Source organism: Hippoglossus hippoglossus, chromosome 20 (assembly GCF_009819705.1).
Source record: "Hippoglossus hippoglossus isolate fHipHip1 chromosome 20, fHipHip1.pri, whole genome shotgun sequence".
Taxonomy (NCBI): domain Eukaryota; kingdom Metazoa; phylum Chordata; class Actinopteri; order Pleuronectiformes; family Pleuronectidae; genus Hippoglossus; species Hippoglossus hippoglossus.
The window spans coordinates 10,030,966-10,154,988 of NC_047170.1; the positions used below are offsets into that span (position 1 = coordinate 10,030,966).

Below are 124,023 nucleotides of genomic sequence, written 5' to 3' on the forward strand. Positions count from 1 at the left end.
CGCCGTGCCATGGCATCGCCTTTTCCGCAGCCGCCGTGCCAATCTGTCCTCTTGTCATGGCCGCCGTGTCATGACTTTTTTCTTCTCGGCCGCTGTGCCGATCTATCATCTATCATGGCTGCCGTGCAACAAAGCCATCTGTCCGTTAAAAAGGCGTATGTCCGTTAGTCTATCAACTAAGTCATAACTTCTAAAACGAATCAATTTTATGGTGTAAGAAATAAATCTCTTGCAATGGAAACGGAGCATTTAGCTTGTTTTTTTTGGCCTCTGCTTGTTGGCCATACAGCTGCAGGAACGGGTGGAAGCTTTCAGAGAAATTCGACCTTATTTAGGGTTTAAATGAGCATTGAGGAGGAAATTGACTTGATTCTAGTGCATTGGTTGGTTTGGAACTGCTGAGGTAGTGATCTAGAAGAATCAGACCATTGGTCTGGACTGCTGTTGGTTCGTCTGAGAACAGAGCACTGATTCTGTAATCTGGTTAGTTTTTGGAATGTAAATCAGTTTGTGCTCTGTCTAAGTCGTGGTGCCACATGGACTAAGCTTCTCTTTCCACTATTACCGCCGTGTTTGCCTCTCAACAATTAAGACCAGCATGGTAGGACATTTCTCTTTCCGTCCATCCGTCGTCAACATATTCAGGACTTCATTTCCGATTTCATCATCCTACACATACAATTTATTATCTGCATTTCCATTTTCGTCGAATTTTATTTCCTGGCGGATTAGCATTTCAATTTGACGAATTTTATTTGCTGGTGGATCTGCATTTCAATTTTTGACGAATTTTATTTCCTTGCGGATCTGCATTTCCATTTTCGTCAAATTTTGATCCATCCTCCTTAATGACAATGGTGGGGGCCAAGATGGACCCAGCCCTCCTTGACGACAACGATGGCAGCCAAGATGGCCCCTGCCCTCGATGACTGCGGCGGCCAGGATGAACCCAGACCTCCTTGACGACAACGGTGGCAGCCAAGATGGACCCAGCCCTCGATGATGGCGGCGGCAAAGATGGACCCAGACCTCCTTGATGACGGTGGTGGCAGCAGAGACAGTATGGAGCCAGCCCTCCTTGACGGCGGCAGCAGACAGGATGGAGCCAGCCCTCCTTGATGACGATGGCGACCAAGATGGACCCGACCCATCTTCAGGTAGGTCCTTAAAGATTGATTATCCACTTCTATTTAAACCCTCCTTGTTGTGTACTTATGCTAATTTTGTTTTTTCGTGTCACATGTTAAACCTTGAAGCTGGAATGCTGTGGCCAGACAATGACTGTGTGCCCCTGGATGAAGACGATCAACCAAACTCTCAATGAAGAAGATGGCAAAGATGGACCCAACCCTCCTTGATGATACCTCTTTGCCCCAGGATGTCTTCAGGTATGTCCTGTTAAAATGGATTATCCACTTTCATTTGAAACTTGCTTGTTGCATACTTATGCTAATTGTTTTTCTGTGTCACATGTTAAACCTTGAAGCTGGAATGCTGTGTCTTGATGCGTCTGTACCACAGGATGAAGAAGATGGACAAAATCCTCCTCGATGATACCTCTTTGTCCCAGGATGTCTTCATATGTCCTTTCAGATAGATTATCCACTTCTATTTAAACCTTGCATGTAGTATACTTATGCTAATTGTTTTTCTGTGTCACATGTTAAACCTGAAGGCTGGAGTGTCCCTGGATGAAGATGGACTCAGCCCTCCTCGATGATGATGCCTCTTTGCTCCAGCGTCTTCAGGTATGTCCTTTTCAGATGGATTATCCACTTCCATTTAAACCCTGCTTGTTTTATAACTTTTTTTTTTTTTTTTTGTGTTTCACATGTTCAAACTCAAAGCTGGAATGCAGTGGCTTGACCTGAGCGTTACAAGCCTTGTGTACTGCCTACACCTCCAGATCTCACCTCCGAATGGAACATGTCACCCAAAGGATATGTTCGACCACCAATTTTAACAAAGGCTGTACCACCACCAGTGTCTGTATGTGGTGGGGAGGGGGTTTTGAGTCAGGGTCAGACTTTCAGCTTAAATGAGAATTCAATTTGAAGAGTCGGGTGTTTTAATCTTTGGGGTTTTTATGATGATCACTGGAGAAAATCTGTTAATACGAGATGTAAGAATTTATTGGTTCTTTGAAAGTTGCTGTTGAACATAGTTATTTTGATCATGTGTTGGGTCGATTATAATGTGCTGAGATGGAACATCCTGTGAGATTGAATCCAAATTACTGTAAAGAGCATGTAGTGACATTCAGAATATTTCGTTAAGTTTTACAGTATTTTCTTTCCTTGATATTCCTCAATGGTGAACTGACAAAATGTAGCTGTTGGCCAATTTTATTGATTAGTTTGAGTAGTTTCAATTAAAATGAGAACATTGTTAGACTTGAATTTGAGACTGGTTAATTGATTTTTTTTTTCCCAAGTAGTTATTCAGCATATAGATGATGTCTTATGAAAAGCATTCATAGTCTCTATTGGCATCTGACTGTTCTGCTATCAAATTGCGACCACATGAAATTATTTCTTATCTAGTTTTGCCTGCTTCCATTGTATCAAAGATGGAGGTACATGGGTTGGTTTTTCACCAACCCAAATTTGAATCCTATGCTGCCTTGTCTCATCTGCCAAGTTTAATTCCTACTGGAGACTCGAGTTGAACCTTTCTGTGTTCAATAAAGTTTCGTTGTTGCGCATCATATTGGGAGGCCTCCCAGCAGGGGAATTTATCCCACCCCTGCAAAGCGTTATGACACTAGCCTACGTCTGGCTCAGTCGCTCGTTTTTGCTGCGTAATCAGTGATGCAGGGACATTATTGGACAGTTTCATACATATATGGAATTGTCTTCACTCAGTATGTAGGGGACAGAATAGAAGCGCGTTTGGGTTCTTTGGGAGGAAGTAAGCCTGGCAGAGAGACAACTCATAACTTTGATAATAATGACTTATCTCAAGTGAACCAGGTTGACTCCAAATTCTAAAATGTTCTCCGGAGTTACACATTATTTAAACTAAGGCATCATACTGTAGGCTGAATTCTAGCAGTCTTGTTAAAAGGCATTGTCCTATAGGGATTGGATTTGGGCTTTGATGGGAAGGCTGTAGACTGTTGTTAAAGTGATTTCTTGTGACAGAAGTGAGAAGGGGAAGTATTAAGTACATTGCTTTCCATTTTGGTAGCATGACTCACTTCTTATTTTTACCTTTTGTAGGGTTGACAAACCTTCACTAAAGTGTTTAATCTGCTCTTTTTGTTTTGTCTTTAGTTGCATTTCAACACTAGTGCGTCCCTGTGCCCAAAACAAGGAGCCACCAGCGGAGATGATTTTACTGGATTTTCTGTCTGAACTTAATTTTGGATGATGGGGCCCCATCGGAACCTGCTACACACGCATCTTTTCAACTTCAGCTCACTGGTGTCTTTGCTCTCCAGTAATTGCACCTTTACTAAATTCAGTTTGACATTGATGCCCACTTTATGCAACGGTTGACCAGCGAGTCATTTGGAAAAATGTTTAATCCAACATCCCAGTTTGTTGCATCAGAAATGGCTACAACCTGATTGTCTTGGCAGAGTTCTTCCTTTGCTCATGATTCTGTAGCCTCCTCCTGAAGTTTCTCTCTGCTTCAATCCTCATTTGACTTTGCATGGAAACAATCTCACTTCTTTGCCCCCACATCTCACTATTTCTTCGTGTGGCTTTTCAACATTCACTGTTGCATCACACCTGCAGAAGGAAGTGGTTTTCTTAATTCAGCGTGACTGTTTTTACATGATGGGTTAGATGTGTCTGTAGACCACTGACGAAGCAGATAACTTGAAATGCTTGTTCCTAATTTACCCAAAGGCTACAACAGACTAATCTCTTTACAAGTCAGTCTAATAATTAAAATTCTGACATGGTTACTTGTGTTCACTACAGTAAGGATTTAATGAGTTGGATTTCCTTAACTACAGAGAACAAGGTATATTGAGTCGACACGTATAAGAAGGTAAGGATTTCATCCTTCCCCTTTTTCTCTGTGTGTGAGGAAGTCTGATCATGAACCCTTGCAGAGTTTTGCCAGTTTCCAAAACCAGACAAGGATCCATCTGGTTTTGGCAGATTTGGCATCAAAATAAAAGAAAATTGGGACCATGGTAGAGAATTGCAATATACACCAATGATAACTTGTAGAGGGTGAGTCTAAAGCATTTGGATGAATCAGGTGAAGCACTTCTAGCTGTCTGCTTAGTCAATGATCTTTTGTCACATCTTACCCAACACATGAAAACAGTAATGCTGAACTGGGAAACCGCTCCCTTTGCAGATGTGACAACATCAGTGAATGTTGGAAGGCTGCATGAAAGAGATGCTAAGACATGGGGACAGAGAAGTGGGATTGTTTCTATGCAAAGTCAAATAAGGGTTGAAGCAGAGAGAAACTTCAGGGGGAAGCTACAGAATCAGGAGCAGAGAAAGGAACTCTACCAAGACAACTTGGAGTCGCTGTTTCTTATGCCATCAGCCCAAGAAATTGGGTTAAACATTGTTCCAGATGACTCGCCAAGCCGGCCAATTGAGGTGTGAAGTGAGTGTTAGATGTTAGTTGATTTTGGAAAGTTGCAGATAATGGGTGGCACAGAGACCTGTTTGCCAGTGTTGGAGAGGTGTGGGGTGGGAGGGGTCTGATGCAATCCCAGAATTTGATGGATGCAGTCCGTCAGGTAAAACTGTTTTAGTTAAGAAAAAGTGGGCCGGTAGGAGTAGATGGAAGAAGCAACTGGTGCTGTCAAAGTGAGAACAATGCATTAATTTCAAGACTTTCTGATTGCCTTTTGTCTTTCCGGTCTTTGCATTGTTTGTGGACAGACAAGGTTTCATGTATATGAGGGCGTATTTCTCTCCAGTATTGTCATGGAAACCCCCACACTAAATTCCCTGATAAACCAAAAAGGTTAGCTGTTGAACCGCCACCCTTCAGTTCTGACAGTTCAGTCCTGTCTCAAAGGGGTGAAATAGCATCAGACACCAAGTGAAACCAATCTTTGACTTTCCATTTCTCAACAATTGCCACATAGCATTGTTAATTGGTTACATTCTGGGCCATTCAGCCTTTATTCAAAGGACAGTGTAGAAATGGGAAAGGTAGGGAGAGAAAGAAGATGACTTACAGCGAAGGGCTGTTTTTAAACTCCAGGCAACTGTGACATGGACGTGGCCTTCAATGCTCAAACGGGTGAGCTACTGGTGCACCCCCAAACATTTGATAAATAAGACAAATGCAAAGCATATATCTATTCGTAATTTTGGTTAAACACTTGCAGAATGCACATGCCACATGGTGATTGAAGCCCGCAGCCCTCAAGAGAAGCCAACAAAGTTGTCCATGACAACTGAAGAAAATGGCTACGGACTACCAACCCTACTTGATGTCAATGCCTTGTTGCCCTGGGATGAAGACAGCCAAGATGGACCCAGCCCTCCTTGTTGATGATGCCTCTTTGCCCCAGGATTTCTTCAGGTATGTCCTTTCAGATGGATTATGCACTTATGTTTTGACCTTGCTTGTTTTATACTTATGCTAATGAATTTTCTTTGTCACATGTTAAACCTGAAGGCTGTAGGACTACTGGGCCCTGACCTCACCTCCAAATGGAACAAGTCGGCTACCAAGTTTAACATGGACTTTGCCACCTTAAGCCAAAGACTTGATCCATCAGACTCTGAAAAACTATCACCACCAGAGACTGAAGCATACATGCACACAACAGGACACACACCTCACCACAAGACACTATTGGACATAACGCATTCCAACACGATGCAATGAAGAGACTGATTTTGGATGTATTGTTACAGTTGCCATGTCATATTTGTTGTATTGAAAACCTGTATATTCATCACTTTTTTGGTCAAGTAAAATTGTTGCTTTTTCTCAACTTGGTGGTTCTTTACATTTTTTCCATCTTCAAAGTAGAATCAAGCGTTTAAGACATGGTCAGACATTTTCCTTATTTAAATTTTTTTCAAGAACTCATTCCTTATGTGACAATATGTTAAATCTATGGCTGCTGCTGGAACTAGAATTATTTTTGACAATTTTGATCGCAAATTACAAAAACACTTAAGTTCTTAAAGTTTTGATTTGCTTCAGTTCATTGCTGGGAGAGACTGGGTGATGGTGTCTTTCTCCTTTACCCCCCTCCTGAATCTGGAGTGAACAAGATCTGACCTGGACTTAAAAAAAAGAAAAAATGGTCTATAACCAGAATCATTACTGAAAGAACTGAAATGTCGATGAGGAAAAATACAGATGCTTAATTCTGCTCTGCTCCTGTCTAGGAGTAGGAGCATAACATAAATGTAAACTACACCCTGCAGTTTGTTAAATTGTGCACTTCAATGTATTCATACGTATCCTTGTTTATAATGCATATTTACTTTTTACTAATGTTTCTATTTTCAATATCCCCTTTTTAAATGGGACTAATAATGGATTCTTATTTGACCTGAATGTTTTACCCACATTCCACTACAGAGTATCTAACAACCTCTGGTAAAAGTGGCCTTGAGCCATTTCTGGAGACGAATCAAGTGGACTACAGGAAATTAAATATCCCTTTAAAACATTCCCTCTGAACTGCCCCTGTGTTTTTGTTGACATATATATTTTATGGGCTTAAGATTTAAACCTAATCTCTTCATGAAGCAGGGTGAATGAATGTCCTTAGGGCCCTTGTATGGTTTTCTCTTGTGGTTTGAAACTGGAGATCAAATTATCACCTTCACCTCATTGTACGTGAACTCTGTGCTGTGCAGACAGGTGTGAAAATATTCAATTCAATCTAAAATGTAACATGATGATGAGAAGGTAAATAAACATAACATTTTGGATCATCCTTTGGTTTTTAACATTGTCACATGCTCTGGATCAACTGAACTGAAGTTAATACTGACATTTCTAAATTTAACGTAAAGCTTTTACATGTATGTGTACTTGTACATTGTATCTGCTTGTTTTGGTTGTATATAACTGTATGTATTTGTGTCTGGCGCTTGGGGAGGAGAAGGCACAGGATGTAGCCTGTCGTCAGGACGCTGGCGCTGCTCCTCAACAGCATCTGAAACGAGGAGAACCTCTAAAGTGCTGGACGGAGAAGACAGGGATTGGTTACCATGGCAGCATGTCCTCCCCCCTCGGAGTGTCTTTAAAAAATATCTTGATTAATATTACTCTGTATTTCTCTCTGGTGTCTGTTCTGAGACATTGGTTGACGTTAAATCCTGCTTCAAATCTATTTGTACATAAATGTATTCTTAATAAAAAAGGGATGTTATTGTGTTATCGTCCTGTATTGCAGTGCACAAAGAACACTTTCAAAAGATGCTTTAAGTTTTCAAATTTTATTCATTTCATATACATATTTTCTCAGAGTACTGTGGCACATAGAGAATCTGTATTTTTTGCACATTAAGTTTCCCCGACATGTCATATGGATTGCACGTAAAAGTGGAGCTGTGCACAGTGAACCTCTTCATAGTCTTTCAAACCGGATTAAACAGGAACAAAAGTATATATCTTTCTGTGTGAATCCAGTCATGACATGTATACGCAGCAGTCCCTTGCACAGAACACCAGAAAGATTGGTCAACTATGATTGATCAATACACACAGTCTATATCATATCCATCTTTTCACACATATACATATATTAAACTCATGAAGTACTATTCTTTTTTTTTTTTTTACATTAGAAAAATACAGGACACTGATGATTGGACCCTTTGTGGCTGTGCTTCTTATGGGGAATTTTACATCCATTTGATAAATCCAGAAACATGCTTTTCTTTATTTTACACCGACACCTCTGGAGAACAAGGTTTACAAAAGTACAGGATCAATGTGCAAAAACCAGAGATTTGAAAGAACTGGAATGAAAAGGTCAATAGACAGGGCAGAGCATTCATACAGGAGGTCATCACACCTTTTAGTTCAAGCAGCCCAGCAGGTGAACCGACCATGCGCTTGAGCTGTTTGCCAAAGTAAAAACCTTGACAACTGTGTGCATGGCTAACTGATATTCTAACTAATGGAAGTGGCGAAGGAGTAAAAGCAAAACAACCCCAGAAACGTAAGGCAGTATTCTCAAATCTAGTGTTTAAGAGGTACAAACACAGTATGAACCGTACTCGCCGCTCCTAAAATGACTATTGCTGCCGGTGTTTTTGCAGCATTTACCATCGTCATTACTGGCAGAATATCAAATGGTAAATGCAGACACACACAGAAAGCACTTTGAGTCACCACGCATGATGGGACTGACTGAGGAGGGCTCCTTTGAGGAGAGAATAAAGCCTTTAATTTGCAATAGTACTTATTTCAGCGGTATTGCATAAAAACGTTCAGTAAGTACAAAAATAAATTGTTTGTAACAAAATCATGGTTTCATGGCATTTGTCGTATAGCCCATCAGGCCTCATTATGTAAAAATCTTTACAGGATTATGCTGAATGCAACAAAAAAGTTTGGATATGACCCAGCAAAGGGAAAACATGATGTTCAAACAAAAAGGCCACAATGTTTGAAAGTAAACGAAGATGACAAGAAAATGACTTTGGGTTGAAGAATACTGCACTGAGGAAATCAGAAATACTCCAACCTGACTGTTAGACCTGTGGAGGGTTATACTGTGTCTTACGAATATTTCTATTTTGAATTCAATGGGAGAGCACTTTCCAAAAACATTATTGCAGTTCATATTTATTCTAGGAATAATTTACGTGAGTTACATGAAAAGGACGATACCTCTCACATGTCTATATGTTAAATATGAAGCTAACACCAGAAGCTGGTTAGTTTGTAAGTATGCATCAGCCTTTTTGTTCAGTTTAAAGTGCCTCTAATTATTTATGTTACCTAATACTGTATAGCAACTTTTAGCTAATTGCTTAGCTGTCCGGCACAAAGCTGAACGACATGACTGCTAGCCAGAAGTGAAGCCAAAGCGTCTCGGTCACCACCTGGTGGCTGGCTGCAGTATAGGTCATAAACCCTGCCTCCTCCATGTAAATAGATGGACATGGACCACTTTAAAAAGTCCAAATACAGTTTGTATCATTCTGTAGTTATTACCACACTTTTTAATGTACAAGAATACCTTTTCCTTTTAGTTTGGCTATAATTAGTTGATGCGATAGAAAAACAGGGTGAAACGTCATGATTGACAGACTCACGATTAGTCGAGCATGTGTACTGGTAGAATCTCACTACTGTGGCTCCATCCTATCGCTATAGCGCAGATTCTGGCTCCAAATGTGCAAGATGGCAACGTTCATAGATATTTTGGCTTCATTTCTGGATAGTGGGAGGAAGTGACACGTCGTCCGTCTTCATATACAGTCTATGGTTCACAACTGTTAGTGCTACTCATATTGAGTTTTCAACGTGTTAGAAGGCAGTTTTTCTGTTAGAAAATGCCTTTCCCCATGTTTAAGATGCTCAAGCCAACTAACCAGCACCTGGCTCTACTGTATTTTCTTTACATTTAGCATACAAACAGAGTGGTATCAAACCTCTTATTTATCTCTCTGCAAGAAATAAGCATTTAAATTAGATGCACTATTCGAATAATTATAAACACTATTTTCTGGGAAATTCATTTATTTATAAAAAGCCAAATGTGCTACAATGATCATAATTACTGTGTGTGTGTGTGTATAAACTGACAATCATCCAAAATTTGCTCTTAAATAATACAATAAAAAAATTCCTTTCATTTGGTGAGAGAGAAGATGCAGTGTTAAACACGGCTCCGCCTCTTCTTCAGACGTTGAATCACAGAAAGTCTTTGAAAGATTTCTTCATTTCACATTAAATCACAATACTCTTGCAAACAGATAGGACATGTTTTCTTTTTTTCTTCGCCTGTACAGATATTCTTTTGGAGTTGGGTCACGAGGAGTGTTTGCAGATTTTAAGGCAGAGATACTGACTGTTGAGTCAAACCTTGCTTGACGACGCTTTACGTTGGCGGCCATGAGGAGAACATGGAAAAAGTTGAAAGAGCCAGTCGCGTCTCCTGCGAAGTGTCTCCATTGACGCGGTACAGTGGTTGGTGGGGTCCCACAGGGCAGGTGTTGGTCCCTGCTTGGCTCGGAGCTGGAGGCGGACGCTGGGTCAAGGCACTGGATGAGAATGGCCCCCGTCACTGGGGCTCTGAGTTGGCCCTGAGGGACTCGTTGTGCTGCCAACCGTCACTATGGCCGAAACACTTTCACCTGTTGCTCTGGCTCCAACTTTTCTAAAACACACAAAAAAAACAGTATGGAAAAAGGTGGTATTCAAAAGGAGACATGTCCAGAAATAAAAGACAAATTGTCAGTGACATATGTTTCAGATGAACAGTCTTCCTGGACGTAGACGTTATGATAGATTGATAAAAAAGGACACTCTAAGCTGAAATCAATGACACGACTACATGTCTTGGTCACTGGCTTTACCCCATTATACTGCGTCCTGTCTTTGCAGCCATGAAGAACTCTAAACCCCCCCCCAACCTGAATCAGATCTATTGTGTGGAATGCGGGTGAAGAAAAAAATAAGACAAAAAGAAAACGACCATTCACCGACATAAAAAAGGAAAAGATTTCTTGTTGGTTGATTAAAAGAAAAAAATCTGCCTTATCCTCCTGCACTGTGTGTTTTCCATTTTGAATGCTTAACATCTAATGGAGCTTTTCAGTTCCCTTTCCAGCAGATGTATTCACTTCTGCATCCATTCAGCCGTCGATCTCTTCTCTCAGGACAAAGCGCAAAATGTGTGACATTAACTAAAGGTGAATGAGTGTCCCTTCGTCTGTGTCCCTCTCCATGTTTCTGTCTCTCTCACTCACTCTGGTTACGAGAGTATGGATTGATGTGATAATCTGTGTCAGTCAGCACAGGTGAGCAGACTCAATTCACTTTTGCTTAACCTGATGTGTGCAGCAGGACATCACAGCAGTAGACACCTGCCGCATTTATATACATCATTAGATCAACTATAGAGTGATGAGGATATTTTCTTTCCCCATGTTAATAGATATCAATCAGTATTTGGTCGGAAACCTCTGAAACAATTTAGCAGACACCAGAAGGCATAGAAATCCAACTTGAAAAAAGAATACATAAATTTATAATTATACTATCTAATGGCCTTGATTTATTATCAATAATCTACAGTCTCTAGTCCCATCAAAATGTCCCTCATTGTTTACATTTTATTTACTTTGTCTCTGCTTAAACATGCTGTAATTTAAATCAACTTGTGTGGTACCTTTCAGAGGAGGCGCTGGAAGCTTCCGTCTTTGATGGCGTGATGTATCCAGAGTTTGAGGCTGTAACGAGAGAATCTGTATTATACACCACAAACACCCTGCTCCTGGTTTAGAGTTGCTATATGTTCTTGAAGGGCAGTGTGATACCTTCGCCTGTGGTGGCTTGTACTTGGAGAAGCGATTGCAGACGGTCACGTTCAAACCAGCTGTTTTCAGGGCTGAAATTCTGGCCTCAATGTTTGAGATCTTTAAAAAGGAGAAGAAGGCTTCACTCAACAAAAACAACCAATTGCAAAATGATTCATGCAATTATTCTTACAATCTTTATTTTAGTCTGGGGAAAATGCACAAGAGGTACTATGAAAAAAGTTTTAAATAATTATCAACTATGTCATTACTTTAACCCTCAGATGTCCACTCCCTAATTTTGTGATATAAAACCTTGGTTGAAAACACTCCTGCAGTACCTGTATTTCAGACTGCTGGACCTGAGCGGCTGCAGTGGCGACCTGGTCTTCAAGGAAAGCCAGATCTGTGTCTGTGGTATCACTGCTAATACTGCGGGCACACTGCTCTAGGTCCCCTAGCGCCCCCTCTAGGCCATACACAGCACCAGCAGCGAGGTACACCTTCATGAAGGAGAGATAACCCGGACTGTTAGTTCCCTGCGACACTTGATGGCAAAATTTAATAATTGGACTGTAGCTGTTGACTGACTTACATTTTCCTCCATCTTGGTCAGCCTCTGGTCTAGCCGCCGGGTCTCAGAGCAGTTGGAGATCGGAGAAGCACTCATGGACTCGGACGGGGTGTAGCTCTCACCTCCCGCCTCACCAATCAGCTCCTCTGTGGCATTCAAAACCTTCAGCACCTCTGTGGTGATGCTGCAGAGAGACGCCGCCGAGTACTTCTGCTTCAGAAACACATACACATACTGTCAGTATACGGTACACTCTGAAAGGCAAAAAGTTTAAAGAAGAAATAGATGAGAGAAAATGGGGAGCACATATATAAAATGAATAAAACCACAAAGGACTTATTGTAGTGTGATGATAACATGCAATCATGACTGGGACTTTATCATTAGAGTATCAGCGTCTCAACCTCATGTTCTGTGTGTGAAAGAAGATTGTGCAGTGTGAAACATACACAATACTGTTGCACCACGAAAAGAGCTGGTGAAAAATGAGGAAAAAGAGTTAACTAGTGAAAGTTTTAAGACGAGAGCAATGGGTGTTTGAGCTCAGATGGTGCAAAAAGTGACTTATGAAGATGAGGAGATGAATTAAAACTATCATCATCTGCCAAATTTTCTAACAGCAATCAATTTCAAATTAAAGCCAATATCCATGTCCATCTAAGCCCCTCACCAAAAATATGTATGTGAACGAGCCATGTCGTCCTTTGGCAGATAGATAAACATCTTTCCTTGTGTTTACTGTGTTCAGGTTACCAAGAGCAGCTTGTTTTCAAATTCTGTAACGAATCTAAATTCAGTGGGGAACATGCCTTCTTTGTAAGGAAATATGTTGTTTACTTCTGAACACAGAGGAAGCAGACGAGATGTCGTAGTAAAGAGAGACAGATGTCAAGCTTTGTCTGTGGTCTCGGAGGCATATTGATCCCTCTCAGCAACACAGACGGTCTGAGTATCACCCGGTTGATGGGAGAGGCAGGTACAGGGATGAGAGAGAGACACGAGGGGCAGAGCGTTGGTAAAGACAAGCCTCAGTACAGACAGACATGAGGCTGAGGACCAAACCTCTTAGCTTTTTTTTTTAATTAACCGTTCAGTGATGTTACAAAGACGGAGACGCAGAGATGGATGCTGGGAGATATTGACATGGGGTTGGTCGATGGAGAAATGGATCTTTGGTGAGGGTCTGACATTGTCATCCACTCTAAAGAACCAGGCCATCGCAGATACAGATCAAACACCCTGATGCCCCACTGCTCACGATGCTGAAACATTAACTCGTAGTTTTGTTCCACAGAAATATATTGTAAGAAAGGATGTCACTTTGGAATATGGAGGATATCTAAAGTTCAGTAATTAACCTAATAGTTAAGAGCAGGGGCAGGTTTAAAAACTTTTATAATGGGAAGTAGAGTATGGGGCACAGTTTTAAAGCAAGTAAGAAATGTTAAGATTTTTAAAGCCCCTATTATTGGCAATGGTAACACTTGTTATGAAAGGTATTTTAGAAAGTTCAAATAGAGAGAAGGAACTCAGATTATTATTTTTTTTTTTCATGTCGAGTTAAATCTAAATTCCAGTGTAAACCACTTTAGATCTGGATTTTTGGGGGGTTTGGCGCCAACTTGCACACACATGAAAGCTTTCTTTTAAACATATATAAGATCTATTAATGTTGAATGTTAAAAAATGAAAGAATTCTGTATCTGGGTCCACATCAACATTTAATGAGTTCAGTCTTGGGTCATGACCCAAACCTCCATAAATTTGAAGGAAATTGGTTTAGTAATTTCCACCTAGTCCTGCAAACAAGCAAAAGTAAAATTGCCATGCCAATTATTCTCCACGTAAAAGTGGAATTCTAAATGTGAAATCCTGAACAAATCTGATGTACACAAAATAATGTCTCAAAAGCCAAAAGTATGACTCTCATGTCACATTTTCTACTGTTCACATCAAAACGAGCCGCCCTGGCAGGTTCGACAAGGGAGCTGTGAAAACCAGCAGAAATAGACCTACACCTGTGTCATACACATTGGTAAGAGACAAGCATTACTCACAGGAGCTCTTATGAGTCTGGCACGTGACCAGCATCGACCAACACGCCTCAGATGTAGCACCAGTACAGGAGGTGAGCTCACAAATGAATGCGTGAACCTCTCTGTCTGACTTTGTGTGAGGTTGGACTTGCCCATTATGTCCACTATGTGAAAATATCAATACTGCAGCTCTGCTTTTAACCAAAAGATCATAGGTTTTTATTAATGGTAAGAAATAAAGTCTGCAGCTCTTTGATGATAGGTGACTTCCTGTGTAATTCATACAAAGCTGTGAAGAGACCAATAGTATTTTAGAAAAGCTTCAGCAAAATCTACTAACAGCTGAACTGAAATATAACACATGCACAAACAACCTTTGACCCAGTTAGACACACGCACACAACCAGTATGCCTGTGCGTTTCAGGGAGGGATAAATATATTAGAATGCATTAAGTGACTGTGGCTGCGTTGCCATAGTTGTTATCGAGCACGGCCTCCTGCACATATCACAGTGCGCCTTCACTGTCTCACCTATATCTCACCTGCTGCAAGAGAGAGGAGAGCTGCTGTTGCTCCGAGTCGTTCTGTCCCTCCTGACGCACACACAGACACACACCAGCGAAAAAGAAGAAGAGAAGCACACAGCAGTGATTGTTAAACAAATGGATGGGAGAGGAAGGTGGGAAGAAGAGAAATTAATCAAACTGCAGACAGACGGACGAACAGAGCAGAGCAGAGATAAAAGCTGATGATAAACAGTGGAAACAGATGCTTCTTTCTTTACTCCTCCTCACCTGGTTGTCTGACAGCGCCCCCTCCTGGGAAGAAGGTGTAACAGCAGGTGAACTTGCACTTGAACCACTCCTTCTTCCTCCTTTCTGTGCGGCCTCCTTCTCCCCATCTCTCTTATGTTGTTTCTTACTTTGTCTGTTTGCTTCTCTTTTGTCTCCTCTCGTTTGTTCCTGGTCGTCTACACTCTCCTCCACACACTCCACTCCCTTCTCCAACCTCCTCTCTCTCACCGAGGGACTCTTTATTAGTCTCTCACTCCTTTTCATCTCTTGTCCGTTCACCTGTTCCACCGTTTCACTCGCTTTCTCTCTCAATCTCTCACTCGCCCTCTGCCGTTCCCTGTCTGCGTCTTTCAGCCTCTTCTTCTCTCTTTGTTTGTCCGCCTGTCTGTCTGCGGGCCACTCCTCTCCAGCCGAGCTGTCGTCTTTGCTGTTGGCACGTTTGACCATCTGACTGAGTCGGAATCGTAGCTCCTCTTCCAGGTCTCCGGGCCCTGAGCCACTGGCCGGGTGCTGGGACCCTGGAGATAGAGAGTGGGGCTGTGGGGGGCTCAGGGCCGCTGAATTTGGGGCCACTGTGTCCAAGTCCTCGGGCTCTGGTGTCATGGCATCTAGTCTGAAGGTGTCCAGTGCAGCCGGGGCTGTAGGCATATTGTCTGGTGCTTGCTGCTCCTCACTCAGACCCCTCTTCAGCAGGGCGTTGAGCAGGAAACCACTGTTCTCCTTGAATTAAGAGAGAAACACAAGGACACAAGGCAAGAAAGGAAAATAAACATTAACCATGAAATATACACATCACAGATAGAAAAAAGTTGCCATACAAATAACTTTTATTTGCTGCCCTCAAATGGGAAAACTTACAGGATTTGAAATACCAACAATATTAAACTACATTTCATTCACCTGTACTAAGGGGTAGATGGACTGTGCGTGGCTCTGGCCTCCAGGTTTGCTCTGCTCTGTTGACGACTCCCTCTTGCTTTTCCGTCGTCGTCGTGACCTTCTGACCGGGTCGATCTGCCGCTCCTCGGCCTCGCTGCTGTCTCCCATCACCTGGGAACAGTGGTGCAAAAGTAGCTGAGCACATATGCACAATACACAGTGCTGCCCCGTATTTCCATTTGATGTTATGGTACTTTCTATTTCTACTCTGCTACAATTTAGAGGGAAAAAAGTACAATATAATAAATAGAAATCAGAACTTACAAATGTTTTTTATTCCTTCCTACCACATTAATCATTGATCTTATGGCCCAATTGAACAAAATGACTTTAATAGTGATGCATCAGTATTAATTATGGGTAAAGTTATACATAATAATATATTACTATATCACCAAGTACATACTGAGTACATTTTGGTTGCCAGCATTAGAAGCCTCCCATCTCCCTGTCTTTACGTGCTTGTTTCTGATGTACCTGGACATTATGAATTTAGATTATCGACTTCTTGAGTCCATGGGGCTAAAGAATCAGCTATAGAGGCTTAGTACTCACTATCAATAAACCTCAAAAACCTTTTGCAGTGATGCTCTGGTGAAAACTTTTGAAAATGTCTATATCAGTACTTGTAGTAAAGAGTTATTCAAACTTATAAAGTAAATCCAAATCACCTTGGGGTTAAAGTTCACATCCAGTGCCTCTGAGTGCAGAGGGTACGGCGAGACGTTCTGGTGCAGGTGTTGGTGGTACAGGGGCTGGTGATGAGGGTGCAGGTGTGTATCCGCCGGTCCTTTCTTCCTCAACAAGTTATGAGGTGGTTTACGAGAACACGCGGACAGCACAGACGAAGCCTCTGAGTCTGAGTTGAGAGTCTCTGTGTTGGTGTACTGGCCGGAGGACGGCGACGTGATGGGAATGTGCTGGGTGTACGTCCACTCCGGGTCGTGCTGCGAGTCCGTGTAGTAAGTCTCGTCGGACAGCTTGCGTCTGAACTGTCTCAACGCCGCGCCCCAGCCGCCTTCGTTGTCCTCCTCGGAGTCGGAGCCCATCTCATCGTACGCCGAGACGACGCCGGACTCCTTCTCCAACACGCTGAACACCAGGCTCTTCCTCTTGGTCAGCAGGCTGGGCCGAGACAGCTGAGAACTGTGCAGGGCGATCCAGTTACCGTCTGGGCTCTGGAGCACTGAAGATGCACCTGGATGAGCATAAACACTTTTAAAATGTGACATATTTCCACCTGTGCTTATTAAAAAGAGCTTTAGGGGATGCAATGTTTGGCATTAGAGAAACAATCTAAATGAAAATGAAAGCTACAACATCCAGTTATTGAAAAGTAGAGGTTGGATGAAATGCATGGTCAGGGGGAAACAGTAAATATGACCCACAAGGAATACGTTACTGCAACAACATCGGCAGCAGGAGAAATCAAATGTAAACTTTATTTACTGGAGTTGTCCAGGCGATCAACGCTCTTCCAGCTGGGTAGGGACGTGGCCTTGGGCTCCCGCTTCAGAGACGCGTACTCGTGCAAGTCACCACCTGCTCCGGCTCCCTCCTCCTCTGGGCCCTTCTCTGGGGAGTCGTCACTGGTGAGGGAAAACGCTGACCGCGACCTCTACAACCCCACACACAGCAACACACTGATTTAATCCAACTGTTAAAATGAATATTCTTTTTCAAAAACAGTGAAAAGGAGACGCAACATTGCCTTCTTTATAATTTTGGGCCGTGTCTCACTTAAATCCACAGGCCCCTCAGATGGATTTTCAGTCAGAAAAGCTCCACTCAGACAAATACTGCAGTGGCAGAGTATCCAGAGACAGATATAGTAGTAGATAGTAGAGCTGTGAGTTCAAACTCTCATCAGCAGATGGAGCTAGAAAACAACTCAATAAGTAGTCAGCCAGGAGAAGCTCTACAAATCTCTTCATCTCTCTTCTACAACCATAAATGTCTCTTTGACTCATCCTCCGATCAATGAGGGGATATTCTAGGTTTTGGATGAAGTTTTCTTGCCGGAGCAACTTTGTACAGTTGGTGTTTGTGTAGATACACTATTCTAAAAAAAACTGAATACCATCCTGAAACTTGGTTAAACATTGGGATGTCGATTTAGAGGCTTCTCTACTGAAAATGAAAGGGTTTGTACGGGTGGATTCAAAAGTTGCACATGTGCATAAACTCACACTTACATTTAATTTGAATTTGTGTATATGAAGGAAGCTTTGATTAGAAAAATAAAAGTGCCAATGTATGTTCAGGCATAGACTGAAGTTTCTAGTGGAGCGCAGAAGAAATGTGAATTCTTTCAGTGGGTAGGATGCGCAGCACGGATTTGAGTATTTGCATCAATGAGTCTCATTGAGTGTGTTTGCATAGAGCTGATAAACAGAGCCGGTCCCGTGGGGCAGTTGAGGAGAATCCCGACGTATTTCACAGGACTTTGATCTGCGCTGAGTGAAGCGGCGGGAAACTGAATGGCGAGGCCCGGGGAGCGCCGCTTTGATGCTTCTCTCATACGGGACGATGACAAATCTCCAACGGTCCCTGCTGACAAGTGGTGTGAACCACAGTCAGGTGTGTGTGTAAAATGCTGATGTGAGTATGCAGTCTTATGAGGCTGTGTAACATGTGTGTTGTTGCTGTTTTGTGTATAATTCCCCTTCAAACTTTAGTGAAACAATGCAAGTTAAACTGCATTCGGCTTTTCCTCTGACTCTTCAGGTATCAATCAGATCTGATAGATACTTTTTATGCTTAGATTTTTATTTGCTTAAAGGTTATATACTGTATAAAGCAATAGATTTTAAACATCAATATAGCGTATATATTGGCCTACAGTGATTTTCTGTGTAAACACTTAATGGTGTGTAGTAGAGTAATGTCATACACTCTGTGTGATCTGAGCTTCTCTTTTCTTTCTTCTGGAGGCCAGTGTGGCCTGACACCTGTGGATCTTTTGTACTGTCTCATTGTTTTTCCTCCTTATTAAGATCAATAAAAGCCGCAAACACCAAATCCAAACAAATTAATTCTCCAAAGTTGTAATTTTTATCTGTATCTGAGTCCATGACATCAAATATTCATCTAAATATTCAACTTAATCCAGGAGGTATTTACAGCTTTGCACAAGGATTAATTACAGGTGGAGGTCATGAGCACAGAGGACACCAGGCAAATAAAGAGGCCAAATCGAGACCACATTAACGCATGTGGCCGTTGGGACTGAAAAGTTCAAGTCATTTCCTGCTGAGCAAAACATTCCTGTGCTTTTAAAACCTGGAAAACACACAGAGTCATTGGCTGACAAACCACAAACTGCATCATCAAAGACCAAATCCTTCTGGTCAAACATCAGCAGTTTGCACCAACTGATGCCAGCTTTATATAGTTAGTTGCCATTTGTAGGGTTAGAGTGGATGTGCACACTGACCCAGAGAGAGTTGGAGGATTTGAGGGGGTCCTGTGGTCCTTGTGAAGAGGTGTGAGGTTGAGAAGGAGAGGGCAGGTCACTGGGCTGGATCAGAGGCTGAGGCCAGACAAAGTCATACTCTGTCTGCATCTCTGAATGCTTCCTCCTCTGGATGATCTGAGAGGAAAAGAAGAAGAAGAGGGTGAAATAAGACAAAATGAGCCGTGAGGTATGTACGGATAGACGGGCTTCGTTTGCATAAAACATTTTTATAATAAATGCAAATTAGACTAATTAAAATGTAATTCTGCAACAGCATTTTACACTTAATCATGAATAATGTTAAATCATGAAACTAAATGCATTAATCCAGTTTTCATTTCCATTTTCATGTGATGTGCACCTAAACACTTAAAGTAGAGAAAATAATACATTTTTTATCTCACTTTCAAAGACCTGATGGCCAACAAATGATAAATGAAACTGAAAAGCAATTAAATCAAACAATACACCGCTCTCCTGATCCACCAGTCAAAGTGAAGTGAGCTACATTCCAGAGTGCATTTGCATTTGAAAAACAAGGTTAACTACATTTATTCTTTCATATAAAAGGGGAAAAGTAAGTTGACATGTAAAAATAAAACTCACTCTTACTCAACCTACTTTTTGCACAATGGTTGTAGCAAGTTCCTCTATGAGCTCCTCTCTGTGGTCCCGCAGATACCGAGCCTCATTCTGCTTCTCCTACATACACACACACATAAAAATATATTCAGTTCAAAGCGAGTGATTACCAGGAAGGGGTCTGTGCCAAAACCACGACTCCATCCCACTGTGACTGACAGGAGGGTAAGAGAATGAAGAGGCAATGGCAGAGAACGGGGGGATAGAAAAGAGAGGAAGGGAAATCAGAGAGGAAGAAGAACAGAGGGATTCTCACCAAGCTGTCACCGAACTCCTCCGCCTTAGCGATGGCCTCTTCTATAGCCTCCTCAGCGACACGCAGGGCGACTGTGAGCGTCTCTGCCATACTGTGTCCTGTTATCACACACACATACAGCATCTTCAAACATCTGTGAGACGTGCACATGCACCTCTGTGACACATATGCTGACCTCTATCTATATGGTCTTTTTATCATACCATAAAATGTCAATCCTGCAAACTGTCGCAGTTTATTGGTGCTCGGAGCAAAGCTCTGTGGTAATGTCTCAACAAATACTGGATGAATTACCATGAAACCTCGTCCAGACATTCATAGTTCCCTGAGGATAATTCCAAATGACTTTACAAATCCGTCGGGATCTGGGACTTTTTGCCCTCGTGTTTTATGACGTCTCGTCTTAATCAAGGAAAAGAAGGGTTGCTTTCAAACATTTTGTTGGAACCAGAGCTGCATGACCTTGATGATGCTTTATTGTGAAAATTGTGAGCTTTCATTAAAGAATATATCCATGGCAGCATGGTGAATTGTAATTTTTATTAACTGGCGCCAACTTTGGCATTATACAAACTGCTTTAATTTGATTTGTTTTCATGCACCTGTTCAAATGTGCATTAAAGGAATGAATTCGACCCTCAAATCAAAATGGTGATTTATGTCCTTTAGCATTAAAACCATTAGCGACAGAAAAAGGTTTGTGTTGGTTTGATCCATTTCAACACAACAACGTGATGTAAACAGAGTTTGTTTGTGGGCCTCTGAAGAGCTGCCATTATCTAAATGACACATCTTGATCATTGCATGAACAACTCATAATTTCTGAAAAATAAATAAAATAAGCTTTATCATTATATAGGAGCTTTTCAACTTGAATATTTGTTTGTGTGGTTAAGAGTGTTTATGGTGTGTAGGAGGCTGTGTGTGCATTTATGTTCCTGTGATTGTGTGTGTGCAGTTTAATGTTGAGAAGAGAGCTTTCTCCTCTGCGTGTTTGCAATTAGTTTTATTGTTGTGTAACACTGATGAGATTCCCTCTCACGCTCGCGCCATTTACAGCGCGGTGTCTATTTGTTGAGGCAACTATTATCGGGCAATAAACATAAAAGCTCAACCTTTTAGCAAGATGAAAAAAAAGGGACAATTGCTGAAAAAAAAAAAATCAATATGGCAAACCCAACGCAGCTGAAATCCCCCATCACCCAGCGCTGCCTTAAAACACTGCCCGTTCACCAGCACATCTCTCACCTTCACTCTGTTTGTAGAAGGCGGAGTCACTGCCGCAGATGCTGCCATCGTTGTCGTTGCTTCCGTCGTGAACACTGCTTTCTGCGAGACAAAGACAAATGAACCCGTCAGATAACAGCCTTCAAACATCCTGCCCCTATCATACTGTGTAATAATGTAGCTACACACTCTTCTTTGCACGGTTGCCACATTAAAAGTAGGTTACAGTGCGAACAATGCCACTAAACCCCTCTTTGCGCTCCCGACTCTGTTTTGGCGTCTTGTGAATTGCAATTGTTTGGTTTCATCGACTTGGTGTCGCTCCCAATTGTGCATAAAAGGAAAACAAAAGTAAGTGACAGTTCAAGGGAAATGACAATGATAATTCCCCTCTTGCCTTTCAAAACAAATCACTCTCCGACACTTGGAACAGGAATATTCTCATCGGATGAAAGCATCACCATGTTTTCTTTGTAGCTCACTCAGGCCAAGTATCTGGTGAGTTAGCGCAATATTTGTGCAAGAATCTTTTTCAAAGAAACCCCCCAAATCTCAAGTTAGAGCAAAGGGACATGAGACTTAAAGTCAGTGGTGGGATATAACAAAGTACATTTTTTTTTTTGTATAATGTCATCACACTGACAGAATAAAACTTTCTGTAATAAAACATCTGACAGTAAAACATTTGGCAAATGTGGGCCTGTGGTCTAATTTGTGAGTTGAAGGGTACCTGATGTGCAAAAGATTGACAACCATCGCACCACATATAACTGTACTTTCTGCTCCACTGCATCTCTTTACATGTTCACATTTCTTTTTTTCCCTTTTTTTTTAAGTAATCAATTGCGAGCGGGGAATTGATCCAAGCAGGTAGGTATTATTAGACTCCGCCTCCCCCTGTAGCAGCATCACTGGTGAAAAAAACAGCTGAAATGGCTTCGGAAGAGGAAACCGCCAAGACTTAGCTATTAATTCATATTATGTATCATGTTTTCAGAAGCTGCAGCATTCTTTATTAATAGGAAAGTCTGTAGTATAAACAATACTTAATAAACAGTTACATAAGCAAGTAGGACTACCTTCTGCAAGTACTCTTACTTTAGTATCTTTAAAGCAAGTGACTTTTACTCAAGTAGAAAAGTTAATGTGGTACTATTTTGACTTACTTTTATGTAAATAGTTTGAGTTCTTCCTTCACCACTGCCCAAAATGGCAATTTTTGTGGTAATGATTCTTAGACAGGGCTTCTTGAACAGCGGGGTGGGGGAGAGAAGATGGTGAAAGGCCAAAGAAGAAGATTTAAGTTACAACACCCCCCCCTTAAAACCACATATTCCCTGTGTGGCCCATTAACTCTTGTTAGATATCTCCCCTGTGGTTCCCCCGTTTATTGTGGCCTTCTCATCAGTCCAGCTGTAAAAATGAAGAGTGGGCTCTGTCGTGATTAAGAAGACAAACTGTCAGGCAGCATGGGAGAGGGTTTTAACTGACCACTGAGGTAGAATATAATGCTGCTGTAAAAGGGAAGGGAGACCTCTGACTGACCAGGCTCCACGTACACTTCTATCCTGACAAAACACAAGAGCACCTCGTCTTTGGTTCCACCGCTCGTCATCACTTCAGCTCATTTCCATTCACTGACCAGAGTCTAAACAAAACCCAGCCCACACCTCGGCCTTGTTCCAGTGCTCTGGCTCCTGCCGCTGACACAAGCACAACCAAACAGCCGTGACTTCCATCCTTGGCTCGTCTGCTCGCCGCCGACATTAATCTGCTCTCCAGTGTCCTGCTCCTGTTGGACGGGCTGCGTGTCCCTGGCTGAATGCACAGAGCTGGTCAGAGTCTTCCCGGTGGATTGGTGCGAGTCAGGCTTCAAAGAGTCCACAGCAAACTGTAACACTGCTTGCCATTACACCCACAGACTCCCCACCAAGTGTAAATACACATATTTTGAAAATAACAGCAATGCACTTAAGTTATTTCAGAAAGTGTTCAATGAGTTCAACCAAGGCCGAGCAAACAAAATAGAAAATCAAAGAGGAATTTCTTTTATTCCCTTGACAGTCGCAGGAAGACAGCCAGCTGTCACACATGTTCTACTATTTCAGCTTTACTGTGAGATGAGCCGCTGTTTGTCAAAGCTGTGTGACGTTTTAGTGCAGAGCCCGTGAGCCAGCAATCACAAACTGTGACATCGCTTCACTTTGATGTGCAGTGACAAGCTGTAATTCAACAAGAAAAGACAATGTTTGATGTTTTTCTGCACATCTAATCACAGAAACGCTGCCTTAACAGCAGCAGCACCTCACACACGCAGCCCGAAGGTGTGTGAGGAGTTCGTCCACTTATAGTACATTGGATTTAATGTCTCCATGTCCATCCCACTTCTCCCAGTCACAGTTTACGGGATAACATGTCCCCAGACCATTACACGCTCCAGCCGTCCTTCACTCTCAGAGTTGTCTCATTCTCGACTGAGGCGGTGTTCGATGGAGCTGTACCGTTCTCGCTTGGTTAGAGCTGAATTATCGTCGATGGCAGTGTGGAAGGGGACAATAGATCGAGAAATTACCTGCAGCAGCTCAGGACAATGTCGACACAGAAGGACTGTTGTCAAAGAAAGTGAGCTGTCTCACAGACACGAGACAGACGGGTGGGCAGGTACGGTAGCACACACACGTATAAACACACACACACAGGGAAGCTGATGCACAAATATGCAGACAAAGAAACCTCTGACGACGAGGTATCAGGATAATTCTTCCCACAACAGAATGATACGTTTGCCATTTGCCGTCCCTGAATGACACGGCTGCCCGTCATTACAGATGGAAGGTGTGCGTGTGTCTCATTCTAGTACATTCATCCCTTTTTCTTTGCCATGACCATCATCTCACCTTTGGTCTACATCACGTGCCACGCAGGGAGATGGAGGAGGATATTGCTCATTATCACCATGGTAACCAACAGACATCAGTGGTGGCCATCGTCTACGAGGGCCTCTTTGGTATCTGACAGTGGCTGATGGTTAAATGAATTAACAATTTCCTAAGCCAGCACTTTATGTTGGGCGATGGGACAGTGAAATCACACACTCACTATGGTGAGCGGTAAATTGAAATCTTGGAAATCGTCTGTTTGCTTTAGTTTAGAGATGATTCCAACACTACCACTAAAGCCTACAAAATCAACAGCCTGACTGATCTCACCCTCGGCTTTGAGCTTGGCTGAGTTTAGTTAACGTCAATTCCTCCAGGTACGATTTCATGCCCCCAGTTCCTGATGGAGGGCATCCTGCTCACCTTGCAACCAGTGGATCAGGAGAACATCCTCTCTTATCCTTTCAGTTTGACACCGTTTCTGTGTCTCTGCCTCGGTGCTACAGACACTCGTCCTCTGTCTCCAGCCTGGTAGAGAACTCAGTGACCTTCTCCTCCTGACAGACAATATGTGGCTCGTCCTGTTGGAGGTGAGACCTGGGCACAGCCTTGTTTGTAATCTAACAATCCTTCAGCTGATATATATTGAATCCATAAGTTCCTCCAACATTTCCAGTGTTTCCAGTAGCCCAGTGTTTTGTCACCGTACTGCAACAAATCATGGGATAGCTTGGGCCAGGAAGGATCCACCAGTTGGGGCCTTTGTTTTTGAGGGACGAAAGGACACATTTGTCGGCCGCATTTGAAGGAGCCCCTGAAACGTGAGATTCTATTTGCGCCGCTGTGCTGCAATCATTCTTTAAATGAAGCTTTCAAAGGATGCTGCCCCCGAGTTGAGAATAATGTACTGTCCTCTCAAGGCTCTGACATCTCCCAGCACTCAAACTCCACTTACACAAAAGAAGTCGGAAAATTATCTGTTTCTTTAAAAAACTGAAAATTCTACTTTGCAAAAGGCACTTTCAATACAGGGATTAATGTTAGTGAAATAAATAGCACGTCTTAAGCCGAAGAAAAAAGTGGGTAAATAAACGAACCAGTAAAGCTTCACTTAGTACAAACATTTCTAAAGTGCCAGCAGCAGCAGGAGGAAGAGGAACAGTCCAGACGGTTTCCTTTCAATTACAGTGAAGCATCTGGCAGCACACACAGCCTCATAAACAGCGTCCTCAGAACAACGGCTGCACCGACAGGATGTCTGTTTACATCACGACAGGCTGGGAGACGGAGAAAAGTAAACAAACTTGCACCCGATTCATTGTGTCTCTTTAATTTGGGAGATAAAAGTTGCACTCGCAAAAATGTCATAGAAAATAAAATATAAGAAACAAAAGTAGGACGTTTTAAAACAAAACAGCAATCCTTTAAAATTATAAATTAAAGAATGAGATATAAACCCAGAAACATAAAAATGGCAACCCCATACAAAAATACCCAAAAAAGACTCTTAACAGGAGGTCAGGGACAGCCTCATTCTACACACACATGTCCCTGAACATGTGCACATATGTACATCAGTGTCACTATCACACAAACTGAGTCAGCCGTTTGGTCCGAGCCCTGTGGTCGCTTCGTTTGCTTCTCGACAGCAGCAGCTCCGAGCCTCTGTTTAACATCGTGCCCTCCAATCCCTCCAGACAGAGCTCTGTACTCTGAGTCAGCAAGCTCTCAGCTCCGATAAGACACACAACACTAATGATCCCGAATGTGACAATACGCCCATGACTGCCTCCACTACTGATACAGGAGGTTTATCCATCAATGTGCCCTAAAAACAAGCCGTACATTAGTACAAATCCCTTCTAAGGCCTCGGGAGGTTTTTATGTTTTCTTCTGATTTGAGGTTTTGTTGGAGAGAAACAGCGGAACTCACTGGATTAGCCACATTTAACCTTGTGCACTGCAGTTTAGTCAAAGTTACGAGATATTGGAAGAAAATGGATCACATCAGCATATGCGCACTCTGATTGACAAGTGTATGTCTCCTTACTTCCTATTCCTTTTTCAAAGTATAACCACTGCCATGAAATAATACTGGTCCTAGATTTCATGAAAACTTTTGTATTGATTTAAAATGTGCTATTGGAACTGGAGATTCAGTATCTGACCTTGGTCCACATGAAATGGTAACATTTTCAAATGCCTGTCCAAGATTTCAAAATCAGAGCCATAAAAAGGTTTGTTTATTCCATCTTTCTGATTTGCTCACATTCCAATCATCATGAGAATCCTATCAACTTATTAATAAGACAACAATGATCTGACCCCTTTTTTATATATAATATATTTTTAAACTTTTGAATACAATTTCCCGACTTTGTGAATCCAGACACAGAAACACAATCATACAAAACAAACCTGCAGAGCATTACAACTAGGGTTGCAAAATTCCGGGAATATTCAAAGTTGGAAACTTTCCATGGGAATTAACGGGAATATACGGGAATTAACGGGAATTAACGGGAATAAACTGGAAATTTTGTGGGTAATTTAAACTAACTGTATTTACCTTGTCATATACAGACATAAATATAAACATTTTGTTTTGTCATAAGCTGATTTGAGCCCCTTTGGGCACTTGACTATATGATTCTGCATCTTTGTGGCATTCTTAACATAGGTCTTTGCACAGTATTTGCAAATGTACACAGCCTTTCCTTCTACATTGGCTGGGGTGAAATGTCTCCACACATGAGATAGTGCACGTGGCATTGTTCTGTAGAATAAGATGAGAAAAAAGCTTGTAAAAAACACTAATGCAATGCCAGGGATATAAATAGTTAGCTAAACAATTGGAATCGTCTTTAAAAATATTTTACAATTGATGGAAACATGAATAGAAATAGGCTAGATGAACAGATGAACAATCCTCAATCTGCATGCTAATATATTTTCCCCAGTAATATCATCAAAACTTACCTGACTAGTCCTTGGGCTAATGCAGTAGTGTGGCCTCAATAGCCCTGCTGTAGTGTGCAGGATGCTGGGAATTATCTGTGCATGTGATGGAGAAATTCAACGTGCAGCGTGTACTGCATTCCATACATCTTTAAAATAGAGTTTTGAATGACGTTTTTATTGCTCAGTGTTTAATTTGCGGTAACATTTTTTTTTCAAAATTCCCAAGCTTAACTTCCCATGGAAAATTTCCGGAAAGTTTCCGGAAATTTACCGGAAATTTTCCGCCCCTTTGCAACCCTAATTACAACACAAGCACACATGAAGCACTTACGGTTTTAAAAAAATGCATGTGAGTGCAATGTTGTTGTTTTTTTATTGGTGGTTATAGAAATCTACAATGATTTTACATCTATCTAAGAATTCCAGAAACGTCTGTCAGTGGCTCACATATCTTGAGAACCGTCCATGAGCTTCAAGTGTTTTGTTAAGGGCCCAGGGAAACAGGGGAGCGCTGTGCTCTGCAGCAGCAGTGTCTGGGGCTCATTAATGTAAGTGATGAGTCCCAGTCCGAGACATTGTCGATCATGAAAACAGCGAGTTCATGACAGTGGCAGAGACAACCGATTCTCCCGTTCAGGGTTCTGCGTACTGACATCATTGCTTTCTGATGGTATCAGAGTTTTTGTCAAGCCGTGTTAATATCAGACAAAAAGTGCGCGCACACGCACACATACACACACACACACACACAAACTCTTCCTTTGTCATCGCACTGAAAAGGCGGCGGCCGCCACAGAAAGCTGCACATCTCTGCTGCGCTGCGTCTCCTCTCAGTTTTCTTGACAGAGAATAGAAATGTTTGAAGGTCATAATATGTCTTAACATTTTCTCAGAGTCGCCGTCATGTTACTGAAGGTAGGAAGCTTCCCACAGACATTTAGAGGGATGTGACAGCAAACACAAAGCGCAGGAAAAAAAGTGGGACAACAGTAATCCCCCGTTTCGAATGAATGTGATTAAAGTGTCAAAAAATAAAATCCATCACTCCTGCTTTTGATGCTTCATAAGAAACTCATCACATGGCATTTCATGGCAAATTTGATGATGCTATACCATAAAACCAGGAACGCGGAAAGCCGTTAGAAGAAATTACAAGCATTAGCCGCTGCCCTTATTCCCGTTTATCATGGCGTAAACACAAAGCCCCTGTGATACATTTTTAGAGGGACGCATGGTCGGAGCAAATCACAGGAATATAGTGCAAGAGATGATAAACACGGCAAATGAAGTGTGCCAGTACAATCTGTTGTTTTCCTCAAATAAACGTTGTGGCTCTTTCTGTTTTTGAATGCCTGCTCTTTAAAAGAATGATTTGACATTCTTTGGAAATACACTTATTCACTTATTTCTGTGGGTGGTATGATAAGACTGACTCTACTCCAATGTCGGTACTACATTAAATATAAAGAAAAAACAAGCTGCTGGTTAGCTACGCTTAGCAGAAAGACCAGAGACAGAAGGAAACAGGTAGCAATACTGCAGCCAGCCACCAGGTGGCGATTAAGACACTTTGGCTTCACTTTTGGGCAGCTGCAAATTCGTCCATTTTTATATACAGTCTACGGTCACTACATTTGTGCTAGACTAAGCTAAGCAAACTACTTGATGAAGCTAATATTTTAATACATGAGTGGTATAAATCTTATCATCTTACCCTCTGCAAGAACACAAGTAAATATATTTCCCCAAAACACTATTGTCTAAAGCTTATTGCCCAGGCCCAAATTAAACTGTTTAGATCTATTATATCATTTCAAATAAAGTGATCATGTCACTCCACTTGCTTTTTTTCCCTCTAACATTTTCCTTTTACGAAGACACTAAACAGTGGCTCCACTGTTTTCTGTCATATTTAATATCATACGTCTGTTGACATGTAGTGAAAACTGGTTAATGCTACAGTGTTTCAGAGAGACTCATTCATGAGTGAATTCAAACACATACTAAACACACATTTAGTGGACTCACTTCACGCTCTACTGCCGTCTGAGGCATTAATTACTAATTTAACACACATGCATCAGCCCCTGGCATCTGCAGACTCTCCTGATGTGGAGCTTATATCAGTAATTCGGATTTTAAAAAAGGGGAAGTTTATCTCATGAGGCAAAAAAAAAAAGATATAGTTGGATTTCCTTTAAGTATCCTCTGTCCTCACTGATATGCTATCAGCTTGTCTTTTACAGGACATGGTCACTGACTCTTCATCCATGTTTAATGTCGAGATTCTCCAGGGGCCACATCTATCACGCAGAGCAACACTCTCACTTTCTACTGTGCGCGTACACACACACACACACACACACACACACACACACAGAGAAGATGGTATGGTATTTGTTGTAGGTCACAGGGATGATGGACACGTACTAATCGCTTGCTCTGTCTACTCTTCCTATTGGTTTGAAGGTCACACTCTCTCTCTGGGGACACGATAGATGTAAAACGCTCACGTCTGGAGCCGTCATGTCAGCTGGCATTTCACACTCGTATGGAGTTGATTTCACAAGCGTTGTTCCCTTGGTGATATATAAAATAATTACACATCCTTTACTAGCACATGTGTAAAGTGAGCTTGTCTTTCACATTACTGGGAACCGGTTGATGAGAATGTTTTATGTTCAGGTGGCTGCTTTTCTACTGAATGAAGACGAGAGGAGAGCCATATTAAAATTCAGGGAGTTTTCCGGCGTCATAATAAAAGCCCTTTTTCTTAGAGCAAAGTAAACCAAGCGAGATGGTGCAACATCGAGCAACAACACGATCTAATTGAATTTTCTCCAATCTCATGCTGATTTACTTGCCGAAGCAAAGACTCAAATATATTATGTTGTATTGAGAGCACAGAAGGCTTGATATACAGAACATCATGGTAATCTGTTGCCGTTATACTCTGTACTTGTCAAGACACTTGACATATCCCATAATTTGCTGCAGAAGAGGGAATAAAAGGGCATTTTCTTTCCAATAAATTAAAACCTAATTATAGTAGTGACAGCTTGACTTGCTTTTGACATTTTCACAATTCATTTTGGTTTAATCTGATTTGTACAACATAACAAGGGTGGAGGAAAGATAAATATTTTCACATAAACACAAAATGGAGAAAACACAACATCTCTAAAAATGTCTTTTCCTGAACGAACCGATAATTTATCACAGCGGCTTTAACATCCAGTTGCACACAAGCAACATGCACACAAATCAGAGTATATACATAATCATACGGCATGTCAGCTCGCCAGTTAGGCAGCAGGGATGTGAGAGGAGGAACTGTTTTAATCTGCTGGGTTCATGTGAGCAGATGATGTAAGAGAAGAGGAGGGGGAGAGTAAAGGAAAGGACTATATAGTGGAGTGGAAGATGATGAGGGGGGGGGGGGGGGGGGGAGGAGAGGAAAAGAGAAAAGTGGAGGTTGAGAAGAAGAATCATTTGTCCACTCATACACCAGAAGAAGCTGCAGCCATCACAACAATCACGTTTGTCTTGGGAGAACTTTCTACCTACAAGGGAAACTTCATCACAGAAATAAAGAACATGAAGTGTGAAGCACCTGAAACGCCGGTTAATGGAAAATGCATCCATCACTCTAACTTATCCATTCAGCTTTGGCTTTCTTACACTGACGACTAAAGAGTGTAACAGTCATCACCCACTTTTAGAATGGCTCTGGTTCCGCAATTGATGTTTCAGAAAATCCTTATATAAAGAGTTTAAAGCCAGGTATGAGATGAATCGTGGCTGTAAAACCACAACATTTTGGAGCAAAAAAAACTATTGGAAGTAGTAGTAGTACTTCTCCTTGACACTGTGAATAAAACGTGTTTTATAACATTGTTTCACAGTCTCGTAGTTTGTGGGAAGGTGTCTGCCTTAGATGGTTTGAAGATGATGGCCCATTATCAAACTCTCTATTCAACTGTTGAGCTCTTTTTCTTGATTTATACAGTACACCTATAAAATCAACTAAAGCATAACAAGATTTTTGGCTTTTGTCGCACAAAGCCTTAATTGTTTGACATCCTCAGTTGATTTATCTGCTGATAAAGAGCTGATATGAACTGGCACCTTGTTATAATATTCAATCAACATATTTTTAGATTCCCATTAAGCAAAATCTAGATTTTCTTCAGCTCATCAATACAGTCACTTTGACTTTTACTTTGACTCCACATGCTGTCTAAAAAAGGAAAGTGTAATAATGTGGAAGTAACGGACAGAAATGTTTATATCATTGCAAGTTAGTCATAATGTAGCAGCATTTCTCTACTGGCATAGTAGAAAATAAATTCTTATAATTATGATGGGATTCACATTTCTCCTTATCACTCAGGCCGATCCAATCACTACATACATTACAGGCCTTCACTCAGTCCTTTATTCCCCTCATCTCGATCTCATCCAGTTCCACCTCAAGTCTGACCTGATTTATCCGCTCTGTGCTCTCGTCATCCATTTAATCCCGTGTAGGCAGCCACAGCGGCAGACTGATCATGTTGCTGCCGGGTCAAAACAATATTATCAGGAGGCAGAGGGGGGGGATCGGATGAAAGCTGAACTGCTGCTGTCCTGCACAGGAACAATTCACTAAGGACGAAAAGTGGCCTGTGCACCACTGGGATTAACTGGTCGGATGAAACCACAGGGCAACTCGCCCGAGTCTGTCGTCATCACTCACTCACACATTTGCAGGTGCAACAGCAGAAATGTTTTTGCTATAGGAGCTGCAGCGATGAAATTAAGTGGTTGTTCCACAGAACAATCACCCCCCCTTGAGATGTGTCTACAGCTGGTTTCAGACATGCACTTAAGTCCAGACATTTGCCTGAACATTTCCTAAGGGGCTGAATGCAAGAGCAAAAATCTCCAAGTCAGTAGCTCTGGATATTTTCTGGAATTGTTCCTGCCAGCTAAGCTCCCTAGTAAAATGTCCGGTGAGCCCATGTGAGAAAGGGCTGACGCAGGAGTTGAGTGAGAATCGATTGCCTCCTGCATGTTCTAACCTGTCACAACCCACCACTCATTTGAATGTTTCAGGCATTTTCCTGTTGTGAACGCGTCTGACCCCCCCCAAAAAATCTTTGTTTCCTGTGAGAAAGTAATTAATTGATTCATTCAGCAAGAGAACACAACATTTAAAACAAAGTGATCGATCATTCAACAAAGCAAAACTAATAAGCAATCGAGGGAGCTCGTCCCAGGAGGGAAACATCGGCAACCTCAAGAGAGGCCGATTTACTTCCAACTCGGAGGACGAGTAATATTAAAACAGTGAAATTGCTTTAATCACAACATGACACAACATTGCACAGAGACAGGAGGCCGCTCTGCAATCAAAGACGACGCAGAGGAGGATGATTATAAAGTACAAAATAAACAGCAAAAGAAAAGGAGCGTCTGCACGGAGGCCATGCGCGGCTGACTAATAAAGAGGATGACGTTACCTGGGAGATCAGAGAGCGCCCCTCTCTCGATAATGTGCTTTCTATACAGAGTCTTCAAAACCTTGGCGCTGCCAAACCTCTTGAACCGACTCTTCACGTTGTTGTAGTACCATTCCAGGGACTGTGTTCTCAGAACCCTGCAGACGAAACACAAAGGAGGGAGAGAACGTTAAGTCGGAGAGAACAGATGGGAAAGTAACTTTTATTTTATTTTATTATAATTACACCAGGATTTTATAACTTCAAATTCAAGCCAAGACTTCCATTAGGTTTGAGAGTCTTTTAATTATAAAAGTAGATGCCCAAACCTTCTAGACTTTTTCAGCCATTCAAGAAAGAATAAAGTCTTTCCTGCACTGTGATGGTGTTTTAAAGTATATTTCTAATATAGATGTTTGTGTTTCTTATCAGACTGCTCCGCTCTGCTCTGTGATATGAGCTTCATAAGGAGATTCAGCAGTGGCTCTTCCTCTCTGTGGAGGTCACATTAAAGATATTAGTATGTTACCAAGCAGAATCCAAGCTGTGAACAGTGGGTTTTCTAATGTGACATCACACCATTTTCCAGACTCTTCCTCACGTCTTGGTGCACGGGCCGACTGGTGCTCGAATGCCAGCCCTCAGCGCAGAACAGATGATTATATAAGCGGAAAGTCATAACGCGGAGAGGGTTATGAAAAGCCCTCAGAAACGCGCTCCCGTTTGCACCAGTGTCGTGTCAGATTGCATGAAACTCTGCCAACTTGGTGTTTAATCTGTCAGTTTGGCTTTTTCCATGCTACAGTTGTGAGCAGAAACAAACAACACACAGAGAGACAGATTTATTTCTCAAGGAAATCACTCCGACACACTGTATTTGTATGTAATGTATTATGATTATAGTGATTGAAAGATGCAATACGAATAAACTCGCCTCACATTTGAAAAATTCAAATGCGAAAATTGACATAAGTGCAGGAAATTGATCTTATTTTTCTCCAATGACAAACCTTCAGGAAAACGTTACAGGGACACACTCATATCTTAAGAACGAAGGGAACTGAGTCGCAGGCTTCTTGAGCTGTTCCTTTTATAATCAAGCCCATATTTTGCTGCCCTAAGCTCCACCGCTGAAAAGTGAGAACACAAGATTTCTGTCACTGAGAAGGACATGCAATGTAAGTAATTGGATGCTGTTATAGTCCACACACGCAAAAAGATATTGGCGAGATGTCTAAGATTGGTTCCGATACAAATCTTAACCTATCATATCATTATCCAAGTGATCAGGACTTTTGAAAAGAGAAGGAATGGAGCCATATGATCCGTCTCCCTCCAAAGAGCCGGAATTCTACATCACTAGCTATTTGCCTGACTAAGACTCTCTTTGATTTGCATAACTCATTTCTTTTGTATGTTTTTCTTATAGTCAACAAGTCCCATGAAAAGAACATAATGAAATCCTCCTACTAACAAGTATTGTAGCCAAAGCATGATACACAAACAGTGGGGGACCTGTTCCTTCACTTCAATGCACGTACATGTACATATCCTGCTGCTGTAAATACTCATTAAACTACCAAATATGTTTTAATGCACAGCTGAAAATAGTTTCCAGTAAATGTTTGCTTCTATCTGAGTTACGTTTGCTAAATGCAGCACGTCACAGCCTCCATCTCCCTGCAGAGAAAGCAGGGACAAACAGAGAGAGTGCACAGTACATGATAGAGAGTGCACATGTCGGTGCCTCTGCTCAATGAAGAGACAGGCCATTGAAAGAAGAGGGTGAAAATAACCCTGCTAATAAAAGGGATCCTAAGTGTCCCTGAGGCTGCATAGGCTGCCACATCCATCCCCCCCCTCCTTCTTATCCTCCCTCCTTCTCAGTGGATTTATTATCCTCTGCCACTATCAGCCGGGCTGCTCAATGGGCCTAACCTTCCTAATTTTATGCCACAGGTCAACCTAGTCCCTCTAATGGCAGTTGCCCAGCTCCAGTGAAGAGGCCTGGCCCATTTATTTCCCACTGGGCCCATGCAGGGAAGAGGAAGGCACAGACATGAATCTGGAAAAGCAATGCAGCCTAGAGGAGGCAATAATACAAGGCAGGAATTCACAAACAGGTCCCACCTGTGCTCTGAAATGAGCTTGAACCAGATATAGCAACCTTTGACATATTGAAGAAAAGGTGGGTGCACGGTGGAGATATTGTTATCTGCATGGAATCTTAATTCATTTTCAACTTGCACTCTTTGCTGGAGCCTGGTCCCACCTTTGAATAACTCTTTACCGCAAAATGGGGAAAAACTACACAGTGGATGTGCTTTATTAGAACGGAATGACTATAACATACAGTAAGTAGTACCCCCACAAAACTTACTTGGGATGGTGGAGGGGGTTTACACTTGAAATGTGGATATGCAAACAACTTAAACACACTCATATACTGTATATCAACCCCTAAACATGACTGATTTCTTTCATTAAGATCCATGAATTATTATATAAGAAAACAACAATCAAAAGTTTTGTAGTAATCCGTCCAGTAGTTTTTGCGCAATCCTACTTAAATCCTACTATCCAACAATTAAACAGAAAAGCAAACACAGACGAAAACATAACCTCCTTGGTGGAGTTAATTAGAACAGATAAACAATTCAATGCACTCATTAAACCTTTAAAATGACGAGTGTCTCTACAGCTCCACACCATCTCAACGTCTTGAGAAATCCACAGCTTTGCAGCCATGCTGCGCCTAGTTACGGTTGCTAAGCTATGATTGGAGAATTACTGTCAGGGAGTCATGCTTAATTGACGTGTATCTGCATGTACATAACACATGTATATGCTTTTTGTGCATTTTTAACGAGCTTAGCTTCACAGCGGTGCGATGCTCTCATTTCAATTTCCCTGTCAATCCAACTGACACAGAGACTTATAAGTAAATATAAACTTCAGCGCAACGCATCTGCTTCGCCCTGTGCCGACCACACAAATGTGCTGAAGCCAAACTGAGAGAGAGAGAGATTTAGAACAGTGGGGCATCTCGATGAATGAAGCATGACATTGCTTCCCCAGAGTGATCTGATCTAAAACGAGAAGAAGAAGGGAGGAGAGTGGAGTGGATAAGCAGAGGCTTTCAAGCAAGAGCTGCACTGCTGCGTAAACTTGCGCGAGTACGCATTTCATAATGAGGTTGGGAGACTCCCTGATGCTCGGCTGCTGCATGAATAAGGAAGAGGGATTCCTGGGGATGGTCTCCAGACAGTGGATCTACCCCGTCCTCCTTCATCCCTTCGCTTGCCTTAGCTCAGCTCTGCATCATGGCTGTGGGACCAACGCCTCCCTAATTATTATCCTCTCCTCTTCTCTCCAGTCCTTTTGCCCTCTGTACTTCATAAGACCAATTTGCACATCTAAATGAGGTCTAAATAAAATATGTAGAAGAATATGTCGAAAGACTGCACACAAAAAAAATGTATGTGGCTTTGCTGAGTTTCCACCTCCCTCGGCAAAGGGAGCCATTACCATGAATGACTTTCTGAGCCTTCTAATGAATTGGTTCAGCTTGTGTTGACGCTGCTGTAGAGACGGGACAGAGGAGCAGAGGGAGAAGAAAGAGCGGTGGGGGCTGATGAGAGCAGAACATCAAATATTCTCTTCTGAAGACTTGCCGAGTGACTGGTCTTGTTAATAGAAGAAAACAAGACAAAAGAAGGAGATTGTTCTCCGCTCCAGGGTAGGATCAAAGCGTCTGATGTTGGGGAAGTTAAAACCGTCGAGTTGTGAGGTCTTAATGAGTGAAGACTTGCTCTCTGTATATTAACTCATCATAGTGTATCATGGAAAAAACTTTTTATATGAATGAAAATGTAGTTTTCTGAAGGAAAAAGAGGAAAAACTGGAAAGATTCAAACTAAAACCAGAAGAGGTTTTGCTGGTATATTTTTGAATACAAAGAGCATTTTATTTGAAGTGTTATTGATAATTAGCAACCAATACTTATCATTCATCAATGCAGATTTCAAGCCCCTGAATGTTTTCCCTAAATGTGGAAAAACAACATTCATCAATAAAAATGGTAAATTCTTTTGTAAAATCAAACTCAAACATTTTGGACAAATGAGGATAAAGGAGAGACGGGATCAAGCAGCTGAAATAAGTGACAAGTAACCAGCAGATGGACACTTCTGAAGAGACCGTCTGTTGTCCTTCTGTATCTCACCTGCCAACAGTTACTACGTTTTTTGATAACACGCTAGCAGAACACCCAGCATCAGTAACTTTTACAGGTACTTCAACTCAGAATGACACAGTATTCATTTATTGATTTATTCTTACCAGGGTTGAACCCACCTACCCTAATTTTAAACTTTGAGAATAGTTTTGATGATTCTAAATGGTTCTCATCTGTGCTTCATCTCCCTGTTGTTTTCAACCCTCCAAAACATGGATGTATTTTTACCAAACTGGGAGGAAATATTACTTGGGAGTGGTTCTCCAGATGATTAACTTTTGGAGCTGATCGGTCAGGGTGGGGTTGTGGGGGACGACACCCCCCGCAGTGCTTGTTGTGTGGATGCACACAGTGAATATCTGCCTGACTGGCTGTGAGAGAGAGGCAGAGAGTGCTCTCCTCCTGTTCTTTTCAGTACCATTCTGGCAGTTTTACTGTATTTGAAAAAGAGAATATCCACACACCTCCCGCTCCTGTTAAAAGATTGATTTGCCAGTGATCATTTAACGGGAGCTTTAGGTGTGCCGAATTTCTCTTTTTCAAACATTTTGTGGAGTTTTATTGATCCAGCACCTATGAAAAGATATTTTACTGGATGTGCATACTGCATACATTTTTGACAGTATTTGTGCCCTTCCTTTGGCTCTGGGTCCCACCCATGCAAAACTTGCAGGAGCGGGGGGGTTTAAACTTCAATAAAGTGCAGATCCTGTGATTTAGTCAGCAGCACAAACTAACTTCTCTATCTGCACACGCAGCACTCTCTCTCATTGGGGATGGGGAATGGCTGAATTGGCAGGTTATCAAGGGGTTATCGCCTACTGGTGGATTGTGATCGTGGCGGTCTATCATGGTGGTGGATCGTTGTGGCTATAGTGAAAACATCACAAGGATTATTTTATATTAAATTACTGCCAATACATCCCTTTCACCTAAATCTTACACACTGAACCATTCATTTCTATCAGACATTTTTCTTCTACACATGTGGCTCTCTGAGATTGTTTCCCCTGTTAACAGGGTTTCTTTTGTAGTTTTTCCTGACTCTTGTTGAGGGTTAGGGTCAGAGGATGTCACACCTTGTTTAGCCCTATGAGACAAATTGTGATTTGTGAATATGGGCTATACAAATAAAATTTGATTGATTGATTGATGGGGATATTTATACACAAATATCTATAAATATGTGTCTGGAAACTTTCAGCGATATGTTAATTCTGAAGATAATGAGAAGGAGCTCCGAGGCAGGGTCATGTTTCAGCCTATATAGATGCAGTGAGTGATTGTGTGTGCATCTTTTCGAGTGCACGGCATCATTATTTCTTGCTGACTGCTGTTGTTGCTGGGAATGTCTCCTCATGAGGGTATGCACAATTCCTCTGTTACTAATAACCAATGCTGTGAGAAGTGAGAGGGTTTGCATGTGTTGTTGTACAATATTTGCAGAGAGAAAATAAATCAAGCCTCGTGTTGCTTCGTAGTCCACATCAGCCTTGTAAATGTTCCCAGCGAGGCAATATAAAGACATAGGGCACCTCAACTAAGAACATAAAAATTATACCTGATTATACTTTATGAACTTGCGAATCCCTCAAGGAAAAATGTGTCTTTACTCTTATAAAAGGGAGGTCAAAGGTCATGTCCAGGTCCTGAGCAGCTTTCCTCTATCGGTATTCTACACTGGTGTCCCTGATCTGTTACACAAATATGTAAACTGTTCCCCAAATATGTTCTCAGTTGAAGACAGAGCCGTTCAAAAGCAAATGTACTGCACAGTGGGGAAGGGTTATTAATATTGATTAATTTCTGTTATGAGGACACTGAGAAAATCTTTCTCCAAACAAGAATTAATGGCCTTTCTTCCACATCTTTTGCTGCGCCTGTGGTTGTGTATTTGTATTTCATTTCTGAGCAGCAAGACAGGGAAACGGAGAAAGGACAATTTAATGTCTATACATGACTAAAAATGACAGAAAATGGAGATACGCGTGTGTTGATATGGATCTTTATCAATGTTTACTTTCTGTGAATATACATAAACTACATCTGTTTATAGTTACATTTAAAGTATTACAATTTTAAATTTTGCAGGATGTCATACACCGAATGCAAAGTAGTGTGTTTCACGCATTGGTTTGCATATTTATTCCAGGGATTCTCTCTGAGCTGTGCCATCTGTGCAGCTACCACAGCAGTAAGGACACTCCTCGTAAATATATTCCGTGTTGGCAGAAAAGGCCGAAGGACAAAGAACAAGGTCGTAGGCCAACTGCTAAGAGAACTATGATATTTTCAGCAAACTCGGGCTCGGCTCTCCCAAACTGTCGGTATGATTTAAGACAGCATCTGGTTTGTTAGAGGCAGGAAAACAAGTCTTACACCACCGGTCCTGGTACATAACCTTTCCGGGAAGCAGCTGGAGTATTGATCACCTGCCTGTGCTACTGTGATTGACATTTAGATAGGCAGAAGCGCGGGAATATAAAAATAACTCATCCTGGGCGGGTGGACTGCCTCTTCTTTTCTAACCTTTCCCTCTACTTTCTTCTGTCTCCTCCATTATTTCTACCTTATTCCTTTTTTTCTTCTGTATTTCTTGTGTCTCTCGGCCCAAAAACATGGTTTAAAAGAAAGAAATACTTACATCAGTGGGCTTCGTGTCCTGAATGCTTTCTAAGATCCGATCCCTCAAACCACATTCGGTGGTGGTCTGTGACGCATGTACTGTTAAACTGTTGGCCGTACACTGATTTATTTGTGGCCACTGTCGCAGTTTCAACACTGACCACCACACCAAATCTTTCTTTATAGCACAGCTGCCTGAGACTCATTCAGCCCCTCCTGACTCCTCTCTCTCTCTTGCTTGTTCGCTTGTGCTGACACACAGACACAAACAAACATCTGCAAACTCAAACAGGATAAAAACAACATAATTTGGTCTTTGTGAGCTGAAAAGACGTATTCATTTTTTGCATATAGGGCAGGGAAATAAGCTTGAAGTCGACACCAGTGTTTGCTTGGAAATCAGAGACGTATAAGGTGACGACTGTGGTGGCTCTAGCCTGTGGAAACGCAAACTGGATCTTAAAAGGTTCAAAAGTTGAACCAGCTGTGAACCAGCCCAGCTCTAACACCAGGTTCACCTTGGTTAAAAAGGGGATTGATTATAAACACACATCTCAGATGAATGTGAATAAATGGCTGTTACAGAAATAGCCAAACTCTATAGTTTCATATACAGGTAAAATGGCCATGCTACAAAACGACTGCATCCAACATTGCCTGCTGCTCATTTAGAAGATCAGTTTGAGGTGAGCCTTTTTATGTTGAGACAATTTGGGCCGTATGAGCAGGGTCGATAGAAAACACTGTCTCTCTCCATAACGCAGCAGTTGGCCGCCTCTCCCATGCAGAGCGGAGGGTCATTAAATGAACAGCCCTCTGTGACTGCAGACACATTTGCATGCAGCATGTGTTCCGTAGCAGTTATAATTTGCACAGTTTTGACTCTGTATCTGCTGCACTGCAACATTTAACCCAAACACTGCAGGATTACTGTAAAGTCTTCTACTACACCCAGCTACATTCACTTCACTTATACCTACGTCTCTAAAGAAAGTCTACATTTAGGAGCTGCAGACAGCGGTCAGACAGTTTCTTCTGTTATCTCCTCTTCCTATAGCTCTTTATTTCAAGACCTAAAGCTGTCATCTCTACTTTCTCCCCCAATCTCTGTCATTTCCTCTCTTTCCCTCTTCCGCTTTATCAAACAACCCCCCCCCCCCCCCCCCCCCTCCCCTCTCTCTCCTCAGACTTTCACCATCCGGGGTGTCACAGATGAATGTGCATGCGGCACAGTGTGGAAGACTGGAAATGAGTTATTCGGAGGCACAGTGCTTTCAGACAGAGCGTGGATACTGGGACCAAAGTGAATTGCAAAGTGCTCACACAGCGTCTGGTTTCCTGAAGCAGTAGTTTTGGGAGTTAGAATATCAGACGTGCAGTATTCCAGCCATACACAACCAATACTGATACTGTATCAGTTAATCGATGGAAATAGGATTAGATACTACATATTGTTGCTTTTAAAGCAAACATGACTCCTGAATATTACATTTTCTCCCATTAGAGACATTTAATATTCTCTTTTTATAAGACTTCTTACGGAGATTCTTGAATACGATATCTTTATTAAGATGATCATTCTGGTGTCACACTGGTTTCAGGTCATCGTGGCATAACAATAAGTCACATTCTCTCCTGTAGATCAAAAGATAACGAGTGTTCAGACTGTTACTGTAACACTGAACTCATTATCCTCTTACTTCAGCTCGACTCGGTTCATTAAGTGAAACATTTGTCCCATTGTGTCCAGAGTTAAGTCTTCAACAGGGAGATAACTCGAATCCAATAATGTTACTCACTACAAAGACGGAGCATCCTGTACTGATAGAGCTTACTATCGGTTTCTAATGACTCATCAATAATGCATGTGAAGATCTAAGGCCCCTTCACACCGTGTTGTTTGGGGAAACTACAGAGAGATAGGCAGTGAAATCCTCGCTCATCAACCCCAAAACCCAAAGGACCATTTGGAGCGTTGGAAATCAAAGATAGTCCAAAATGTCAACAGATCAACCGGTCTGAAAATGATGTGAACTGATTTCTTTCTTTCCATTGCACAGCTTTGATTCACCACGGCTAAACTGCACAATCTGACATGCCTCAGAGGATATCGCACAAACTGACACAGGTTAACAACAACATTTTATTGGACCCATCTCACGCAGGGCAACATGCAGTAAATTTACACAACTGTAGATATTGCAAAGGTGCCTTTAAAGCCCAGTGAAACTGCAGCTGAAAATATCAGAATTCAAGGAAGGTGTTTATGATCATATCTGATGCATTATATCAGACTACAGGTCCATGCGTCTGCAGTTTGAATTACCAGGCACCACAATTCCCTTTGGTGTTTCTGTCACTATCACTGCTTTGAATCTGCACCTTTCATTGTACTCACGATCTCAATTTACATCCATATGCAACTTCCTTTCTGACTGACAGTGATTCTGCTGCGTTTTGACTTGGGACTTCAGCTGCATCAAAACAAACGCTCCTACTTTCTCCTTCAACATGGCGTTACCCCACATGATGAGGAGATGTAGAAAACCTGCAGTAAAATGGAGCGGGTGAGGGAAAAGCAGAAAAAAGTTTGCTTCAAGGACGAGAGTGCAGCTCGGAGACAGAATCGTGATTTTACTCCTAAAAAAGAAAAAACGCGATTCTCATTTTTGGAATAGTAAAATTGAGTCCACTCAAACAAAACTGGAGCTTTCAAACAGTGGATTGATCTGCAATCATTAGCTTAAGGAACCACAATTTGGTTCCATAACAGCTGCTCAGTCCCATCATTGTGTTGTTGTTCAGCGGCACACGTGGGTCATTTAGGACGAAACATGATAGATCACTTTGAAACACTGAGACAAAAACATTCTGCCAATGTAATGACAGGCTGTTTTTACAGGCGGTAGTATATTATTATTTTAATAACATCTATTTCAGCATTGGTTGTATGGAACATATGGGGAAGTGAGATAATCTGCTCTGAGCCTCTGCACAGCCCGAGCACCACATGGGATTTCAGGGGTTAGCATGCAGAGAGGCAGAGCTCTGCAGCAGCAGCAGCAGCAGAAGCCCTCGACTGCGGTTACGGTTTCCACCACTCAAAGTCGTCCTCCATCCCGTAATTCCGTGTGGATAATGAAAACTGCAGCCTGCAGCCTTTATCTGAACAATTATGTGGAACCAAAATCACTAAGAATCAATATGATGAAAGGCAGAGGCCTGTAAACACAATTCATTTGTGAGACGTCTTGTGAAAGAACTGCAAACCTTGGGATGATAATTAAATCTCAGTAAGATGGCATCATTGGCTGTTTTGAGGTTTTTCTTCATTTCTTTAGGTCGCACACCGGTGGGAACCCTGGTTTTATCCTCTGGTTTTAATGTCATCAAACACCTCAGCCAGGAAATGAAAATCCACTGAAATAACAGGATTTCGGAGATTACACAATGGCTGCACCAGAAACCTTTTTTTCTCTTTTTTCATAAAGATTATTTAATTTTTTATATTGCACCACACGCAGGGAGGGAGGGCTCCTGATGTGGCTGAGTTTTTGTTGCCAATACATCCAGAAAAAAAACACATGTCCTTCAGAATGCCCTTTTTCACTGAGCCTTGTGTGCAGAGTAATTAAAGCTGCATTGAATAATAATGTTAGCTGAATGTGTCCACATTAAAATATAATCGTTTAGTCACTAGAGAATGATAGAAGACGACACTGGATGAAGGTCATTAGTCTGATTCAAACCACAGACATCGTAAACAAGTCACATCTGCTCCACGCTAAAGCGGATATTTCACAAAACTAACTTTCTCCTCTGTGTTTGGGCCTCTCGTCAACACGGAAACTTTTTTAAAAGTAATTATTATGGACAGATATATTTTGTAAAACGAAGATCGTGTGGACAGAGATGTTTTTTTTAAATTTTTTTTTTTAAATAGAGGTAGAAAATAAAATATCCGCAGCAGTGAAGACAAGGCCTCACTTTGAGAGACGGACAAACATGACAACACGGGGGAAACAGCATATTGAAGCTGCCAGTGTATAATGTAGTGAAGTGTCAGTCTAGACGTCCTGTCAGGGAACAGAGGAAACCATCAACACCAGGCCACATACACTGATGTCACCTGTTAGAGACCCGAGAGCGGAGTGGTGGAGGAGGAGAGGAGATATAAGGAAAGGGAAATTGCGACAAAATGGAAAAGAAAGGCACAATGAGTGTTTTACGATAAAAAAAGGTCATTGTGTTGACTGGCGTGTGGTTCCTTCGGATCTATTTTTAGAAGTCCCCTTTCAAAGCACATCCCCAGTCTTTTTTAATCCATGTGAATCGATCTTCAGTGGAAAAGTGAGGGGGAAGCAGTGAAACCATCTTTGGCTGAAGTCGCTCTTTTAAGATCTCTTTGAGGGGTGTGTGTGCAAGATAAGACAGGAAGCTTCTTTTTTTCTAACCACAGAAGAAGAAATTACATGAGAAGTGTTTCACAGCCGACTGCAGAAAACGCTCCAGACATCAAAGCTTGACATTTGTGACAGGAAGCTGTCCAAAGCAATGACCTTTACTGTGACCGCGGGAAAGGTTGATCGGAATGGAAATGTAAAAGTTTGACTCTCTTCACTCTTTGCATGATGGGAAACATGTTTGTGAAGCTGAAGTAAAAACACACTCCAGAATACAAATGGCTCAGGTTGTGTTTGTGCATCAGCTGAGCTCATGTCCTTGGCTCTAAAGACGTCTCTCATTTAATGCACCAATGTCATTTAGAACGTAAGCAGAGCTTTAATGTTCTACGCACTGGAGAAACCACATGCAGTTGATGAGAAATGAGATTAATGGCGTGTTTGCAGCGTTTTAAGTGCAGATTGAAGCCTGTCAAAGACTAAAACACTTTAAAGCTTTGTGTCTAAAGTACACACTCAAAGGCAGAATAAAGTCTCTTGAGTCATTTTCAGATATGAGATGCGTATAATTGGTTTCTGACGTTTTCCTAGGTTTGTCGGAGAGCAGTAGGAGATTGTCCGAGTCAGACACCTTCACAACAACAGGAACATTTCCAGAACATTCAGCGAGGAGTGTTGCCTGGTTGGAGCATGCAGGAGACAGGAAGTGACGTATGAATTCTGTTACGGAAAGCAAATAAAGTGTTTTTGTTTACAGCAGATCAAAACCAGAATCAGCCCTAATCAACAAAAGCTCTCCAATATCCTGGTCTTTCCAAGTTGACATTCGTCTGTGTCTAGCACTGAGATATTTGTATTCTTCCAGTTTTGCATCAGTCACGCGTTCATGCTGTTTTCTTACATTGTCTCACTCTGACATTTCCCACACATTTAGGGGACTATAGGGGGCAGGAGAAGTTCCAGGAAATGTTGAAAATGTCCACAGCAATTGACTCTGAAGTGTGCATTCTCAGATTCAGCCCCTTCTGAAACAGTTATAGTCAAATCACCAGCATCACTGTTTCTCTTTAAAAGTGCATTTCATTCATACTATGACTGGCGCTGCCCTGAGAGATGTCTACTTTTCTCTGATAAAGACATTCAGAGAGGCCACAACAAAGCACAGCTATTACATCTAAGTGAGTGTTTCGTCTGTGATCATGCAAGAAGGCTCCCCTCTCTCTCGCTCGTGCATTTCATTGGAGGAAAGACGGCCACAAAAAGGGGGACCAATAAAGTTAGCCATTTCATTGCATTGCACTCCCAGCAATTAGGAAACCGGAGGATGGTCCGTTTTCACAAACAAGCCTCTGGCTGCCCTCACCCTGGGAGCACTTCCCATCAGCCACACAACACCGACCGAGGATTAAAGACTGTTGGTGGAACAACAGACAACTACTGTCTTTGTTTTCAGTCTCACTCCATGTCTGTCTAACGTGTGACTAAATGTTTCCCCATCGAAACACCCTCCTGAAAATTTGTGTTTACAATCCTGCTGACAAATTCAGTTCTACTTTACAAAGGCACATGCATAGAAAGCATATAATTTTTTTAAATAAATGGTAATGAAAACTACCTAAAATTCCGCAAAGTTTTCTCTCAGTCTCATGGACATTAGAAATGCTGTATGAATGTTTTAATCAAGTAAGTGAGTAAGAAATACTTTTAAAAACTCTCAGGATCAATGCTGGAATGTGAAGAGCATCCACAAAATTGTATTGTGTTGCGTCTGGCCCACAGAGAGATATTCACGACTAAAGAAGTTTAAAAACCATAAATATACAGGTAAATAAAACCATCAAGAGTCCCATCACATTAAATGTGTTCAGTCCAGTATATGCTCATCCAGAAAAAATAACTACAGTGCCTGCTTTATGTGCTACAAGTGTTTTCAATGTTTGTGTTAAAAAGGCAACTTTCATGGGAGTGAACAAAAAGCTATGTGCAACTTCACTTTATAGATCTATGCAAAAGTATAGTATATTCATATACAGTATATTCAATCATATCAAATGAGGACCAGCACACGAAGTATCCGAGACAACAGACCGAAGGTCGTCAGAGATTTCTGCAACTTGGCCTCGCACAATGAAAAAATGTGCTGAAGGTTTAATGTGACTGTGAATCCAATTCAATGATTAGCACTTCTCTTTCAAATCTTAACTTACTCGTACACAAAGACAAAATAAAGCAGGTAGATCAGGTGCATCATTGCTGTGACATTGTGTTGTAGTTGTGTAGATATGATCGGGAAGCACGTCAGCGATAATATACTTGAAACTGCACTTGTGACTCCTGATGGTCGGTAAGGACACAGCCACATTTGCGTCACTAAAATAAAAAAAGTTTCCTGTTTCGGTGACACATCCAAATGAGTCGCAGGTCAACATCACCATTACTCAACAAACTCATTTGCATGTTGACGGAAGAAGGCCAGAGAATAAATATTGTGTAACAGTGCGCTTATTAGGTCTGAACACGAAGGGTAATTATTCTTGTGATTACAAACTGCATTTCTCTCACACACACACTCGTTCTGCTCAGGATTTCTTTATCACCTCCACCTCACACGTGACGTCACATCACTTTCTGCCCTGGGGCAGCTTCATTGCACCGAGGGCACATGCGACCATAACTTGAGCCCTCGCACAGAGCAAACAGCAGCTCGGTCTGGCAGACAGGGCGTGGGAGACGGATGGCGATGAATCATTGATGCTCAGCACACAGATCACAAACAAAATACAAAAGCACACAAACCATTAATGTACCAGATGCATGCAGCCACACACACACACACACACACACACACACACACACACACACACACACACACACACACACACACACACACACACACACACACACACACACACACACACACACACACACACACACAGGGGTACACACACATTAATCTCTTCTCTTACTCGCCCACCCTGAACCGTTTGCCGTGTTTTTCTCCGTGATGTCGTGGTGACAGAGACAGATGCTGCGGTGAGATTGAGAGGGGAAACGTCTCGCCACCAGGGTAAGAGAAATCTCCCTCGGACTTATTACTTTCAGTGGGAATGACATTAATAGCTGTTGTTGTGTTCCTGGCTTGGACTCGGCTGCCTTTTGCATCCATCCATCATTGCACTTTTTTGCCTAGATGCTTTTGCTTTCCACCGATAGATCCACGCTTCTCCACTTCCTCCCTCTATATGAAATTAACTAGGTAACTAGGTAACTTAGGTTAGGGAGTAGGGCCACACCTCTAATCACCTGACTTATACCTGGTCAATCCATCCCTTCATCCTCTCTTCCCTCCCTCCCTCATCCCTTCTTATTCAGTTTGGTGCATACATTTGGTAGGTACTGGCTGGGGAGCACATAAGAAGCCCCCCCACTGAGTCTGGACAGCAGTGCATCCTCCCAGACCAGCCTATGAGATGCATCTTCACCTCGACCACTTCACTCAGTGTCCCTGTCTCCTCAAAATCCCAAATATCCATTTCCCTTTAAACTTTTAAATCACATATTGCTGAGTGGTGTGGTCCCTATTGTGAACCAGATATGAGGCTCAAATATCCTGGATAAGAACAATGCCATCTTTCAGATTTGGAGTCTGCGCGGTAGCGATCAGGGGATGGAGCCATGACAGCGAAGTCTGGTAGTTACACGAACTCGACCAATCACGAGTCAGTCTCAGCTGTCAATTATGACGTTTCACCCTGTTTTTATGGCTAAAATATCAAAATAATACCTAAGTTACTGGAAAAAATGACCTAAAATCACTATGAATTTATTTGACTTGAAGTTTGACTTTTGAAATTGGTCCATGTCTCAACCACTAACATGAAGGAGGCAGGGTTAATGATCTATACTGCAGCCGGCCACCAGGTGGTGATCAAGGGGCTTTCGCTTCACTTTTGGGGAGCTGTCATGTCGTCCATCTTTATATACAGGCTGTGTTTCCATCTCGTCACCTCACTGAAGTCTTTCTGTCTTTGTTTTACTTAAGGCTGCATCGCAGATAAAAGGTGGAGGGAGGGTGACACTTTCAAAATGTTGACATTGAATGTGTTTTATAACAGAAATGGGAAAATGTAAAATATTTAATAACGTGTTGGTGTTTGCTATTCATGTAAATGACACTCGTCAGACTGTAACAGTGTGGTCACGCACAGATGGAGGCTGTATCATCAGGCGAGAGATCACATGAGAAAGCGACTGTACACTGGAGAAGGGTGACGGTGGGAAGTAAGTGTGAGGATAACAGATTGCATGAGGAGATGGATGCCATATAGATGAAATACAGCGCCATCCATCAACTGATGGCCCCGGTGACAACAGACTGCACCGGCGCATGATTTACCGATCACAACGCCGGCCTGGGAGGAGTTTACTTCAGTGCGAGTGGACAAAATCTGGCCTTGAAACTATTTTACCATGAGGTTGGATTGTAACTTTTTATGTAGAGTATATATCATCTGGCCTTTTAATTACCCGTGTGCGCCTCATTAGGATAAAATATCCCTCTGCAGCATCCGAGGAGCCTGAGGCGAAAACATCCCGCGGCAAGAAGCTCTGCCATAAACAGTATTTAACATTACAACCGGTGGATAATAATGACAGCTGAGAAGTGAGATCACATGGGGATTCGTGTTGAGAGGATTGTTTCACTGATTAAGCTCATTTGGATGACCCGTGCAAAACACTCTGCTGTTTCAGCTTCTGTGCCGCTGCTGGTTTTTTATAAAAAATTCCAGCTCAGCTTTGATCATTCATAAGAACCTTTGCCCTCTCTCTTTCATGTCAGCATGCAAACACACAGGCATACGTTGTACTCCAGGCCAGAGCGCTGCATTATTCATACTGATGCCGTCACACTGAGTAATTGAAGCCATGACGAGGAGAAGGTGGACGGAGAATAGACCCCCCCCCAACCCCCCTCTCTCTCAGGAGAAATTGTTTTGATCATTATCAGTGACCTCTGAGGAGATCAGCGCAGACATCAAGGTGATACTCTCCATCTGTGGGTGAAGTCAACACTGGAAGGGGCTGTGGAGGCTGGTGTATGGACCGTAGACTATATATATATATATATATATATATATATATATATATATATATATATATATATATATATATATATATATATATATATATATATATATATGAAGATGGATGACATGACACTTGCTCAAAAGTGAAGCCAAATTGTCTTTATACCCCCTGGTGGCTGGCTTGCAGTATGGGTCATAAATCCTGCCTCCTTGTTGTTCGTGGATGGGATATGGACCAAACTAGTCAAGTCTAAAACGATGGTTTCTGCCATTTTAGGTATTCTTATCACACTGGAGTACGTTCAAATGCTAAGTTTCTCAGTAAGTTTGGTTTTATTTATTGTGTAATGATGCTTTTGATGCTATAAAAGCAGAGCGAATTGACAGCAGAGACTTACTCACAATTGGTCGATTGCATTTATCTCCCAAACCTCGGTACCATGGCTCCATCCCCCAATCACTACTGTGCAGTTTCTGGGTCCATATGTAAAAGACGGCAGCGTTTGTATATGGGATATTTGGACTATATCTTTTGATAGAGGGAGGAAGTGGGGATGTGTAGTCCCTCTTTATATACAGTTAGAGAATAAAGGTTGCTGGGTGTTTGGGACACGTTTTCCATCATGTCGCTGCAGTGTCCCCATTTTAGCTTCTGCTGGCAACTTCTCTTTTGTTTCACCCCCATTATTTCCTCTTTCTAACAAAGGGAAAATTGACAAAAAGGAAAGTAATAATATAGAGGGAAAAAAAAAAAATCACAAGGCTCATTACCGCTGAATTTTCAAACGTATTTTGCTACAAAAGCCTTAATTAAGAACCATTACTAACAGAGAACAAAACATCTCCCTGTTTCTCCCTAAACCTCTAATAAGTATTCTAACTGATATAATGCTCTTACTTTGGTGGTTTGAGTTCTGTTGTATGTCTCTTACTGTCACAAGCTATAGAGATCCAAACATCAGCTAGAGAAATAATTCATGCTGACATCCCCTTAACCAATGCAGCACATGAGGTACATTGGGATTATATACGTATCTGGAATGAGAGGAATCTCCTCATTAACTTAAATCAGATCTATTCAGTGTTTCAGGGTAATAATGTGATTGCTATTTTGTCTTAAGTTGGCTGCTTATTTGTAAAATCTTAAAATCATTACTTGCTGGAAATGTCAGTTACATGTTTAATAACAGAATATGTATTTTATGTGTGTGTTTATGAATTACATGTGGGAGCTTTAATATTTAGTAATGCAGAATAATTCACCTGCAGACAGGAGTTTTCTACTTGATTCATGTTCATTTATACAGATGAGCTTGGGTTTCTCTGTGCTGTGGCTGTGACTCCTATATAAAATACAATAATAAAAATAAAACATCATCTAAATGCATTAATGTGAATATGTGAATAGAAATGCTGTAAATCTGAAAGTAAGGATCAGTTTGCTGAAGTGACAGCCCACAGGTTAGGAATGTAAAATGTAAACCTGAGCACCAGTGGATTCATCTTCCACAGTGATGAGAGGAAATGCACAAATCCTGCATATCAGTCCCCACCATAGTATCATGGAGGAAAACTACAGCAATGGCAGGGCGGAGGTGTTTTGATATGTGTTTGTGTGTGTGTGTGTGTTTTGTGGCATGTGGAGGTGGTGAGGAAGGGGATTAGCGAGCATGACGAGCTTACCCCAAGACGTGTGTAGCCTACACTCTGGCTCAATCCTTCCTTTCCCCCTCTTATTTGTCCCCTTGTGTCTTTGTCTGTTTGTTTCCGTCTTTGAGCTCACATTCCTACCTCTGTTTGCTTTTCGCAGCTCTTACTTTGTCCTACATGCTGTGGTACATCTCTGCGTCTAGGAGAGGATGTGTGTGTGTGTGTGTGTGTTTGCGCGGATGCAGACTGCAGAGATTTGTGTTTATCCGCCTGCAGGTTATTTGAGGCACTGACACCAGGTGAAACCTTTACATCCTCTGCAGGTCGGCAGGCAGTCGGGTCTGATATTTACCATGAGTGAATCAACACAAAGTGAGAAAGAGGAGGCCGGCAGGTTCAGACGACGTCAAACTCGCTCGCTCGCTCACTCACTCCTGGCTGGGAAAGTGTTTACTGAAACCCGTTTACCAAAGATGTGTACATTTCAGGAAAGTGTTGAGGTAAACACAAACAGAGGGCGGAGATTTGCATCCCGCGGCTGTGTGGCGAAGAGAAAAATGATCGAGCAGAAGACAAGTGGAGAATATTCGGCGCTTCAGGAGAGCAGAGGTATAGAATGAGAGTGCAGAAAAAAGAGTGAGAGTAAGACAGAGACAGAGAGGGGGGCTGGAGAAAATACAGAGAGTCCTTCATTAAAAATGCATTAATCCACAAGACACTACAGAACCTGCAGGGCCTCCATAGCTCACCTCTGCAGGTGAGAGCAGATACACTTGACCCAAATGGTGTTTGGTGCCAAAGTTCAGCACTAACACATGTTGGTGTGTTCAGACCAAACATGACACACATTCCTCCTGTGGAGTCAAGTCAAGGCAAAGACTCAAAAAGATGCAAATATGTGTCTATGCCAGTTGAAAGTGTTTCAACTTTAACAAAAATGTTGGCGCTAAAGATGCAAGACCCCAGCTCCTCCATGTGAGTGGGTGGGACATGCAAAAAGAAAAGGAGACTTTAAATATATTTTTCTCAAAGATGCTATTTGTATATATGATATTTTAGGTAGTTTTTATCACACTGAAGTATTTGAACATGTTTATTTTTGCCAGTAAGTTTGTTTTTATGTATTTGATGCTATAAAAATGGGCAGAAACGTCATGATTGCCAATGCAGCTTCTTGTCCGGGATGTTTCATCTCCATTTCAGGACAGTGGGAGAAAGTGGAGACGTGTCGGCCATCTTTATATACAGTCTATGATTTGGACAATCAGGATGACACCATTATTGAAAACATTTATGAAGAATATGATTTGAGAAGACATCGAGCAACTTCCAGGTGCAGCCAAAAGATTGAACCTGAGCTGCACAAGTTCCTCTGTCCTCTCGACCAACAAGTCTACAGTGATTCAAAACACAATTTATAAACATTTAACTGATGAGTTTTACTTATTCTTAAGTGCTTTATTTGTTGCCTTGATATCACTGCTTCTTTGTGCTTCGTACACCTGCTGTCCACCCAAACCAAATGTATTTGTTCATTCATCCTAACACAATATTATCCAGGCAGTGATTACATATTCCAACAAACCAATTAAGTGTTAAATGTAATTTCTAGGAGACGTCACTCAACAATCATAAGATTCACCACTGAGAAAGACTGGAGACATTTTTTTTTCATGTCCAAACACAAACTGTCTTGCCACTTGACTCTCACTATTCACTTTTCCTCGTAAAAATGTACCACAGGACCAGAAACACTTACAGTGGTGAATTTCTGCTCTCAGGTCGAGTGTGTGCACACAGCGCTTCTCTTTGTGTTCTGGTTTGTGTGTGTACCAACTGTTTGTCTGTTTGCAGCTTCGAATATCTCTCCCATTGGCAGCTGTGATGTGAAAGGCTGCTTTGATCCGGTTAGAATCAAACAGCATCTCCAGAGTTCCTCTGCTGCTGCTGCTGCTCTGAACAAATAGCCCAAAAGACAGAGACAGACAGAGGGAGAGGAAGAGAGGGAGGGGAAGTATGCAGGATTCCTATTGGTCGATCTGGGCCACTGGGTATTTCAGTTGAATAGCAGCTATACCTGCTGAAATATGTCCTGTGGAATTTGAGCTTCCAACAGTATAATCATACTGAAATGCAAGCCTTCATTTTTAAGCATACACATTTTCCGGACAGCAATCTAAAGCACATGTCCATAACGTTCAGCATCGTTGTCTGCAGCAGAAACAGGTCAACAGCAAAGATGGTGAAAGAGTCTCGGAAGCTTGTTCGCTGTTTATTGGAAAACTAATTTCCAATAATCTACATGATTGATGCTTCATTCCAGTGCATGGAAATGGCAACATGGTCCCACACCACGTTTCCATTGCATCCCCCCCGTCCTATTTTGAGTGTACATAAAACCATAAACCATTCAACACCATGACAATTAGTGTCTCCAATACAGATGTTTTGATTAGGGCTGTGACGGTATGGATTTTATCTCACCACGGTGATAAAGCAACATATTACCGCAGTTTATCAGTAATTACGGTAATTAGCTTGACATGACCCCGGTATTACGGTTACTGTCACATCCCCAGTTTCGATACCATTTTCACTTCCAGATACCGATCTGATACAAGTGCAATTAAAAATATAACAACATATATAAAGTATTTTGACAGCTGATGGAAGCATTGGGAAAAGAAAGAGCACTTTTGTCTGTGTTGGATCGGTACATAAATTCACTGATGCCCACCCCACCATTTTCGGCATTTCTGATAATGGCATCGGTAGAGGAACACCTATTCTCCAATTATGACAAATGATGAACCTTTGTAGGTTTAATAAAAGGAAATTAGGAATTTCTTGATTCATTCTTCACATTCTATGGTGTATTACCACACTAAACAACATTATTTACAAAATACTGAAGAGCTAAGGTAATAAAAAATGTGCTCGACCTTCCCTCACTGCAGTCTCAGTGTCGCCCATGGGGCCCGAGAACACAAGCACTAAGGGAACTGGTCAGCATCAACCTGCTAATTCAGGGGCCCAGGAGGTGCGGTCTTAATAACATCCGATGATTTTACACAAATGAGATCAAACAGCCCTCCTCGCTCAGGTGGGAAATCATGACAAAACAAGGTGAGCGGAGTGCAGCGAGCTCTGCAGCAATGCTCCGGCTAAGCCTCGTTTAAAGAGCTGAAAAATGGGCGAGGAGGTGCAATGAGACAGGGGCCCGGAGCTGCAGGCAACCATTGATATGCAGCAGAGTGAGAAAGAGAGAGAGGACGCAATAAGGGTGTGTACACTCTGTCTGACAGTCCCTCAGAACTACAGTGGTACAGGGGGAGTGGAATACTGACATTAGCATATTCTGATAATTGTTATTCATTTACACTGGCTGCGTCTCCCAGAACATTTCAAACCACATGTGAGACAAGTGTGTTTTATTTCTCCGCATGCACGCTCCGAAAACAACTTCTCAGAACCACAGTCGTATATTAAGAAACATTTTAGGAATCAAACTACTTAACATAACATTTAGAGACGTTTAATGGTTAGTTACCAAATTCCTGAATCAGTGTTTCACCATCTAGGAGTCTGCTAACCAGCTAGCTCTCGCCCCAAAGGCCCGTCTCATCACTCTCTGGTAACAAATCTCTGTAGCGTCCAGTCTGTGCTGAAGAAGTCGTGCTGCTCAGAAGATATTACACTATTATCATCTTGTAAAAGAAGTAATAGCTGAAGCTCTTGACAAGCGACCATAACCACCACCTGCTTCCAGCAAGGAACCACATTTACGGCGTCAGTGAAAAGTTACATATAGCACCTTTAAAGTAGTCCACATGAATGAATGTGACTGCTGATCTGGTCTCAGCCTCAGGCACCATTATCTTCTCGACTTCCTGGTGAGTAATGGTAAATGGACTGAATTTATATAGCGCCCTTCTCGTCTTATCTACCACTAAAAGCCCTTTACAGTACAAGTCACATTCACCCATTCACACACGCATTCATAAAGGGCTCCTATACACATTCTTTTTCTATGACAGACAATTTTTGCCAAAGGACGCTTTGGAATGTGGACTGTAGGAGCCAGGGATTGAACCATCGATAATTAAAAGATGACCCGCTCGACCTCCTGAGACACATCCAGCCACTGTAAAAGTAACTCCATATTCCAGAAGGTGGTTTTAATCCATTACTTCACCGCGATGTGATCCTGGGGGTGTAACGATTCAGAAACCACGATGAAATCCACAATAAAAGTGTCCACAATAAACAGTAAAACACAAGTAAATTATTCTTCATTTTACCTTTTATTTTAAACCAGACCAAATTTCTAGCAGTCATTTTGTTTGCTGAAACTATTGGGAAAAACACAACATTTCTCCTTTATAACAGAGGGTTCTTGGGTTGACATCCAAGGAATGTGCAATGTCTATATGAAAATCCTGCGGTTCCAATATCTTATTCCTGCCATGCTGCAGAGAGTTCAGCAGCTCAGACAGTGAGATCTGCCTGAGGGAGGCACAAGGGCACAAGACAGTGAGGGAATAAGAAGGATGAAGTTAGAGGAGGGGAAGAAACATAGTTATACACAGAGCATCGTAGAGAACTTTTTATCTCGGACGATGCCAATTTTGATTTATTAAATTTTGTAAAACACACTAAAGTTACTTCTTAATTAGAAAGCAGTTCCACTTTAATGATCAGCCAATTTGGCAGTTCACAACCTCACCGGGATATAAGACACGACTCGCTGCGCTAGAGGGCGTCTCCCCGTGTTTTTTTATCGATCACATCTGCAAAAGCAGACGCTGTAGCCCTGAGCCAATCGAGTGGTGAGGGGAGGTTTCAGAGGGAATAGAGATTCAACATGAACATCAAAATTTCTGTTTGAGTAAATCGGTGTTCAGCGGTTTCTGAGAACACATGGCCTCTCCGGAGTAAATGTTTGTGAGTGGATTAAAGGTCATGACCTCCAATGCCGTGATTGAAACATAACTGATGTATGTGCTTCAGCTGCAGAAATGCACTTAAGCCTTAATAAATCTAGGTCTAGGTAAATTTGGCTTTTGACTATTGTTTTCCCCCCCGATTCCCCTTTTATTCATGTTGTTAAAACCTGCAGCTGCTGCACCGCTCAGTGTTGTGATGTAAGCCGTCTTTCTTTCATTGTTTTGTTAAAGTGATGGCAGATCAGACTTTAAACCCACTGCAACAGTTTGTCCTGTAACCTGAGGATTGTTTTGTTACCACATGACGCGATTCACAACAAGAAGTGATGCAGGGGGAGCTGGTTACGTTTTGAGTAGGGTGTTATTATGAGATATTTTTAGTGTTTGCCCACACAGATATTGCACCAATCAAATTGCCAGGGCCAAGCTGTTGTTGGAATTGTAATTTATGCCCCTGATGGACTGTAGAGTCTGCACCATTACTTTCAGATAATAAATATCAATTAAGAAGAGTTATCACTAACAGAGAATAAACTGTAGCTGTGCAAAGCAAAAGGAGATTTTGACCTCAGATTGCAACACACAATATAAGAACTCAGTAGAGCGTATAACAGTTCCCTTAAATTCAATCAAGCTGCACCAAATTGCTCAAACTCATAGATATCAGTTAAATATGTCTGATTTTTTCAAAGGTGAAATTTTTTTTTTTTATCTTTCTATGTTCAAGAAAGTGAAAAACTAAAATCCTAGATCTGTCTAGGTATAAAGAGCTCTTCCCTGACCCATAACACATCCTGCCACCAAACTTCGTGGAACTCCCTACACAAACAAACATAGAAACCAACAAACAACGGACAGGGCTGAGAACATAACCTTCTTGTCATAAGTTGTCACCTGCATCTTGCTCCACTCTGTGGCAAACACTCTCTGTCTCCAATCCCACTAACCCACAATAAAAACAACAGGAGCTTTAGCTGCTGTTCTGATCCACTAGCCAACTTACTGCATAAACCGATTTAGGAATCATGAGATTTCCAATCACCTCGGTGCTGCAGCCTGCTGTGTGAGCACAGTGAGACACAAATGACCCATTCACGTGGCGTGACGGCCAGTGTACACCATCATGAACCGTGTTACATGGGTTACGTGCAGGTACGTCACAGAAAATACAGACAAGTTCACAACTGGACCTGAAGTGGTGCTCAGATCAGAGGTGTAACTGATTCATTCAAACCCACCACACACACACGGAGGAGGAGGCCTGTGAGCTGGAGGCCGCCCAGTGTAATCAGAGACACATTAATGACTCAGAGCAATCACAGCTGAATAACACACAGCGGTATTTCCCACAACTGACAGGGATGAAAACACTCACGGGAGGAAACATACAAGGTTCTTTTTGTGTATGTGTTAGTCTGTGTGTGCGTCTGTGTCTACTCACATGTTTACCTGGATAGCAGTGATTTATCACCTACTATAGAACCTCATCCCCTACAGAGAAAAATGCTTTCACGGAGCACAATGGGGAGCAGTTACGATGACGGCATCCACGCACACACGCACACTACACACTACACACAGGTACTGGGTACACTCCGAGATTGCTTCAAGGCTGGAAAATTCAGCAGTAATTAGCTTTACAGGAAACTCTGCATTAGTTAAATTTATGTTTTAAAATTAACAAGAGCAAAGTATTTAAATTGCAAACTCAGGACCACCAGGAGGTGTCCGAACCTTAACCACCACTGAGATCTGTGTGCAGTCTACTAGATTTCCTGTGCATATCACCATCAAGTGCTACAATCGACTGGCGGCTCCTGTGTCGGCCGGCCTGGATATGAGACAACGCAGCGAATGAAGAATCCAGAGAAGTTGAGATGGAAGGAGAGAGGATGATTAGTGGCTCTCCCTCCTGCGCCTGCAGCTTGGTTCAGCTGCACATATACGTTCTGGAAGCTGGTTCAATTCATAAAAAGCTTCCTGCAAGTGTAGAAATGTTCAGACACACCATGTACTCAACTTTGCACGCTCATTAGACAGAAATAGTGCTTTGAGAACCCTGAGCACCCCACGTGTGTATTAAGTGTGGCTGCACACATCAAATTGAGCAGTTAGCACTGTTGCCTCACAGGAAGGAGGTTCCTGGTTCGGATCCCGGTGCAGCTGAGCTCGTTCTGTGTGGCGTTCACATGTTCTCCCAGTGTCTGTGTGGTTTTCTCCGGGTTTTCTGGCTTCCTCCCACAGTCCAAAGACATGCAGGTTGGAGTTAGGTCAATTGGAAACTCTAAATTGACCAGAGGTGCGAGTGTGAATGGTTGTTTGTCTCTATATAGCTGGATGTACTGCACTCTGTATAATGTCCTGACACAAATGTCAGAGTTTCTAAATTAATAATAATAATCGCAATCTCCAAATTAGCTCGTCAGAATATAGCAAGAGATCCTCCAGAGAATTAACCGCAAGCAAGTGGGCAAGTCAGTGATGTTTGTAACATGCGACGGACGCAAAACTGGAAAATAAAATGTTTTTAATACAAAATATCTCAGGATGAAAAAGAGGTGTCATACACGTGCTGCTCCATCCCTCACCTGAACGCTCCAGAGATTCCAATTGTTGTGAATACGTCTGAGCGCGTCTTGGCTCTGCGATGCACTGGTGACCGGTCCAGGGTGCACCTAGCTACAGCCCCCTTGCAAGCCTCAAAGGACAAGCATTGTAGATAATGCACGGATGGATGGACAAAAACTTTATTTGCTTCTAGTGTTGTTTTGAGCGCCTCACTACAAATAGACAGCATGGCAGTGAGACAAATGAGCAGCGAGACTTCCGTTCTTTAAGTCCTCTGAGTCTTGAAGCTTTGCCGTTTTGGCTCTCTGCTGAAACCACAAAAGAATTGTTCCTACATTTCATTGTCCCCCCCGCATAGCTGCTCATAAAAACCCAGGGAAAAACGGAGCAAACAAGGAGCAAAGGACACAGACAGAGACATGTAAATGCCTCATTAAAACCGAAAAGTCAGTGGTGGTGTACACACGTTTCATCTGCAGCCCCGGTGCTGTGGGGCACACCCTTCCTGTCTAAGACAAGGCTTGCTCACCGCACTGATAAAAATACCCCCGCAAGGAGGACAGGAAAAGATAACACTGTGACTCTCTGCCTCTCCTAGCCGCAGGTGCTTGTCTCGCAGCAGCAGGCAAGTTCGTGGAGTTTATAGCAGCGGTGTCTTCAAAAACACACAGACTGCTGCTGCTATTGTTGTGGGGAATTTTCTAATTTTAATATTAGAAAGAAATTAGATATTAGAAATGAATGAAGAAAAAAAACAACATGTTCTATATACTTGATATGCAATAAATATCCCATAGCTGCTGATGCACACTTAGCTAGATTAAAATGTATTTAATGTTACATCATATGGGAGGATTTACATGATCAGACCTGAAGCATCTCTGTGGCTGTGAACGATGCTGATCACCTGGATTATGTCTTACACTGAACATTCTGACAACCTGTCTGCTGATATCTGAATCCTCTCTGCGCCGTGAAAGGCATCCATTCGCCTCTGCTTACACATCAAAAATCAAACGGCACAACTCCTGCATTCACTGCTTCTGCGAAAATGACGGAAGCTGCTACTTGTAACAATAAATGGATGTGACAGCCGTGTGATATCCTTAAATGTGTGAGTGTGTTTTTGTGTGTTTTTGTGTGTGTTTGCATGCGAAACAAACTACTGCTGTTACCGCTACAGCGAGAGCTTGTATACGTGCTTGTTTGCTCGTGTCCTGAAGCCCCCGAGCCAACCACCTTCTGCTCGGCCTTTACAGACAGGCAGCCTCGTCGCAAAGAACCAAATAATTATATGTTGGTGTGCAGCCGTCCGTCAGCCGCGGTGGTTAGACCATCATGTCAGTGCAAGAGATGAACTCACACTTAAATACGACAGACAGTTAATGTCGCACTAAAACTGCAGCAGTGTGTGCATGTGTGAGTTTGAGTGGATAAAGAGGTAGGTGTGGCTCCGTGCTTGTGTTTGCATGTGTGTTTGCACAGCACACACACACACACACTAAACCCTCAGGACAATGATGTACTTCCATGCATGAAGAATAAGATGCACTGGTTAAAATATAATTAATATCAATATTGAAATAAAAGGTATTTAACAACTAAAAATGTCATTCCATCGAATTAAATCGACCTGGAAAGGTTGTGTGGTATTGTGTGCACCCACAGTTACAACGTGCCTGTGCTTGTGTATTTACATCCAGTACAGTATAGGTCTGCGGCAGATGCCATAATCTCCTTGCAGTCATACATTAGGATGAGATTATGAAAGCCATAAAGTGGTAAGAGCAGTTTATCACTTTGGTGTATTGCCACTCGTGCGCACATACACGCACACACACACACACAGTATATACTACGGCCTTAGGACTATATAGGGAGGCACCCGGCAATCCATTTCTGCAGATTAAGCACAGAGAGGTGCGGTAGCTCAAATGTAAATGTGATGTGGAAAATGGAGACTTCATCAGGTATAGAGAGAGAGTGTATAAAAAGAGGATGGGGCCGAGGGGAAAAAAGACAGAGACAGAAAAGGGGGAATAAAGCAGTAGGATGAAAAATGCAATTTTAGAATTGAGAACAAGAACAAAAGTGAATGGCATTTTCTTTGCCAGATAATTGGGACAGGTACCGTCTCCTCTGTCGTTCCCTGTCGCCCCCCCCCCCCCCCCCTCTCACTATCGACCTTCATCTGTCTTCATCTCCTGTTACTCCCCTTCAAAATGCTCCACACTGCTTCAAATGTAAAGCCAAACCAGAAAATAATTGCTTTATATTTTTCATTAAAAATGTTTTGACTGGCATGTTGTATCTGTGTGTATGTCTGTGTGCATGCGTGCGTTTGTGTGTGTGATTCAACACAGTGTGTGCTCAAGTGTATACTGTTCGTCGACCATTGGCTGAAGATGTTATTAATCTCAACAGACTGCAAATGGTCATGCTTGTCCCACTCGCTCAGGTGGGAAAGCAGTGTTTGGGGAGTATGTGTGTGTGTGTGTGTGTGTGTGTGTGTGTGTGTGTGTGTGTGTGTGTGTGTGTGTGTGTGTGTGTGTGTGTGTGTGTGTGTGTGTTTTACAGGACTAGAGAGGTGTTAGGAAAAAGCTGCTGAATCACTTTTCTCTTCCTGTACCATCTGTTATCAACATTTAGACACATCATACCCACAGTTGTCTTCACTAACTAAACATTCAACTATTCAATAGCATCTCAAGTGCTACAGCTGCTGCGCTCAGTAATTACACAATATATAATCAATGCATGTGCTTGCATGTCTTTTCGCAGATGTGTCCACCTGAATCTAGACACACACATTTATATTCTCATGTGCATCCATCCATGTGCGAGTGTCTGACTTTAGTCACAGAGTGTGTCCATGTGTGTGATTATTACAAATGCTTTCCCTCAATGCATCACACTTGTGAGTAGCATGGCCGTGCCACTGCGAATACTGATGGACAGCCGGCGAGAGCATTTGGCGTTCTGTTCCCTCGTGAGCTCATGTCGCATTTAGATTCAGTAAAATCCCTTCAAAACTGGACAAAACACTCTGACGTACACGAAAAAGTTGATTCGTTACAAATGAATACAGCACATTTTCTCCAACTTGTAATTTCATAAATTGATATATAATTTTGTTTAAAATTAATAAATAAGACAAAAGAGAAAATTAATTTGTATTCTATTTACTGCACAATGACTCGCCTTTAAATCAGATCCATTTGTTTATGAGAGCCTCGCTCCTCGCCGGAGTTATTTCCCACCACTCAATCTTCCAACTGTTCAGCATTAAGCAGTCATGCTCTCCAACAGTTGACTAATTATTATTAAACAATAATTTGTATAAATAGTTTCTTCTGTGCGAGCTGTAAATCACTGTTCCAAATGACATGACTCCACCCTGAGAGTGTAATTCATGCTAAAACCAGATTTAAGCCTGTTTAATGCTCTAATGAAAAGTGCTGTATTTATATGTGGCTGGTAGTCAGCTGTGTTGTGACATCAGGCCCATCTGTGACTCAGTCTAAACCCCTAATGAGAACATTACACACACACACACACACACGCGCGCAGGGAAAAGATGGCGAGAGAGGAGTGACTGAGAGTGAGATGATCGATGCAAACCTTGCCACCTCTTTTGACTGCCATCATCCCTCTCTTTCCCACCTCCTCCTCCTCCTCCTCCTCTCCCCTGTCTCACACTCCTCCTCCTGGCTGTGGTCTCACACACCAGGACTCAGGGCAGCGGGTCTAACTCGATACAACATGCAGCAAAAAAATCAATGGAAGACAGAAGGAGACAGAGCGCGGGGGACTGAGAGGAGGAAAATAAGGCCAAGTGGAGGGGCAACACATTTTTGTACAGCACAGTCGGGCTCTGCGGTCCTGCCAACCTCCATCTTGAGGTGCACAAACAGGCAGAAACTCCAAAAAACACCACCTACACATCTGCATTTCTATCCCGATGCCCTCTTTAAATGATACTTCAGTCTAAATATCATGACAAAGGTATCAAATTACACCTGTGGACCTCCAGAGTATTATATAATATCTTTTGGAAGACATTCTTCTTTAATAGCAGAAGCTCTGGTGGGAAATAACATGATTGATTGACTATAAGCAATTCCAATGCCACATAAAGTCATATGTATATGCATCACATCCAATATTCTGATGTCTGAATTCATTTAGCCATGAATCCACAACAGCCTGACACACACACTCCAGTGTCATAGTATTTCCAACACCCCACCCTTACTGCTCAGACAGAGAAAAGCTTAATATTCATCCAATGGCGAGTCGCACTAGAGCCATTCCCAAGGCTTTGGACAGACATGCATGTATAAACAGCCCGGACAGACACACACACGGGCGCACACACAGATTCATTTGAAAATACAACCAGCTGAAGCATATTCCCCTGCCTCGTTCCGCTCTTCAGATTGTTTTGTCTTGTTCTATTAATGATTAATGATTTGGTTCCCTTCTTCTTCTTTTCTCTAAAAACTGTAATATTTGCTTTAGAAGCAGGATGAAATAAAAAAAAAAAAAAGAATTGAGTAAACAAACATTTCCCATTAGACATAGGAGTTGTATTCCAAAAATAAAAAATAAAACCTGACGGATGCCTAATTATTCATCTCCCTACTTCCCACTGTTTCTCCATCTCTTTGCAGCAGTGTATATATATTCTCTTTTAATATGTTTCACTCAATTCAACCTTCTTCTCATTACCGTCTCCCTTAATGGACCCGTAGCGTCTCCCTCCTTCGCAGATACAAACAGCAGTAATGTAAAAAAGAAAACTGGAAAATAGAGCTGAAAACTATTTCAAATGAGTATAGAGTTAGATGTTAAAGACCAAATCCTCAAAACAGCCATAAAACATCCACCCTTGCCACACCGACTCCATCAAAGTCGTCCTTTCCCCTCTCATTCATTCATTCACTTTCCCCCTCACATCTGTCTCCTACAGTTCACATATTCCCAAAACCTGATCTGTTCTCAATCCCTTCTCCCACCCCCCCATATTTATTTTCCCATACCACACTTTCTCCCCCCCCCCCGCCCCTTTCACTGCCCTTCCATCAACCAACTCACAGCTTCATCCCGTATCTCTCTCATCCCCATTCATTCCTCTGCTATTACTCTTATCTCTCCAGTGTGTATCTGCCAATGTGCCTGTGTGAAATCACTAACCTGCCCTTCTGGCATGCAGAGCAGAGCCAGGCTTTGTCCCTCTTGTTGTAGGTGCAGCAGGTCTTGCAGACGTTGTACTGGCAGTCCAGGCACTGGCGCTTGGGGTTGAGCAGGAAGGTGAAGGGCGCGCAGCAGCGGATGCAGCAGTGCTCGTTGAAACGGTGCTGCTTGGAGAGGATGGAGCATCTGCTGCCTTCCTCCGCCAGCTCCTGCTTCATCTCGCTGAGACCGAGAGAGAGAGAGAGAGAGAGAGAGAGGGAGAGAGAGGGGGGAGAGAGAGAGAGAGAGAGGACAGGAGGGGGAGGGGGAGGCAGAGTGAAAGGGTGGTGAGCGTCTGGTCGAGAGGTAGAAATGTGGAGAAATGTCGGAAAACATTGATGTGGAATAATTGAAGAAGCTGTGGCAAATGAAAAATTAAAAGGAGGGGGTGGGGGCGGTAATAAAACAAGAAAGGGGGAGTGCAGAGGGGGTCATGGGTTCGGTGAAAACACTTCCTCTCTCTCCCTCCTTCTCTCTCTGTCTCTTACACCGATTCTGTGGAATTAATGTGATGGCTGGCATTTCAATTTGGGAGGACCCGTCATGCCTTGTTTGCCTACATCAGTCAAAACACAGCTGAGGAGAGGACGGCATGCTCGTCTCCTACATCCTCCATTTGAACAAGCACGAGCATCTCCGCTGATTAAGATTATGATGATATGGATAAGAAATTGGCGTAAGTTGAAGGTTGCCTGCGGGAAGACATCACTATCAACGCATCAGAAACTCGCCTGAGAGGAAAACACAGCTCTTGATGAAAAGCCTCCCCAGTCAAACTGGAGGGCTTCTATAGGCTGCGGGTCAAAAACTACAGTTTCAACCTACAACAGTGAGGGAGGACTACAGAGCAGCGCAGTCCCACTAATCTTCAGCCTCAGAGAATTCTTCACACTAATGAACTATTATGGATTATTACATTATAGTTATGAAGAAATACTTGACCTATAAGCTTGTTTAAAAATCTAATGAAATCCACAGCTACGGATGACATTGGCATCTCAGCTGCACACAACTATTTCTGCACATCATTTTGTATGAAGGGGGTTTGGTTATTTGAGGGCTGAAGAATAGAAAAAGACAGAAAACATAATTTGGGGTGTAAATTGGTGTTTTAACCCAACCAGCCTCCTCCTCCTCCTCCCAGGAATAGAAATTCATCATTGCCAACGAGCTATTACTAAAACACACCTCTGAGGGCTTTGCTCCAAAGTTAACAAGCAAAATAAAAGTGATGTTGCTTTCTCTAAATTCTTAAAAAGGGAGAGGGAGTTTTTACTGTTGTTCATCACAGGGACTTTCTTACGCATGACGTCTCTTGGAAAGTCCCAATGACACAAGATATGTATATTTATGGACACATGTTAGGATTCCCTCTTTTTTCAGTCCGTTAAGGGCGGCATAGTGTGTATCAGAACAACACGAGGCAAACTACATGGATTATAACTATAAATGAACCCAATAGGGTGGAAAGACAAATCAGGATTGTTCAGTGAAGGTAAATCATGCAAACGTAACCAGAGATGCTAGAGACCGGCCAACAGCATTACTGCTCTAAATCACCTCAGATAAAAATACTCACTGAAAAATAACAACAAGCTTAGGGCTAGATTTATAAACGCCCAACGACTGTCAGGAAAGCAAACGAGAGGATTAACGGCAAACAAAGGTTGATCATTGGTGATGTGTCCAAAACAAATGTAATCTGGAAGAAAATACGTTTGATATAAAAATGTTAATGAGAATGCTGTTAAATTGCGGGGGGCTGTTTAACCAGTAAAGCAGCTTTGTTATCTGTAGCCTATTCTCAACTGTTTACATAAATTATGTACATGTTCTTTTCCACTGCAGGATTTGTGCTGACGGGGCAGTGCACCACAGTCAAAGAATAAATTATGTAATGGTTTGCATTGATATCACAGACCTATCATCACCAGTACATATTGCACTGGTGACAATTATATTTAAAATAATGCACAGTAAGGAGGAGCACTTAAGTAACACATTCATCCATGTTTACACTGTTGCCCATCAGCTGCCATTAGGTGTGAAGGGAGGCTGTGATGCAGTGATTGAACTGTTGCTGCGGGGAAGGTGTGAAAGTGAGTGAATAATTTAAAATGCTCCTGGATACACGTCACTCAGCCAGATGATAGCCCACAGAAACATAGAGAGGGTGGTATGTATGGTATAGACTAAAAAATGTGTGCCCAACACAAAAGATCGACTGTAGACTGTGAAAAAACAAGCGTGAGCACAGTGATGTACGCAAAGCATGCAAAATATATATATATACAACTCAAACCTTACTGATATATTAGTTGGCTGATACATCGGCTGATATGAGCCTTTCTTGGAATTACTGTATATATTTGCCGATATGAAAACTTTAATTTTACAGAATAAACAATGCAGAAAAGATTATGTTTACAAACTAGTATTACCACCCTGTGGTTGTATACTTCTGCCAAACAGTGCAGTTTTAATCCACAAAAAAAAAATCTGATTCATATGAGGTCATCATGACCTTTGACCACTGAAATGTAATCTTTGAGTCCAGGTGACGATTCCCAAAAAGCAGACTTGTGATATAATGTTCAACAAGCCAAAAACACGTTTAGTGAGTCCCCAGTGACCTTTGACCATCTAAATCTAATCTGTGAGTCCAAGTGACCATTTGTACCAGATTTGAAATGATTCTCTGAGGATGTTCCTGAAAACTAGCATTCACAAGGCAAAACAAATGTGCTGTGAGGTCCCAGTGACCTTGACATTTGACTTCCGAAATCAATTGACTTCTTCCTTGAGTCCAACTGAATGTTTTACCACATCAGAAATTCTCTCAAGGCATTCATCAGATATTAGGTTCACAAGAATGGGAGGGACAGACAACATGAAAACCAGCCATCGACTATTAATTTGGTTTTATTTGTGCCATTTATAATAAAGTTTATAATTCAACTGCAAAATGTTATAATGGTTGTAAAAAAGGTTTGACATCTAAAAGAGTCATATCCAAAAATTCTTTAAATATATCAGCCGATATATTAGTACTGGATTCTTTTACTCTCCAATATCAGTATCTGCATTGGCGGCTGAAATTTCCAAATCATGTCCCAAAGTTGTGTGTTGTGTTTTCTACCTGATAAAAACCACCAAGGCATACAAGGGAAATTAAGTGTATTGCAAAACAGTGTGCTAAAAGCAGCATATTGCAAATTTCCTGAGTGTAATATGTGTACGTGCGGCTGAGGAGCTGGGGCGGGTGGTGGTGGTGGCAGTGCAATCTCCCACTTCCCTAAGTTATTAACGTTTCTCCTCAAGCAGATCCTCCGCTGCCTCACTGATTGCTTTTCATATGCATCATTAGACACAGAATATTACCAAGATGAACAAACCATTTCATATACAGTGTCGTGTGAGAGTGGGAGGGCTGGATGTGAGGGGTGAAGGGCAGCGTAGGCATATGTATAGATACTAGTACATGCGCACATACATACACACAGGATTATTTATATGCAGGATCAAAAGTGGTTGCAGAATCAACATAAACAAGGTTATAGTTGCTCGGGAACAGAGGCCTCAATCAAATTAAAATAATTTAAAAGAGCATCCAAGTAATATGAATAAATGTAACTCTTCTAATCAGAGCTTCAGCATCTGGTTCAGAGAATATAAACACCACCAACCACAGCGAGCCTGTTATAGTAGATTCACAAAACATTTCTGTGTCAATAACTCCAAGAGGCTGTTGCCTGGAAATCATTTCCTTCAGCCCTGATAAGGATCACAATCTATATTTTTCTTTCTCTCTTATGTGTCCATGATCCTGGATTAATGAGCAGGCCGGTTAGATGGCGGCTTGCTCCGGACATTTAATTAAATGAGTGGGTGACTGTACAGACATATCCACGGACAACAGCGCTCCGTCATCCCTGACGTCCCCTCTAATTAACTCACCTCTCGGTTATTGAGACATGAAAACCTGTGCTCATTTGGCGGCCATGTCTGTAGAAACATGCGGGTCAACCAGATGCCAGAGACGTACAACGGAGATCATGAGAAATAACACGAGTCGCTCTTTATCGGCGATGAGGCCTCTTCCATTACAGAAATGTGCAATGTTAACAAGCGGTTACAGTTATTCTTAACATTTACACATTTACCGTCATGAACTAAATCAGAGAGGCCTTCACTGCATTTTTATAGCATCAAATAACAAAATGAGACCAAAGTTATTGTAAAAATTAGCACTTGGACAAACAGTGTGATAAGAACTACCTACAATTTCAACAGTAATCATTAAAAAAATGTATGTGACGTGCACTTTGACAAATTTATCCCATCGAATAACAAGGAAGAGGCTGGATTTCTGACCTATACTGCAGCCATCCACCAGGTGGCGATATATATGTTTTGGCATCACTTCTGGGTGCTGTCATGTCATCCATCTTTATGTACAGTCTATGGTTCACACCTGCCAGCTGACCATGACATTTCTGAGTGCAGTATGCATGCTCTCCCCAGACCTGTGGGTTTTCCTCCCACAGTCCATAGAAGTGCAGCCAAGGCTAATTAAAGACCAACATGCCTGGAGGTGTGAATGTGAACATAGATCTTTGTACGTTGGCTCTGTGATGCACTGGTGACCTGTCGCCCAATGTCAGCTGGAATTGGCTGGAATCCAGTTCCCTCAAAGGGTAAGCTGAAAAGATAACGGATGGATGGAGGCAACTAAATGCTAAGCTAAGATCAGCTACCGAAGCGACCTTGAGAGATGGTTATCTCCACTGGCAAGGGAGTTTCCACAGAACCACAGCTTTTGTGCATGAAATGAAAATTTGTTTATTTTCAGGAACAATAATTAAATGGACTTTGTGAAGTATTGTTTGGAAAAATACAGCTGAGTTGTTGGGTTTATAGGTTCAAACAGGCAGAAATTTCACTCAGAGCACAGACATATTTCTATATTTTAAATATAAATGCCTTGTACTGTAGATGCATTACGCGCCATATTTCAATCTGAAGGTTATTGCTACTTATTCAGTATTTAGCTCCACAGAGGAAAAGCGGCAGCAGCCTCTCACTCACTCACTCAGTCATTGATACACCCCGGCTGAGTCTGGTGCTGGCTTATGGCCACCTTAGTTATCAAGGGATTCATACATTATTTAATGATGAAGTTGAACTCATTAACATTCAAGTGAAAACCACAAAGTGTTATTTATTCATCAAGGTCAGTCGTTCAATTAAATAAAGCTTATTCACATGCTTTGTAATTCTGTTGTGGTAAACTGATCCTGGTCATACTTAAAGCTGCAACTAATGATTGCTTCAATCACAAATAAATCTATTAATAATTGCTCATTTGCTAAAACATCCAGAAAAAAATACAAAAAAATCTTTATAATTGTCCCGAGCCAAATCTAAATGGTTCATTATGTCTGATTCACAACCCAACACTTCAGGCTACTTTGTTTGTTTCAGACATTTAGACTTTCCAGTTTAGTCCGAACCACAATGACAGGTGTGAACAAAGTCCAGCTCCAGACCAACTGATCAACCGAACAAAATTGAACCATAGTTCTGTTTGTTTGTCGTGTGAAAAGGCTGAAGTTAGTGATGCTGGTAGTAACACCATCAAAAATTGATGTTGCAATGAAATTAACCGGATGATATATTTTCTCCATTCGTACAGAAAGACAACTATTCACTGAAATGACAACACGCGGATGTCAGATGCACGCCCATCTAGAAACCAATCAATGTAGAGCACAGGTGGACGCAGCCCACGGAGGTGATGACTGCAGGATATAAGTCATGAAAAGTCTTTATTGCAAAATGAAACCAAAACTAACCACGTCCTGTGTAAATAATGTAACAAAGACATGAACCTCGGTTTGGACAATGGTCTAGTTTTTCAGGTGTGAAACCAACCTTAAAGATATTGAATTTACAATTACATAAAATAGAGAGAAGCAGCAAATACTGACATAGGAAAAGATGGACATGTAGAACGTTAGGCACTTCTGCTTAAAATTTTTTTGAAAGAAACAACGTAATATCAACACAGTTGAACATTGAATCTGTCGGCTTTTACCCAAGCATTTGACCAGCTCAACATTAAATCAATATCTCTGCTCCAGTGGGCGTCACTGCTCCACAGAACATTAGAGAGTACTCGAGGAAACCAGAAGGACGAGTACAGGGGGGAAAAGCATTCTTTATTTCAATCTCGTTCAGAATCATCAATTGAAACAAATAATGTGAAGAATATGATCATTTGCTTCGAAACATCCTTTCAACCTTAGATAAAAGTTGATTTGTTGTCTTGTGTGTCTTGTAAATGCTTAACAAGAGTAAAGTGACTCCAAACTAAGATAAAAAAACAGGGGAAAAAAAGAAAGGCAGGTCCCAGGTACAGCATCATTCCTGGATAAAGAGCCCCACTATGCCACCTCATATAATCCAACATGTTTATTAGACCATTGATTACTTGAGTCTTGGGTGAATGTCAGCAGGATCTGTCGCGGCAGCTCTGGATAAATGAGGCACCACAAAAAGTTTGGCTACTGCTGAAAGTTTACAAGAATCCGAACTCCTGAATTAAAAACTATTGATTATGTAAATATCACTGCAGTGTGTATGTGTTAAAGAGGGGAGCAGTACACAAGCAGCTGAATACCAATTCACTTAGTCATTTAAAATCAGGGCAGCAAGAGGATATCTGGATGTAATAAGAAGCAGTGTATTTCTGACAGCCTGTCACTGGCAAATATTGTTTGTGCTGAAGATCTATTAACTTGCTTCTCTCATCGCACATTTTCCATCAGTTCTGCCCTTCTCCTCATTCTCTCTCTCCGTCTGCTCGCAATCTATTAACATGGTTATTTTTCTCCCTCTACTTTCTGTCCATTTCTCTCCTTCAGCACACAAACAGGCTTAAGCTTCAGTTTCCAGGTGAAGTTGAATTATGTTATGGCCACATTTGTAATTAAGATAATGGCACTTTGAGGTCCAGCAGCAGTCTGGCTAGAAAACAAACAATTGTAGTTTAAAAAAATAAATAATATATCCCCACTTTTATCCAACACACAACTGAAATGCAATGAAATAAATCAGCTTAGGTGCACACCTAAGAATGTGTTTATATTATGTAATGTTATGACACCTAGCTTGGTATTTATAGTAGCTAATTCCATTTTATGGTTGTCTGAGTGTTATTAATGCTAAACAAGAGGAGGATTTGTGACTGTGTAGTTTCATCAAACAGTGCAATGTACAAACTGTGAGTGACTGAACAGCTAATTAATTTCTTTATACAATTCAAATGCTGCTCTATAGTTTAGTCTATGTCCCACCTACTAACATGGATGCGGCTCAGTTTAGGATCTTTACTGCAGCCGGCCACTAGGGGGCAGGGAGCAGTAATGTTGTCCATCTTTGTATGCAGTCATTGGCTCAGACAGAGCAGTGTTTTGAGCTAGAGGCCAATGCTAACATGTCAACATACTCTGACATTACAAAGATGCTTTTGTTTTGCAGGTACTATGATGTGTGTGTGTTCACCACCTTAGCTTAGCATGTTAGCATGCTACCATTCTCTGATTAGCACGAAACAAAAACGTCAACCTGATGCAGATTCTGAGTTTAAACAATTCAGTGCAATTATTTTTATAAATAATATGTGAATAAAAATAAAACATGAATATCCAGTAAAAGTTGTTGATGGTTGCTGGATCAACATAATGTCACGGACATTTGAAACGAGAGATAAACACTCCTAGAGGCTCCTTAAAGTATGTTACCTCGAGCACAAATCATCACTATTTCATTTGATGTTGCTCTGCCTTACGTTACAGTTAACAGATGGTACATTGTTGATACGGATGAGGAGAGGATCCTGGAGAGAGCGCAAAATATACCCCAGAGTCTTTGATCAGTGCTTTGATCCAACTACTGCAGTGGAAATGCCCACAACAGCAGCATCTACTGTTCACCAACACACCGGTAAATCATACAGCCCCAGAGCAGAGGGATCTGAGAGCACACCTGGCTGTGTGCGTGTGTGCGTGTGTATACGAGTGTGTATTTATTTATCTTGGGTCGATGTGCATTTTCAAGTGTACAGTAGCTAAATGCACTTGGTAATTGTGAATTGATCGTGGGCTTTCCGAGCATTAAAGGTGCTTTTAATTGAAAGAGGGTAATTGCAAACTTGAAGATCTTGCTTTCCCGTTTCTGTGCAGATCCGTGTGCAAGAGAGTGAGAGTGTACTCAGCCCAAGTAGACGTAAGGATCCTTTCCTGCTATTCAACCTGAAGGCACATATTAACACGCTCTGCTGGTGTGTATGTGCCTCTAAGTGTGTGTCTTCTGTGTGCAAGCATGCATTTCTTTAAACACCCTGAGTGCATTAAAAACGGCTCCGGGGTGAAAAAAGCTCAGAGAACGTAACCAATTTTTGACTCAATTGAAGCGCAGAATTTGCATTTGGACCCCGACTGGGTGAAAGCCGAGTCACGGTTCATCCAGCGTGAATGCCAGATCCAACAGAGAGCACAGAGAGCACAGAGAGCACAGAGACCCACTGTAGACAATCTCAACTCTCTTTCTCCTCTGCAATGCAGTGGCAGACAGGCAAGTGGGTCATAAATTTCAAGGTAGTGGGTTTCTGACATTCGGCTATTTGGATTGTTGGCGAGCTGTTGATTGAGGCGCTGGTGCAGGAGGCTGGTGAGCTGAGATGAAATGACGGGGATCGTTCCCATCAGATATTCACTTTAAAATAGTGATAAAAGTGATAGATGAATGGGACACTTATCAAATAACATCTCGCGGCATGCTGATACTCTAGTTAGCACTGTCACCTCAAAGCAAGAAGGTTCGAGCTACAGCTCAGAGAGTTTTCATTTTCCCCTCGTGCCTCCATGACTTTCCTCTCAGGCTTCCGCCCACAGTCCAAATTCATGCCGGTTGGATTAACTGTACTTTAAATTCCCCGTAAGCACGAACGTAAGCGTGAATTAATGTTTGACTCTGACCAAGTATATCTCTGACAACAGATGAGAGGTTTGAAGTGAAGTGAGTCAACAAGGTACTTTTCTCTGACCAGTGTCATCTGAAAAAAAATCGAGAGGGACAAGTGACTTGAAATGAGAGATAAAGATACGTAATCACCGCAGTATGTCATCTTTCTTCAAATGGTGTCTGGAGGACCATACCAACAACAGTGACTGGGAGTAAAGAATATCCATGAACATATTCATCAGCAAAAAGACTAAATTCGCCTCATGAAACATCAGAGGCAGAAAAGCAGCCAAGAGACAGTTTCCCTTCAGCGATCAATGAATTATTTACAGTTAGCCTGTGGCCTTAATACTTTTACATTCCAGTGTATTTGTAGATTAACATTTGCTAATTAGCAGAAAGCTCATAATACAGACTGATGAAAATGTTACTAGATTTACAGATTTTTTGTTATGATGACTGCGCTAAACCTCAAGTCCTCAAAATGATTACAGTTCATCCTGAGGGGCATGAATGTTTGTACAATAATCCGTATATAAAAATGGACGTAGACTCTGGGTCCAGTTCTTAAGATATTTCAATCCAGACCAAAGTGATCAACCAAACAGAGTTCTAACCGTTCCCGTTACTCTGCTGTTAGTTTGGCTGAAAAGTGGCTGTTACCACTTTTGGTTCCTCTAGATCTACTCTGGGGTGAAGAAGTCTTTGTATTTCTATTGTTCACTGGGAACAAAATCAAATTTTAAACACAGAGCTCAAACTTCTTTGTATTTTGTGGAGGAATGTGGCTAATTTATACAGCATACATTATTAATCCTGTTCATTTTTCTGTGGTGGCCCTGGTGTGATGTATTCATCCAGTGCATGAATAAAGAGAAAACAGTCTCGCTCAGCTCCACTGCCTCTCTCTCTCTCATCTTCAATGTATTCTTGATAACGTGGGCCGTCATTGGTTTTTATGCACAATATGTCTTCTTGGTCTCCACCTTCTTCTCCATCTGCCTATCATTCTGCAGGTTGTGTATAAGAGGCTCAAGGTGACCACAGGGTGAGGTGATGCTGCTGCTATAACTTCCTCCCTCTTTCTGGCTCACTCATTGACTGTAAATAAAGATGGACGGCACCAATGGCAAACACGATGGCGAAAGAAAAGCCAAAGCATCTCGATCACCCCCACAGTTGCACCCAATATATCATTACCTGATTTTTTTTTACTCTCAGTATCGGCTTCATAAATGCTGTATTGTTCAGACAACATGAGCAACTAACTTAAAAAATAATGGCATTTCCATCAGCTTTTTATTTACTGCTAATAAGAGAATGTTAGCGTGCTAAGTACCTGGTAACAAACGCATCTTTGCTTCATCACTGAGTATGTTAACATGCTAGCAGTAGCCTTTAGCTCTAAGCACTGCTCTGTCTGAGCCAATAACGAAAGATGGACGACATCACAGCCTCAAAAGTAAAGCCATAACATCTGGAATTCCCCCTGGTGGCTGGCTGTAGTATAGTTTATAAACCCGAAATCCTCCATGTTAGCAAATGGGACATTCGACAAACAAAATTCACATCCAATACATTTTTCTCCAATAATTTCTTTCATTGACGTATGTTCAAATGCCTATTTTCTAGTATGTTTGCTTTCAATTAGTTATTTGACGATACAAAAACAAGGTGAAATATCATTATTGACAGCTGAGAGCAACTCGTGATTGTTCGTGTGTGCATGAGATATGCAATAAATTCCTCGCCTTCCTACTCTGTAGATCTATGCACCGCTCGGTAGGTTTTTCCACAGGGACTCATTGTTGCTGCATCACCAGACATATCTAAAGACCTGCTCCACCTCTTCGCATGCATCACACCAACCCTGCAGGTTTTCCAGCCCGTCGAGCTAAGAGGCATGTTAGTAAACACTGCAGAGGAGAAAACACATGCAGTATGCAGGCATGAAAGCATGAATGGATGAACGTAGACATGCACACATATTAAAGACACACGAGTGCATGGGACTGTTCCATGCTGTCCCTGCAGCGACACTTAGGCTCAGTCCATTTTGATGCAGCCAGAGGAAGACGACAGAAGAGATGCATTATTACACTTTCAAATCAATTCCCCTCACTTAATTAACATGATATACAGTAACTGCAGCCATCTTTGTCATTCAATACCCTATTAAAATTAATTAACTTGTCTGCAAAGCATTCCTGACAATCTTCTCACACAGGTGACGCATTCGATCGGCAGAGATTTTCACAGCACTTAGAGACATAATCGACTGCATCAGTATAATCTGATTTCAATTTGAAAAAAACATTGGCACCCACGCTCACTTTTGGCACTTGAGAGGTTTGGCATATATAAAGTAGTAATGTTAATACAGCATATGCATATATTGGGAGTGTTAATATCGACAGGGCCAAATGCCTTGTTAATGCAGAGTTTACCCACAGCTTAATAGCGACGTCGGAGAGATTATTAAAGGATAAATGCACAGAAATAAATCAATCACACAGAGCTTCCAGGCAGATTATCAGGCAGGCAGGTGGTTGAAGATAACGTCACGCTCACTCTTTTCATTTCCTTCCTCTGTCATCTACACCCCTCTACGTTTAAACCCGTGATACCATCAGTCCATCTTGTAAGAACATAAGTTTGTTCCTCACACACTCTTCGGCTTACTTCACCACTGAGCTCGATACACAGAGTAGTCTTAAGCTCCTTTATCCCTCCTTTCCCCCCCATCTCCACTCCTCCCTCGTGAACCCCGAGCTAAAACAAAAGCCTCAGGGTGGGGATGGGGTGACTCCTCTCTAAACCAACTTTGGCTGCCGAAGATTATCCAACAGGGCAATAATGAGCCCTGACTTTGGGAAACAATCCAAGTCAAATGTGTGCTGCACTGATAACGTTTCCAGTCAGAATGGCCGGCCTGCATGGCGACTGTGTGTGTGTGAGAAAGGGGGAGAGATAAAAATGTGGTTGAAAACAGCGTGCGTAGACAATTTACTGCAAACTCAGCAACATGCCGGGATCGTTTAGAGGTGAACAAATTCATTCAGTTTGTATTATTTGTTTCAAGCCTTCAATTACTCATTATTGACAAAAGCCATATCTATTAATCCGACCATCATTTGTCTTCAAGGAAAGAATCATTTTCCAGAAAAGTGAAGCTGTAGCGATGCACAATATTTCATGAGCAGAAAGGAAAAGCAGGACGACTGAACTCATGTTTAGAAACTTAAAATGAAGCGGGATGCATAAATAACTATGACAAAGTAAAACTAAGGTAAAAAAGCATGAAAGTCTGCTTATGGAGTTTTTATTAATCCATCCAGCCAATAAATATGCCGCTTCTCCATCAGGGGTTACAACATGGTCAGTCTTTCATGACGGGCGATTCACACTCAAGCAAACATGCGATCTCCACACAGAAAGGGCCCGACCAGCCGGATGGTTTGAACCCAGAACCTTCTTGGTATAAGGCGACGCCTCTGCACCACTGCGCTGCTTTGTATTAATTCGGTGCAGGCTCATTTTTTATGTATCAAATCTGATTTTTCCCTGCACGCTGTTACCCACTTTAATCAATACCTCCCTCGCCTCATCAAACACTCCACTGAAGCTGCGTCACGCCGCTTCTCCTCCCGTTCATCCCCTCATCCCACGTTTCCAGCTCTATCTAAGATTAGCAGCTGCCGCCCATACAAACCACAGTAACAAGCGCAGATTGTTCCCTAAATCCTCAGCTGAATAATCTCTATTCACAGAGGAATATCAAACCCAATGTACCAGGAATCCAGTGTAACTGCCAGCCACACCAAGAGATGCTTAGTGAGGAGGAAAAGCGGGGAGGGAGGGCGACGCCAGCGTTTTTCTCAGCTCACTTTCAACCCCAGTGCCTCCATGAGGGGGGCAATGAAGTGTTTGTGGTGAATGGGAGGCGATTTTTTTGTTATGTTGCCACAAGGGAACAATTACAGCCTACAATAGCAGCAAATGCTCCACAGTATGTGTCAAATGGAGTGAAGCAGCAGTTTCAGTCATATGTGTGATTATCTGGATCCCCGTTCCCATGTTTTTTTACGGGTTCTGTCAAATGTGATGACTTGAGATGTGACTTCAGGCCACAAAACTTGACATCTGCAAACAGCTGACTTGTAAGGAATCCACACAGCGGTTTTGTTTACACATTTGCAGCCATGCATTTTTTTAAATTGAACAGCACTATAGCGCAGTGCTAGTTCTACAGCTGCCTGTTTGGAAAGGGCTGTCGGCTTGGCCTGTGGTGACGCTGGTTGCAGCTTTTGTTTCTGAAACTGTTCAAGTGACCTGCAGAGATTGAGCTTCACCAGATCTGACTGCACTTTATTGAGCCCTGAACAGAACACAAGCTAAATGTAAAGCTGATCAAATGAATGGTTTCAAAGATACGTTTTCCACATAGTGACAGGCAGAAATTTCTGGAATTAGCAGATAGATAAATCTTTGTTAAAATCCTCAGAAAGTATCATCCACATCGGCAGCTTGTGATTCTTCATCCCATCATACAGTGATAATACCACTACAGCTGTAATTGCACTACACAGTGGTCCTGTTTTAGCTGTGGTCTATGAATGTCGGGTGCGAGAGGATGTGCTGCTGTGTAGAAAGAGGGGGCCTGGGATGGCCGCCAGGGAACAAGTGGCTATTTCTGTGGTAACAAAGACGCAAAGCTACAGAAGAGCAGCGTTCGCTGAATTCCCATGTGATGAGCGGAGAGAGCTGCATGAAGGGGGTAAAAATAAAGAGGAGCGAAGAAGGAAAAGACACAGAGAGAGAGGAATGATTAGGAGCAAACTCAGTAGAAGAGAGGAGGGAGTTCTTTTTTGCAGATGCCAATTCAATTACAGAGGAAGGGGGTGTTTGGCTGTGGCTCCGACTTATTGGGGGCCCCAGGCTTACGCACTGACCAGGACTCCATATACCCATTAGAGTGTGAGGTACCATGACTGGCAGCCTCCCACTGACATCCCACCTGCTTTACCCGGAGAGAGAGGAGAGAGAGAGAGAGAGAGAGAGGGAGGGAGAAAGAGAGAGAGTGGGAGAAGGAGAAGGGGAGAGGAAAGAGAGAGAGCGGAAGGGGAGATGTGTGTTCCAGCATGGTCTCTGTGCATCTTTGACAGATTTGACGCTTGTCACATTATACCACAGAACCAACCTGTTGCACACGTGTACACACACACACAGTACAGCAACCAAGTAACTCTCACTCTCTTTCACACACGCACACATCAAATCAATCCGTTTCACATGGACTCACACTCTGCCAACAGCAGGGAGAGGGCACTGTGACGTGACGACACACACACACACACACACACACACACACACACACACACACACACACACACACACACACACACACACACACACACACACACACACACACACACACACACACACACACACACACACACACACACACAAAAGGTACAGGGACAGAGTCAAACACACACACACACACACAAATAGGGCTGCAGTGTGACTGATGGTTGTGTGACACACCCCTGTGGATCGTTTTCAGGGCCAGGGAGAGCAGCTTCTGTCGGAGGTGATTTAGGGAAAGACGAGGCAGAATACGGTATTGGATGTGGAAGACAAGTTATTGATTGCAACCTGAGAAACAGGGCATTCATAACTGCACAGCACTTTTGATTTGAGCACCAGTGCGTATTGCACGAGTGGTTCGATACAACAGTATTCCAGCAGTGGTATACTTGCAAATGAGTGGTTTATTCAGAGGGGACAATTAAAGAAATCGAGTGAGAAAGATGTAAGAGAGAGATAAAGAAAAACCCTCACAAATGCTGAAAGGAAAAGCCACTGATTGTCAATGTTTGCTGATGAATCAGTGTAAATAACAAAACCAACAAACCCTAATGCACTTCCTACAGCTAACAGACTTGGATATTGGCTTTATGATAATACAGTGCCGGTGGCAAATCAATTGGGTCAATATGGCTGATACACTCAAACTACGCACGTAAGGCATAAGGAACTTGGTCCTGGCTAGTTACACCTGCATCACACAAGGAAACAAAACACAATACAAAAACACCTTTATTAATTTTTCTGTCTATACACTTGAGGGAAAAACAAAACAATGCCTGAATTTGTTGCAGTCCCACAGATCTTGTATGAATATGCTCGGGAAACTTGTACTTCTAAAATTGAAATGCTATATTACACAACCTAATAAAAAGAAGACTGACGGGAGTTACGGATCTTTGTTATACTGGCAGATTAGATTGAAATTAGAATACAACTAAATCTGATTATAACCCTGAGTTTCATGAGTCATTCAAACACCCATCATTTTAAATTCTAATGAAATTACCTTTTTAACCTTCAACCAAAGTTTTCTTATAAAAGCTGTTGTGAACTCTCATGTTCAAGCATCCTTATATAACCCACTCGTAAATACAAACACAAACTAGTCTATCTATCTATCTATGATATCTGGACATCTTACACGATGGTCTTGTCCTTTCAAGCCACACACATTCATTTCCAGCAGCAGTTATTGTTTCCTGAGGCAGTCCCGCCGATAAAGTACATTTTTTCCCCTTCATCTTAGATTGACGTGTGCAGACAGAAACCTACGTGTAATCTTGCAGTTACACAGACATTTACACAGAGGCACTAATGTGCTCACTTGCCCACACGCAAAATACTCAGCATCAAACGATCACGCAGGTAAGGCCTCTGGGAGTTAGGAGAGGGAGAAAAACAAAGGGAGTGTGAACTCAAAGAGAATATTCACACACTGTCCTTGCTTTGGTCACCTTGGGTTTTTCTTGTAGCAGTTGAGCTAGAGGGCAAAGCAGATAGAAAAACTGCGAGTGGAGGGAAGGAGATTTATCACAGCTGGACAGGTGTAGCTGAGGCAGAGGTTGAATGACTGGTTCTATACCTGGGAAATTACTGCGACACCAAAGGAGACTTCCAAGTGTTTTTGCTCCATCGGTTGCAGCATTTTAACCTCAACTCACTGCATTAACCTGCAGAGTGAACCCGCAGCCAAGTCATGGAAACTGATACTGATATGGACACACATTAACTCATTCATCCCAGCATGCACGTCACTTAATTCAACCACTCGCTACATACTCCCCAACCACAAGCCACATTGAATTACAATAATATTGCATCCAGCTGCAGGAAATATGGATAATTCATTACAGGATGGTCAGGACGGTAAGAAAGCCATTTGTCATGGTATTCAGACTGCCTCATTGCATAGAAGCATAAACGCCTGTCAAGTTATGTCACAAGTCATCAATGGTTTGCAGTCATGGTGCGTAGAGAACATTTTACCTATAATGAAACTGAAATGATATGATATAATTCCATCCATTTTACATTTATTAGTGAGAATTCCATATAGGAATAATATTTGTCTTTGTTTAACATAAATTTAAGCTTCTATTCCAGGTTTGACAACACAGTCAAATGGTAGTGCTGGAAGCTGTGGTACAGTCCATATCAAATGAAATATACTATATATGTGCTCAAGTACGTATTAGTATGCTTTGGGGTATTTCCCATTCCTTTAGTGTGTCATATAGCTTCTTTGTGCATGTAAAAGCCAGTGACAAGAAAAACCCTGCTCCCAAAGTGCCTGAACCAGAGACTGTATATAAAGATGGACGACGCTACTCCACTTCCTTTTCACGATCCAGAAATGAAGCCAAAATATCCTCGATAAGAATGCTGCCATCTTGTGGAGTGGCGATCAGGCGATGGAGGCACGGTAGCGAGCTCCCGCCGATACACTCAGCTCAGGGGTTTACAGCTGATCGAGAACCCTCTGGGCAGGGGACGGGATATTTCCAACACAAACACAGAGCAGTTGACCAATCACAACAGATTAGGTGGCCTAAGAGCTAAAATGGAGCATTTCAGACAGAGGTTGCAGCAAAGTACAGTATGCGTAAAATAAAACATATTCTGAACATGACAGCATGTAAACCTTTTCTAGTAGAACCCAGAATTAAAATCATGGTCCTGTTAGTGGGCGATACATGGGTGGTTTGGGTCTCAAGTCACTTTGGACTGAGCCTTGATTGGTGGTCAATGCTGGACTCGACTCGAGGTGATCTTGACTGAAGCCCCGGAGCTAATGTCCCTGGCCAGTCATCCATTCAATAACTCAATTTAATGAAGTAACAAACCTCAGTGACAGCGATGACAAGGGCCGACACAGCCCTGACACTCCCCATCCATTCCCCTTCAATGGTAACCTGACATTGACTCATCAGTCACACTGTAGCATATGGCCTTAAAGAGCAGACACACGGCGCCCTACATACAGACGCCATTGAGTGTGTGTGGGTTTCTTGGTAAGTTGGATAAAAGAGCAGTGTGGTAGTGGCAAAATACAAAATAGTGTGACACATGAAGATTGGTCACACATACACATTCTCTCCATAAAGCTAAGAGCGGCTGAGGCTATAGCAGGTTTTTATCCTGTTAAATAATGTACAGGAAGTTGTTAAAATGCCATAAAATGTTCTTATGCATCAGGTGAGAAAGTATTGAAGCTGTAAATGCAATAAATTGCCATCTTATCTATAATACTATATAATTATATGTGTAATATATTTTAATTAGTGTAATTACACTCCCTCCAAATCCATTTGATGATGGCACAACGTTAAAGGTGAGATATATTCTTTATGAAGTGCAGTAATTCCTGGTTAACGCAGTAATGGGATGTTATTACCTTATCTTAACTGTTGGATTTTATAACATTTTTGACCATTTAACGCAACATATTTTAGATGTACCGACACTCATTACAGTTGCAGCACCACTATGCTACAGCTCGGATGTAATATCTCTCTCTCATGCGCGCACTCACACTCCATTCACGCTCATATGGCACGTCGGTTGAGATCCAACGCTGGCAGATCAGAGACTTGGCAGGCACTCGACTCGAGTCTGCATGCAAGGGCACGCTGTGTGTTTACTTCACCATCAGCGAGTGACAACCTTCACAACCCCCCGATTCCCAGCTGAACAGACAGGCTCGATGGCAGCCATTTATCTCCCCATCTAATTGCTGTTAGCCGTCTCCCACTGCCAGGGGATGGGGAATGCCTTTGAAAAGGGCAAAATACCAACAAAATACCACAGATCGATTACGAGCTGTAACGTAAACAGCTTACCTAAATCCTTGCATAAGTGAAAGATAAAAAACTTCCATGAACTGCTTAAGGAGACACTACAGAGACACAAACTACTTAGAGTACAGGGTTAGGTTTACTACTTTTAAGTTTAACAAATAATCGAAGCAAGGTAAGAATCACGTATAAATGGGAAAAATTTAGACTATGACAATATATTTAATCCTGCAGTAGATAATTGACGTGTTTATTTCAATTGACTTGGTGAAATGTGACAGGTCTGCTCTTAGTCTCAAACCCACTGAGAATTGTCAACTCCTATCAGCATCTTTTGGCTTTTTGTTTTCAAGCCTTTCGTGTCATTGTTCACAACATCCAGACAGCTAGCTAGCAAAGGGGGAGTTTCAGGAAAGCAGACAAAGGTGTTTGAGTGTACAAAAAAACTGAAATCTAAACTTAACTGGTGGATCGTGAAGAACGTGATGCAACTAGCAAGCTAAAAATCCAGGTATTAGGTAGAACAAGGAGCTAGGATGAGCAATACTGTAACTAATACAACATTTTCAGGGGTCGCCTCCTATGAGGACTAAACTGAAATGAGATGGTCTGGTCTAAAGAGGTCTCTGGTCTCTGCAACTGTTTCAAAACAAATCTTTGGCATTTCTGTCCTTCCATTTATCGGCTAATACTAGCGAAAAATGTCCAGAAACATATATCATGCTCATGTTGTTCTGCATCTGCTAGATATGTCAGAAGGCAGCTTTTTTCCGTTAGCCATGACAGCTTTCTAATGTAAGTGAGTGGAGTTTTGAATCTAGGTCATTTTGCTCCCTGGTGCCACAAAAAACTAAAATCACATGATTTATAAAACATGGCTGTGAAAAAAAACAAAAAACAGAAACAACATAAACTAAATGTCAGCAAACAATAGCAATGACAGAAAGAAAATAAATCACACGAAAAGCTGTTAGCGACATCAAACTGTATTGATCCTATAGCCTCTAATAATTCAGCCGTGTCTGACGATGACCTTTCAAAGTGACAAGAGCCTTTTTTCTGTTTGTTACAATCCAGGCTCAGAGAAGAAAAGCTGTGGATGACAACGCAGCTTGTAAACAGACACTAACCAACAAGTCACTGGCAATAAGCCTATTTGTCTACTATAGCTGCATTTAATGAGTCTATTAAAAAATTGTTGTGTGTTGCAGCTTAATTGTTCCCTGGAGGAACAGAAGGACAGTTCCGCCGCCACTTAATTAAAGTTCTGGTGCCCATTACAGCTAGAGAGGGTGCACGGTTCATGTGATTTTACAGGCAGTTTTAAAAACAAAAGCACTCATTGTAAATTTAAAAATAGTTGTGAATTCTGATTAAACTGAAGTTATTTTTTTTCCAGCTGCCTCCACATTCTTTTGTTTTCCACCAAACGTTATAAAAACTAAAGTGGATTTACGTGACCCTTTATCGAACTTAGGAATGGTTCTTAATTTGCGGTGATATAAATCTTTATTAAACCCCACAAGACCATACAGTTGATTGTGTGTTCTCTGCACGACCGCCACACATGTACATGACAAACTGTTCTCTCAAGTGTCTTGTAGATGTTAATGAGGATTAACCTGGCTGGCATATGGACAGAAAGAGAGAATAATGGGCCTCTGCCAAAGGGAAAGTTCAAAATGGATTCAGTCACAGGGTATGGATCAGACTGACTGATTTATCTCATCATGAAGGGGCTCAGAAATTGACACATCTCTAGAAGCATGACTGCAAATAATCTAACCAATTTAATATGTAGTCAACTTCTTGGCAAGAAAAATTAATGTGTTTCGACTCCTGCTTCCAACCTTTCTTTAAAATGTGATATCCTGCTAACAGTTCATGGCAAAAGGAAGATATTTATGTTTTAGGAAATAGGATTATTCTGCATTTTAGCTTATCGTAGCATAAATACTGGACGCAAGGAGAGCCAGCTTGGCTCTGTCCAAAGTTAAATAAATAAAACTGCTTATTTCTGTGGTGAGATCTGTATTTGTGAGGTTTGAACATAGTTGTTCGTCTTTGATTCTCGGCCTATGATATATATCTATCATCCTGCAAACAATTAATGCTTCAAGGAATAAACCAGGATCTTGGGAAACATGACTATGTGCTCTGGGTCTAAGAGAGAACTATAATGTCTGCCCATAAGTTATATATGGATATATATCTAAGTTTATACACAAGTATAAACAAGAGGCAGATATGTGATTTGCCACATTTACCATAGCATAACTCCTAAGTTTTGAAAATATGAAAAACAGGTGTCAAAGGTTGAGCTTTAGAGTTGCTGGTGGGTATTATTTCTTGTAACATTGCTTGGAAATGGCTGTAGTGTTATACCTTGCATACAAATTGTAATCCTTCTCACAGTGCATGGTTAAGGACAAATATGGCATTTTGGGGGGAAAACGATTCCTTTTTTTATTTTTGCAAAGAGTTAATTAGGAAGTTTGTCTCTCAGGTCTGTGAAGTATTAAGCTGCAATTAGGATTCTTGGATCTTGAGGTACGTAATTTTGGGCCGAGTTGTTTCCTCCTCCTTCCAGGCTTCATGCTAAGCTAATTGCCCCCTAGCTCCTGCTGTGTGACATGTATCATTTACTGCAAGAAAGAAAAGTATTTTTCTACAAATTATGCATTATATAATAACGCAACGTGCAAGTCTGACTAATTGCTTACATGGCAGCGCAGGTCTAAACATGCCATATGAGATGAAACAGGGTTTCCTGTGTCCTCACAGTGTCAGTGTGATTGCAGGGGATGGGAGGACAACAATGCTGCCTCGAGCCACAGACACACTGCAACAGACAGACCCAGACGACAGGGGACAATCAAAAGGAGACGGTGAGAGACAGTGTGAGGCAGTCGGACTGGGTGAGTTAAAAGAAAGTAGACAGAGAGAAACAGGGGAGGGGAGAGATAGAGAGGTAAAAGGGAGGGGGCGGAACAGTGGATTGGAGCAAACAAACAGGGATTTCCAGATGAATGTGGGTAGAGAGCAGAGAAGAAAACGGATTACCATTTGGAAAGACTGTGTTTGTCTGTGTGTGCGTGCATGTATGTGCGTGTGTGTGTGTGGACAGGAAAAGTACAAAACACATGGATGAGTCATAGCTGGACGCCTGCTGTTTGCTACCAGTCGGTACAGAGACACAGCCAAACAATTTCCAACCCAAACTCTACTGTATCACTTGAGATTTTAAGGATTCACAACTTGATTTCCACAGAGAGAGTAAGGTTTTATAGCTTTATCATATATCCTCCCCCCAACACACACACGCATTGTCATAAACAAAACAAGCACATGTGCATCTGTGTACATCAGACATGTGCTCACGTAGCTGGGATGACATGCAGAGATGAGCATCAGTGCACTGTGGCTTAATGCTGAACAAATCCTTATCTAGACATTAATCCCTAAGACAGGCTTAGCTGCTGTGTAATGATACCTTGCTGGGTATGAGCATGTCGAATATTATTTCAGGCTGACGAGACGACAGAAATTTCAATTCAGAGAAGTTAATTTCCATGTTAGACATCTGCAAAACTTCCATATCCAATATCAGGAGGATAATCATGGTTATAAACGCAGTGTTTGTGACGAAGGCCAGGGAGTCTTCATTCGGACTGGTTGTGCAATAATGGGAAAAAGCAGTTCATCGTGTCACTGTCGTTATATGTTCAGACGTGTCGGCCATGCTGATGAATCCTAATCTGCAATCGGTTGACACGCGGATACGAAGCCAATCTCATTAGAAGGTGCCACCGTCGTTATGGCAACAGGGGATGACTGACAAGGCGGCATAGGTAAGAGTTAGAAGTGAAGTGAGGGTAATTAAAGAGCAAGCTCTTAAAACACACACACACTCTCCCAGCTCTATTGCACAGATGTATTTTTCCCTCATTTCCGATCTGCCCTCTTTAATTCTCCCTCAATATCGTTTTCAAGCTCTAATTTTTTTGCGCGCGCACACACGCACACGCACACACACACACACCCCCCCCCGTCGGCCTGAAACTCCACATAGTGGTGGGCTGTTTTAATTTTGCTATGAATCACTGCTGCAACCTGTTGCTTCTGTAGCTGCACTTGTGTCCCACACAGTTTGATTCATACAGAGCTACAGGCCCAATAGCCCCCATAACCCTCTCTACTGTCACCCCCACCCTCACACCTCGACACCAAACAGTGAGCTCCAAATTCATGCTGTCTTCTTACTAAACCAACGCTAAAGAGTAAACAGTTTTCTTTATTGTAAAGTTTAACATGGGGGACATGTGCTTATTCACTTTCCTGGTGAGCATTACATGAGGAGATCAATACCTCAAATTGTCTGTTTGCTAAATGTGACGCTAACCTCAGCAACCAATGAGCTTATCTGTACATTAAGACTGGAAACAGGGGGAGGTAGCTAATCGCTTCGTGGGAATAAAGGGGAACGCAAGTGATTTAGTGTATCACAGGAGTTATTGAAGTAGAAAAAGGTTCAAATCAAAGCAGCAGAGGCTTAGACAGCATGGCGGTGTGAACTATTCCAACAAGAGCCAAAATCCAATGGAATAATGTTTTCCATTAGAGCCTCATAGCCTGCCAAATGACCGTCATTAAAAAGTCATGCGTTTGAGAAACTTTCTATATAACTGGGTTTTAAAATCAGAGTTGACGGATCATGAAAGACACTACAACACTGTTTTCAAAAGGGAATTCATTCTAATAAAGAACATTTTCCAGGAAAACCACTGGACTACTACTTTAAACCAACAAGGTATCATTTTAGACGTGTTGTTACACTGAAAAAAAAAATGTGTGAACCGATTGCCTTTAAAAAAAAAGGTAAGCAAATATAATCACTACTCTTAAGCTATGTTTACTTTATATCTACTTGATAAAGTTACTTAAAATTTGTATTTACTCAATTTTGTCAAGTTGTTACAAGTGAAAAATGGCAAGTGAAATTTTAAATTTATCTGAATAGTTGTATTTACGTTAATAAACTGGTTGCCTGAAATAAATGTCTTCCAATACTTTAATAGAATAGATTTCAGGCCAATTCCAGTATCTATGGTAAGCTAAGCTAGCAGTTGTGTAGTTTCATGTTAACATGTTACAGAAATAAGACTGACATCTTCTCATAGAACTCTTGGCAATATAAAATATATTTCCCAACATGTTAAATTATTCCTGTCATACTTGCATATTAAAAGAACAGAATCGGAAGTATTAACACAGAGGTTTGCTGGGAGCATATCACATTCCCTTGACGTGGTGGCAAAGTATTGATATAACTATAACATTATACTGTACTGCAGCTTACAATATCCCCAGGCTGTAATAAAGGATATGACACAGCGACTGCCATAATGCAAGTCCCTGCATGGAGGTAGGGCAGGAACTCGTGGTAAACTAAATTTGTGCCACTGCAGGTTCCTGCAAGTACAAAACAATAAACTATCGGCAGTTAGCCCAAACTGAGGCCGTAAAATACGAGAGTAATATAGGAAAATGATTTCAGAGGACAACATGGACTCCAACAGGTGTAAAGAGAGATAAGGGGAGAGAGTGAGTGTGCAAATGTTGGAGTTTCATGAGTTTATTTGAGAGGGTGGAAAAGTTTATAATGCATTTCATCTGTACTACACATAATTTTACTGTACGTCGTCCAATGTATTGCACAAGCAGGCGTCCCTTCATGTTTACAGCAGTGTTAATGCTGCAGTTAGCCTCATGTCTTCAACTGCACAAAGTTTGTTTCTTCATGTTTGTTCCCTTCAATGCTCCGTAAATCACCTAAACGTTCTGTAAACCGTGTTTCTTATCAAAAACCAGGTCATAAATATATCCAACTTCAACTGGGGGGTGAGGAGAGAGGAGAATAATAATTGCTGCCTCAACACTGGGTGGAGCACACGAGGATGATAAAGTGTCGCTAATACAAAGTGGGGCCATAAATAACACTGTGGCCCAGCAATTTGAGCCTCTACAGCAGAATTTCTTCCTGTTGTCGAATGCAACTTTGCTCCGTGTTACCTTGGGAACTGTCACGGAAAAAATTGCAACTTTAGTCGTTATGTCATGTAGAGGACAAACAAAAACAGGATCCATGATTAAGAATTTATTAAATAACGTCCAAGCCTCAACTGAATAGACCCCTATTGGCTCTGCTAGAAATAAATAATACATAAAATCAAAAGAAAAATACATTTTACATAATTTCCTTGACACAGACTTGATCCTATTTGATAAATAGGTTGGTATTCATAGGTTGAGTATTGGTTTTAAAGTGTGCAGTATTTTAAAAAGCGATTCTACAAATAAGGAGGGGTATCATTTTTTTCTGAATCAGTGTTTAAGGGATCTAAAAGCAGAGTAGAGTTAAAAGATTATCCACAACAAGTACCTCAGCTGAATGCACTGTTTCGATGACTAACTGCATGAAACAACCTGCAAAACACAATCGATGTCTGAAAACCTGCTAAGTGAAAAGCTAAGTGGAGACGAAAAGCTGTGTTTAAGGAAACACGCAATCCTTTCATTCTGCCTGAGTCTTTCTTGTAAAAGAATCTCCAGGGGAAAATTGCATCTTCAGAAAACCAGCTCATCTAAAAGGTGTATTCGTACAACACATTAAACCTTCAATGAAGCTGTTGCTGATGTGACTCCACACTAAAAGCTTCATGCCTTGTTGATTTTAATCTTTGAAATCCTAGAAAAAGACCTAGAAGTCAGGATAAATAGGAAAAACATATTATCTGTAAAATGTATCCAAAATATATCCAGCACCCTTGCCAACAACTTTTCAATGGCTTGAAAACACAACAGAAAGGGACAATATTTGCCTCACGATTAAATTTAAAGTTAATTTCTACATTTACGGTGAGCAGCAAATAACTTACTGTCACCCTACTAAAGTTATTGTCCAGGACATGTTAGCAAACAGAATCCAAGAGAAATGAAACATTAGCATTCATTTGGAGTCGAGCTTGTGGCCAAGCAATAACCATTTGAGCTAACAGCTGCCCAAAGCAAAAACAATACTGATGAGAGCAGTGGTACAGACTTTATTCTCTGTTTTATAGCCAATAAATCCAAAACAATGAGCTGCAAGGCACTAAAACACTGCCGAGAGTTGAGTAAGTGTAGTCAGGTGAGAAATATCTGTCAATTTGTCAGGATGAGTGACCCAAATCACATTAGACTTAATCATTTGAGTCATTGCTAATATATCAACAATATTTATGTAATTCAATTTGCAAAATAAATCACAGAATTCTGTTCCTAGAGTCAGATGTTAAAAAATTCATCCCACTGCACCCGCTGTTTTTGAGAAAAAGTATTTTTGTTTTCATTGGCATTAATCATAAATTATGTCTCGCGAGGCTCCCTGAATAAAATGGGTTTGTTCATTAAATGGCTAAATCTGCTGCCGAGAACAGCGAGCCAAGCAGACCATGGAGAAAAGAGGTGCAACTGTGCATAAGGAAAACAATTAATGGTGCTGAAATTCACCGGGATGACAGTACATTGTTCACTTCAACATTAAACCCTAATATTGTAGTTTGTCTGCACGGGGGAGAGCGGTGCATGAAATAAATGTACAGGACATTCTCACAATTAGGCAGAAATGAAACATCCCTGAAAGAGAAAATAGAAAACAGTTGATTTATTGCCCTGTTGTAATATTCATCAGTGCAGCAGTGCTCGGTGGGAAAAAAGGTTTCAAACGATGCAGGAGTTACAATGAAATGTCAGCTGTTATTCATGTGAGTATTACAAAGATTTTTTAATATCAGACGTGGTTGGGAATCTGTAGAGAAGACTAATATTATTTACTTTACACAGAAAACAACAAGGCACATTACTCACCGGAGCGTTTCTCCACATACACTTATTAGTGCAGTATTTCATATTTCAAGATAACGCAGAAAAACAACAATCTCTTTTAGCAGCATTAACGATATTCGTTCATCATCGTATATAAAGGTGAGCTGAAGCATCACTCTTCATTAAAGCAAAAGCAAAAACTAGCAGCATTGGCGGGATCAGCGCTTACGAGCGAACTCATCCGGTGGGTTTGCGTCACTTCTGGCGTGAGAGCGAGGTAGAGAGAGCGAGTCCTGCTGCATTTCAGTGCAGTGACCCGGGCCTCGCATGTCACGTCGCCGCTAACAGCAGCACAGCCAATTTAACTCCATGAACCCACTGAGCACGCTTCTAAATCAGTGTTTAATCACTGGGATGACAAGCTCAGCTAATTATTGCTCCCCTTCTCCACCACAGCTCCTCGTCACCCACATCCTCCCTTCCTCCGTCGACTCCTTCTGCGGCGCGCTGCCTGCTCCAGTGCTCAGGCAATGACTGGCTATTTCCAGCCACGCCGTCGTCTGGAGCTATGTTATATGAGTGTCTTCTTTTGGTCTGCTAATTATTACGATCATCCCATACAGCTCAAGAGATACGATTCACGGCCTATTTGCGTCTGTGCCGCGATGTAGCTCGCTGAAAGTGGAAACGTGGTCAGGTTTGACTGGGTGTCTGCTGGAGTTAGTCTTTGCACGGAAAAGGGATGGAAACGCTTTAACGTGTTAGCGTTCGTAGTCTGAGAGCATTTGCAATTCAATCTTTCCAACACAAAAGGCAAATTCTCCACAGATTTAAAAATCCGTCCGTTTGCTGTGAGAAAAACACACGAGTTCAGGCTCAAAGTAACATGATCAAAAACTGCACGCAACCACAGGAAACCCCTCAGCCTATTTCAATTTAGAAATGTATCCTTGAAACAACGTGTATGTGTGTGTATGCATCTGTGAATGCATCTGTGTGTTTCCTCAGGAGGCCCCCGGAAATTAAAGAAGGGAGCCATTATTAGCCTTCACATGGACAATATCCACCAGAAGCTTCTGTGCGACTTAACTATAACTATACACACACACACCCTTTAAAACATGAGAGTGACTGAGCATTACAAAGAGACTCATTTACCTTTTCAGGTCGACATCCCACATGAAATTGCCAAAAGAATTCTTCTGAAAAGGCCCCAATGAAACCTAATGACCACGTACAGATGGAGGAGTCATCTTTCACACATCACTGATCAAATTAAAACTAACGTTTCAGTATCATAGTATTTTAAAAAATAACCAGAGATGTGAATTCACATCAAGCTAATTAGACAAAGTGGAGAAAAACAGGGCAGTAAATTGTGCAGTGACACCTGAGTCCAAAGGAGGGCAGCGCAGAACCCATTAGACATAGAAACTATACAGAGTTACCAATTAAAATGATTATAAACAACTCTAGGATAAAGGCCTGAAATGACAACATAGAAATTGGCCTTTTCATCTCAAGCAGGTTACACAAAAACTATAAGAGAAAGTGAAACTTTCCTCAACAGTGAAAGCTAAATTGCTTTTTTCCCATTGCACTTAAAACAAAGACAAATATCAACATTTTCTAATTTCTAAGGAAAAAGAAAATTGTCACCAAATCTCAACAGCTTCAGCACCAGAGCGGGTCACCACTGGATTGCATTAAGGGCTGAATACAGTTTTATCAAATTAAAAAATATACAGATTTGAGATTGTGGTCTGGTCTGAGGCCTGTGGTCAGCCAGTGGGACAGACAAAGTGCAGCCATGTGTGTAGACAGTCGCTGGAGCCCAGTCCTGACAACATGGACAACAGTGCTCCCTATGGGCCCAACGGAGAAGGTCATTTTCCAAGACAGCACACAGATGAGAGCATTTCAAAACACATTAGAGGAATTTTTATTTCCCCCTCGCTGTCCCTTAATGAAGGACACTTTAAAGATGAGGGAAAGAATGGATTGTTGGATATGTTTGGTGCAGCACCGCACTGCCACAGTAAAGTCTGTAACTATCAGGAAAGTGATGTGTTTTGGTTCTGCTCCATCACAATGTCAAAATAAACACTGGATTTAAAGTGATGACTTTCAGCTTTGAGGGTGTTTGGAGGTGTACACATCTATATTGGTTGAACAGTACAGGGCTTTATGCCCATAGGAGGTAAAGGGCTATATTATTTATTTACAGTTCATAGGGTGAAAACAGATGAAAATAAAGCTTTGAACTCAGCACTTTTTTCCTTTCAATATCCAACGTGCTGGGGTCCGAGACAAACTTGTCCAAATATTTACACGTCGAACCATATGCATGTTGTTCTAACATCACAAACCCACTTACAAGAACATTTTCTGTGCCGTTTTGTTTTCACAATCCGGCATTGCGGTCAGGCCTGGCAACCCCCTCGAAGAGCAGCGACAGAGCCCCATTAACATATTTGTGTTAGCTTCACACAACCTGGCAACTGAGGAGTGCAGCTGTGCAAAGCCCTCAACACGGGCGACACAGTCATAAAACACAACCGGCCACCAATAAAACAGAGCGGATCGACAGGGTCAGTCTGACTCCTGCGCGCCACAGTCTCACGGCAATAATATTCATAATGATAATAATAAAATCAGGCTTGCTATATATTTAGTGGCAATTAAAGATTACGATCTCACTTTGATCTGTTTATGTGTTTTCCTTTACATTAGATTTTAAGTATTGGCTGCGAGTTGACTCAATTGTCCAATAAACATTTTTGAAGGAATTTGAGTCGTAAGTGTATTCACAGTGTGATGTTTCAGGAAACTACTGAACCTACAATTATGAGTCAAGATAGGGTATAAAAATGAAAAACGTTAATCTACTTAATTTGAAAACTTTGAAAAAAAAGTTCAATTGCTGGCTTAAAAACAAGACTTAACACAACACAAAATGGTAATTATTATGAATATAGTTTGTTGTCGTAACTAGAAAATCTGAGTTCAAATTGTGTGAAGTTGTACGTTTCTTTGACAAGAGAAAGTAAATTCTCTTTTAATCGATAATGTAACATGGTTAGTTGTTTTAATTCAGAGTATCAAACTTAAACTGTTACAGATCATTAATGTACTGTAATCATTAGGAGCAGACTAAAGACTTTTGTATGACGTACACAAACACTAGGTTATATGCATCGACCTATACTTGACATTGACCAGTTCATTCTGTTGATTTCCTTGCAACTGTAATTTCATCATATTACTACTTGCAAAATGTGTTCGTTCACACATAATTTTGTCTGAGGTAAAGACTACAAGCAATCCTGCAAGTTGCTTCTGCTTCTTCTAATCTGCTGTCTCACAATGGGTCTCGGTCAGATTTTGGTCCGTTGGTCTGGACCCTGGTCCGAGACACCTTTCACACCTGTTATTTTGGTTCAGACTAAACTGAGAAGATCTGACCAAACAAGGTACGTGAGAACAAGATTACCACCTTGACAATTATCACTGTGTAATGGAGCCTGTATATGTGGTCCACATGTCTCCCCATGTCCTCTTTGCTTTACTTCACCTGACCACGGCTGTAATTACAGATGAAGAGTGTACGATGTTCCAGCTCTGAACAAATGTGCTCCAGGAGATGAGCAGTCCACCCCAGACTTAATCCACTACCCGTGATGTACTGCACAAACCTAAGTGTTTACGATGACTGAACATTACAAGCCGAGTGATGGACTACAGAGGTGAGAGAGAGAGATATTGGACGGGCTTCAACACAGCCTACTCTCAGCCTGTAAAAATGAAATATATGTCAGGCGAAGGTATTAGCAGCGCTGCCAAAACCACCATCACCGAGGGAAAAAAATGGAAAGAGTCAAAAGAGAGAAAGAGAGTGAGAGTTGCTTTTATAGAAGGAGGAGGGAGAAGGAAAGAAAATACAGCGATCAGGTGACAAAACCTAAGGCGTGCAATAGTGTCCTTTCCGCTGAGTCACCACAAAAGACGTTTAGCCACAGCTCGAGTTTGTCCTGATTTTTTTTTTTCAATCAACTTGAACTGACTCAGCAAGTAACTGGAGGCGACTGTGGCGCTCCATCACAGCGTGGGGCTCCCAGACTGTTGTTGTTCCTCGCTCAGGAGTCGCCTGGGTTATGAGACCTTATTTGAGCAATGCACCACTGCTTGTTATTGCGGAATTTCGACACAAGGCTACGTATATGTGGCTGGTGCCAAAAAAAACCAGAGCTGTTGTTTGAGAAAAGGAGAAAGATTACAACAGCAGAGGAAGTTTGCATGGACTCATCTGGGTTTCAGCCCTCCAGGCCACAAGGGTTGCTTCTGCTGACCTGCAATCAGTCCTCCAATCCCAAGATGTCAAGACGTATAATAAAATCAGCTTTATGTAATATACAATGAATAGGTTTTCAGAAAAGGACTTCATTGTGTGCACATAATCAGAGTTACAGAGAAATGTTTTCATCTTTATATGATTGATTGCGTGCTCTGGATTTGTTGGGCCTGGTGCCAACAGTGATATTATTAAGCCCCTAATATCATGTATCTGTATTTAAACAAAAAACACAAATACAACCAAATAAATAGAACTTAGAGAATAGAATAGACTGTATTTAGTCATATTGACCACTCATAGCGTTATACAGTACAAGTCACATTCACCTGTTCACACACATTCATATAAATGTCGCTACCATATGCAACACTTTTTCTATCACACACCATTAACACATTGTAGTCACAGACGTCAGGAGCAATTAAGGCCCAGGGTCTTGCCCAAGGACACTTTGGCATGCAGACTGGAGGAGCCGGGGATCAAACCACCAACCTTCTAGTTAGCGGACGACCCTCTGTACGCCACAGCTGCCCCAAAATAACCAGACATCGTAAACATAAATGCACATTGTATAGATGATTGCATCATCATGATCATCATCATAATAATAAAGTAGTTCTATCCGAACTTCCACATCATTTGTGTCTACAAAACAATAGTTTCCATGCTGATGCATATCGGAAACACAGATACCAATATGTGAAAGGCTAACATCGGACGACTTTTATCGGCCAACCAATAAAACGATTGGGCTCTAATTTGGATATAGAGCAGAAGTTAAACTCATATCTATTGTTTATCTCCCTGGGCCCCTTAAAAGATTCTTACAAATAAACACACATAAAGCATCAAATTTTATCAAGAACTCTTCTGTCTTATACAAACACACAGCAGCTGCTGTAGCAGCCTCAGCTAATGGGGCAGCGCTCGCAGCATCTGCATCTCTGGTGTCTCATCAAGGGCGGAGTGAAAAACATCCTCCAACAGTTTGTCGTCCATCCTCTCTCCAACTTTCTCCCTCTATCTCTCTCTCTCTCTGTGTGTCTCTCTCTAACCATCCCAACCGTCTGTCCCCCCCCTCCTGCCCGTCCTTGCAGGCGCCACATCCTCCTCAACAAACCGCACATCACAGGCGGACTTCCCATTTCAGCTGCAGCTTATCTCCTGGTGACAGTTTCATACAGGAGAGCAGAGAGGCGAGGAGAAAGTCTATATTTTGCAGTTGACTGCTACAAGCGTAGACATTACATTAGATTTGCAGTCAAATGAGAGAATAAGCCCAAACCTTTACAGGATTTAATCGAGTGGAAAACGTCGGACTAGATTTAGCAGCATAAATGACATCAAACGCTTTTAAATCCTCCTCTTGTGAAATGTAAAACCAGAGAACACCATCCCAAATTATCTCAATAACATGGTGCAATACTGTACAGTACAGAAGCCCGCATAATAGCTACTGAGTGATGGATAAGAGCTGTTAGATTCGTGTTTAGTCTTCATAAAGCACTGGTGGGTAACATCATGTTGTATTTTACTCCCACAAAGTTTGGAGCCTTGCGAGGGGGGATTAACTAAAGATTGGATCATTTCAAAGGTCGACCAATCCCGTCACTTTTTGTTTTGTTGTTCTAAGCTCCAAAAATGCAGGATCATACACGTCCCACAAAGCTTAATGACGTCTCCACACCACCACATGTAAAGCTCTGTACAGAAACACACATTGTGTAACTGTGTGTAGTTAAGCAGCTACGCAGAAAGCTAAACAGACTGGACCAATAAAGGTTGACGACAGCATTTGGCCTTTGTGGGTTTGACTGGAAGTGATTGTCAAACTACTGAAATGGTTTTGTAGAACAATATTAAAGATGTTGATCAATCATCTCAATCAGAAAATTATAAGATATAGTCACAGTCACATGGTTGTCATTGTCCTGATCCATAAATTGCTTTTTGACATTCACCTGAATATCCATCCATTCATGATTAGTTTATTATCTTTTAAGGGTGGCAGGAAGAGCTGCAGCCAACCCCAGCTGTCATTGGGCGAGAGGCGGGTAACACCCGGGACAGGTCGCCAGTGTATCGCAGGACTGACATATAGAGTCAAACATACATTCACACCCACATTAACAACTAAGGTCAAGTTAGAGTCAAAGAAAACCCACAAGGAAACTCCACACAGAGAGGCCGAACTTGGATTTGAATCAAAAATGAATTGCTGTGAGGCAACAGTGCTAACCACTGTTCCACCATGCCGCCCACAACACCAACAGACTCCTAATCTGTAGAAGCTGCAAACGTTAAAATGTTACCGCTTTTGTTATTGTCTTGATTGAGAGACACCTAGTGGAAGGAAATGACACCTTGTTTGTTTAAACTGTGACTTTAACTGTGCCAGTAGTGGTTGCTACTAGCAACACAATTGAAACCACCTCAGTAATACTCCACATGAAGAGTAAAGTGATGTCACAAATTCTCTTCTATTAAATCAATTAAATGCTGTACGTCGTTACATTTTACAAATTTGTTCAATTACTGATTCCACTTTTATTATTTTCTATCAGCGCTTGACAGAATGATCAGAGAAGGTTTTTTGTTTGCAAACTTCACATCATTTACTCTGGGTTCAAGTTTAAAAAGGTTCAAAACCCCTCCATCAGCAAACACTTGAGAAAGGAGGATCTGTGTTTAGCTTGCTGCTTTATTACCAAAGCAACGGTTTTATCAGAACACACGACTCCTGCAGTCATTAAAGGGAGGAGGGCGAGCCAACCGCAGGCCCCAGCTGTGACTCATAATTTCCAGAAACCAGTCGCTCGAGCAGCGATGGTTCCCCTGGGAAACGCACACCGCTTGAGAAACGACCACCGGTGGTAGAGTGGCGTCCCCGAAAAACAATAGAGATCGGGTGAAGCTTGATTGATTCGATTCATGTGACGGTGCATGGACAGAAAAGCATCAGGTCTTCAGATAAAGAGAAGAGTAGACTTAAATCCTCCTCTAGGTTGAGATGAAAACCTAAAACCTCTCTGAATAAATCTATCTAATGCACACTTTAAATACATCTTCATTAAAAAGACAATATTGACTGAAGTAACCCTACATAATATGCATCATATAAAGGTCGGCGCCTGCTCCTCTCACCTCAGACCGCAGCCATGCTTAATGGTGGTGATGTAGAAGCTGTGGACGACTCCATGCTGTCATTACTGGGTTGTTTTGATTACAAGTCATGGGTACAGTCTTCATGGATGCCTGGCCAACTAAAGTCAACCCCCGTGTTGTTTACTGCATGTCAATCGATCTCTGGTTGACTGAACGCGATTGAACGCTTCAAATGTGATGGATCATATAACAAATAAATCTTTATATTTAGATTTCTATGTATTTTTTTTTACGTTTTTGGGGGTTTGAAGGATTTTTTTCTTTGATTAGAGGGCAGGGCGGTGGTTAGTGAAATTTCTAACAATAACTATTTACTTCAGACCTCTTTAATTTGGATAAACTGGAGGTAGCAATGATCTGGTGCTCCCTCCTCTGTATTTACTCTGATGGTGGCTGAAAGGTCATGAAAAGTGTGGGGAGAGTTGCTTGGTTTTCGATGGGCCGTTTCTGCCGGGTTCCGAGAAAACTGCAGTTATACTGTGCATTTACACACATGCACACACGCACACATTTGAAGAGTCAACAAATACCAAGAGGCTCATTAAGGTTTTCTGAGCTCTGTCAAAATATCAACCATCACACTTTGCAGCACAGTCTGATGAGTGCATGCAGTTACGGGTGAGAGCACAAAGGAGGCACAGCCGGCTCTACAGAGCAGGTGATGCAACTAAATGGTTTCTTTCACAGTTACTCTAAGATGTGCAGTTAAAAGGCTGCCATTACTGCACAGTAAAAAAAAAAAAGATTAGTTGTAATAAAATAACATGGCAAATAATTCTCATCATCACCAACATAGGCTGCATCATCATGAAAAGAAACTTAAAAACAGCACATCTAATCTCAGACCCCTTTACAAATGGCTTTTAAAAGTAGAACTGGAAAAGCACAGAGAGTGAGTAACAAGCACAAGCAAAGAAAAGGGGAATAATAAAACAGGATTAACAAGATGCATGAAATAAAATATCGTAAAACATAAGAAGAAAGTAACACCAGATTAAGAGTGTGCAGGATCAAAACCCTGAAAAATAAAAGCAAGATTAAATCATAAAAGCCTTTAAAGGGGTGATTTAAGTGTACTACATAATCCTTAAGAGGATAGAGGAGAAGAAAAAGTGGCTTTGTTTTAACTGGATGCGTTTTATGTGGTTATTGCTATAAGTATTGTGTTTAAATACAAGGGGAAAGCGCATAACGCTCAGCAAAGCCATATGAGCATATCAGCAACATGAAGCCATTACCTCGACATGCGCAGAGGAGAGGAGGCGGCAGATACAGAACAAATACTGTACACAGACATACAGTGGTGCCATTGATTTTTCTTATAAAACAAGAGGAACAGAGGAACAAAGAAAGAGGATGATGACGAGAGAAGAAATGAAAAGCATGTGTCCTTCACTGAGTGGTGTTGACTGATGGAAGACAGAAAAGGTCCTTGGGGAGACAGGAATCAGGAACTTCACATTTCAACACCTAATACAACAAAAAACACTTCAGACAACATTACATTGATTTGGAATGATTTCCTGGAGACTTTGTAACCATAGTTACAAACTTACCTTAACCTAACCCTGACCTAAACTATCCTTAAAACATAGGAAGACAAGTCCCCATAATGTGACAGTGGAACAGATTTACGTCCCAAAAACAGGAGTAGTACCTGGATCAAACACACACACACAGGTTTGCACAGCTATCCTTGTTAGGACATCGACTTTCATTCATAACCAATTTATGCCAAATCCTAACCAAAGCAGAATTCACATCTGAGCACTAACCTTAACCAGGACCTCAGAAATTAAGTTTTGCCTCATTAGGCTTTGGTCTCCATAAAGTCTACTGGTCCTGACGAGGTCAGTGTTTTTACTGGAAAAGGTCCTAAAGAGGTAGCAAAAATGAGCGCAAAAATGAGCGCACACACACACACACACACACACACACACACACACACACACACACACACACACACACACACACACACACACACACACACACACACACACACACACACACACACACACACACACACACACACACACACACACACACACACACACACACACACACACGACCTAGCTGAGGAGGAAATGAAGTTCAATGGACGTCCAAAGTCAACCAGAAAGATCTTTATCATGTTGCAGAACACTACCCTGCCCCATCCTTTGTACACTCACAACCACCACAAGCAAACCTCGCCATCCTCTCCACAGTCAATTCCAGTGAGCTGCTCTGTCTCATTTACAGTATGTATGTGGGGGTCCGCTCATAACTTAAAGCACTTGAGGTTTGGGGGTTAAAGATCTAGGAACTAAGGGAGATCAGGGAGAACAGGTCTATAGGCAAAGCTCAATGGTAATTTAATTTTGTGTGAGTGTATACAAGCACGTGTGCAAAATAAAGGACGGATTACTATTAGTAACAATTTGCCAAATCCGTCTGCTGCCTCCATTATCAATGATGATTACCTCAGCTGCCAACAAGCCTCAGCTGAGGTATTGCTTAGTTGAAGAGCTTTCACTTGGAATGACGCATTTTGTAGTTAATTGGTCCACAAATGGAAGCATGCTAGTAAGCCCCGTTAGCAAAGACAATGCCTGTTAATCTTTTAAAATCTGCAGCACACTTAAAGGCAACACTTTAAAGGTCAAATTCTTTATTCTTTATCCTCTCTCATTACCATTCACAAGGTGGGCTGCGATGGATTAAATAAACAAATTAAAAAATATATTTTGTTAAATTCATACTAAACATTTATTCTATTTAAAGCCCCAACAATACACACACCAAACCAATTATGAGTCAATCTCAGCTGTCAATCATGACGTCTCACCCTGTTCTCAACATTAAAGCATTGGAAACCATCTTTAGGAAACTTTATTAGACATGTATTTTTTTAATTTAAGGAATCTAATTTCCTTCCACAGGCTATTAATCAGTAAATAAATCTGAAAACTCTTGATAAAGCTACATATAGTTTTCCTCTTTGTCCTTCCCCCACAAAAGACCCCTCTGTCCAGCATCGTCATTCAGTCTCACACACTGCATTGAAATGCTTGGGGTGGATGATGACAGTGAAGACACCTCTGGGAAAGAACGAGACAACTGGAACAGAGACAGAACATTACCTGAATACAGAGAGGTGTAAAGACCACCACAGTGCAGCGCTCATACAAAAGGAAGAGGAGGATCCATTTTCTGTAATGAGGCAGACTGCACCTCGGACTGTCTGTCTCCCTCCTCCTCACACTGTAATCCCTCAGAGGATCCTTCACTTTTCTCCCTCACACAGAACTCCCATGAAGACAGTCCCGCTCTGAAGCTGCGGCTAACTGACTGTGTCCAAGCACTTGAACCTCGCTGCCAAATACCCCTGAAAAAAGCAGAGTCCCTCCAAATTAACACGCATGGCAAAGTTCAATCACTTCAATATCGTGCGGGAGATAAGGTCAATGGGATGAATGAGTGGCTTTTTGAGAGGCAAATGAGTCCTGTGTCTCTCGGCCTGCAGGGACGTAATGAAGAGCTCGACTGGGTGAGAAAAGTGTGGCAATTACTCAAACAAAACGAAAGTCTCCCTGCTGTCTTTCCAAGAATCACTGACTCCCCGTGGACGGAGAGCAGCTCGTCCAACACCGAGCTTAGTCTCAACACAACCAGGCCACTGCAAATGAGGATATGACAACTGAACGGAAAGAAAAGCACCGATGGAGGGAAGGTAGAAATTCAGGAAGCAGAAACGGTGAGATAACACATTTTTTCAAACGAGTGTCCTCTGACTCCCAACTGCACTTGACATTTGGCTAACAGCGGCACAAGTAATCACAGCAGAAATGGGCAAATATAAAAGGTAAGTGTAGACGGAACATAACTGCTCCCAGTCTGTCCTAAAAAGACCTACGTTTAAAATGGGAAATTGGAATTCAAGCTCAAACCGGAGCCGGACCAATATCGATTTGGGGGGGCGGGGGGATCGATGCTGATAAAAATATTAGGGAGTAAGGAATTTACGATACCAATATATATATTTTTTAAGTTCTTTGTCAAACTGTTATGACGAAGAAATGTAATTGACGCTTAATATTTTACGGTTCAACACTTTATTGCAAATAATTAAAATATTAAACGCAAATAGAACCAGATATATAGAACTTGAATTAAGGAAAAATTCACATACATTTCTTTACTTAAAATGTAAACATTGTTTATTCTGTAAAATAAAAATGTTGACAACATGACAGCGCTCCAAAAGTGAAGTCAAAGCGCCCCTGGTGGTTGGTTGCAGTATAGGTCATAAATCCTGCCTCCTCCATGTTAGTGGATGAGAACAGGACCAAACTAAAAATGTTAAATACATTTTTTTCAAAGATGGTGTCATTTTGCTTGGTTCTTATCACACATATGTGTATTCAAGGGTTAATATTTACGGTAAGTTTGGTTTTAATTAGTTATTTCATGCGAAATGAAAATGAAAATTGGGTGAAAGGTCATGATTGACAGCTGAAACTGATTCGTGTGCGCATGTATCGGTGGGACCTCGATACCTTGACTATCTCCTGATCAATGCTGTGCAGTCTCTGGCTCAGGCATCATTCTCAGTTCCAACTCCCGAGATGAATGAAAAAAGCATCAGTTTTCCTGTTGATAACTCCAGAGTTTATTAAGGTGGAAATGTATACAGGTAATCTAGAGAAACGCCGAGCAGTGATCCACTCCCCTCGCCTCCATTTGACCCTGAGTGAACAGAGGCTTAATGACACTTGCAGAGACAGACACACATACACACGCAGATAAACACGCTCGCGCAGACAAGGTTATTGAGGAAAAACTATCTATTCAGTCAGCTGGAAATGCTGAAGCGATGTATGAACCATGAAAGCGAGCGTGCCACAAGTAGTTGGGGCGGATTATTTTTCACTATCTCATCAGCCGATCCCGTGGGCTCAGCAGCTCCAGAGGACGGCGGCGCGGTGCAGCTGCTGATTTGTCACACTCGGGGGAAATCAGAATCTTCCTCCATCAGACGCCGTAATGCATCACATGCTTAGGACACTAAGTGCAGCTCGGGAGAGTCTGGTACCTCACAGGCACACACACTGATGCCCACTTTGTAGGAATACTGAGCAGCAAACTTCTTTATGACAAACTATTCACATGACTGACAAGATGGTGCAGCTGTACATCAACTCCAGAGGTCAGGATTGTTTACCATAATGCTACACTGTTAAATAAGAACAATAAGAACATATATTTCATATGTGAGTTCGAAAAAAGTATATGTGATCTTTCAAATTTTTAGAGTTAGAGACGGCCCTTGCTATAAGCCTACTAAGTGGCTGCTTAGGGCCCCGTAGCCACCAGGGGCCCCCAAAATCCTGCATCATTTGCTAATCATCACGTTTGTTTGATCCAAAACTGGCAACAACGTCGTACATACATAACAACCTGTGGCTGGGACGCAGCGCCCCCTACCTCAGTAAGTGAACAGTTTGTGATTTGAATAGTGAAAACGTCTGAAGAAAAAAAACACAAGGTGCCAAAGAAAGAAAAGAAAAGGAAAAAGAAGGAATGTCTCTGGCAACTGAATATTTGTTGTTAATTAAGGCACTTTTAGAAAGTTGTTGCTTGTTTGGGTGCTAATGTCCCGGAATGTTTGTAGAGGAAAATAAAAACTGCATTGTTTAACAAAATCGTGAAAACGTCAGACTTTATTAATTATAATTACCAAGATAATGCTTTAAACTTCAAAGGAATAAGGGTTGTAATTGTACAATATCTGGTTCTATGAATATTTCACCGCCTCTCCCTGCGAGGCAAGGCCCCCAATCTTATCCTGCTAAGGGCCCCCAGATGTACAGGTCCGACCCAGTTTACAGTTACAATGTTAAAAAGCTACTGCATCCGACAGAGACAGAGGGAGACTGAGACAATGAACACGGTATGCGTAATCATGCCCATGTATAATTGCCATGGTCAGTGGGACTATATTTCTGTCTACTAATTAAGTTTAATTAGATTTAACATCATCTACTAAGGGCCATATTAAAAACTAATTAGAAATCTCAGAGTCGGCGGTGGCTGCACAGATCACCTCAACAGCCCCGAACGCATGAAAGCAAATTATAGCGAAACTGCGTCGATCAGGAGTCAGCAAGGAAATTAACTGTGTTTCCATACGATTTCAAACGCTCCCTGCAAAACAATAAAGGAACGAGAGAGAAGGTGCTCGTTGTTGTGTTTGAAAATTAAGTGACAATTCAACATTTACTAAAAATATGCTAACAACTTGAAATGATAAACATTTTCTATTGCAGGATATCTACATTCTGACCTTTATAAATCTTCTCTTCGAACGTGGTAATGTCTCAGAGGAGCAGGTTGACATCATTAAAACATTAATGCAAACAAGTTGACTTGTTTACATACTCTCATGGTGTGTACTTTTATGGTTTTGGTCAATATTTCTTTTCACATGCTATTGTACTGTACAATCTGGACCATCCAACACTGTAATATAAGCACTTTTGTACCTGTCTGTGATATAATTTGTTGTCCTTGTCCCAGCTGCATGTCTACATCTATGTAGACATACTGAGAGCAATGTAAAAATGTATTTAATGTGTTCACATACTTGGCCAACAAGGCAGATTGTGATTCTGATGAATGAACTATACTGGGAATATGCCTGCCAATGTGGCTGTATGGAAAGGTCAGAAATAACACACACACACACACACACACACACACACACACACACACACACACACACACACACACACACACACACACACACACACACACACACACACACACACACACACACACACACACACACACACACACACACACACACGATGAAATCAATATGTCCATACACAGCACTGCCACATCAAAAGACAACCCACATCCCAACATGACTCACACCAATAACATAACACAGCTAATCCGCACCAAAAGAACAACAACCCAAAATAACTCCGCCCTGACCTGCTTTCCCTGGCTGCTACAAAAAAAACTACATTCATTCTAAAGATGTAGGGAGGCGACGGCGATTAGCCACAGAGAGTGTTGCGAGGCTTCTGCGTATGTGTAGCAAGACATTACATCCCCGCAGCTTTGGGCCGTTTCATGGGAAAGAACGTCACATGTTAACATACGATCCAACGCTGGATTATTGCACAGAATAAACACCTTAGACACAGAGAAGGAAGGAATAATACATGTCTGTTCAACACAATGCAGCTATTCAAGCAGCCGTAAAGCTGCTACGCTGGACTAGTTTCCAGATTTCTGGATTTTCCCCTCAACGAAGAGAAGTTGGGGTCATTAGTTCATTAGTCTGGGAAAACCCGCCTCATTAAAGAAACACATCAAACCAAGAACAAACTTTTCAGTACTCCACAGTTGATAAATGACTGTGTATGAAGGGGGAATTTTTAATAAATTAAGTCGGAAATTGAAATTTGAGCAGCTGCTATGGAAGGACATGAACTTAGACCTGAAAGTGGAAGTTGATTGGTCCCCATTTAGTGCTGCTCTAATAGAGGAGATGGCAGCGCAGCCCAAAGGGACCGTCCTGCAACGACCTGCAATATCCTCCGACTGCTACTGCTCGGAAATCCAATTAAACCAATTTATCAATCATCGTGAATAAAGAGCCATTTGGGCCCGAACAGAAGCCGATTGACTTTTTATCCCGGCTCTAACAAATAACACACTTTCTGAAGTCGTCCTGCAGGGCTACGGCTGCGTGTGTATGCGTGTCATCTCCCGACAGAGAGGCAAGAGGATAAATACAGGAGGAAATAGAGGTCAGCTCCATCCCTGCACAGAGTGACATCCCCCTGCCACCTTCTTTCAGAGAGATCCTGGCCTCGCAGCGTGACTCCTGCTCCCTGCCTGCCTGCCTGTCATATCCCCCAGAGCTGAAAGAAACAACTATGGGAATAAAGAAAAAAAGAAGAGCGCTAAAGCCTTTGAATGCATGAGACATATTAAGCCCAATATGAAACCTGAGAGGTATACAGATTCAGACATTACAAGCCTGTGGTTACAGCTCGGCCTCACTTGTCTGACCACAACTTTATTCAAGTGTTTTACCGACGAATTCAAACTGCTAATGCGTCACCTGCGAATAATCTGGTACAACGGTTGTGGGAAAGACGGCTGCATTCCGGCACCAGGAATTACCAAACACAAAAGAAAGTGTGAAAGATTACACTGGATAAAGAATGACTATCGGGGGTGCACTGCCCCACGGCTTCAACAACAACTGAGACTTATCCAAGGCACTTTCAAAAATTTTTTTGACGTATTCAATACTCCCTGGGAAGCTGAAGAAGGGAGTATTGAGGTACAGTAACTGGCTTATCCATACAAGGACTTGACAGACGCACTTGTAGAGTAGATCCTTCCCAACGCTGAAGGCAAATTACCCATAAGAGTCACAAAGTGGCTGCAGCTCCAGCCATCTTCTCGCCGCTCACTCCACCGGTGTGGATAGATAGATAGTTATTTCTCTCTATAATCATTTCCCCAGTCTGTGTCCCCTGGGAGAGCTGTTTGTTAAGTAGGCCCACGCCTGCGCTCCCCTGAGTTTCCCTGCTGCTTCGTAATGAGCCTCTCCAGCTGGATGGCCACTGAGAGCGCGGAGGCCATGAGGTTGAGCAGCTCACCTTCTCTAATTGGCTGAATCACAATCTCACACCCTTCAGTCGCAGAAGTTACTAAAGATTTGATATTAATTCCTACAAAGTTGCACAAAGCTTCACGGTTAATGCCATTAGGAGTAAACATCATACATGCAGAAGCGTCAAAAATATATATAACAAAAGAGATCCAGAGAAGACATAACAATAAAGGCTTCACTGTAAGTGAAAAACTAATGAGCTAATGTTTTTTATAAAACTGTGCTGCTATGAACTTGGGGCGGTGGAAGTGAGACTCCTCAAGTGTGAATATGATATATTGGGGGATTTCACGAGGTCACATGTCTGTCAGTTAGTTATCATAATTATCTTTTTGGAGGTTATGTTTTGGTCAGCATTTGTTTGATTGTTGTTTGTTAGCTGGATTACGCAAAAAAACTCCTGGACGGACGACCATTAAACGTAATGGGAGGATCAGAAGTGTGTCAGGAAAGAACCCATTCAATTTCGGTGCAGATCCGGATCAGGTGGCAGATCCAGGATGTATTTTTTGCTTTCTTCAACATTGCGAGATAGGATGTTTTTCCACATTTCTTTGATTTGGTGAGGATCTGAATAAAAATCCAGATCTAGTTAATTTAAATGTGGTTTCATTAGAGGACTGTTGGGCCTTGGTGGAGGTATGTGCTCCTTTGAGTCCCACTCTAGTTTTAGATTGAATTGTGATCCGTATTCAGTTTACGGTCACCATTTCTCAAAAAGCCTAATAAATGTGTTAAATGTATTATGAAAAACATTGTCAATGTCATTTCGTTTCTTTTTATTTCCTGTTTTGATTTGAAACATTGCATCACTCGGATATTTCCTTCCCTGTCCTTCCTACAATTCAACCACCAACGTGCACAAGATGCAGACAAAAAGGGAACAAATCTCCATAGAGCTCCTGTAGGTTAAAAACCTTAGATGGCGCCTTTAATAGTGAGAGGCAGACGCTCGACTTCTTCTTGGTGTTGTGCTGTGCAGCTACTGCAGCGGAGGTCACCTGAGTTTGCATATTAGAGGCATTCTTTTACTGTAGACATGTTGGCTTGTCATCGTAGGGAAAGAACAGGTGTTAACATTAACGATGGTGCTGCTCTATTTAAGCGTCACAGTGAGCCATGACAGGGTGACAGCACGACTCTGCGGCTAAATGAAATTCAGGTATCATTAATTTTATTGTTCTAACCTGCGTTTTTCCAACGGTGACACTGAAATGTCTCATCAGCTGTCCTGCCCGCAAAAAAGTGAGAGAAAGCTCACAGGGGTGTCAAGGTCAGCATGTTCCACCACACGGTCCTGGGGAGAGGGCTGATCAGGCAGCACGAGTGAAAACAGGATGTGCAGCGCATTTTAACACGTTAAGACGTGAATGAAATAACACTATAAATGTCCCCATTTGAGGTTATGGGATCAATTTTCCTATTGCCATGTCTTTTAAATCCTTTTAGAGGCTTTTTCATGATCTTATTTTAAAGTGTTTTACTGACAATCTCTCAGAACAGACAAATTATTTAGGTTTGTATGAATATATAATGTATACAGTTTATATGTGCAGCTTTACAGGGTAGTACCTTCTACCTACCTAATAATTTATATGTATGTGATATCAGTCTTTTTATAGGAACATTTATCTGTATACCCACCCCATCTCTTCAATGTCTATTTAATCTATGCAAAAAATCCAAATCTTAGAAAGAAAGCCCATTAAAAAACCCAATCTAAAGCCTTTAAACTGTTAATGTATTCATGTTCTTGTGGAGGAATATTGATCATGTTTCATTTTAATTGTTGTACAGGTTGAAATAAGTGATAAAAGCTTTAAGATGCACAAGCTGCAGCTGCCCACATTAAAACTTGCAGTTTAAGGTGCAGTTTCAAAAAAAGGTGCAGGTCTTCATTAACAAGGCGTATGTGCATCCTTTTATCTACATATTTATTACAGTTGTGCATTTATAAGAAAGAAGGTAATATCAGTTAAGTGTTTTAACGTTTTTTTATTATTCAGCATGGGGGAAAATTATAATGAAGAATTTTAAGTGCCAGCTGAGGCTTATAAATTATCCCATGAACCCTTCAATATGGTAATTTACAACTCTGCAGGGCTGACTTCATTCAAGGAAGAAAACAAATATCAGCCATGCACGGAAGAGAAAAACTCACAGGGAGAGAGAGCGAGCTGCTGAAACACTCAGCAACCATCTGCTGTAAACATGCTTCATGTCCCTATTCATATACTGTAAACTGTGAAGTGTTTTACATTTCATATGAAAGGAAAATGGGTTTTTTTTGCTCTCTTTGTGTAACCTGATCAGAACCAGTTGCGACTTGGCAGCGAACAGTGGGAGGTATGAATTAATTGGCTTCAGTGTATAAAACTGAAGTGGGGACATCATACAACCCGTCTTCCTTGTGGAAAAATGTAAGGCTGCAACTCGTGTTTGCTTAAATGTTTAATAAGCATTTTTCCTCTCTTAATCATAAATAATTATAGCGAGTAGGTACATAAAATGTCAGAAAATATAGTTCAAAATGTCACAATTTTAAGTGGTATGTGGATGATAATAATAGAACATTCTAAAAGGGGTCTTCTACATTTGATACTTAGCAGCTTTACTTAGTTTCACGAGTTGGATGACTTCTGCATCGCTCTGCATGAAAGAATAAGACAGAACAGAGACGTGAGACAAACACTGATGCTGAACAAGCAGAGAAACCAGTTAGGTTTTCAGACGGCAGATGAAACAAGTGAAATCTAACAGCACCAGTAAAAACACAAATTAAAAAAACAGGGGGAAAAAATCTCAATGTCAGATGTGTAATTGTACGTCAGGGGCGTTAACAGTAAACAAGCTAATTCGACTGTCACTTTGTATTCAACTGCTCTGGAAACTTTGCTTTTAAAAGCATCTAACAAGTCATAATGGCTTAATAAGGCCGCACATAAAGAGCGTGGCTGCTTTTATGAAGAAATGCTGTCTAATAAATATTTGCCTGTGATTAGAGCGACATCATCAGCATCGACAGCCTGAGAGGCGCACATTTTATCTTTCATCATTTGTGACAGCTTTGGTGGGAGAAATGTTTTACAGCTCAGCAATTTGGGAATACAGCTTCTTTGCTTTGAAACTGATTTGGGGGAAAATAAGTTGAGTTTTCAGCGTCACAGGCCAATAGCTGTTCGCTTTCTGGTTTGTGACGCAACTTTGTTATGCTCCTCAGAGTACAGCTAAGTTGTTCAGTCGAAGTTAAGAGGCCTCATGACTCATGGCATCCACTCAAGAACAGAAAACCACCGAGGATCACCGTTCAAATCTGAATACAGACATCTAACTCCACAACAAAATAGCTCATGCTGGGGCCTTGAACATAGTCAAAAAAGCATACCTCTGTTTTGAAAATTATAGGGTACAACCACACAGCAACAAAAAACATATTTTGAATTTTGTTCTGACAGTACACCAGAGATTTAAGACTAAAACTTTCTCCCTTAGTCCTGCTGAAACACCACAAAACACACACGCTGACCCCGACCACCAAACATTTGATGGCCAGACCCCCCACGGAGGCCTGTCACAACCGAGCTGAATCCCCTCTGACTGCGGGGCTGTCACTGTGGGTGGGGAGGGTGCGACGGAGCGAGTGAAGGACAGGAGGTGAGGAAGAGGAGCGGGCCGGCACTTGTCGCATGTTAAGTAAGAAGCAGTGACACGGCAGCAGAGCCCCGGAGGCCCCGGGCCCACCTGACCCACAAAGACCTGACAGCCCACAAGCTGAAACCCGCAGACAAGCATCTTCCTCCTCACGGCCTCTTTTCAACCATGAAATCGCTGCAGCTCAAAACACCAAAGTGATGCTTCCACATTTCAGTCAGATGTCACGACAACAGATTAAACAAATGGCAGATTAAAAATGTCAATCAAAGCAGTTTAAATAAACCATTTATATACTGGAGTGTTTTGGCTCACTGAAACCTTGGATGCAAATGAAGAGATGTCATGATAATTATTGCTGGACTTGTTGCAATAGTGACCGGAAAAAGATAAACACTTATCTCGGATTGTTTTGCACTCAAATTAAAAAAGTGTGAAAGAAATTGCCTGCAAGTAAAGCCATCATTTTTCACCTACAGATAATGCAGTAAGCTACAATTACATTTAATATGAAGTACGGTGTGCAGAATAGCCGTAGGTAATTTTTTGCCTGAAAATGTTTCTCTGGCAAGTATTCCATTTTCATTCGGGGTTTATGAAAAGTAGTATAGTAATAGATTTAGCACTCAAAATTCACAGTCTAATCTGAAACTTTCTTGTCTTATATTTAACACACAAGTAAATAAAAGCCACTAGCCACCATGCCTGTGTCTTTTTCCTGGCTGCCAGTCAACTGTGGCTACCTGGCATAGGCTAATTCTGACAGCAAATCCCAGGTGTTGACTTGTCCAGCAGACTTTTTAATGCTTACAGGAGATTTGTTTTGAAATGAGAATCCTGAGCATGCCCACACGACGGCAACGTACAGGTATATGATGCTAAACAATTGAGGCTAAAATCTGCATGCAACAGGAAAACAGTCTCCAAATTGTTTTTTCTCATGCAAACGGAAAATAATGCTAAGTTACTATTTTAGGTAGTGAGCTAAGTGTCAAAAGCCTGTGTAAAATCATAGTTTAATCAACTCCTTTCATAGTATCCCTGTGGTATAAAACACAGATTTACACTTCCTTAATATGAACTGTCAGTTAACATGGCAATATGTTCCATACCGGTATGTATGTTATTTGGCATTATTAGATTTGTTAGGTTGATACGATATAATATTTCAAGAGATACTGGCAACACATGGTAGTTGCCTCTGTCAGCTGAACCCCTCTGTGCACCACTATGCCTGCTCATTTCTGCTCAGAGCCGAATGTTAACACTTCCATATCATCTCCTCTCAAATCCTAAAAATGCTCAAAAAAGAAGCCCTGGCAGGGTAATCCCATCTCACCTCAGCCTCTCCTCCTCGTTCTTTCGCAGCTTCATGTCCCGTTGGACCACTTTCAGCACGTGCTCCGCCTCGTCGTCCGTCAGGCCCGACAGGTCCAGTTTCCGGCCCATCGCTCTTAGCCTCGCCACAGTGAGCTGCTGCTGCTGTTCCTAGACAAGAGGAGGAGGAGGAGGAGAGGCACGGGCACTGCCGCTCTGGGGGCCGAGGCTGGGACGACCCTAAAGAAAGAAACACAGATAGAGACATTTAACGTGTGTGAATTTGTGGAATCAATTCACTCTTCTGGATTTAAATGTCGACAGGCCTGACATTCATTAATTAATCATCAAACTCTGTAAGCTATGGAATTACAGCATCAATACGACTTAGCTTTTATTGTGCAGTCACGTTTTCACAACAGCAAGCCCATTGGAACGTAAAGCTCCACTGAAAAGGCCTTAGCTCACCATGCAAATAATGCTGCAATGTTTGCTTTTATAAATTGTGAACAAAATATTTTGTGGCGCCATGCAGTTGCTTGTCTGCTGCATGAATTTCCCTGAGAGTTGGTTTCCAAACCAAAGTCTAATGGCTGGAAAGATTTTTCTATTTACTGTTTCAGGTCACGGTCAGTTTGATACTTGAACTCGCCCAAGAGGGAAGAAACATTTGGGCTTAAATATGCCCTTGTCAATTTTAAAAGGCTGTATTCAAAATGTTCAAAAATTTGTATGTTGCCTCATGAGAATGTTTTGCGCCATTAACAGTAATCATGGTCTTATGAAAGTTATCTGCACATACAGCCAAATGTCATTTTATACCTGGCAGAAAGTAAAATCTAATACAACCCTGCAATTACTCCTACTCATCAGGCTTTGAATGAAACTGTCTGAGAGGCAATTTTCTGGTCAAATATAAACAAGCCTTTAAGCGACACAGATAATTTCTTTATTACCAAACTACTACTATTAACTAATAAAGATGAAAACGCAGCAAAACATCTTTTCATTCATTCACTTTTCTGATGGTTTCTTTATTTGTCATGCAGTTTGCAAATGAAAAAATAAAATCATCCATAACCCTGCAGCTCCATATCAGAAACAATCTCCGTTCATACTAACATGACAATATGAACATGCTAATGTAAACTGTAATGTTAGTTTAGCAAGTTAAATGAATGTTAGCACTAGCGGTAGGTAGCCAACTAGCAACAATTTTTTACGCGATATACAACAGTGCCAGAAATTCCAGAGTTTATGTTATTCTCTAAATCATTGAAATTCACATTACACCTTAGTTCCTATGGTCTCTTTGTGATATTATACAAATGCACGCATGTTACATGTTAGCAGGTTTCATGTTTCCTGCTAACATGTCAGGATGAGCATGTTTGGCTATAAAGTTGCAGCTAACCCAACATTAACAAGTGCATCTTCTTTATCCATATGAATATATATGCAACTGTACAGCATATTAAAGACATCTTGTATGGTATTTGATTTATTGATAGTGGACCTTTAACGGCCCGCGCTATAAATCACATTTAATAAGTGCAAAAGTAAATAGGTTAATATTTTAAGGATGCCGATCTGATTTAGTTTGTGATTGAGCTAACTTAAAAGCAAACCTGACACCTGTTATTTGTGGGTTGCGAGGGACATACACAAATTCAGTCAGAGGAGGAGGAAAAAGAACGGATGATGGAGAGGTGAAATCGAAGCGTGGCCCCGTGAAAATAAAAGAGAGGGATGACAAGAGGAAGGGAGAAAGCGGAGACAGATGGGGAGATGGACAGAAGGAGAAGGTCCATTAACTGTGGACTCTAAACAAGATGGGAGAGCACCGGCAGTGGAGTGAGCAATGATGACTCAGAAGGCCAGACAATTATGTGCGTTCTATTATTGGGCCAATAGCTTCATCGACAGAGCACCTCTCCTCGCGCTCAGCTTATCACTCATTCCCCCATCTCAGCTAAGAGCCTGGATCAGGATGGACTGCTGCTCAATTTAGTCCCCGTACGTTTCAAACACAGAAAAGACAAATTGAGCTTTTCCTTGGCTCATGTGCACCAACATGATATTTACTACCTCTTGAAATTTAAGAGGAAGTATTGCTTATTTGTTCTTGCGAGATTCATCTCCCTATTTCTAAAGTAAGAGTATTATCCACCATTGCTTGGTTTCCTCAAGCAACAGCACAGTAATACAAACTTTTGCTTCTTTGTCTAAAATTGAAGAGTGGTTGTCATTTTGATGAAAAGCCTCCGGGAAGCAAGGGGAATATCATTGGATTCTTGATGCAAAGTCATTTGAATCAGTGGGCATATGTAATTCACAAGGGCAAATGCAAACACGCAGTGTGAGAAAGAGCTTTTGTCACATTCTCAGTTCCAAGGTAAAAAAAAATAAAAAGATATAAAATCTCTCAATCTCAGACATCTGCAATCACACAGTGTAAACACAGACATTCCATTGACAAACGCTCCTCATTCAGCTGGTGTGATGAGAGACCTTGCCCTCGCCTCTGCGAAGGCGTCCCAGTCTGAAAGAATCAGTTTTTACACACACAAAATGTTTCAATACATTCCTGGCTCCACGTGGACAGACATGTGCCAGCAAGCATGTTGAATATGTGCTCTCAAAACTACTTTTAACACATGTGATTGATTCTAACTCAAATTGATTTGTCTTGATCACCTGAACCGGGGTTGTGGATCCACTGGGGATCACTTTAACCAGGGATAAACATGTGCACATAACATATACCATACTTCCTCACTTCCTATCAGCCACTACAGCTGATTAGCCATACATTCAACAAGTGTAAACCCAAGATTGCAGTTTTCTATGAGGGGTTATGTGCCATGATTTATCTCAGCCAGTAAGACTGATTTGCTTGGTGGTCTTAAGGCTAAGCTAAGCCAACCTGCTACCAGCCTTGGCTTTACATTCATCAGACAGATATGACAGTGGATTCAATCAGTGGCATCAATTGTTTCATCTAAAATATAAGCCTTAATCTCTGTGTTTTAGGAGTTAGAATTATTTTAGTCTCAAATGGCACTCTTAGGTGAATGACATCCGATAACATCACCGGCCGAAATTGGCTTATCTAACATGCAGTATTTGTCTTTGGTCCCTTTTACTTCACCAACATATAGCGGAGATAAACACACCATTACTGTGCGGCCATTATTGTATAGCCACAAGGGAAGGCAATTATTCAGGCCTTCTTTTTATAGTGAGTGGTGTCAAGGACAGGCATGAAGCGTCATTTATGTCTGTGAGAGTGTCTGCCTCTGAAGCTCTAGTGACGCACACGCTCAGGGGCAGAAACAGACATTGGACACACGGAAAAATCCATTTTCACTTGTGGCAGCTTGCAAAGACAATACACGCAGACATGTGCACATCCAAACATTGTTGCGTCACGCCACAAATCCACACTTCCTTCATGAAGCAGCAAAATGCCCTGAAACATCCCAAACACCCCCTCAACAACAGCACAGACGAGCTATCGGTGTGTGCACGGCGGAGAACAGAAAAATCCTCTTCACCAGACACTGATTGGAGGCCGCCTCGGTGGTTCGATGCTTCAGCAGTCTGCTCAGTCGTCCCAGAGGAGGCAGGTTGTGAGCCTAACTGAACAATGTTGGTGAAGTGGTGTTAAAGTGAGCCCTGCACATTTGCCTTCCAAGAGTTTAAAGCTGTTCTTTTTTTTCTTTTCTAAACCAACTTTGAGACTGCAGTGCACAATCACCAAACAGCCATAATCTAGCTTCAGAAGCCTTGTTTTGCAAAAGACAAAACACACTGTGGATTATCACATTCCTGCTGATCACACAGTCTCTGATCAGTGCACTGGGTCGGCTTGTGAGTGCTTCTCAACGCACTCAACTCTATTTCCAGACAAACACAACAATATTGGACAAAATCTATTTCGCAAAACCTTCATTATTGGAATCTGAATTTCCCCCCCCAGGGGAAATAGGGGTTTGTTACAATCCCTCCAGCTAAAAATGGAAATATATACAGACCAAGACAATAAATAGAAACACAAAACATGGGTAAGAGTATACAAATATTGTATAAAAAAAAAAGAGAAGTAATAATATCTGATCTGGTATTTCAGATTATTAGCTGCATGCAGGGAAATATGGGAATACAAATGATCTTAAGTATTTTTATTACCTCAATGACTTTTGAGTTTGTTTATCAGCAGGATTATGCAAAAACTACCCAACCGATTTCCCTGACATTTTGCAGAGTGGTGGGGCATGACCTAAGAAAGTTGGGCCTTGGAGGATGTATGCAGTCTTCTCTACATTCTAGTTTACTTTGTACATTTACAGTCAATCATTCATGACAATCAGCGAGATGAGAAATGTTAAATGCACCTTTTGCAGGTCATTATTTGTCAGCTATTACCTTTGGACAAGTGGTTTATTTCTGAGTAAAAATCCACAAAATGTAAAAAAATAAGAAAAGAACTACTTTGTTCATTACTGTTGTATTTTGACTTTCACTACACAACACCACTGTAAAACTGTCAGATTTCAACAGCAACATATTCAGACCGACACTCTGCTGAGACAGAGAGAAAGGCTTCAGAGGGAAAATAGGTCACACTGATGCATCTCTCAGGCGAATGAACAGAAACCGAACTTTCCACCAAAGGAATATAGAACGTGCATTAATCAACCATGAAAATATGCACACACTCATACTAAATCACCCTAAGTACATTGAACACGCATAAAAGTGCCACTTCCTACATCAGGCTGCACACCACTTGGACGTGCTGCTGTCCATCACCTCAGAGGATGGGCGAGCTGAGGACAAGGCCCTGTCGGAGCGCTGAAAGGGCAGGTGCAGCCAAGCGCTAAATGAACTGCTTGCTTTAGACACTCTCCATCGGATCAGCATTTTGTCACAGCCAGAGGGAAGGAGATTGAGAACGACTCCGCTGAAATGAATATTTTGGACCGCAGGTGAATACAGTGAACCGACATCGCATTGAGAGCTATTTGTGGTATTCTGCATTACATATTTATGAGCGGGGAAGTTTTGCTTGAAAAATATGTGGTAATAGCTCACGGTGAGTGCTTTAAAATAAACCAAACCTCGTTTTCGTGTGTGACAGCCTCTCTTAGCCTCAATGGTCATTTGTCTTCCAACAACCCGCGTGACGGCGGAAACATAAGTGCTCTGGTTGTTTTTGCGACCCAGGATATGACCACTATTTGTCACGATGACATGAGGGTGAGTCGTCAGAGAGCAAGGAGGAGCAACATGAATGTGGACTATAGATGTAGTTCAGTTCAGGGCACATGTAGTAGACTTAAATGCTCCACTATTAGACCAGCTGTAAAGTAGGAAACACAACACGCAGTGTGAACAAGCCTGTCGTTAGTGATCCGTTTCTAAAGATACCGATCAACTAAAAAAAACAATTCATATTCAGTACTAACATCCATATGACAAAAAGCATAATGATACCTGGTATCATTATTAAGAAAACACATTGGTACCAGTACAACTAGTTGTTTGCATTATATGTTTTTTCTCAAAATACATAGTGTAACTGACTCAAATGAGCAACTACACATCCATGTTTTGGTACCATCTGTTATACATGGTGCTACCCTGTAGACACTGACTGTTTACACCTGTGTACACCTGTGTTTGTCAAAATGTCTGCTGTAAAAAGGCATTATAATTCTAATACTATTAATATTAAGTTTTCCAGAGTACTGCTAAAATGTATTATGGCCTCCTCTCAAAACTTAGGTGTACCTGAAATGCCTGAACAGTTCCACTGTATTTTGTATCTGCAGATGTACTAATATACAAAGACGTACACAGTTTAGACACAACACAAAGCTTTCAAATATGGACAATGTCCACCACCATCCTCACAGCATGTTAACCAGGCAGACTGAGGAGATCTTTGGCCCCTCAGGCCATGAGACTCTTCAACGCTTCCCAGCAATGGCGGAGTGATGGTGACTGAACGCTCACCTTCCCTCTGGTACTGCTGCTGAGCTGCATGTCTGTCAGACCCATACACAACTGTACAATTTGCTTTTATATATTTATCTCAAAATGCTCTTTCAACTCAAACGTTTGTGTTCTCACTTCTTCTTATGCTTGTTTCTTTCTTGCTTTTACTACTTTCATTCTAATCTCATCATTCTGTCATATAAAAGCCGGAATTTCCCTGAGGATCAATAAAGTATCTCTCTATCTATCTATCTTCAGTAAATATGAACCAACAATGCTGGAAACAGGTCGAGCAAACTACATCCCAGCAGCTTTTTGCCAAGCCAACACTGTACATAAGAACACAGGTTATGCCTGCTTAGTCTCAGAGATCATATTGAATGAAGAGTCTCCCTTTACTGTATCCAAATATTACAACAGGCCGAGCTTTCAAGTCCTGATTGGTGACTCGGTGTGAGGAAGAGCCCCTTGATCATCTGTCACTGTTTGACATGTACAGTACCTGCTGTGTCACATCCATCACCACCGGTCCAATTACCACTCTACAGCAGAGCAAAACAAGGAGATCTGGGCAATGTGAGACTTGCTGCAGCTGATCTGTGAAGATATGTGCACGCATATTCACACACTGTGCACGTGCAGCACATGCAAACACACATTTCTCCTTCTTGGCCTGGAGTGTAAAAAAAAAAGAAAAAAAAAATCAAAACAGATGCTAATTGAATCTGCCTCTGAGTCACCATGCATGTGGCAAAGTGTTGAGGACTAGACTGTAACACCAGTGTTGAGAATAAGGGGAGGGGGGGGGGGGGGGGGGGGGGGGGGGGGGTCAAATCTGGCAGCACATTGATCTGTGTTTTCCTTGAATGAATTATTACTCAGAATGGCAGACTGCTTCAGGCAGGATGAGGGTGAATGGGTGGCTGGGGTCTCCCCTTGCGAAAAAAAACAGAGTGTCAACAGGTGACAGAGCATAACAAGTGAAGTAAAGTGCACAGGACCCAGTTCTGCTGCTCTGCAAACCAGGAGGCTGCCATGTCAGGGCTGTCATCGTGCATTCCTTTGGTTTAAAAAGGGATTTCTGCAACATTAGCCTGAGACCAAAACAGGACTTTCTGCTCCAATCCAAACGCGTCCGTGCCACGGGAGAGACACGGAAGAGTTGCTAGTTTCAAAACACCACCTGTCTCCACACCTCACGTCCCCGCAAAATCACGCCGCATCTTCCCTTCATGTAAAACAACCACCCCAGTCACCGGCCACGCAGGCTGCCACGCTAACCCAGTGACTGATAACATCTGCATGAAATGCTGCGGTGACTAAATGTCACGGCGGCCACATGGACGCCGGAGCTTGCGGCAAAAACGCCGGCGAAGGAAGAGGAAGAAGGAGGTGAATGATCCCAGAAATGTGGCAACACGCACCGAGCCACGCAGACACCTGCCGCTGGTTCCTCATGCCTCCCCCCCCTCCATTCATTCCCGACACATTCACCTATTCACAGCCACAGTGGAGATTCACTTACACGGGGGTGAGTGGGAGCCGGATGACCGCCGGGTACAGCCTCTGCCACGTTATCCCAGATTGTGGCAACAATGGTAAACAAATAAACAAAACAGGGAGACGCGGAGGGATGCGCCTCTGCAAGTGTAAACTTCCGCGACACCTGCCTGCGTGTTATTTTTTTCTCTCTCTCTCTCTCTCCTCCAAAGCAGCAGCAGCAGACGCAAGCAGCAATGAATGGGTGATCACGAGGTTTGTATTACACAGGAGGAGGAGGAGGAGGAGGAGGGTGGACGGAGAGCGAGGTGAGGCGCTGGCACCTTGATTCTTCCTGTATGCAAAGTATAGTGACACAGGGCACGGAGCTGTATGAGGGGCAGTCAGAGATAGTTTAGTCAATTTCCGTGCATGGCTAATCTGATATCTAATCCCATTTTGATTTTTCTCTGATGCTGGCACCTGCACTGGGCATCCTGCGCCTAAATTTGGCACTGGAGGAGGAGGAGGAGTAGGAGGAGGAAGAGGAGGAGGAGGAGGGATTGTGTTGGCTGGCTGCTCCATTCACAAAGCTAGTCACACTGCAATTAACCTCGGAGAAAAAAGAAGCACATCCCAATTAATCACCAAGTGTCTATATCTCTCCCATTCCCAGGTCTCTGTCTGCCGGATCAAACATCATCCAATCATTTGACTTTTAAATTCAAATCCAATAAGCAATCTGGCTCTATACCTACATATTTTACTGCTACATTTCCTATTTCATGAAAACACCATAGAGTCTATTACTGACACACCTTCAGTCCCTATTGTAGGAATAAACAAGACTTTTACCTCCACCACGGAGGTTATGTTTTGACCCCTCTCTGTTTATATATTAGTTTGTTTGTAAGCAAGGTAACACAAACACAACTGAAGGGATTCCCATTAAACTTGATGGAAGGATGCAGTATAGGTCAGGAGATAAGCCATTGGATTTTAAGTGTGGATGCAAGACTTCTTTTCCCCACATTTTGAACATTGTGAGATTGGATGGATTTTAACGTTTTCCCAGTTTTCCACGAGAAATACTTCGTTAATCTTGATGAAAATAATCAGGCACATTTGAGGAGTTGATATCTATGATTGTTTGAAATTTGGTGCTCGTTGATTGAATTTAAGGAAACTATTATCCTAGTACATCTATTGATCTATCTAAGCAAACCAATACCCGCACCGTTGCATTTGGATACCATAAGTCTTCCCGAGCTGTGGTTTGGCAGAGCATCAGAGATGATGCAGATCAGAGCGCCGAGCTGAGGAGGAAGACTTGGCTCTTTGTTCTCTTTATTACTGCACAGCCTTCACAGTATAAACCTGCTGACACTGGTGCGTTGCAGAAACACTTTCTGGGCCTTTGTACTTGCTCAGCAAGGTACATTTTTAGCAAGATGAAGAGCTCGCCTAACTCTGCAATTAGAGGCCACTTTGTAGAGATTACAAATCAAGCTGCACCGATGCTTTCTTTATCTTAAGTCTAATTAAGGCTGTATTTTACGAGAGATACTGCCAGGAAAGCTGTTCAAAGACACATGCTGCTCATGAGACCCGTTTTACCGACATGAACACCTCAGTGCGTCATTGTGGACTCAGGTCACACCCTTTATCTACATGCAGTTTGTACAGAATGGGTCACAGTGCTGCTGCAGTGGCAAGTCTCTCTGTAATCTTTGGTATTTGATTTACATCACAGTTTTACCAACACTGAATGTGTTGCAGATAAGCCCAGAGAGCGCACAGATATTAAGTGCATTCACACAGATGTAGTGTAAAGTTATTATTTCCGTTATTAATAATAATAAAGATAAACGATGAAGCCCTTTTCATTCAAATATTAATATGCGTCAAATATGTCTGTGGTTCCCTCTCTGTCATCATCTCAGGCCTGACAGAGGCTCAGACACACTGATACACACTATTTTCATAAACATTAACTGTTAAAAGCAGTACGGAATGATCAGGATTCCTGTCCATGCTCGTCACTTCTCTAAACTATTCATGCCGCCTTTCCTTTTTAAGGGTTGCACTCACTCTCACATTCAAACCTACGCTCAGTTAAGAGTCTCCAATTAACCTCACACCAATCTGCATGTCTTTGGACTGTGGGAGGAGGCCAGAGGACCCAGAGAAAACCCATGTAACCACTGGGAAATAGAAGTCAATGCAGAAAGGCCATATATACAAATATATATACAGTAGGAGCTAGAATGAGCCGAGTGTATAAAAACATGGTCGGGGCAATTATTGCAAAAAAAGGTCACTGGCCAGGATTAGTTAAATCTTTAACTTGAGCTAATGTGACTGCATATTGGATGTTCAGTGGTGCACTTTATAATGAGTGTACATATTATGGTTCAGCGCTCATTGCTCCGAGGTTTTCATAACGCAAGTCTGGCTTGTTAAATTGCAGTTGTAAGCTTTGGGTTGAGGAAATTTGCATTTTTTTCAAATATAGCTACAACAAGGGAATGCAGGGAAATTCAAAGGTGATAGTTTAGACACAGATTTTAATCAGCTGAACTCAGGTGAGCTAATCCAGAGTAAGGGGACGGCCGAGAAGCTGCATGACAGAAACGCTAAGGAAAGACATTTGTTGTTGGGTCTGTGCAGTCCTGGTTCAGTCCCAGCACAACTGGGTCGGTTGCTCAGGGTCATTCCAGAGTTTCACATCAGCAATCCTCTGGTCACAAGCACATTTCTACAACCTTAAAACAACTGCTGGTCACATATATGTTGGAGTAAAGCTCATTATAAGCTCCATGTTCCAGTAATTCTGCTGTTTATGCTTTATACTCTGCTGCTGAGTCACTTGCAGTGTGACCCTGCATCTGCGGCTCTGAGGTGAATAAAAATCCTCAAATCAAATCCTCAAAGCCTGCCGGGGGAGTTATGATTGCTAAATTGGAATATTTAGAGTGACTAAGGAGAGCAGGAGATTTCTGCTCCTTCTATCCGCGTCACATGCTGGAGCTACGGTGGTCTTGTGCTTCACATGTGTGTGTGGTAGTGTGTGTGGATATTGAATCTGCTGTGACATTCAGTATTTGTGTGTGTTTGGAGAAAGATTACTGCTCCTCAGTCTCCATGTTGGCATTTCAGGTTCCTTCTCTCAGCGGGCTTCACTGCACACTATATGATCCTGTCCTTCAACCAAATGTCAGCCTTCAAGAAAACATAAAAATGGACAATGAATCCTAAGTGTACGTTAGCAGCCAGCGCCAGTTTATTCATGGTATACAAATAGTAAAAATTTGTACCTGTGACGTTTATGGAAAGGGATATATTTTTTACAATGTTACTTTAACTTCCTACAGGCAGAAGACAACAATCTGTCAAGTGTGTACTCACTGGACAAAGAAATAGCAAACCTCAGCCACCAGGGGGCCTCCAAAATATAACCTGCCATTTGGTGGTTCTTGTTGTGGATGGTGCTACACAGTAACAAGGAGGTTTGTGTCCAAAATGTGGTGAATTAAGAGGCACTATACAAATTTCTGCACATGTTAATATGTATTTCAACTGAAGTCACGATTCTCAATTTATAAACACAGCCTGTGAGAAGAATATAAATATATATAGAAAAGCAGCAGCATGTTAAAACTGTTGTGTAAGTTGCAAGATTTCACAATGGTATGTGAATATGTGCGTTTTCTACAGTAGATTTCTTCTTTCGGTCCAGTTTAATTTTATTTGTATTGAGCCAAATCACAACATACATTATCTCAAGGCACTTAAGTAAGGTTGAGACCTTACTAAATTATATCACAATTATATTAACAGTTCCAATTAAAAAAAGAAAACTGCCTTTAACAGAAGGAAACCTCAAACAGAACCAGACTCACTGTGGGGCGGCCATCTGCCTCGACTGGTTGGGGTGAGAGGAGAAAAATGGGGGAAAGAGGAGAGAGAAGAAAGAGAGGAACAGATGTTTAACCGATATATTCAAGCACCGGTAATAATAATAATAATAATAATAATAATAATAATAATACAAAGTTCAGTAGTGTCAGACCTGGAACCTGCAGAATTAGGAGACAGGGTTTGGGTGAGTGATGTGTGAGATGTTTTGCGAAATGATGAAGTTACAGAAGAGACAAGTGAGTTCTTTCGATTAATTGTAAGGTTTGATCATGTTTAACAGCATAGTTCCTTTCTTTTTTTAATCCTACCATTAGGGAGAAAATGTTTCAGTGCCTATTCATGCTATGGAGATAAAGTGACATATCGTCTGTGATCAAGAAGGCAGCAGGTGCACTTAACATAAGAGAAACACTCAGTCACTCTCCTCAGTGATCCATGATCTTTATTGACCTACATACATGGGCCCGCCTCTCTGACCACAGCGGTAACAGTGGTAATATCTTCTCCTGTTGACTTTTCTCTTTGCTCTGATTTCAAGAGGGGGCAGCTGTTCGAGGCTGACTGGGCCTAATTCAAGTACATGCACTGTATTTTCAGAAAACATTCAAGTGAAAAATAGATACATTTCCAACAGAGTTAGTCAGATGTTGAACTAGCTTAAATCATTCATTTGAATATAATTACTAAAATGCATGATTTGTTGTTATTTATTTATGTATCAAAGTATTAAAGGCCTGAGATACCACAGACCTGTGGGTCAGAGTATTGATTTTGGATTAAAGTTCCTGCTTTTAATCCCACAATAATGCGTGGTAAGCCCCCTGCTGTCTATTTCCTAAAGCTGAGATGAGCAACATGTGAGTCTTCCTCCGCGAATGTTGGCTTGTTCCGTCTGCTGTGGCTCAGCTTGTTCCATTTAAACATACATTGTCTTGTGTTTGTCATTGACGAGGTGGAGGTGAAGCCTCTGCCTACTCAGCATGACTAATTGCCCATAAGTGGAAACAAAGAATCACAAATACCAAACAAACACAGTGAGTCACTCCATGCATTGTGCTGTTAGGGACGAGCAAGGATAAATGTTTATAAGTTTTTAGAGACGGAGGGAACAATGAAGCGTATTTTCACATTTCATATTTTTTACATTCCATAAATATCTAGATGGATTTGACATTTTTACATTTGATTTTCAGAAATCCCCAGAGTGGATGTGAATGTCCTGAAGCCATTTCCCCTGTTACTGCTCATAAACAAGCGCTAATTGTTCTCGGGTTGAGTCATTAGTTAAATCAGCATCTGAGAAAAAAAATAAATACTTTATCTCCTGGATTCACTATTCACAGCTGCAGCAGTGGCTGTAAGTGTGGGGGTGCAGGCAGGCAAAGATAGAAGGAGGCAGTTTGCTGATTTGCTGCAAATATACCCTCAGAGCAGATATCGATCGAGACTAATTTCATTAGAACATGAAGAAAATTGCACCACAACAACATTGCAGCGTTTGGAGAGTTGACATCTTCAGTCATGTGGGAAACACTGGCCTTTGGCTTTAAATCTCCACAGAGTATGAATGTTGTTCTATATTTTTGGGCCGGTTCCCATCTGGGGGTGTTTTTAACGTATTGCGCAAAGCGTTTTAGATTAACACTCATACTTTAAGATGTTCCTCGGAGCCTCTAGCAGCCCCTGACTAATTCTTCTCCCTTCCAGTGTTTAGAAACCACAGCATATTGACAGTCTGGTCAATCTCCTTGCAGACCATATTAGTCACACAGTGCACAGAGCCTGCTAACCCCCTCTGCTTTCAGAAATGTGGATGAGTGAGAGTAAATTTGCCAGCCACTCCACTTCCCGCTTCGCTTGCCAGCAGTTTTTCCCCGGCCAAGTTTAGCCACAGCTGTTTACATCAGACGTGTTTTTGATGCAATACACTCAGCTCTGTTTATATATTTCGGGTC

The 124,023-nt window shown here is 41.7% G+C and overlaps 1 protein-coding gene and 1 long non-coding RNA gene across 7 annotated transcripts; both read right to left on the reverse strand.

Moving 5' to 3' along the window:
- Positions 1-7,378: 7,378 nt before the first annotated feature.
- LOC117754036 lies at positions 7,379-9,255 on the reverse strand. Its single transcript, XR_004612347.1, has 2 exons — positions 9,224-9,255; positions 7,379-8,891 (listed from the first exon to the last, which is right to left on the reverse strand). It is a non-coding gene; the product is annotated as an uncharacterized LOC117754036 (long non-coding RNA).
- Positions 9,256-9,310: 55 nt separating this feature from the next.
- myrip (myosin VIIA and Rab interacting protein) lies at positions 9,311-118,385 on the reverse strand. 6 transcript variants are annotated; one of them, XM_034572669.1, is made up of 18 exons: positions 118,194-118,385; positions 110,688-110,905; positions 63,397-63,618; positions 32,706-32,842; positions 21,383-21,463; positions 20,135-20,232; positions 19,858-19,938; positions 19,216-19,371; positions 17,229-17,397; positions 16,451-16,977; positions 15,741-15,890; positions 14,841-15,560; positions 14,589-14,639; positions 12,031-12,219; positions 11,777-11,938; positions 11,457-11,555; positions 11,309-11,369; positions 9,311-10,289 (listed from the first exon to the last, which is right to left on the reverse strand). In XM_034572669.1, the coding sequence occupies exons 2-18, from the start codon at positions 110,795-110,797 to the stop codon at positions 10,171-10,173; spliced, it is 3,132 nt and encodes a 1,043-aa protein (XP_034428560.1). In that variant the 5' UTR covers positions 110,798-110,905; positions 118,194-118,385; the 3' UTR covers positions 9,311-10,170. The 6 variants fall into 6 exon arrangements, with proteins under 6 accessions (XP_034428560.1, XP_034428565.1, XP_034428559.1 ...); XM_034572674.1 differs by having other exon boundaries at positions 9,311-10,294; XM_034572668.1 differs by having other exon boundaries at positions 15,741-15,914.
- Between the last annotated feature and the right edge of the window lie 5,638 nt (positions 118,386-124,023).

What these genes read in the sequence shown, in the direction of transcription:
- myrip (XM_034572668.1), bottom strand. Translation starts at nt 110,797, where the DNA reads ATGGGCCGGAAACTGGACCTGTCGGGCCTGACGGACGACGAGGCGGAG. An exon ending in TCTGCATGCCAGAAGGGCAG is followed by an intron (nt 32,843 to 63,396) that starts GTTAGTGATTTC and finishes TTTCGTCTGCAG; the next exon opens with GGTTCTGAGAACACAGTCCC. An exon ending in CTACAACCATTGTGCAAAAA is followed by an intron (nt 19,372 to 19,857) that starts GTAGGTTGAGTA and finishes TTTTCCTCTCAG; the next exon opens with ATCATCCAGAGGAGGAAGCA.